General features: G+C 43.7%; 1 protein-coding gene and 1 long non-coding RNA gene across 4 annotated transcripts; one reads left to right on the top strand and one right to left on the bottom strand.

Moving 5' to 3' along the window:
* Positions 1-5,824: 5,824 nt before the first annotated feature.
* Positions 5,825-13,885, top strand: LOC117520915. Of its 2 annotated transcripts, none has more exons than XR_004563814.1 (3): positions 5,825-6,275; positions 12,996-13,223; positions 13,704-13,885. It is a non-coding gene; the product is annotated as an uncharacterized LOC117520915 (long non-coding RNA). The 2 variants fall into 2 exon arrangements; XR_004563813.1 differs by lacking the exon at positions 5,825-6,275 and adding an exon at positions 7,276-7,459.
* Positions 6,704-81,669, bottom strand: tgfbi (transforming growth factor, beta-induced). 2 transcript variants are annotated; one of them, XM_034182254.1, is made up of 17 exons: positions 81,505-81,669; positions 73,303-73,401; positions 45,555-45,619; positions 45,190-45,347; positions 43,335-43,499; positions 43,097-43,243; positions 42,846-42,987; positions 42,363-42,575; positions 42,010-42,147; positions 41,291-41,433; positions 36,103-36,239; positions 33,088-33,218; positions 16,179-16,303; positions 15,659-15,761; positions 15,520-15,587; positions 8,582-8,606; positions 6,704-7,336 (listed from the first exon to the last, which is right to left on the bottom strand). In XM_034182254.1, the coding sequence occupies exons 1-17, from the start codon at positions 81,618-81,620 to the stop codon at positions 7,275-7,277; spliced, it is 2,037 nt and encodes a 678-aa protein (XP_034038145.1). In that variant the 5' UTR covers positions 81,621-81,669; the 3' UTR covers positions 6,704-7,274. The 2 variants fall into 2 exon arrangements, with proteins under 2 accessions (XP_034038145.1, XP_034038146.1); XM_034182255.1 differs by having other exon boundaries at positions 6,704-7,333.
* Positions 81,670-106,958: the final 25,289 nt, after the last annotated feature.

Raw genomic sequence — 106,958 nt, 5'->3', positions numbered from 1 at the left:
GTGTGTATACAAAAGCACAGTTAAAGGATTAAAAAAAGTCTGGTTCTTCCCAGTGATGTTTGACCTGTTAAAACTTGTAAGATGTTCTGCTCTGATGCAATCTTTGTTTACTCTCAAAATTCTGTGCGACATCTAGTGGCAGGGGAATTACTGGTAGAAAATGTTAATTTGGAAACGAATGTTCCCGTTTCATCATAATGGTATAAAAACGGAAAACTTTTTTTGTTTTGTTTTTGAGCTCTCAGTCTGCCCGATGACAAATATCTGGATCTGGTTTACAATCTGGATCAGCTGCAGATTTAAAAAAAAAAACAAAAACTACTAAAGGCGTAAGCAGAATAAATGTTGCAGTAAGTCAAACATGAAGATATCATATCATGTCTATGCTTTTACCTGCTTGCAGGGTCATAACGTAATCACGGAGTTTAGTGCCTCAAACCCCTTTTTTTTAAATTATTATTCAAGATCCATAAAAACAATTATTGGATGAAAACGCCTGCAGCCGACACCGAGGGAGTAGCAAGATGGCTGCTGGTGGGTCAAACGAATCAGGTTTTCTGTAGATCGGTATTACAAACAGACGACTTTCACGAAATGTCTTAAGCTGTACGCGATCAAAGAGACGTAAGTTTAACGATTCCATCAACAGCTTTTATTTTATAGAAAAGTGCCGCACGAGAACGGGTGTGACTGCAGCGCCATCTGCTGGGTACTAGCACTACTGCAGTTTAACAGTTTATGTAAAATCAATATGAACACAGAAAGGTGAATCTATCAATGACAGATTGGTGACGCAATAAAGCATAAAGGCTTATTTCCGCTGTGGTCACGTGACAACATTGATCAGAGACGCTAGAATGTCATCAATGAATGTGAGCAGCAATAAATATATAATCAATTATATATATATATAGTTTATACTGGGATCCAAGTAGAAATTGAACAGAGAACAATAAGATCTTAACTGAAAACAAACAGCAGCTGACAGGAGATTTGGACGAGAAAACAATGAGCTCGTCTTTTGGACTAAAGATCACATTAAAACCAAATAAAAGTGTTGAGTTCCTCCTTCGCCCATAGCTGAGTGAATAAAAATGACTTTAAAACTCGCTTAATCGTCTGATAGTGTTCCGGGTCACAGCACCAGTACGTCCGAAGGGTTCTACAGGATCAGTGCTGAGAGACTGAGGCCCTGAGCAGCAATTTAGACAAAAGGAGGATGAGAGATAGTTCGGGCTGTACCGTGAGTAATATTATGCACCAAGTTAATTTTTAACTGTTTAACTCTGAGTCTTAGTCGGAGAACTTTGACCTGTTGGAACTCAGCGTCCCCTGCGTGGGTCCTGGGAGGGACACGGAGCGTATCAAACTGTTTTGTTCTCGAAGGTTTGCAGACGATTTTGAAACTTCCAAGGACCAAGAAGTTCAGGCGTAGTCACTGTGATTTCAATGCAGAAATCAGCTGGATGATGATCTGGCACGTTTTACCTTCCTGACGTCACCATGACACGGACAACCAACGGTCTCGAACCCAGAACCTTTCTCTAAAACAAGCGTACGAATTTAAAAATGTTTTACGCCTCCTGGACTAAGGTTTGAATTCTGCATTTTTGAATAAGATGCAGATTTTTTATTTTTTTTAACGATCATAGTTCTCAAACCGGTCCTCTACGTGTCCCACCTCCCCGCTGATGATGGAAAACATAACTGAAGTAGAACAATGTTTTTCTGAACTTTCTTCTTGTTAATGTGTTCAGTGACCAGCAGGTGGCGCAGCGGGCACCTTTCCCGCCGTACGTGTGCTTGTCTTTTGACCTTTTACCTCATTTTAACGTTTTCAGCAGCGGTTTGGTTACAAAAAGGTGAACATCCTTATTAAACACAACAAACGCAAATTTTGATTTTGTTCATGGGCCCTGCTTTAATACGTGGTAATGTGTTCAGGGTCCCTGCTATTACCTGGTATAAACCTTGTGATGTGTTCAGGGTTCTTGCTATGGTACCTGGTATGAACGTTGTGATGTGTTTAGGGTCCCTGCTATAGTACCTGGTATGAACGTGGTGATGTGTTTTGGGTCCCTGCTATAAACCTTGTGATGTGTTCAGGGTCCCTGCTATAGTACCTGGTATGAACGTCGTGATGTGCTCAGGGTCCCTGCTATAGTACCTGGTATGAACGTTGTGATGTGTTCATGGTCCAATTTTTTCAATTTATTTTTCATTTATATAGCGCCAAATCACAACAGAGTTGCCGCAAAGCGTTTCACACAGGTAAGGTCTAACCTTACCAACCCCCAGAGCAACAGTGGTAAGGAAAAACTCCCTTTGAGGAAGAAACCTCAAGCAGACCAGACTCAAAGGGTTGACCCTCTGCTTGGGCCATGCTACAAACATAAATTACAGAACAATTCACAGAACAACTGACGGACAAATATATAAGAAATGCTATTGGCGCACAGGACAGGGGGATCACCAACACGAATACAACTCCCATCTCTGGATGGAGCTGCACCTTAAACAGAGAGAAAAAAACAGAATCAGGCATCAGAAAGACAAAAAAAAATACTGTATAATTTGCCAGCATTAAACAACAAGAAAAACAGAGAAATACTAAGGTGATCGCCGGCCACTAGCCCTAAACTTCACTAAAAGACCCATAATTTAGGTAAAGTTGAAGCCATGGCCTGCTCCAATTACTAATAAATGAATTAAGAGTAAAAAGTGTAAAACAAAACTGTACCAGTATGCTAGCCATATGAAAGGGAAAATAAGTGCATCTTAAGTCTGGACTTGAAAATCTCCACAGAATCTGACTGTTTTATTAACGCAGGGAGATCATTCCACAGAACAGGGGCACGATAAGAGAAAGCTCTGTGACCCGCAGACTTCTTATTCACCTTAGGGACACAAAGTAGACCTGCACCCTGAGAACGTAAAGCCCGGGCCGGTAGGTAAGGTTTAATTAGGTCAGCTAGGTAGGGAGGTGCCAGTCTGTGAACAATTTTATAGGTTAGTAGCAGAACCTTAAAATCTGATCTCATTGGGACAGGAAGCCAGTGAAGGGATGCTAAAATGGGTGTAATGTGGTCGAACGTTCTGCTTCGTGTCAAAAGTCTGGCTCCCTGCTATAGTACCTGGTATGAACCTTGTGATGTGTTCAGGGTCCCTGCTATAGTACCTGGTATGAACCTTGTGATGTGTTCAGGGTCCCTGCTATAGTACCTGGTGTGAACCTTGTGATGTGTTCAGGGTCCCTGCTATAGTACCTGGTGTGAACCTTGTGATGTGTTCCGGTAAACTGCTATAGTACCTGGTATGAACCTTGTGATGTGTTCAGGGTCCCTGCTATAGTACCTGGTGTGAACCTTGTGATGTGTTCCGGTAAACTGCTATAGTACCTGGTATGAACCTTGTGATGTGTTCAGGGTCCCTGCTATAGTACCTGGTATGAACTTTGTGATGTGTTCAGGGTCCCTGCTATGGTACCTGGTATGAACGTCGTGATGTGTTCAGGGTCCCTGCTATAGTACCTGGTAATATCCTTGTGATGTGTTCAGGGTCCCTGCTATAGTACCTGGTATGAACGTCGTTATGTCTTCAGGGTCCCTGCTATAGTACCTGGTATACATGAGTCATGACCTGGAACCAAAGACATCCAGTCCTCACCTTGGGACACTGGTTAGAGTCCAAGTCTCAGGAAGCAGCAGGACCCTAACGACTTGGACTGCAGTTGGGGTTCAGGTGATGTCACATGTCTGTGCCAAGTGAGAAGCAGCAGGAACGTCTCTGAGAGCTGATCTCAGAACTTCCACCCACGGCTTCGTTAATGCTGTTTCCAGCCGTTTCTGTCTGATGTTGGAGTTTTATCACTGGAGGGTCATGAAGTCCAGACTGAAATATGTCCCTGCTACTCTGGCTGACCGGGGACGGTCTGGTGTGTGAATCCACAGAGACGAAGATGTCTCCATTACAAAAACTTAGACATGGAACACGAGGCGTTCAAGGGCTGACCTTTGACCTCACGTGCACTGAGCTGTTCACTGCTTTGTGAGGACGAACGTGATGAGACGCGTCCACACACCGAGGTCTTTTTTTGTTGTAGTTCTTTCTTACAGACTGCTAATGAACTTAGAGGCTACAAAAACATTTTTTTATTTTTGCACCTGAACACACCATATGCAGGACCAGCAAACTGAGCTGAAAACAAATTGATCAGATTTACAACTAAAACGTTTTTCTGAAGAGTTTCTTTGGTTTCTGCTGAATCCAGAAAAAATGTGAAATACGTGAAATAAAAAGTTTGACAAATGTGACATTAAAATCTTTAGGACTCACCTTAAAAAGAAACGGTAACATTCTTAAAAAAAAAAAAAAAAAAAAAAAGAATTCTACTTGTATATTTGGACACTTGCATTTTTTTTTTACAGCGTGTTTGAGATCAAATTAATTTTCAGACTGGCAGCTTTAATTTCGTCAAAGTTGAGTCAGTCATTAAAAAAAATGTAAAGACAGAATGATGACTGTGTGTCAAAGATGGAGATAAGTGAGGGAAGCCACCCCGAGGGAGTTTCCCAAAAGGTATTTGATTTAAATATATATTTATATCTAGGCCTGTGTTCTTCTGTGCTGTGACTGATCGTTTTGTGTTTCTCCTTCCTCTCATTCCACACAGTCGACTCCATTCGATCTGTCATGGGAGTCTTGGTGGGTTCCCTCACTTATTTCTTTCATGCAGACGCATCCAAATACGAGGTCTGTGAGAAAAGTATCGTACCTTTTTTATTTTTTTCAAAAACTATATGGATTTGATTCATATGTTTTTACGTCAGCCAAGCTTGAACCTTCGTGCGCATGCGTGAGTTTTTCCACGCCTGTCGGTTGCGTCATTCGCTTGTGAGCGCGCCTTATGGGAGGAGTGGTCCACCCCTCTCGTTGTTGTTTCATTGCGAGGAAATGGCGGAATGATTTGGGCTTTTTTTCCATCAGAATTTTTTCAGAAACTGTTAGAGACATGCAGCTGGAAACCATTCGAAAAATTTATCTGGCTTTCGGTGAAAATTTTACGGGCTTCACAGAGAATAAGGAGTGTTACTACAGCTTTAAGGACGCCCCACAATGGCGCACGGCGCGCCGCGCTCCGAGCCGCCATCGAGAGGCAGAAAACACCACATAATTTCTAAACGGATGGCTGTGTGGAGCCGGGACCGTCGTGAGAAATTTCTCTGGTTATCACAAGAGCTGGACATCAGCCATTTTCCGGCAGATTTCACTTTTAACAAGAGATTTTGTCATGGAAAGCCACGCGGAGGCTTTGCACATCAAGACCGATTCGCTGATCGAGCGAGACAAAGGAACACCTCCGTTTTGGAGTGTTAGAGGACAAGTTGGGACATGCCCAGCTCTCCACAATTTGTCTTATACTCACTGGGCTGGTAAGCATTGAAAGCCGAGATAGGCATGTCCCAACTTGTCCCCTGGCTCCACACAGCCATCCATTTAGAAATGATGTGGTGTTTTCTGCCTCTCGATGGCGGCTTGAAGCGTGGCGCGCTGTGCGCCATTGTGGGGTGTCCTTAAAGCTGTAGTAACACTCCTTATTCTCTGTGAAGCCCGTAAAATTTTCAACGAAAGCCAGATAAATTTTTTGAATGGTTTCCAGCTGCTTGTCTCTAACAGTTTCTGAAAAAATTCTGATGGAAAAAAAGCCCAAATCATTCCGCCATTTCCTCGCAATGAAACAACGACCAGAGGGGTGGAGCAGTGCTCACTCAAAGCCTGCCCACAGGTGAATGACGCAACCGACAGGTGTGGAAAAACTCACGCATGCGCACGAAGGTTCAAGCTTGGCTGACGTAAAAACATATGAATCAAATCCATATAGTTTTTGAAAAAAATAAAAAGGTACAATACTTTTCTCACAGACCTCGTACATATGGACTAAAAACTATAAGAAGACTAACATTACAAAAGTCAGTCTTTAGAGAATAAAGTCATTTTATCAGGAAAATATAAAAGAAATCAAACAAGTACAAGAAAAAAATTGTAGCATTTGGAGAAAAAACAGAAGCAGTTCTATAAAATCTAACTAACTCACTCAGACTTTTTATTAACCATTCAAACAAACTGAAGTTGGTTTTGTTAAAATAAAAAAGCATCTTCACAAAAAGTTTCTCAGCATCAAATCTAAATTTGCTAATGAACGTTTCTTCCAGCAGGCTGTGGATTACTACATTTCCCACAGTGCCCTTCATCCACGGGACAAGAAGAGCAAAAAAGTCAGTACAATTTTATTAAATATGTAAAACATGATTTTATGATTCATTTGGTCAAGTCAAACTGACATCCTGTTTCATGCCCCCAACAGGTCAAAGTGTGCATGGCCGGTAAAATACACCATGTCCCCTTAGAACAATTAAAATTAATGACGCTAACATGCTAATGTTAATATGTACCATTCCGTCATGCTAACAATTATGCTAGCATCCAAGGTAACCTGTTTGTATCTGTGCTAATATGCTAATGTTAGCAAGGCAAACTTTTGCACAAACAAGCTACAAACATGAGCTGTCCATCTTGGAAGCAAATCACAGGTGCAGATCTGATCACGTTAGCTGTACAAGCCGCTATGGTCAGATCCAGTTAGCATCCTGTAATGGTGAAACCAAAATGATATAGGCCTGTTATCGTGCTAATGTTTGTATGCCTAACAACATGCTGATATTTGTGTTGGCATGAGCTTTTTTTTTTTTTTTTTTTTTTTAGTAATTAACCCATTAACAATGTTAGCATTAAAATTAGCATGCTTTAAATGCTAGTGCTTAAACTGTCACAAGTATGTAAACATCTGTGGGATGCTAAACGTTTTAGTTCCAATGATTAGTACCTGTACAAAGACTAGCCACCAGTGCATCCATGCTAACACTCAAATACTATATGCTACCATGCTAATGCTGACATTGGCATGCTAGCATGCAATGCGTTATCTGTATTGTTTGTGGGCTGGCTTTATAGATGCCAGTACCACAGAGTGATACAGCCCAAAATCAGTACTGCAGTACTCCACAGCTAAAGTAAAGCTAGCATCACGAATAGCGTGCTGGCACGATTACATTTTAACATTAGCAGGTTAGCAATTTTCTAATGTTTTCGTGGTTTGAACCTGAAGTTGCGATCTTTGTCAGATGGGTTTTCCTCTGAGACTTTCTGGGGATGTGTTGTGTTGATCCTCAGAGGTTCTGCTGGGTTTGGACGGTGTGTTCGGCCCGTTCACCGTCTTACTGGCTGCGATTCATCGTCCTGCTCGAGTGACTCTTGATCACTTTCTGGAAAAGATCTTCTAACAGACACAAAGACGCTTCATCAGAAAAACAGCTAGAGCCAAAAAAAAAAAAAAAAAAAAAAAAGTCCAGGTCCGGTTCTGACCGGTTTCAAAAGGACGTCCAACTTTTCCAATATTCAGGTGAGAAACGTTTTAACGTCAGTGTTTTACGTTTTTTGTTGGTTTATCTTACATTATTGCATCAAACTGCAAAATATCAATAGAGGGTTTTCAATCATGTGACCGATTTGCTACAGGACAGGTGCCGTCTCCATTCTGGATTACAAGGAGGCTGGCGCGTGATAGAAAAATGGAGAGAATGTACGGTTATTACAATGCTTTAAATCCTCGAGATAAAGCTAATTATCGTGACAGATGTGTAGCACTTGGTTCAGTGGATCCGTATCTTATACCAGATAGTGAATTTAGTGTTGATGTAACGAACTGGCCGACAGTGTCACACTGCGATATTGTGAACTTGGAAGCTGCCGACCAGGTCAGCCTCGCCGGCCTCCTGCAGAGCATCACGGCGGAGCATCTGTATTGGAAGCGTTCTTGTGTTATTGTCAGCGGTATTTTTATGTATTCTTATATAATTTTATTGCAGAATAAAAGAAAATAAAATTCTGGTAGCAGTGGATTTCTGGTAGCGGCGGATCTCTCTCATTGCCACGGTGCCGTGAGGCTTCTTCACAGGCTTCTTCGACGTTGAAGCTTCTGCAATTGTTCGCCAAATGCACGTAGCGTGTCACAGCGGCCACTGCGTCGTAATCCAGAATGGCCGCGGGACACAAAATCACATGACCAATACGTTGCATGAAAACCCTCTATTGCAGTTAGGGGGAGGTGATGGTCTAGTGGTTAAACGTTTGTAATAATCCGTTTAATCCGTCATAATTTCTGAAGTTCACATTAAATCTCCCAAATTACACAATTTGGCAAATGGTAAATGCTTTTAAAGTGTTACTGATGTATTTCTTTTTCAACAGTATGGCTTTGGCTTATTTCAGTATTCATCCTACAGGTGGCGATACAGTTACAGTAAAGTTTTGACCTTGTGTTTTCTGATTGGCTCGTCTGGCGCTGGACTTAAACCCATGACCTTGGGTTAGAACGCTCTGATGAGGTGCCGGTATGTCTCCTGGAGTTAGTTTCTGAGCACCATATCCCTTGGCAACCATGACTCAACAACATGCCCCACCTTCACTAGCCACGCCCCAAAACCGCCATTGTTTCTGTTGCACAATCAAAGTGGAAACTCACCGTTTCTGATGCCTCTGGAGTTGAGCTGTGGGACAAGAGAACAGATCAGAACCTGATTTAAAACAAAAAATAAAACTAAAGAATTCTTTAAAAATCCAAGTTTTCAATAGAAACACTGATGTTCAGAAATAAAGATTTAATAAAAGTAGTTGGTCTAGTGGCTAAAGTGTTGGGCTTGAGTCCAGAAGATCATGGGTTCAAATCCCCACCTGACTGGAAAATCACTAAGGGCCCTTGGGCAAGGCCTTTAATCCCCTATTGCTCCCGGTGTGTAGTGAGCGCCTTGTATGGCAGCACCCTGACATCGGGGTGAATGTGAGGCATAATTGTAAAGCGCTTTGAGCTTCTGATTCAGATGGAAAAGCGCTATATAAATGCAGTCCATTTACCATTTTGCTCTGAACTGTGATTTTTAATGAACGTCTTAAATAAATGTGATTTTCTTTTCAGCACATCTTTAAATATAGTGTGTAGAAACCTGTGACTTACATGCAACCAACACACACTCACAGTTCAAAGAATCTATGACATATAAAGTGACATAGTACTTGCGATTCAAAGTCTGAAAACAAAGTTTTCAAAAACAAAAAAAATTATGAAAATAATATTTTGTAGTAATAATTTTATCCTTAACACATCTGGGAGAAATTGAATCATAGATGGTTGTTGTCTTCCAAAGAATGATGTGCTCAAAGTGTGAAATCAAAGTTCTCAAAATAGTTTCCCCCCAAAATCACTAATCCATGACCACCAGGTCATATCTGCTCTCATATCACATAACATACTTATTACCATGTATCAATTCCAAGGCTCTATCTGAGGCCAGATCAGAACTATAACCTGCCGCCTGGCCGCTCAGTCCCTGTTATAATAGATTTTAATAAAAAAAAAAAATTAAACATCAACAGAAGTTTGTTCCGTCTGCTCTCATCACAGGGCCAGAACTGAACAATATACTATCAGTAAATATGAAAACTGTATTCCATAAAATATTAAAGTTATAGCCAATGTCAAAGTTTTTTGTCAAAGAGCAGGTTTTTACACTATAAATATGCATGGGTATAGAATAATAACAATACATCATCATCCAGACAGACAAGATGGTGCTGCATGTGGACTCTACAGTGGATCAACTAAGTATTTGGAGAGGTCTGTCATTTTTATCGTAGGTTCACTTCAACTGCGAGAGACAAAAAAAAAAATCAGAAAATCACACTGTATGATTTTTGAATAATTCATTTGCATTTTATTGCATGAAATAAGTATTTGACCCAATAGAAAAACAGACCTTAATATTTGGTACAGAAACCTTTGTGTGTAGTTCCAGAGCTCAAACGTTTCCTGTAGTTCTTGACCAAGTTTACACACTGCAACAGGGATTTTGTCCACTCCATACAGATCTTCTGCAGATCTTTCAGGTTTGGAGTTTCAACTCCCTCCAAAGATTATCTATTGAGTTCAGGTCTGGAGACTGGCCAGGCCACTCCAGGACCTTGAAATGCTTCTTATGGAGCCCCTCACTGGCTGTGTGTTTGGGGTCATTGTCATGCTGAAGACCCAGTCATGACCCATCTTCAATGCTCTTACTGAGGGAAGGAGGTTGTTTGATACATGACCCCATCCATCCTCCCTTCAATACGGTGCAGTCATCCTGTCCCCTTTGCAGAAGAGCACCCCCAGAGTATGATGTTTCTACCCCCATGCTTCATGGTTGGGACGGTGTTCTTGGGGTTGTTCTCATCCTCCAAACATGGTGAGTGAAGTTGATACCAAAAAGCTCTATTTTGGTCTCATCTGACCACATGATCTTCTCCCATGCTTCTTCTGGATCATCCAGATGGTCACTGGTGAACTTCAAACGGGCCTGGACATGTGCTGGCTTGAGCAGGTGGACCTTGCTACCCTGCAGGATTTTAAACCATGACGGCGTCGTGTGTTACTAATGTAATCTTTGTGACTGTGGTCCCAGCTCTCTTCAGGTCAGTGACCAGGTCCTCCTTTGTAGTTCTGGACTTTTTCAGAATCATCTTGACCCCACAAGGTGAGATCTTACATGGAGCCCCAGACCGAGGAAGATTGACAGTCATCTTGTGTTTCTTCCATTTTCTAATAATTACACCGGCCAGTGCCGTCGTTCCACACACGTTAATCACGCACTGCATGTAGGGCACCATGGTGCCTGAGGGGGACCAAAAAAAAAAAAAAAAAATCAAGCTTGTGAAAAATCATCGTAATAGTAAAGTAACAAGAGGAGGAGGCCGCAGGCAGGAAGGAGGCTTCCACTGATCAAAAAGGCTGCACGTCTCGGCCCCACTCTAGGGACAAAAGGAGCCCCACACTCTTCTCCGAGCCTGGGAGAACCGCACGCACAGACTGATTGATTGATCATGCAGGTCATGATCCAGACTGTGCACCAGGATCATTGTTGCCACATGGGAATGTTTCCAGTTTTTTTAAAATAAGAAAACCACGCTGTTCTCGTCTTTAACATTTCAGGAGTGAAAGTATGACTTGGAAGATTAGTGAGGGTTTTTTTCCTGCTGTTTTTCATGTAAGAACTTGAATCTTCCAGATCCAGAGTGTATTTTTTTTTAAGCCACTGCATCACTTTAATAGTGTCTAGTAGTGTGACCCGGATCATTTTTGGAATCATGTTTTCTGGAATTAGGCTACAGAGAGCTGAATGATCCTTTGTTTACAGCCAGGGCTCTGAAACACTTGATGCTTTAAATTCCACATGCGATTAAATTCCCACGCATGCTCACTAATGTTAAATAAGCCTTAACATTGTGGGCCCAGGCCACCCCCTCAGTCACAACGCACATTGCTTCACTGTACAATCAAACTATAAAAATTATGGATGAAAAGCCAATTCGTTGCCACCACTGTATTATTCTTGAGAAGTATAGTCTGCTGAGCTTTGAAAGCTTTGGTAGTCTGTACTTCCTCAAACTGTTATTTAAATGTATTAATAATCAAACACCCGAGCCGCTCAGTTTATATTTTCTGAGACCAAACAGAAGAAGAGTCACCAGAGGTTCCATAAGCAAGAACTGTAAGATCCCACAGTGTAGAACTTCATCTGGTCAGTCTGCCTTTTCTTTTAAAAGCATAAATCTGTGGAACTCACTGCCGCAAAAGATCAAGAATATATCTTGTCACCAGTGTCGTACACTGGTCACCAGTGTTGTACCCATGTGTAAATAGCACTGTGAGTGAAAGAGTGAGTGAAGGAAGGACTGAAAGGAGTGAGTGTGTTAACATACAGAAATTCATTTTTTTATATTTTGTATATTATAGATGTGTGGTGGTTAGTGTGGAAATGCAAGAAAATTTTAGATGTGAGAAGGTGGACCAATGATTGAATGAAATTGTGAATGAGGTTGTTAATTATGCAATTTGTAGAATTATTAATTATGTAAATTGTAGAAAGGCCCAACCAGGGATAAGAGTTAAGAATTAGCTGCAGCTATAAAGTCTTTGTGCATCACATCAGTTGCAAACACTGCTTGCTCTATGTCTGACTGCACTGTCCCTGTCAAATCAACAAATACATGAAATGAAAACTGCTGTGTAATTGAACATTTTATTTCAAAATCACGATTTAGATCCTGCTAAATGTTTTAGTTCTGTACACCATGTTTAATGCTGCAGCTGCTGATTCTTTTCATTATTACTCTGTTTTTTTTTCAGAATTAATTTAGTGTGTAAAATGTCAAATATTTGTGAAAATTTACACTGACTTTATGATGTTTTGTCCATAAAATGGTCCAAAAATATAAAGAGAATAAATTGACAATGATCTAAATGGAAGAAAAGCACAAAATCCTGTGTTAAAAGCTGAAACATGAAAAACGTTTTAACACTTTTTTTTCTGAGACAAGTTTAATTAATTAACAACAGACTGTCATTATTAATTAAATTTTTAAAATAATGGTGGTGGTATTTATTTTAAATTTTATGTTTATTTCTTGTCATTTTGGTGCTATTGTTAAAAATGATTTATTTGGAGCTGTTTTCAAAACATTCATAAATTATTATTAAAATAATAACTCAATATTAATTTAATATTGAGTACTGAGATGTTATTTTGGAAATAAAGAGAACCACACTGACAAATTCTGAATTATTGTTCATTTCGGGGGGGGGCACCACCACCACAAAGCATTTGTGCTTAGAGCATCCAAATGGCTAGCACCAGCCCTGAAGGACAACAGTTGTCTTCTCACCAAGCTGCTTGCCTGTTGTCCTGTAGTCCATTCCAGCCTTGTGCAGGTCTACAGTTTTGTCCCTGGTGTCCTGAGACAGCTCTTTGTCCTTGGCCATGGTGGATAGGTTGGTGCCATGGGCTGCCTTGGCCCCCTGCCCCCTTTGTCTGTCCCCTTTGTGTGCTGATTGTCTGTTTTTCTTCCAGGTGGCGCGCAGCGGAGCCGAGGAGCATATTCTCACACCTGCGAGTCATCTGCCTTTGATAATGAGTGGTGTACTTAAACCCCGCCTGGGCCAGAATCTCATACCTGAATCATGCCAGAATCTGAGATCATCTTGAGACTAGATACCAGCCTGATACTATAACCTGCAGAGAGATTTCACAGAGACTTCCCCAACATGAATCCTGAGCTTCCTGCAGCTTCTCTTCAAGGTAACCTGGCCGCTCTATTTCCCGTAATAGAGTTCTCTGACTTTTGGTGTTTCGCCTTCCTGTGCTGGCTTCCACGCCGCAATGTACACGCATTCCTGTATGCTGCCACACCAATTTAAGAGCACTCAGCTGTGCTGCTGTTCCACTGCCGTCTGCCGCCAGAGCGCCTCTGCCTCCGTCAGCTAAGTTCCTGTTCATCTGCTTTCCTGAGATGTCGTTTTCATCAAGCTCCTGCCTGTGAACTTCTTCTGCTTATTCCTGAATTGTATTGAACTGAGTGCTGACCTAACAAGAACTTTCAAGTCATTCCTGAAGCTGAATTATGTCATGAACTACGTCATAGTCGCGCTGCTGCTTTATTGCATTACTGACATCTGAACATTCCTGAACTAAGCAACAGTGCTGAACTCACTATTTTCTGCTATTGAGCTTCCTGTGTTACGAGTCCATTCACTCACCCTTGTCTCCTCGTCTCCTCAGAACGTACTTCTGTCCTCAGCTCTGTCCCTGTCCTGGATTCCAACCAGTTCCTACTCCATGGACTCCAACCAGTTCCTACTCCACAAGCCTGGTTCCATTTGCACTGCAGCTCCCGGCTTCCACCGCCCGGAGCGGGCCCTGTCTTCACTCTCCAGGCTCCGTCATTCAGTTATTTACTTCTGCTGCACATTTATTGTAAATAAATCTCTTTTTGTTCATTCCTGTTCTCGTCATTGCTCCCAGCATTTGGGTCCATTGCCTGTTTGGTCCGGCTTGACCCAAACTCCTAACCATAACAGGTTGGAGTCTTTTATACAGGTAACGAGTTCAGACAGGTGCAATTAATACAGGTAAAGAGTGCAGAATAGGAGAGCTTCTTAAATAAACACTAACAGGTCTGTGAGAGACAGAATTCTTTCTGGTTGGTAGGTGATCAAATACTTATTTCATGCAATAAAATGCAAATTAATTATTTTAAAAAATCATACGAGGTCTGTCAATAAAGTATAGGTCCTTTTTATTTTTTTCAAAAACTATATGGATGTCATTCATATGTTTTTACGTCAGACATGCTTGAACCCTTGTGCGCATGCGTGAGTTTTTCCACGCCTGTCGGTGACGTCATCCGCCTGTGAGCACTCCTTGTGGGAGGAGTCGTCCAGCCCCTCGTCGGAATTCCTTTGTCTGAGAAGTTGCTGAGAGACTGGCGCTTTGTTTGATCAAAATTTTTTCTAAACCTGTGAGGCACATCAAAGTGAACACGGTTCGAAAAATTAAGATGGTTTTCAGTGAAAATGTTAACGGCTGATGAGAGATTTTGAGGTGATACTGTCGCTTTAAGGACTTCCCACACAGTGGGACGTCGCGCAGCACTCCCAGGCGCCGTCGTCAGCCTGTTTCAAGCTGAAAACTTCCACATTTCAGGCTCTATTGATCCAGGACGTCGTGAGAGAACAGAGAAGTTTCAGAAGAAGTCGGTTTCAGCATTTTATCCGGATATTCTGTTAAAGGATATTTTTTTAATGAAAGACGTGCGGACGGATTGCAGCGTCGGCTCGCAGCCGCCGCGACGCTCCGCCACAGGAAAAACACCTCTGTTGGAAGCCTTAAGGACAAGTTGGAACATGCCCAACTGTTAAACAATTTCTCAGATACTCACTCCACTGAAAGCCATCAAAAGCCGCCTGGATTTTACAAATGGTTATCAACACGGAGGTGTTTTTTCTGTGTCCCGACGCGCGGACCCGTCCGCACGTCTTTCATTAAAAAAAATCTCCTTTAACAGTGGAATATCCGGATAAAATGCTGAAACCGACTTCTTCTGAAACCGACTTTGGAAAAACTCACGCATGCGCACGAGGGTTCAAGCATGTCTGACGTAAAAACATGTGAATGTAATCCATATAGTTTTTGAAAGAAATAAAAAGGACCTATACTTTATTGACAGCCCTCGTACATGATTTTCTAAGTGTTTTTTAGATTCTGTCTCTCACAGTTGAAGTGTACTTAGAATACAAATTACAGACCTCTACCTTCTTTGTAGGTGGGAAAACTTGGAAAATCGACAGTGGATCAAATACTTATTTGCCTCACTGTATCTCCACACTTAGTAAAACTATAGTGTCTGAAAAAACTTTGACGTAGGGTCCACGCGCATAATGATGATGGCAGGTGGATCGTTCATTACACAGATTCGCACCATAGTGCACACAAGTCAAAAATAATCTGTAAACCGGATTAATGTTTCTGACATTTCCTAAAAAAAAAGCTGTCATGTGATTTTCTAATGTTTAGTCCAGCGTGTGTGTTTTCTCACCCTGGAAGCGGAAGCTGTCCTGAGCGGAACCGCAGGTCCGTCTCCTTGCTCTCGATCCACTTTAGGCGCTGAAAGAGAGAAAGCCCATCAGCAGGAGGACCTCCAGCTGAGCTGGTGACGGTGAGGTCATGTGACTCACGCAATGGCTTGATGATGGCTTTGATGGCATGCACCACGCCATTGGTGGCCATCAGATCCGCCTCTGTCACTGGCACCTTGTTGATGTACACGGTGTAGTTACGCTGCAACACAAACATACCTTAGCGCCAAACACAGACCTCCCAAAATAATCCAATGTTCCACATTTCACACTTTATCCTGATCAATAATCATGTCTAGACATTTAGACATGTTGAGTTGATACAAAAAAAGCTGTTGGTACAAAAAAAAAACCACAATATTGTTGAGATTTATCTAAAATAAGTGTGTGTGTGTGTGTGTGTGTGTGACTGTGAGAGAGAGAGAGAGAGACTGACTGTTAACGAGTTAATTGTGTTGAAAGGAAGAACAAATCACTTGATCTTTGAGAGTCCAGATACTGAAGTCCATGTGGTGAAGACTAAACTGCAGCTGCTTTTGAATAAACTTTGTCTTTTGTCTGGACGTCTGAAGTTTATTCGGACAGTTTCATGAGGAGGGGGCCGGACTAATGGACTCACCAGGCCCAGCTCCAGTTTGTCTCCCTGCAGAGGCTCGACTCTGGTGTGGGATCCAATTCCTCCACTGACCAACATTCCCTTCCCGAGGTGGTACTTCAGCACCGCGGAGAGCTCCTGATGGTTACCTGCAGACACACAGAGAGAAGTAATAAAGTTTTTGTTTGTTTTTCCTTCTTCTTCAGCTCACTTGATCCTTGATCTCAGTTTCTGATCAGAGTGAGATGGGTGATATTTTGGTGAGAGAGAATTTTTACTAGCAGGTGACACTGCTCCAATGACCTGATGGGCCGGGTTCTGAGGGATGAATTTGGCAGCTGTGGTGAAATTGTCCTTATGGTCCTCGACTTGGCAGAAAGTCTACCAGTTGCTGGATGCTGATTCCAGTGACCACCATGACTCCACTGGACATGGTACTCCAGTGGCGTGTATTATACTACAGGATGGTGACTATGAAGATGCTGGAGATTTTTGCAGAAGTGTGAAGTCCATAGAAGTCACCAGTTTACGAAGCTTGAAGTTGATGTAGCTTCTCCAAGGATTCAGTTAAAGTCCCCCAGATTGCTGTGTGCTTGGCATCCCAGACTTAAGCTGAGCAGATGTCACAATCTGACTTTCTCTGGAGTATGAAAGCAAGGCTGAGTGGAGGAATGTGGGAGCTCCTTCAGAACATAACCCTGACAGCTTTCAGGGACTAAACCAGTATCACCAAACTGCAAACATAGATAGAGCTCTATACAGGGAAGGTAACATTGGGACTTTACAGCAGGCCGCGGACCAGGTGATTAGAGAACCTGCAGGGCTTATAACGTGTGTGGAATCCATTACCACCGATGCAAGAGGCATGATGTCAATATTTGTGACAGCAACACCACATGTGAGAACTAAATCCAGGGTATTTCCACCAACGTGCATCGAATCCTCAATGCATTGCTGAAATCCTAATACAACAATAATTTCCATAAATGATTTGCAGAAGGGATCAGATGGCTTATTTATATGAATGCTGAAGTCACCAATAATCAGAATGTTATCTTCACTAGTTGACAAGTTAGAGATAAACTTGTCAAATTAATCTAAGAATTCAGAATATGGGCCAGGGGGCCTATATATAGTGACAAAGTAATACGCTGATTTTTATTCTTCTGACCTTGGCAATACATAGCATCGTGGGCAGAGCGGAGAATCAGATGTTCAAACAGACTATATTTGTGACCCCCAACAGCTAATAAACTAAACCCAGATTTATAAATTAGAGCAACACTCCCACCTTGCAGCGTATCATGAGCGACGTGACTAAATGTGTATGCCGGTGAGCAGGCCTCATTTAAGGGAAGGAAGCTGTAGGTTTAAGTCAGTGTGGCTTAGCTGATGAGTTATCTGAATCATGAGACAATTAGAAATCATGAAGAAACATGACAGGTTGGACTTCTGACACCACCCTGGGAATTCTCCAATTAGAATAACTCCAACTCAAGACACAGGTTCATTGTAAAGAGAGAGACAGAGTAGGTGGGTCCAAAATGCATAAGAGTTTATTAACATTAAAACCATTTAAAATAACAATTTATTAATCCTAATTTAAAAAAAGAAGAAAAAATTAATCCCCAGTGGACGACACAGATATCAGACATCAAAGGACCGCTCGATGTTGGATGAAATGTGCGACGTCAATGCGCGACAGGCACTGACAAAGCCTCTCAGCTGACGTCACAGCAAGTCAGCAGCGACTTCCTTCCACGTCTTGGGCTATTATCACCGCCACTCCACTGCAGTCCTTCAAACTGCACAAGTAAACATGAAGCTAAGCCACGCTGCTACATACTGATCTGTCAGCCCCAAACGACACAGCACCCAGCAAAAGGATCACCACTGCAACGGAGCGTCACACAGCCTACCGTAACACGGCACCAAACACACACAGCAGCATGCGACCAGTGACAACTCCCGCAAAGGTATCTGTCCAACAAAACCATTCATATGAGCACTCAACCGCATGCACATCAACAAGCCCATGGCTGTGGCCGGTGCCTACCTGTCCTCACAGGAACGCGTAAGTAAACACATCCAAACACCTGCAGTCGATCTCCAGTGAGTGAGAGAGAAATGAGTGCACTCCACCTTCTTTTAAACACTCTCCTGAACCGATTGGCTGAACTCAACCCACCAGCTGAAAATCATTAAGGTCATCCCTCTTGATACACCAGGTTTCACATCGCCCAACCATATTTAAATGGTGATCCATAATTAGATCGTTAATCAACAGTGATTTTGAGGACAGTGATCTTATGTTAATCTTAAGTTCTTGTGCGACACGGTGGCAACACTTATTCATGGACAACCACCTGTAAGTCACTCTCCTTTAACAGCACAAGATTTCCTGGATTACTTTGAGAAGAAAATAGAAGATATTAGGTTAAACATATCCCAGCATGCTTTAACCCAGCCACTACACCCTGCTATTGAGGTGGGCGCCATTACTGAGGTATTACCTAGATTTACAGAATTTGATAGTATCTCACTAGGCGTGCTGACGAAACTCGTAACGTCAACAAAAAGCACAACCCGTTTATTTGATCCTATGCCAACAAAACTATTTAAGGACCTGTGGCCCACTCTTGGGGCGACTGCTGGAAATTATTAATCTCTCATTAACTTCTGGATCTGTTCCTAAATGTTTCAAATCTGCAGTGATTAAAACATTACTTAAGAAACCTATTCTTGACCCTAGTGTATTGAAAAACTATAGGCCGATATCAAATCTAGCTACTCTAAAATTCTGGAAAAAGTGGTTTCACGGCAGCTCGTGGACTACCTTACTGAGAATAATCTCTGAGCCACTGCAGTCTGCTTTTAGAAAATATCATTCCACAGAGACGGCTCTCACTAAAGTGGTGAATGATCTTCTGCTTGCAATGGACTCGGACACCACTACAGTTTTGGGCACGTATCCACGAAGCAGCCCAAAGCTAAAAATAGCTCCGAATGACTTTATTCTAAGAATATTCGTAGAATTCCTTGAATTCTTAGACATTTCTTAGAATTTTCCCTTGGTAAGATGAAAATTGTCCGCAAAGCACCTTAAGCCTTAAGAGAGCTCCTAAGGTGCCAAACTGTTCTGTTCTGTGGAATGATCTCCCTGCATCAATAAAACAGATTCTGTAGAGACTTTCAAGTCTAAAATTAAGATGCACTTATTTTCCCTTTCGTATGGCTAGCATACTGGCATAGTATGTTACTATGCTTCCTACCCTTTTAAATTAATTTTATTAGTAAACACAGTGGGTCTCTGCCTCAACTTGATCTGAAGTCTGGGTCTCTTAGTGCAGCTTAGGGCTTGTGGGCAGCAATCACCTCAGTGTTTTCACTTCTTTCCTGTTGCTTCATGCTGATGAATTATACCGTAGTTTTTTCTGGCTGACTGTGGATGACATCACAAGGTTATGGGCTGGATTTGATGCTTGCATAGTTTCTTAAACGGACATGGAATGTTGAACCAACTCTGCCGCGGGAACAGGCCCACTAAATGGCATGATGGATGACCCCTGCCTGTGGTGAAAACACCTGCGTGGACTTCTCATCAATTAAGATGGTTTCTGGGGTTGTTATTGACAGTTAGGCTTCAGTTTTGAAATCAAAAACCATCTCAATGCAGGAGTCATAGTGACACCATCAGTGAGGTCTAGTGACCCCTATCCTTCTTCCACAGGAATCAAAGTGATGTGTTCCTCCAAACCTACATCCTGTGCTGTTGCAGTTTTGATGAGTGATGCCACAGTTCTGACAGATGACACTGCTGTGAGGTTCCAATGGCTGCTTACTGCTGTATCAGGGTAATTCTCCTGCTGGGATGTTGGACTTCTCTGGTCCCAGGGTTCTTGTGCCTGATCCACCAATCTACTATAAACTGTGGAATCTCAGTGACCTTTTAAAGGTGATGAAACCTCTGAAGGGGGGTAAGTCTACAGAAATCTGTGATCAGAACTGAAGTCCTTCAGATGGGTGAAGATGCTCTTCTCTCTGTGTTTCAAGGAAGCTTTACTTCCATTTAGTAACAAACCTGAAGAAATAACTTCCTGAGCAGCTCTGTGTTTGAGGTTCCCAGTCGGGGACGCGAGTCAGACGTGATTCTTTTAGTTTTGAAAACTGAAAACCATCATTGGGAACTCAATGAAGTTTTGACACAGTTCCAGAACCAGACTTCGGGGAACCGGAGACATGAACGAATGCAGTCAGCAGGCGTCAGGCAGACGCAGAGACAGCGACGATTAATTAAACCATGGCAATGTGTTACTTCAGCTGTGACAAAGGACCTCAATGACAATCCTGGTTTTGTTTGTGTCCCTCCGTCTGTCGGCCTGTTTTTCTGATCTGGGGCTGTGACGTCTGGACCGCCAGAGCAGCAGCAACAGTTCTTGTAAACAGTCGTCTGCAGAGTTCAGGGTTTGGACAAGAGGTTCTCGTGTAAACAAGGTGAGGTTCAGCCCAAACATGGATTTAAATCTAGAACTGGATCTGAGGGGGCGGGGACTAAAGGTCTTCATAACACAATATTCTACAGAGACTAATTTGGTCAGGATGCACCGCGGCATGTGATAAAGAGGACCGCCTTCACAATGGACCCAGAAACAGGGCATGCTGGGAAATGTATTTCAAATTACTACAGTTTCTGCAGATACTAAAGATACTGCAAATACTACAGACACTACAGATTCTAGAGATACTACAGAAACTACAGACACTACAAATACTACAGATACTACAGACTATACAGATATTACAAATACTACAGATACTATAAATACCACAGATATTACAGACCCTACAAATACTACAGATACTAAAGACTATACAGATATTACAAATACTACTATAAAGACCACAGATATTACAGAACCTACAAATACTACAGATACTACCATTTCTACAGATACTAAAGACACTGCAAATACTACAGATACTACAGACTATGCGGAGACTACAAATATTACAAATAATACAGATATTACAAACCCTACAAATAATACATATAATACAGTTTCTAGATATTAAAGATACTGCAAATACTACAGCTACTACATATACTACAGTTTCTACACATACTAAAGATGCTGCAAATACTACCGACACTACAAATACTACAGATACTACAGACTATACAAATACTACAGATATTACAAATACTATAGACCCTACAGATACTACAGATAGAAATGATACTGCAAATACTACATATACTACAGATACTACAAATACTGCAGATACTACACATACAACCCCAATTCCAATGAAGTTGGGACGTGGTGTGAAATGTAAATAAAAACATAATAACAAATATAATGATTTGCAAATTCTCTTCAACCTATATTCAATTGAACACACCACAAAGACAAGATATTTAATGTTCAAACTGATAAACCTTTTTGTTTTTGTGCAAATATTTGCTCATTTTGAAATGGATGCCTGCAATACGTTTCAAAAAAGCTGGGACAGTGGTATGTTTACCACTGTGTTACATCACCTTTCCTTCTAACAACACTCAATAAGCGTTTGGGAACTGAGGACACTAATTGTTGAAGCTTTGTAGGTCGAATTCTTTCCCATTCTTGTTTTATGTACGACTTCAGTTGTTTAACAGTCCGGGGTCTCCGTTGTCATATTTTGCGCTTCATAATGCGCCACACATTTTCAATGCACGACAGGTCTGGACTGCAGGCAGGCCAGTCTAGTACCTGCACTCTTTTACTATGAAGCCACGCTGTTGTAACACATACAGAATGTGGCTTGGCATTGTCTTGCTGAAATAAGCAGGAACGTCCTTGAAAAAGACGTTGCTTGGATGGCAGCATGTGTTGATCCAAAACCTGGATGTACCTTTCAGACACTACAGACACTACAGAGTCTACAGATACTAGAGACACTACAGATACTGCAGAGTCTACAGATACTACAGATTCAACAGACAGTACACAAACTACAGATACTACAGACACTACAGATACTACAGATGTTACAGATACTACAGATACTGCAGACACTACAGATATTATCGATACTATAGAGTATACAGACACTACAGACACTGCAGATACTACAGAGTCTACAGACTCTACAGATACTACCGAGTCTACAGATACGACAGACTCTACAGATACTACAGACACTAAAGATACTGCAGATACTACAGACACTACAGATACTACAGACTGTACAGATACTACAGACACTACAGACTCTACAGATACTACAGATAATACAGACACTACAGATACTACAAGCACTACAGATACTACAGCTATTACCGAGTCTACAGATACTACAGACACTTCAGATACTACAGAGACTACAGATGCTACAGATTCTACAGATACTACAGACACTTCAGATACTACAGAGACTACAGATGCTACAGATTCTACAGATACTACAGACACTACAGAGTCTACAGATACTACAGACACTACAGACACTACAGAGACTACAGACACTACCAAGTCTACAGATACTACAGACACTACAGATACTGCAGAGTCTACAGATACTACAGATTCAACAGACAGTACACAAACTACAGATACTACAGACACTACAGACTCTACAGATACTACAGATAATACAGACACTACAGATACTACAAGCACTACAGATACTACAGCTATTACCGAGTCTACAGATACTACAGACACTTCAGATACTACAGAGACTACAGATGCTACAGATTCTACAGATACTACAGACACTTCAGATACTACAGAGACTACAGATGCTTCAGATTCTACAGATACTACAGACACTACAGAGTCTACAGATACTACAGACACTACAGACACTACAGAGACTACAGACACTACCAAGTCTACAGATACTACAGACACTACAGATACTGCAGAGTCTACAGATACTACAGATTCAACAGACAGTACACAAACTACAGATACTACAGACACTACAGATACTATCGAGCCAACAGATACTACAGATACTGCAGACACTACAGATACTACCGAGTCTACAGATACGACAGACTCTACAGATACTACAGACACTACAGATACTACAGATTCTACAGATACTACAGACACTAAAGATACTGCAGATACTACAGACACTACAGATACTACAGACTGTACAGATACTACAGACACTACAGACTCTACAGATACTACAGATAATACAGACACTACAGATACTACAAGCACTACAGACACTACAGCTATTACCGAGTCTACAGATACTACAGACACTTCAGATACTACAGAGTCTACAGATACTACAGATACTACAGACACTACAGAGTCTACAGATACTACAGATACTACAGATTCTACAGACTCCACAGATACTGCAGACACTACAGATACTACAGACTCTACAGTAGGAATGGATATTGATAAGATTTTATCGATATCGATGCCATTATCGATTCTGCTTATCGATCCGATTCCTTATCAATTCCCTTATCGATACCTCTTGTGAATTTTCTGTGTACTAAAAGTAGGATTTACAGGTTTTCTATGTTAACAACATTTTAAATTAGTCACTGTATCCCTGACCTCTGGACATAAATAAAAAATAAATTAAATCTGTAGTTTTTGTCAAAAGTATTTCCTTTCAGACATTTTGGCATGAATGTCTCTCCATACCTCTGAGCTGAGCTCAGCTGGCTGCTACACGTCAGCGCAGGACATCTCGTTTTGGAAGGAAAAAAACCATTTTGATCAATTGTAGTTTGTATTACAATGTTTGGAAAGAGATGTCATTTGATTTAAACGGTATTTTGCTTTGAAGTTATTGAAGTTATTACTGGGCTCTATTGTTCTAACTTGACTCGGCAGAGATCCGCACAGCGTTTGGAGCTGTGTGAACAGAATGGAGCATGATTCTTGTTTCTTTCTCACAAGACATGAGTCCCAGTTAGTGACTTTAATCCTCAAAAAAGTGACTCACAATTGACATATTCAGGGATGAAAGTGGTGAAAAACAAAAAAAGCTGAAACCCAAAATTACCCCCAAACACCACCCGCACGAAAATGTTTGAATTCTAGAAGCTCTGAAATGCAATCTGGGGCTACTCCAGACAATAAACTGCACTGAGTGCAGCATCCATTTTGGTGAGAAACAACCCAACTTTCCTTATTCAAATTCAGTAGTATTCTACTCTTACTAGGATGCAGCAGTTTTCTAGCTTGGCAGATAGTTCTGGAGGAAATCACTGAAGAAATTAACAAACTGAAAATATGGTTTGACTGAAACAAATTGTCATTAAACTTAAATAAAATAGGGATGAAGTTGAGGTGTAAGAGTCACTTGGCGTTCACAGGAAACACTTATTTATTTCTATATTTATTTATGTTCATTGTTAGTTGGTTTTATATTTTCTGCTGTGTTTTCAATCAGGTTCTTTTTGTCTCTTTCTCTAAAATTGTATTGTAGCATTATTAGTTATTATTATTACTGTTGTTGCTTTAATTATTATTAATATATAAAAAAAATTTTTTTAAATATTACAATTTGTAATACATTTGACTCTTATGACAACAAACGCTGAGCCATTAATTATTATACATAAACCAAATGCACACAAACATGCTGAGATGCGAACAGCTTAATGCTAACTTTAACACTGAAAATGCTATAGACATGCTAACGCATTAGTATTGGTCCCGTTTTGAAGTTATAAAATACATCTATCAACTGTTTCAGAAGACCATAATAGGTCGGTTTAACATAAAAAGGTAGAAATTACTCACAGACATTTGCTTTTTGGGGTTTTAGCAGGGAAAAATTATGATAAAGCGAAATAAAACAAAGAACCAAAAAGCAGTGGGCTGGATCAATGCTTCATTGCTTCAAGCTTCAAAGAACAGCCACGCTACAGAAATGGTTGACTACAGACCCTGCAGGGGTCCTGTAATCAACATAGAGAAATGATCATTTTTCCGACAAACACCCCCAAAAACAACGGCCGCTCTGAAGGACCAATAAGGGAATTGTTAAGCAAAAAGGCAAAAAATTAGTCCAGTGCACTATGTAATTCCGTAGGATTTCCTTGCCAAAATTGATTTTTTTTTGTTTGTTTGTTTGTTTGTTTGTTTCAATGGCTTCATTTAGTTGCCAATAATTGAAAAATGTCGGGGTCCGAATTTTCCAGAGTTCCAGAATTTCGTGGATATTTCTGAACTATAAGCAAATCTTGGTAATTAAGAGGTGTATATGAGATCTTCAAATGTACTGTGAGATCAGACTACGAAGTTAAAAGAAATAAATATTGTAAATTTAAATGATTTTGTTCTATTATGGGCATTTTTGGATGAAATATTGGAAAAAAATGGAAAAAAAAAAAAAAAAGACACAATTTCTTAGGACCAGAGATTACTTTTAAATCTGAATGTGATTGAAGATAAAAATACTATAGAGAGATCAAAACAAATATATATCAAGAAAGCTAATATTTTATTTGTAGCAGAATGATCTTACATAACACCATACATTTACGCTTCATATTCATATATTAAATTTACAGTTACAAAGATAATGCATACAAAGGCATCTAAAACAAGAAATTATGTCCTAATCATCATCATCCTCCTGTTCATCATATGAAGCATTTACATAGAGGGGTGCATGGAATGTGTCTCCTATCTCTTTCAATCCCAATCATGTTTATATATATGCATATGTACTTACATATGTACGTACATATATACATGCATATGTATATGTGTATGTATATAGGTATGTGTGTATGCGTATATGTATGTATATGTGTGTGTGTGTGTGTGTATATATATATATATATATATATATATATACACTTTTGTGCACGTGCAAAAGTGTTCCAGTATCAGAGGACATTGTCATCCATTCATTGTTTCTGCAAATTGTTTCATTTAGTGTTTTAAACATTTTGAAAGAATATATTCACCCCGGAAGGAAGCGGAACGTGGACTTTGCTGACTTGGTCTTCGGAGTGAGATTGCATCAGAATTTTGGCTCTCTGTTGGGACTGTTTACACAGAGACTGCTACCTGCTGCTTTGGACTTGAACTAACAGTCTTTTTCAAGACTTTTTTACTTTTTTACCTTTTTACATTTTTTTTTACTTTTTTACTGTGCTCCAACGCCTAAGGAAGACCTCTAACGGTCAAAACATCGCGACGGAGCACTTTTATCAGCTAACTTTCATCAGCGTTGGCAAGCTAACTAGCTTGCTAACGCTTTCGTTTTTATTTATTTATTTATTTATTTTATTATTTTTTTTTTATTTTATTTTAGCACCGTTGTCGTGCGTTCGCTGTTGTCGTGCGTTGCCTGTGCTGCTTCATGGCCTGTTTGGTGCCTTGATTGGGGCACTCCTTCTGCTGAATCACCTCTGGATTATTTGCACATTATTCACTTTGTGTGTTTTTGGGAATCCGCTAGCTTAGCGCAGCTACTAGCTCTTAGTCGATTTAGCATGGCGGCTTCTCCTGTCTCTCCCGTACTTTTCTGCTCTGGGTGTGAAATGTTTAGTTATTCCTCGGCCTCCTTTAGCAGTAACGGTACTTGTAATAAGTGCAGCTTATTCGTAGCTTTGGAGGCCAGGCTGGGCGAATTGGAGGCTCGGCTCCGCACCGTGGAAAATTCTACAGCTAGCCAGGCCCCTGTAGTCGGTGCGGACCAAGGTAGCTTAGCCGCCGTTAGTTCCCCCCTGGCAGATCCCGTGCAGTCGGGAAAGCAGGCTGACTGGGTGACTGTGAGGAGGAAGCGTAGCCCTAAACAGAAGCCCCGTGTACACCGTCAACCCGTTCACATCTCTAACCGTTTTTCCCCACTCGACGATACACTCGCCGAGGATCAAACTCTGGTTATTGGCGACTCTGTTTTGAGAAATGTGAAGTTAGCGACACCAGCAACCATTGTCAATTGTCTTCCGGGGGCCAGAGCAGGCGACATCGAAGGACATTTGAAATTGCTGGCTAAGGCTAAGCGTAAATTTGGTAAGATTGTAATTCACGTCGGCAGTAATGACACTCGGTTACGCCAATCAGAGGTCACTAAAATTAACATTAAATCGGTGTGTAACTTTGCAAAAACAATGTCGGACTCTGTTGTTTTCTCTGGGCCCCTCCCCAATCAGACCGGGAGTGACATGTTTAGCCGCATGTTCTCCTTGAATTGCTGGCTGTCTGAGTGGTGTCCAAAAAATGAGGTGGGCTTCATTGATAATTGGCAAAGCTTCTGGGGAAAACCTGGTCTTGTTAGGAGAGACGGCATCCATCCCACTTTAGAGGGAGCAGCTCTCATTTCTAGAAATCTGGCCAATTTTCTTGGATCCTCCAAACTGTGACTGTCTAGTGTTGGGACCAGGAGGCAGAGCTGTGGTCTTATACACCTCTCTGCAGCTTCTCTCCCCCTGCCATCCCCTCATTACCCCATCCCCGTAGAGACGGTGCCTGCTCCCAGACCACCAATAACCAGCAAAAATCTATTTAAGCATAAAAATTCAAAAAGAAAAAATAATATAGCACCTTCAATTGCACCACAGACTAAAACAGTTAAATGTGGTCTATTAAACATTAGGTCTCTCTCTTCTAAGTCCCTGTTGGTAAATGATATAATAATTGATCAACGTATTGATTTATTCTGCCTAACAGAAACCTGGTTACAGCAGGATGAATATGTTAGTTTAAATGAGTCAACACCCCCGAGTCACACTAACTGTCAGAATGCTCGTAGCACGGGCCGGGGCGGAGGATTAGCAGCAATCTTCCATTCCAGCTTATTAATTAATCAAAAACCTAGACAGAGCTTTAATTCATTTGAAAGCTTGTCTCTTAGTCTTGTCCATCCAAATTGGAAGTCCCAAAAACCAGTTTTATTTATTATCTATCGTCCACCTGGTCGTTACTGTGAGTTTCTCTGTGAATTTTCAGACCTTTTGTCTGACTTAGTGCTTAGCTCAGATAAGATAATTATAGTGGGCGATTTTAACATCCACACAGATGCTGAGAATGACAGCCTCAACACTGCATTTAATCTATTATTAGACTCTATCGGCTTTGCTCAAAAAGTAAATGAGTCCACCCACCACTTTAATCATATTTTAGATCTTGTTCTGACTTATGGTATGGAAATAGAAGACTTAACAGTATTCCCTGAAAACTCCCTTCTGTCTGATCATTTTTTAATAACATTTACATTTACCCTGATGGACTACCCTGCAGTGGGGAATAAGTTTCATTACACTAGAAGTCTTTCAGAAAGCACTGTAACTAGGTTTAAGGATATGATTCCTTCTTTATGTTCTCTAATGTCATATACCAACATAGAGCAGAGTAGCTACCTAAACTCTGTAAGGGAGTTAGAGTATCTTGTCAATAGTTTTACATCCTCATTGAAGACAACTTTGGATGCTGTAGCTCCTCTGAAAAAGAGAGCTTTAAATCAGAAGTGTCTGACTCCGTGGTATAACTCACAAACTCGTAGCTTAAAGCAGATAACCCGTAAGTTGGAGAGGAAATGGCGTCTCACTAATTTAGAAGATCTTCACTTAGCCTGGAAAAAGAGTTTGTTGCTCTATAAAAAAGCCCTCCGTAAAGCTAGGACATCTTTCTACTCATCACTAATTGAAGAAAATAAGAACAACCCCAGGTTTCTTTTCAGCACTGTAGCCAGGCTGACAAAGAGTCAGAGCTCTATTGAGCTGAGTATTCCATTAACTTTAACTAGTAATGACTTCATGACTTTCTTTGCTAACAAAATTTTGACTATTAGAGAAAAAATTACTCATAACCATCCCAAAGATGTATCGTTATCTTTGGCTGCTTTCAGTGATGCCGGTATTTGGTTAGACTCTTTCTCTCCGATTGGTCTGTCTGAGTTATTTTCATTAGTTACTTCATCCAAACCATCAACATGTTTATTAGACCCCATTCCTGCCAGGCTGCTCAAGGAAGTCCTACCATTATTTAATGCTTCAATCTTAAATATGATCAATCTATCTTTGTTAGTTGGTTATGTACCACAGGCCTTTAAGGTGGCAGTAATTAAACCATTACTTAAAAAGCCATCACTTGACCCAGCTATCTTAGCTAATTATAGGCCAATCTCCAACCTTCCTTTTCTCTCAAAGATTCTTGAGAGGGTAGTTGTAAAACAGCTAACTGATCACCTGCAGAGGAATGGTCTATTTGAAGAGTTTCAGTCAGGTTTTAGAATTCATCATAGTACAGAAACAGCATTAGTGAAGGTTACAAATGATCTTCTTATGGCTTCAGACAGTGGACTTATCTCTGTGCTTGTTCTGTTGGACCTCAGTGCTGCTTTTGATACTGTTGACCATAAAATTTTATTACAGAGATTAGAGCATGCCATAGGTATTAAAGGCACTGCGCTGCGGTGGTTTGAATCATATTTGTCTAATAGATTACAGTTTGTTCATGTAAATGGGGAATCTTCTTCACAGACTAAAGTTAATTATGGAGTTCCACAAGGTTCTGTGCTAGGACCAATTTTATTCACTTTATACATGCTTCCCTTAGGCAGTATTATTAGACGGTATTGCTTAAATTTTCATTGTTACGCAGATGATACCCAGCTTTATCTATCCATGAAGCCAGAGGATACACACCAATTAGCTAAACTGCAGGATTGTCTTACAGACATAAAGACATGGATGACCTCTAATTTCCTGCTTTTAAACTCAGATAAAACTGAAGTTATTGTACTTGGCCCCACAAATCTTAGAAGCATGGTGTCTAACCAGATCGTTACTCTGGATGGCATTTCCCTGATCTCTAGTAATACTGTGAGAAAGCTTGGAGTCATTTTTGATCAGGATATGTCATTCAAAGCGCATATTAAACAAATATGTAGGACTGCCTTTTTGCATTTACGCAATATCTCTAAAATCAGAAAGGTCTTGTCTCAGAGTGATGCTGAAAAACTAATTCATGCATTTATTTCCTCTAGGCTGGACTATTGTAATTCATTATTATCAGGTTGTCCTAAAAGTTCCCTAAAAAGCCTTCAGTTGGTTCAGAATGCTGCAGCTAGAGTACTGACAGGGACTAGCAGGAGAGAGCATATCTCACCCGTGTTGGCCTCTCTTCATTGGCTTCCTGTTAATTCTAGAATAGAATTTAAAATTCTTCTTCTTACTTATAAGGTTTTGAATAATCAGGTCCCATCTTATCTTAGGGACCTCGTAGTACCATATTACCCCATTAGAGCGCTTCGCTCTCAGACTGCGGGCTTACTTGTAGTTCCTAGGGTTTGTAAGAGTAGAATGGGAGGCAGAGCCTTCAGCTTTCAGGCTCCTCTCCTGTGGAACCAGCTCCCAATTCAGATCAGGGAGACAGATACCCTCTCTACTTTTAAGATTAGGCTTAAAACTTTCCTTTTCGCTAAGGCTTATAGTTAGGGCTGGATCGGGTGACCCTGAACCATCCCTTGGTTATGCTGCTTTAGACGTAGACTGTGGGGGGGTTCCCATGATGCACTGTTTCTTTCTCTTTTTGCTCCGTATGCATCACTCTGCATTTAATCATTAGTGATCGATCTCTGCCCCCCTTCTCGGCATGTCTTTTTCCTGGTTCTTTCCCTCAGCCCCAACCAGTCTCAGCAGAAGACTGCCCCTCCCTGAGCCTGGTTCTGCTGGAGGTTTCTTCCTGTTAAAAGGGAGTTTTTCCTTCCCACTGTGGCCAAGTGCTTGCTCATAGGGGGTCGTTTTGACCGTTGGGGTTTTTCATAATTATTGTATGGCCTTGCCTTACAATATAAAGCGCCTTGGGGCAACTGTTTGTTGTGATTTGGCGCTATATAAGAAAAAAGTTGATTAATTGATTGATAGAATATGTATATATATATATATATATATATATATATATATTCTATCTCTATTTCTACCTCATTTTCTTATGTCTTGTACTGTTACAAGTATTATTATTATCCTTGCACACACTGTTTGATGAACATTTTCCTCTACTTGACCCATCTTGTGTGTTTTTTAAGAGCTGACGTAACATGTGAATTTCTCGTCTGTGAGATCAATAAAGTTTATCTTATCTTATCTTATGGTTCCTCAGACAAATGCACCATCTTATTTCCTTGCATCATGCTTACTCTTTCAACTACATCAGTCACTCTGTGTCTTGATCCCTTCCCAGTCAGAAACCACAGACTTGTTTTTGATGGGTCCAGATGATGGGAGGTTAGGTCCATTAAAATTGTGAGGACATCTGTGTCTGGGGACCAAACACACACTTTTTTGTGTGGATTTTCATTGACTGATGCTAAGACCTGGTGTGGCATCAGGGTGTCAGCCTCTTCGTGATTATGTCTCCTCCATGTGGATGGATTTAATTTTGTTGTCATACACAACAAAAAGCTTGAAACCTTGTCTACCTTCAAAGTGTCGAAGTAGGTGTTCTGCAAATATCTGAGTGAACCAGTGCTTTGTTTCACTGGCAGAAAGTAGATCCTCGAGGGACATGGTCAACTTGGTCAATGTACTGCAAATACTGTGTGTGTTGTGGCTCTCTTCTGGCATGTTTTATTCTTGAGAGATTGATCAATGTAGCGATCAAACACCACATGACCTCCATCATATCCATCCATCATTCTTTCTATTCCGGTGCTTCTTCTAGATCAGAAAGCTTCTTCATGCTGTGTGTCTTTTGCATCCCTGGCAGAACAGCCATTGCATCCACAACTAAAGCCTTAACTTGGTCTTCACCCATTTCAGGATGCACATTTCTTTCAGGAGACTGGAGAGACTTTGTGTCATCCATTGTATGAAGAAGTGTAGCCTTGTCCACTGGAATATACAGAGAGCCATCTACTGCACAGAGTGATCTTACTACGTACTACTGCTAGCTTTGGAACCAGTTCAGGTCTGCTTCTCTGTATAATCAAGAACCTGCCAAGCAATTCTCTCTCCTCTCTCAGTTTGATCACTTTGCCTCCCACTCGCAGCTTTGTTTTTTCCATCCAGTTTGAGAAGGTTTTCAGTTTCAATTTCTTCATGGGATCCCACATTGACACTGTAGACTCAAACACCAACCCCTCATGAACAAAGTCCTCAAATGCCTTTTGTCCTCTACCTGGGGGGGGGGGGGGGTGTCTAGGGGTCCAAAAATTCAGACCCCGATATTTTTCACTTTTTTACACCCAAAAGAAGCCTTTAGAACAACAACAAAAAAAAATCTATTTTGGCAAGCATATCCTACGGCAGGGGTGGGCATCGAGGGCCGAGACACTGCAGGTTTTCCATGTAACCAATCACCTCAGCAGGTGGGTTGCTGATGAACTTCTGCTCTGAACATAAACACCTGGTTGTCAATGAAATCACCTGCTGAGACACCTGATCATTAATGAAATCACCTGCTGAGGCGATTGGTTGCACGGAAAACCTGCAGTGTCTCGGCCCTTTATGGCACATGATTGCCCACCCCTGTCCTACGGGAACTGTTTTTCTGAGAAAGTGCACTGGACTATATTGATGTCAGTGGATTGAATAATGTCTTAACAATACCCAAAAAGAACCGGTTCTCGAGACCCAACCGTACTCTACAGACACTACAGACTCTACAGATACCAGAGACTCTACAGATACTACAGACACTACAGACTCTACAGATACCAGAGACTCTACAGATACTACAGACACTACAGACTCTACAGATACCAGAGACTCTACAGATACTACAGACTCTACAGATACCAGAGACTCTACAGATACTACAGACACTACAGATACTGAGAGTCGTGGTCACATGTTTGCATACAGTCACCGTTTGACGATAACGCATGTTGTATTTTCTGTAAATTCATCACTGAACACCAAATCATGGGGGCGTGGCCTCTGTACTTAATGTTTACTATCCGGATTAAATCTTGATGCAGTTTTTTTTTCTTGTTGTTTACTCACTCATTAGTCTGTTGAGTTCCGTCGGCGACATGCTGTTGAAGGCGTCGTTGGTAGGGGCGAAGAAGGTCAGTGCCCCCTGCTGGTTCAGAAGCTCGGTCATCCCAGTGGTCTGGATGGCTCCAACCAGAAGACTGAAACAGGAAGAGCGTATTGAATCAGCAGTGAGTCAGCATGTTTTAATTTACAGCTGGATACAACACAGAAGAAGAAGTAGGAGACATAGACATTATGACATCATGACAGTTTCACTGTTCTCTGTCTTTGTACTAGACTAGGCTAACAGTCTCTCTGTTCTCTATCTTTGTGCTGGGCTAGGCTAACAGTCTCACTGTTCTCTGCCTTTGTTCTAGGCTAGGCTAACAGTTTCGCTGTTCTCTATCTTTGTGCTAGACTAGGCTAACAGTTTTGCTGTTCTTTGTCTTTGTACTAGACTAGGCTAACAGTTTTGCTGTTCTCTGTCTTTGTGCTAGGCTAACAGTCTCGCTATTCTCTGTCTTTGCGCTAGGCTAGGCTAACAGTTTTGCTGTTCTCTGTCTTTGTACTAGACTAGGCTAACAGTTTCGCTGTTCTCTGTCTTTGTGCTAGGCTAACAGTTTCGCTGTTCTCTGTATTTGTACTAGGCTAGGCTAACAGTTTTGCTGTTCTCTGTATTTGTGTGAGTCTAGGGTAACAGTTTTGCTGTTCTCTGTATCTGTGCTAGGCAAGGCTAACAGTTTCGCTGTTCTCTGTCTTTGTGCTAGACTAGGCTAACAGTTTTGCTGTTCTTTGTCTTTGTACTAGACTAGGCTAACAGTTTTGCTGTTCTCTGTCTTTGTGCTAGGCTAACAGTCTCGCTATTCTCTGTCTTTGCGCTAGGCTAGGCTAGGCTAACAGTTTTGCTGTTCTCTGTCTTTGTACTAGACTAGGCTAACAGTTTCGCTGTTCTCTGTCTTTGTGCTAGGCTAACAGTTTCGCTGTTCTCTGTCTTTGTGCTAGACTAGGCTAACAGTTTTGCTGTTCTTTGTCTTTGTACTAGACTAGGCTAACAGTTTTGCTGTTCTCTGTCTTTGTGCTAGGCTAACAGTCTCGCTATTCTCTGTCTTTGCGCTAGGCTAGGCTAGGCTAACAGTTTTGCTGTTCTCTGTCTTTGTACTAGACTAGGCTAACAGTTTCGCTGTTCTCTGTCTTTGTGCTAGGCTAACAGTTTCGCTGTTCTCTGTATTTGTACTAGGCTAGGCTAACAGTTTTGCTGTTCTCTGTATTTGTGTGAGTCTAGGGTAACAGTTTTGCTGTCCTCTGTATCTGTGCTAAGTAAGGCTAACAGTTTCGCTGTTCTCTGTCTTTGTGTGAGTCTAGGGTAACAGTTTTGCTGTTCTCTGTATTTGTGTGAGTCTAGGGTAACAGTTTCGCTGTTCTCTGTATCTGTGCTAGGTAAGGCTAACAGTTTTGCTGTTCTCTGTATTTGTGTGAGTCTAGGGTAACAGTTTTGCTGTTCTCTGTATCTGTGCTAGGCAAGGCTAACAGTTTCGCTGTTCTCTGTCTTTGTGCTAGGCTTGGCTACTGTTTACTGTTTCTGAACATGGACCTTTATTCTTTCTGCTTCACAGGACAAAAGCTGCTGCAAACGTTTCTGTCATCTGGCAGCAATTTGAGTGTTTGTTGATGCATTCGTTTACTGTGGACTGTGAAGAAAACAAACATCCTGTTGTTTGTTCTACACTCAGTCTGCGTGAGACACAAACAGCGTCCAAAAACATCCCATCGTGTCCCTCAGAGTTCTGTGCACATGTTTTAGGCACCCAGATGCCCTAAAACCACTGTTATCAACAGGGAGTCAATACAAGCACACAGATACACACACAGACCCACAAACACAGACATATAGACACACACAGAGAAAGACACACAGACACCCACACAGACCCACACACAGACTCACATACAAAGACACACACAGCTCCACACACACATATAGACACACACAGAACCACACACACAGAGACACACAGACATAGAGACACAGACACACACACACAGATATACACACACATAGACACACAGACATACAGACACACACACAGAGACACACACAGACACAGAGACACACCGACATACAGACACACACACAGAGACACACACAGACACAGAGACACACCGACATACAGACACACACACACACATAGACACACACACACACAGAGACACACACACAGACCCACACAGACCCACACACAGACAGACATATAGACACACACAGAGACACCCACACACAGAGAGACACATACAGACACACACAGACTCACACACAGACATACAGACACAGATACCCACACAGACCCACACACACAGACCCACACACAGACATACAGACACACACACACACAGATACCCACACAGACCCCCACACACACAGAGACACACACAGACATAGAGACACAGACACACACAGAGATACAGACATACAAACACACAGACAGACATACAGACACAGAGACACACACACAGACACAGTGACACACAAATACACACACACAGACATACAGACACACAGACAGACATACAGACACACAGACACATACAGACACAGAGACACACACACAGACACAGTGACACACAAATACACACACACAGACATACAGACACACACAGACACAGAGACACACACAGACAGGTATGACCGTTGATTTGTGTTTGTGTCAGTGTGACTCGGGGAAACGTTAACTCAAGTTGTGGAATCGAGGACGGTGTGTTTGGCTCCAGAGACGCTTCAGGAAATCAGCTGAGCCATTACGCGGTGCCAAACTCAGCTACCAGGAAGCCAACGCATTTTTGGAACCCGCACAGAACTGACGGGCGTCTGGTACCGGTCGGGTCATGACGATGACACTGACAGAGGCTAATGCAGTGTTTGGGTTTGGAACACACTAACCATGAGAGGCATACAGGAATTTGAACCGTGTCCCTGAAGGTCTGGAGGACTAAACATTTCACATGAATGTGGTTTAATAAATGTTCCGTGGCGACATGCGGCCTCACCTGAACCTGTCCTCTGCCTTCAAGATGTCCATGATGGTTCCTGTTGGGGGCGTGACCACTTTGTCTACAGTGAACATGGACGCAAACCGTCCAGTTTTGTCATGAGCCGCGATGCAGGCGTTCTCAATGCAAAGATTCTGTAAAGACAGAAAAATAAAAGATTTAAAACATCAGAAAATTCCCATTTCCTCTGTCACCAAGGCCAGGCAGAACCACGCCCCCTCTACAATAATCAGTTAACATCATCAGTGAAGGTCAGTCATACTAATACAATAACATGGTTTTGGAGGGTGGTACGCATTTTCTGCGTCCCTCCGTTCACTGCCAGTCACCCAAAATGACCCGAGTTAGACGAGTAAAATAACTGTATGTAACAGAGATATAAATTGTGAAATGCTTGTGTAACTAGTGACTGTTATGACATACAAGGTCTGTCCATAAAGTATCGTACCTTTTTATTTTTTTTAAACTATATGGATTTGATTCATATGTTTTCACGTCAGACAAGCTTGAACCCTCGTGCGCATGCGTGAGTTTTTCCACGCCTGTCGGTGACGTCATTCGCCTGTGAGCACGCCTTGTGGAAGGAGTGGTCCCGCCCCGTCGTCGGATTTTCATTGTCTGGAAATGGCGGAATGATTTGGGGTTTTTTTCCATCAGAATTTTTTCAGAAACTGTTAGAGACTGGCAGCTGGAAACCATTCGAAAAATTTATCTGGCTTTCGGTGAAAATTTTACGGGCTTCACAGAGAATAAGGACTGTTACTACAGCTTTAAGGAGGGACCACAATGGTGTTCGGCACGCCGTGCTCCGAGCCGCGACGACAGGCATGAACCACCGTTTTATTTCTAAACGGATGGCTGTGTGGAGCTGGGACCATCGTGTGCACTTTCTCTGGTTATCACAAGAGCTGGACATCAACCATTTTCCGGCAGATTTCACTTTTAACAAGAGATTTTGCCGTGGAAAGCCGCGAGGAGGCTTTGTGCGTCACTACCGATTCGCTGTTCGAGCAAGACAAAGAACGCCTCCGTTTTGGCGTGTCGAACCAATTCCAGATTGCTGAAGGGGGGGCTGAAGGTTTTTAACCATGCTAATGCTCCCCAGAACTAAGGACCTAATTGACATGGTGAGATGGTGAGGAGCTTCACTCATTAATGTCAGTGATATAAACATATCATTTACTGTTGTTGTAAATTAATAAATCTATCACTCTCGAGAACACAGAAGTTTCTGTTCTTGATATTCTACTTAGCAATGATATTTTCATGAATACCTTTAATAAACCCACATGTATGTACCATTAAAGTCTACAACAGTTTATCATTTAAAAAAATGTGTCAGTCCATTTAAAGTACCTTCATCTCAAGCAGTTTTGAAATCTGGTGGTCCCGCCTTATTTTATAACTTTTTAACTTTATATTTATAAGATAAAAGCAAGAATCCAGGATTAGAATCCAGGACTGGATCTGGATCAGACTGAATCATGGCGACACTCCTCAGGTCAGCATCTGGAAAAATAGCTTTATTTCTCAGTTTGATTGGTGGAAACGTTTCGGACACGTATTGATGGAACTCCTCTCAGCACTCATAGTGGGCGGAGCTATATTTACATCATCAGACAAATGGTGTCTGGAACGATTTAGCAGCCGTGGGAACAAGGAAAGTTTCCTGCAGAGATGATTACAGAAAACTGCGAGTCATCCAGAAGACAGGAAACATGTGGAACCACTGCACGGGTCAGAACCTCAACCTGAGATCAGAGCCTCAGTCTGTGCATGGATCAGGACCTCGGCCTGAGATCACAACCGGAGTCTGTGCATGGATCAGACCTTATGGTATCTTGACACTTGCATGAATTTGATCTGCGCACTGGCACGTAATCTGCCGTCCCAGAGAGTAAACTTGTAAACTGTGCGTGGCTATGTGCAAGTGCACAAAGAAAATTTTGAAATGTTCAAAATCTCTGGCACACATTAATTTTGTGAACTTCATGTGAACATTGTGCAAATAATTAAAAACACTAAGTGTCACTGAGTCATTTTGTCAGCGCCGTTCATCTGAATGATTATGACGAGACATTAAATCTATAATAAACATAATTTTACAGATACTCATAAGAAGGAATGAAAATGTAACTGTTTTACCAAGACATTACAATATAAATATTACAACCCCCCAGAATGGAGTGAATTTAGGGCAAATGCGTTCTCCATGTCATGAAGAATGAGAACAGCTGCAGCTGTAGAAAATTCCTCTGTGATTCCAGGAGCGATTAGAGGTGGTTTCATCAGCCAAACTCTGAGAGCCAATGATTAATCCGCTACAAAATTAGCAGATTAATGGATTCATCCGCAGGTTAGGTGCATTAGAAACTTTAAATTCTCCAGGTCTCCCTTGCAAAAGAAATTTTGATCTTGATCATCCTTAAATAAAGGTTAAATTACATTAAAAAACAATTGTTTTATATAACGCAGCATCCAGTGGGACACAGCGGGGCGCATTGGCACAACAAAGTGCTCAGCAGTGCGGGGGTTAAATGCATCCAAGTGTCAAGATGCCTTTAGTCTGTGCATGGATCAGAACCAGAGTTGTACATATTCTGTGTGAAATTCCTGTGTTGTGTTGTCTGTTCTGCCAAAGTCCTGTCGTCAGCTGCAGCTATAAAACCAGCCCGTCTTCTTTACTATGCAAATTGATGCAAATGCAATGAAAGTGATGTGATACAGTCTGTGATGTAACTGTGATGCACAGAGCCCTCCCACACTGGAACCAGCTCGTCTGTTATTGACACACAAGCACACACGACAACGGCAGACACACACAAGGACGATGGACATGCACGAGAATGACGGACACACACGAGGACAGCAAACACACACAAGGATGACAGATACACACAAGAACGGCAAATACACGAGGATGACAGGCACACACGAGGACGGCAAACACACACGAGGACGGCAAATACAGGAGTACGATAGACACACACGAGGACGGCAAACACACAGGAGGATGGCAAACACACACGAGGATGGCACACACACACACACACACAAGGACTCCGGACACACATAAGGATGGCAGATACACACGAGAAGGACAGACACACACAAGTACAACAGATACACACGAGGGCGGCACACACACGCAAGGATGACAGACACATACGAGTACGACAGACACACACGAGGATGGCACACTAACACGAGGATGGCACACACACGCAAGGACTCCGGACACACATGAGGATGGCAGATACACACGAGAATGACAGACACACACAAGTACAACAGATACACACAAGGGCGTCAGACACACACAAGGACTCCGGACACATACGAGAATGACAGACACATACGAGTACGACAGATACACATGAGGATGGCAGACACACACGAGGATGACAGAAACGTATGAATATGACAGATACACATGAGGACGGCAGAAGAACATGAGGACGACAGACACACAAGGACTCCGGACACACGAGGATGGCAGATACACATGAGAACGACAGACATATACAAGAACAATGGACACACACGAGGATGGCAGATACACAAGAGAACGAGAGACACACACAAGTACCACAGACACACACAAGGATGGCACACACACACACACAAGGACTCTGGACACACATGAAGACAGCAGATACACACGAGAATGACAATCACATACGAGTACGACAGACACACACGAGGATGACAGACACACGAAGATGGCACACACACACGAGGATGAAGACTCACACGAGGATGGCACACACACACACAAGGACTCTGGATACACACAAGGATAACAGACACACACGAGTACTACGGACACACACGAGGACTGCAGACACACACGAAGATGGCACACACACGATGACGTCAGACACACACAAGAATGACAGACACACACACACACACGACAGATACACACGAGGACGACAGGTACACACAAGGATGACAGACACACACACACACACACAAGGACTCCGGACACACACGAGGACAACAGACACACACAAGTAAGACAGATACACACGAGGACAGCGGACACACACGAGGATGACAGACACACAAGGACGGCACACACACACAAGGACTTCGGACACATGAGGACGACAGACACACGAGGATGACCGACACAAACGAGGATGCACACACACACCCACACACACACACACACACACACACACACACACACACACACACACACACACACACACACACACACACACACACACACACACACAAGGACTCCAGACACACAAAAGGACAACAGACACACACAAGGATGACAGACACACGCGAGGATGGCAGATACACACAAGAGCGACAGATACACACAAGGGCGACAGACACACATGTGGATGACAGACTCGCAAAGGACGACAGATACACACGAGGACGGCAGACACACGAGGATGACAGACACACACGAGTCGATGGACACACATGAGGACTCCGGACACACACAAGGACAACAAACACACACGAGTATGACAGACACACACAAGGACGCCAGACACACACAAGGGCTTCAGACACACATGAGGATGGCAGATACACACAAGAACAACAGACACACACAAGTATGACAGATACACACGAGGGTGACTCACACGAGGACAGAACACACACACACACACACACAGACTCCAGACACACACGAGAATGACAGATACACACGAGAATGACAGACACACACAAGGACTCCGGACACACACGATGATGGCAGATACACATGAGAACGACAGACACACAGGAGAATGACAGACACACACAAGGACAACAAACACACACGAGTACGACAGACACACACACAAGGACAGCAGATACACACACGAGGATGGCAGACACACACGAGGATGACAGACACACACGAGGATGACATCCATATGCACTATGCATGTGGTGACATGACCAAAAGTGCTGCGACATCCATGTAGGACCAGAATCCAGACTACAAGGTCAGCGCGCTGCAGTGCACAAGATCAAGGAAACGAAAGCTAAACTTTCTGACATTTTTAAAAGCCACACATGTCCTTCCTGTCCTGACATCCACGTCACGCTCTCAGTTTCTTACTTACCGCACTGCTTAGCTGGGGACTCCCATTTATTTATTCATTTTTTTGCACCCCTCCTTCAGAATAAAAGCCTTCCTGACAGAGGACACGAGGGAATGTGTGCATACGTTTCTGTAGACGAAGACCCTGAGTTTGAGTCCTCCCAGCGTGTCCAGTTCCTGGCCGTGGTACAGAGACTTGGAGGACAGCTGCTCTTTCACGATGTGGTTCATCATTGTTTTCCTCATCTCAGACGTCATCATCTCACTTCCTGTTAAACAAAGAAAATAATCCTCAGGTCCAAATGTTAGAGACACTAAATCCATCCGTTTCCCTCCATCCATCCAAAGTCATCTTTGAGCTTTTGGCAGGACGAGTGTGAGCTGTGACACAGGAAACGCCCCCCTGGACTTCACCTTTCTGCTTTTTATCAAAGTCTTGAAAACTTTGTGACTCGAACATAAAGCTGTGACTTGGTTGTCTCTCTAATCACAGCTGCTGAAGCTTGTATCTCCTTCAGATGGTCATGGTGTCTTGGTGGCTTCCCTCATGAATCTCCTTTGTGCAGGCTGGCTCAATTTTTGTGGACAGATTTACAGCAGGGTGTCACATTCTTCACATTTCCTTATTAGTTTAATTAAGGATTACACACAAAATTAACTCCAAACACAACAGCGCCTTTAATCTGCTGTAATCCTTCAACAGGATGCAGCAAAAGTTTTGTCCATTTACTTTTGAACCTTTAGAAATAGGACCAAACACTGTCGGTTCTGGTTCCTGATCTGTTAGTTGTCATTAATGCTTAAAAAAATCAAAGTTCATATATCTGTGATGTGCGTTACGTTACCTTTAAAGGCGTCGTTCAGCGGCGCCAGCATCGTTAGTGCCTCAGAGCCCGTCAGGTGTGACGTGAGACCGGCTTCCACAAACATCTTGGTTGCCGTGGTAACAGAGGAAGCCTCAGCGAGTTCCAGGAGGGTTTTGGCTTAAGAGTCAGACACAGGGAAATAGATGTTTGTGTGATCTGATTGGATGGTTGTCAAGTAGGTGTGACTTAGTGGGAGGGTCTCTATCTAAAGGACCACAGTGATTGGTCACTGAATAAAACCATTTTTGTTCTGTATTATTGTTCCTGTCACCACGGCATGAAACCGTTATCCATTGATCTGGAATGATTTTCATTTATATCGGTAAGAGTACCCGAGTCCGGGATGAGCAGCTCGTTGATATAGTGGATGACACCGTTGGTTCCTAGCTGGTCCTTCTTAGTGACGATGGCGTTCCCATTCAGTGTCATCTGGTCTCCGTCACAGCCAACCTCCAGCACGGTGCCCTGGAGCGTCTCCATGGGCGCTCCCGACACGATGGACTCGGCACAGTGGATATTTTTCAGGATGTGGTAATTCAGCAGGTCTGAAAACAGACATGAGTTCAGGTCAGAGTGAAGTTAGGATCTAAATCAGGGATGGGCAACGAGGGCCGAGACACTGCAGGTTTTCCTTGCAACCAATCACCTCAGCAGGTGGGTTGATGATGAGCTTCTCCCCTGAACATAAACACCTGATCATTAATAAAATCACCTGCTGAGGTGATTGGTAGCAAGGAAAAGCTGCAGTGTCTTGGCCCTTCACGGCACATGATGGCCCACCCCTAATCTAAATCCTGTTCATCCATTCATGTCACCTTTCAGTGCAACAGGGTCTCCCAGGATTCGATTCAGCGTGTCCTGAGGAATCTTCTGAAAGGCCTCATTGGTAGGTGCAAAGATGGTGTACTGGCCGTCACTCTCCAACATCGTGGTTAGACCAGCGGCAGCGAAGGCCATCTGGAAAAAAAAAAACAGTTCATTCAAACGGACTTTTGTCATCGAGCTCTGAATGCAGCACGAAGATTTGTCAACAAGAGGTGATTGGTTGTCTGATCAGTGTTCTTACACGAAGGGTCTCCAGGTCATCTTCAACATCAATAAGGTCGTGGATGTTGTTGGAAATGGCAATGATGACGCGATCAACCATGTGCACGATACCGTTGGTGGCATGCTGGTCAGGTTTGATCAGACGGGCGCAGTTCACCGTAACAATCTGAAAAGATGAGGGAAAAAGTAATTTTGACTTGAAACCAAAGTAGGAGGGTTTTAATGTCCTGTGGAGGGTGCTGTGGTGAAGCACTGACTCCGTTGGAATAGTGGTGGATGTGCACGTGGAATCCTTGGTACATAGAGGCAAAGGACGACCCGTGCTTCAGATCCCCAGACGTCAGCCGGCGGTTCACCATGTGGTAATGAAGAGCATTCAGGAGCTCGATGTTGACGTTGCTCACCAAAGCGTCCAGGATCTCCTGCAGAATGACATTTGGACAATTGACAGACATATTATTCAACGTCATGACCGCTAGAAGGTGAACAGTGACGGCACCGCCCAACACTGCAGAGCCTAAATGGTTATCACATAGACATCAGCAGCTGGAATTACACCAGAATGGACATTTGGTTGTTGGGGAATGTTGTGCAAGGTGTTGCTAGGCGATCGATCGCCTGACAGCTTGTGAGGCATTCAAGGTTGTTTCTCTGAGTTATTGGACATCAGACTGCAGAGAAAATAACAAAAGGCAAAATGTTCTGACATTAATTACATATACGAGGTCTGTCCATAAAGTATCGTACCTTTTTATTTTTTTCAAAAACTATATGGATTTCATTCATATGTTTTTACGTCAGACATGCTTGAACCCTCGTGCGCATGCGTGAGTTTTTCCACGCCTGTCGGTGACGTCATTCGCCTGTGAGCACTCCTTGTGGAAGGAGTGGTCCCGCCCCCTCGTCGGATTTTCACTGTCTGAATGTCATGTCTATCTCGGCTTTCAGTGCTTACCAGTCGAGTGAGTATAAAAGAACTTGTGGAGAGCTGGACATGTCCCAACTTGTCCTCTAACACTCCGAAACAGAGGTGTTCCTTTGTCTCGCTTCATCAGCGAATCGGTCGTGACGCGCGAAGCCTCCGCGCGGCTTTCCATGACAAAATCTCTTGTTAAAAGTGAAATCTGCCGGAAAATGGCTGATGTCCAGGTCTTGTGATAACCAGAGAAAGAGCACACGACGGTCTCGTATCCACAGAGCCATCAGCTTAGAAATGATCCAGTGGTTTGTGCCGCATCGTCGCAGCTCGGAGCGCGGCGCACCGACCGTCCTTTAAAGGGGTCCTTAAACCTGTAGTTAAAGTCCTTATTCTCTGTGAAGCCCGTAAAATTTTCACTGAAAGCCAGATAAATTTTTCGAATGGTTTCCAGGTGCCAGTCTCTAACAGCTTCTGAAAAAATTCTGATGGAAAAAAGTCCTTTTCATTCCGCCATTTCCAGACAATGAAAATCCGACGAGGGGGCGGGACCACTCCTTCCACAAGGAGTGCTCACAGGCGAATGACGTCACCGACAGGCGTGGAAAAACTCACGCATGCGCACGAGGGTTCAAGCATGTCTGACGTAAAAACATATGAATGAAATCCATATAGTTTTTGAAAAAAATAAAAAGGTACGATACTTTATGGACAGACCTCGTACATACATAGTGACAAAGCAATGCTTGTTGCTTTGGTGACTGAGGTTGCTGCTATAGTGTTGATTGTAGTTTGCTTTTGGAAGGAGAGTCCTAGGATGTTGCGTGGCAGGTTGGGGTATTTGCTGCAATGTGCACATGAGGATGTTCAAGGGATTCTGGTTAATGGTGTACTGGGTTGTTGCGACATCATTGCTAAGTTCTTTGGAGCAGGCTGTTTGGGTGTTGATGGTTACTACTAGCTCTTAACTGTTTTCTTTAATGTTGAGATGTTTTGGGTTGAACATTACTTGTTGCTGGCATGTTTGAAATGGTTCTTGATGTAGCTGTGAGGCTCTGAAAGGTAGTTGATACAAAGTTTACTCAATGTCTGATAAGTTGTGAGGGGACAGTTGATTGCTCAGGTGATGCTCAGATCCATGAGGTGATTGCTGGAGTGTTTGTCTCAGGTGGTTGCCCATCCGTCTTTGTACTGACATGAGGTAGGGCGTCCCAGGCCTCATTGCTCGGAGCGAAGAATGTGAAGCTGCCTGGACCCTCGATCTCCTCCCTCAGTTTGGCTCGTTCTGAGAAGATTTGTGTGGTGGAAGCTCCGACCATGCCCAGAGTGTTGTAGATGTTGACCAGAGGCAGAGCTGAGTGGCACACAAAGACATTGTTATTTTACAGCCAATCAGCACCAGCAATGACAATAAATGTGCCGACGTGACAAAACCACAAATAATAATAATAAAAAACATAAATCACTGCATTCATGAACTTTAAAATTTAAACCAGTTTAAAGCACCGCTGAAGCCTGAGCTACAGGAGAGGTGGAAGTGCACTGGGGTCAGAGGTCGTACCGGCAGGACAGCCCTTCTCTCCAGGAATGCGCTCATACCCGGGGCAGCACTCGTAGGTGATGACCCTGCAACAGACAAACACGACACATCAGGACACTGTCCCGCTTCCTTCTCTTCCACACACAAACATCCCAAACACATCCTGATCTTCTTTCCCTTGTTTCCACAGAATCATTGTCTGGTTCTGCTCCAAGCGTGTTGGCACATGTCCATAAAATCATCTCAACTCTTCAAAGTTTGTGACCACACGTGACTTGTGACTCCACTTACAGTGCATAACCATGTGTGCCTCGTACCGCCTATATCTGTGTCCGCCTCAAACCGCCCATATCTGTGTCCGCCTCAAACCGCCCATATCTGTGCCCGCCTCAAACCGCCCATATCTGTGCCCGCCTCAAACCGCCCATATCTGTGCCCGCCTCAAACCGCCCATATCTGTGCCCGCCTCAAACCGCCCATATCTGTGTCCGCCTCAAACCGCCCATATCTGTGTCCACCTCAAACCGCCCATATCTGTGTCCGCCTCAAACCGCCCATATCTGTGCCCGCCTCAAACTGCCCATATCTGTGTCCGCCTCAAACCGCCCGTATCTGTGCCCACCTTGTACTGTCTGTCTGTTTCTGCCCCCTGTTTTCAGACACCAAGAACCTGAAGACATGGAGGAGGAACTCGCCTCCAGCCTCCTAAGGTCTGACTCATCTCCACCTCCTGGAGACAGACGTCACTCTGTCTTAATGGATGTTAGTTTGAATACTTGAAGCCTTGAGGGTTCAATTGCCGCTCTGCTTATTAACAACACATGTGTTCTGTGATGAATCAAGGATGTGGAGCAGAAGTCTGCTCAGAAGATAATTGCACAGTACAAATGTTCTCAGCACATTTAGTCTCATAAAAGCTCATTTCCTCAAAGAGAAGAGAAACCTGAATGGACTCCTGACCTCAGGGATTCAAACCCACCATGGATGGTCCTCTTAACGTCTACCAGGTCCCTAAAAACCCACGTGTGAGACTGAAGATGTTTCTGCATACAGAGTGCCCGACTGTGTCAAAGACTGAGTGCGCGACTGAGAGCCCTGAGAGCATTCTGTTGATGAAAATCAGCCAAACCAAGATCTGATCCCTGGTTTAATGACACTGTCCATGCCCTCAGGCAGCAGTGCCAACAAGCTGAAAGATGTTGGAAGAAGTACAAACTAAATGTATTTCGGGAATTACTGAGAGACTGTCTCGCTGACTTTCAACAGGCGATGAGAGGCGCAGAATGTGAGTATTTGTCTAATGTTATTTGGAGCAACAGTCATCAACCCAGAACTCTTTTTACCACTATTAACTTAGTTGTTAACTCGTGCATATGTGTTCTGGCTGATGCCTCAGTCAGTACTTGTGAGGACTTTCTTCATTTCTTTACTGAAAAAGTTGTCAAAGTAAGACAACTTGCCAGCAACAGTGTCAGTGCTGACCAGCTGTTGTTCCACATCCTCCTGCTGTGTTTGAGGGATTTGAACTTGTTTCTTTTTGTTCCCTCTCTAAAGTGGCAGCAACTGAAACCTACAAACTGCCCTTTTGATACTGTCCCAACTACAGTAAGTTCTTACTGGAGGTTTTTAATGTTCTGGGGCCCTTTTTAGTGCATTTTATAAATTCTTGTCTCACCACTGGATCTGTACCGGTTGCTTTTAAACAAGCTGTGGTTCATCCACTATTTAAAAAAACACAGCATGATCCCTCTATATTTTCACATTTTAGACCTGTTTCTCACTTTCTGTCCAAGGTTTTAGAAGAAGTTGTTTTTATACAGTTGCAGTTATACAGTTACAAGAGTTTTAGAAAATAATATTGTCTTTGAAAAATTTCTATCAGGCTTCAGAACTCGTCACAGCACTGAAATGGCTCTTTTAAAAGTGCACAGTGACGTTGCATTGTCAGTAGACGCTAAGTGCCCTATGGTTTTAGTGCTGCTGGACCTGACAGCTGCCTTTGATACAGTTGACCACTCAGTCCTCTTGTCCTGTCTCAAAGAACAGTTTGGACTTGATGGTACTGTTCTGAAGTGGTTCACATCATACCTTTCCAATCAGCATTTTTCTGTAATGATTGGTGATCTGTCCTCTTGAAGTGCTTCTCTTGTCTGTGGTGTTCCGCAAGGTTCAATCCAGTCCAGTCCTCTATGCTTTGCATTGGCTTCCAGTTTGGGCAAGAATTGATTTTAAAATTCTTATGTTTGTTTTTAAAGCTCTGAATGGTTTGGGCCCATCATATATAGCCGAGCTGCTGACACTTCAGGACCAAACCAAAGTTTTAAGATCCTTTAACCAGTGTGCACTAGAGGTTCCAAGGTCCAGATACTGCCACTGTGGAGACTGGGCTTTCTCTGTGGCCGCACCCAGACTGTGGAACAAGCTCCCCCCGAGATCTGCACCATCACTGACCTGGGTCTTCTTAAATCTAAATTAAAAACTTTCCTTTTCGAATAGCTTTTGCACAACCAGTAGTGCTCTGACATTTTATTTGGTTCATATCTGTAAATATTTTTGGACGTATATTTTTATTGACTTTTAAATTTGCTTAATGTCTTATGGTTTTAAGTTAACTGTGAAGCACTTTGGCCACTCTTTCAGCTGCGGAAAGGGCTACAGAAATGAACTTTGGTTGACTGATTGATTGATTGATTGACTGATTGAAAGACGTGGAAAAAAAAAGAAGTTCCTCTGGGATTTTCCAGATTGTCATCCAATTTTTGATTCATTTGCCTTCAAAAGTCAACTAACTGAACTTTGACATGATGGTAAAGACCCCGAACCTGCAGAGACCACTGAGGTTTACATCCCGATTAACAGTTTGATCCAGATCAGCTTTTTGGCTTAAAGTATGAAACACACTGAAGCCAAATGTGCAAAAATGACAAGAACTGTAATCATCTAAAATAAATAAAATAAAACAAAAAGACACTTTTAATGGAATTTTTGTTCAAAGGGTTTTACTGGAAACCTACTGAAACCAAATTTATGTAAAAATAAAAAAGTATCATGAGAATCCAGTTAAAAGGTAAACATCAAGTAATAAAATCTTTTGACCAGAATAAAATCATAATTATAAAAGAAAAATTGTTTTTTGACTAAATGTAGAAGATTTGAAGCTTGTTTTAAAATCTTTGATAAATTAGTTTGATTCTGAAAAACAAAAATCAAATCCACTGCAGTCAAAGTGTTTTTAGAACAACAAAAAAAAAGTTTCATGAATAAAACAGACTAAAAATACAGAGAAACATGAAACTGATGATGGAAACAGACGGAAACCGGACACTCGGACCCAAATGTTAAACCGACCAACTGCATTTATCCATCTGTATTTGTAACTTATTACCTCATAAAAACAAGGAATCCAAGACTTAAAGAAAGAGTAACAATCAAAAATAAATGTGAGTTTCTCAACAGAAACTACAAGATGCCTGGAAACAGACTTTTAAACTGCGACTGAGTCTACAGTTTTATTTTTGATCAGCGGATCATTTTCTGCCTCAGAATTTAACTGGACACATTGCAAATTAACGGAGACGCCACTCAGTGAGCGACAATAAATTTCAACTTTCTGAGACATCGTTTAACCGGCGTCCAAACTGTTGAAATATGTGAACGGATCCCGATGACAACCTCAATTCATCCGTATTCCGTTTTGATTTCTGTCTTGAAGGTTCCTCATTGTTTGCGTAGTTCCCGTACTGTCAGTGTTCTGTTTGATTGTCGTCGAACTTCATCCAACCTCCAGCCTATCTCTTTCTCTCTCTCCAGCCTCTCAATGTCTCTGGCTGCGACGTCTGTGCGCACACATTGTCAAGACAGCGCAGCTGCAGGTGGCTGTGGACAGCACAGACTCACTGCAGAAATGATCAAATGCTGCTGCTTCATTTTGATTTTGTTTTAAAGTGTCAAGGTCGCAGTTCGCTTCATTTTACTTTTGTTAGTTTCGGTTTTGTTTTTGTCTTTTATGTGCTCTGCACTCGCAGGCTTTTCAGTGATGGGAGAAGTCCAGGCTCATTCGTCCACTTTTTCTTGATGATTTGTGACTTTGTGACTTTTGTCCTTCGTTCAGCAAATGCCATGTGCCGTGTGACCGGGGTTTGTCTTCAGCTCACCACTATTTTGGTTTGTATGATATTTAAAGTTACTTGGTGAACTTGTTTCGTAACATACGTGGTGCTTTTGACAAGACAAAGCTGAAAATGGCTCATGTCACGTTGGTCACTGCCTCCGCTTTGGTTGGGTTTTTTTCTTTTTTAAACCATCTGCTTGCTCTTAGTTTGGCTGGTGATATAACATCAGTTGGAAAACTCGTACTGAACGCGGTGTTTTTGAGAAGAATGCAGTGCACAAGGCAGACAGACCACTTACACACATACACACATATAGCTGAACACACAAAGTAGCCTATATTAATATTTTTATTGTATATGGCTGCATGCAGTATCTGACACTTTCTCACTGCAGTTCACAAAAATTTCCAGTTAAGCCACGCCCAATTCCAGTTCACGCCCCGCACACTCCATGTACAGCTATGGATACAGATAATTTAGATGGTTGAAAAGATACAGACACAGATACAGATACAGGTAGTGGTGTACTCGCTCATCCCTACTGGGAACCATATTGTTTTCATTCTGTTTTTTATTATTTTTATTATTTTGCCCTCTCTGAATGCAATATTGCAGCCTAGACCATACAAGCTGGAGAGCACCTCATGCACGTGGTGGAGCAAAGGCTGTGATTCTCTGAACTTACTGGAAAAGTATTAACATCTCACTTAAAATTTATTCCTCTTGCCTGCAAAGTTGGCAGTACAGTGTCATTGCCTACGTGGCTCTGCGAGTCTGCGGGTCAGGCCCACATGGCTCTGTGGGTCAGGCCCACGTGGCTCTGTGGCTCAGGTCCACGTGGCTCTGTGGGCATGCAGGTCAGGCCCATGTGGCTCTGTGGGTCAGGCCCACGTGGCTCTGTGGCTCAGGTCCACGTGGCTCTGTGGGCATGCAGGTCAGGCCCACATAGCTCTGTGGGTCTTTGAGTCAGGCCAACGTGGCTCTGTGGGTCTGCGAGTCAGGCCCATGTGGCTCTGCAGGTCTGTGAGTCAGACCCATGTGGCTCTGCGTGTCAGGCCCATGTGGCTCTGCGTGTCAGGCCCACATGGCTCTGCGCATCAGGCACACATGGGTCTGCAGGTCACGCCCATGTGGCTCTGCACGTCAGGCCCACATGGGTCTGCGGGTCAGACCCATGTGGCTCTGCACGTCAGGCCCATGTCTCGCATGGGCTGATACGAGTCACATGCTCCTTGCGTGTGCTCGGGAGGCAGTGTGGACCCTGTGTACACTTGCTGGCAGGTCTAGTTATTATTATTGTTGTTGTTATTGCTGGTTCACTGATTTATTTGTTTGTACCTGCAGCTTCAGGATGATTTGTGTTGAAAAATCAGTTGAATTTTATCTTTAAAACATGTCCAACCACAAACATGAAGCAGATTTTTAAAAGTTACTTTTCCTACAGATACTTCTTGAACAAATCTTTCAGGTTTTATTTCACTGCAAAGCCGCAGTTCCTCTGATGGTTGTTTGTTTACGGGGAGAGGGGAACCGGGGTATAAGGGTTCTGTCTGCTGACCTCTGACCTTTTCTGAGCTGCACAGCACTCAAGGAAAATGGAAACAAAGACAGGATTGTTCAAAAGTCCCTCCTCCCAACAGCACTGGATGTCCCCACAGTCCCTGAACGCCTCCTGCAATGAGTCAGATTTTTGTGACATCACGTCCTGTAAACGATCAGTAATGGCAGCTCTCACTTCTGCATTTTCTTCCATTTTCATTTCAAAACTACACATATTGAAGAGCTGCTGACTGTTGCATTCTGGGACATGAGCTGAGCGTTTAGAATCGAGTGAGACTAACTCCCAGGCTGAGTGTGAGCGTGTTGGTACAAACCATTCGGAGGGTGGGGAGTGTCAGCCCTGGGGAGCGAGTGCGCTGTGGCCGAAGACGGCCGGAGTTTACCGAGCTGGGCCCAGAACTTGTATTTAAAACACAGTGATGCAACAATTCAAGAGGCAGATTTTTGTTCTAAGACAAGATTTTATTACATTCGTAAATTCTTGTAAAACTGTGGAAATTTTTGGTTTCCGTGTGCAATGACATAATTTTATGTTTGTCCCGAAAAAGCAGATAAAGAAGATGAGATAATTGTTGCGCTAAAAAGAAGAGGTTTCTATTAGTCAGTCCAGCCTCGGACCACACAGTCTAGTTTTGGGTGTATATACACCTGTTAGTGTGGGACTTATGTGCCTTTAGCTCGTAAACAAAACATAAAGTGTCCTCCCCTTTATTGGAAAGCAAACAAAATAATGTTTGTTAATTTCTGGATGGTTTTGATAACGACTGTATGAACAATCCGTATCCCGTGTCGCCAAACGGTCTGGCTCACTGAGTCTGACTCTCTGAGTCTGACTCACTACACCCAAAGCGATCAAAGGAAATAATGTGATTATTAACCATCAGATGACAAAGTAAAACCTCTTAAATCATTCTAAAGTCAGTTTGAAGCACAAACAAGGTGATAATCAGTGAGTGGCTGCTGACGCTTTGAAATGACGGAGGCGCTGCAGCTGGTGCTCTGGCGCTCTGATCGCTTCCTCCTTCTTTTATGATGAAATAATGCTGAATTTATGTGGAAATGATAGTTGTATAAAAGCTTCAAATATCTGTTGCTGACATAGAAGCAAAATGATGCAGCTGACAGCATACTCATACTCACACCTAGCAGACGTGCCGGATTAAGACGTGCTGGTTAAAAATGGTTTCTGCTGACACCCCCATTCCCCGAATGGTTTGTACCGACACGCTCACACTCAACCCAGGAGTTAATCTCACCCTTAACAATCATGAATGACAAACACACACACACACACACTTCCCCTGGTTACTTTCAGCAGGTCGGGATGGGCTGGTGCAGTGACCCGGTGGTTAGCGGTTCTGTAGAGCTGAAAGGATCAACTCCAAACATGAATGAAGTTCCGGAACTTAAGAACAAGTTCCGACACAGCAGCAGTGATGAGTGTGAGTTCACGTTACAAAAGCACAAGCTCTCAAAGAACCAGGACTGCCATCCTGTGGGAACTAAGAAGTGCTTCCTGTCCCGACATCTTCACTGTTTCATCCTGAGCAAGTTCTACTGCAGGAACTCCACAAATAACGTGGATCCAGAAGTACTTTTGGAGGTTTGTGGTTCTGAGCAGTTCTCCCTCCTGCAGATGGTTCAGATGTTTGACATTCTCACATGAAAACCTAAAGTTGCTTTTCTCTTCCAAGAAGAGAAGCAGAATAAAAAGCTGTGTTGAATCAAAAAGGTGGTGATCTGCTTCACCACAGCAACATGCACACACAATGGTGGACTCGTGCACACATACTGGTGGACTCGTGCAAAGTGGCTCTGAAACTGCTGCCAGGATCCTGATTAACAGTGTGTTGGTTTTCCTGCCCGCAGTCTGACTGGAGTCACTTTGCTTCCCATGGAACGCCTGAAGCTCCGGATCAGGGTCAAAGTCTGAGCACAGAAAGACTGCAGCCAAAAACTATGAGAGTCTGGAAACCAGAACCAGCAGTTTGGGTCTCAGATCCAGAACCAGCAGTCTGATTCCCAGAATGTCAAAATATGGAGGGACTTCAGTTTGTGGAGGGCTGCAGGTCCAATCAGCAACCAATCAATGGCAACAAACAACAGGAACAAAATACAGAATTTCAGGTTTGGTTTAGTAAACTGTTGATCTGCGGCCATTTCCTTCAGGTTTGGGTTACTAAACTGTTGATCTGCTGGAGTTTCCTTCAGGCTTGGGTTTGTAAACTGTTGATCTGCGGCCATTTCCTTCAGGTTTGGGTTACTAAACTGTTGATCTGCGGCCATTTCCTTCAGGTTTGGGTTACTAAACTGTTGATCTGCTGGAGTTTCCTTCAGGCTTGGGTTTGTAAACTGTTGATCTGTGGGCGTTTCCTCAAGGTTAGGGTTTGTAAACTGTTGATCTGCTGGAGTTTCCTTCAGGTTTGGGTTAGTAAACTGTTGATCTGCGGGCGTTTCCTTCAGGTTTGGATTACTAAACTGTTGATCTGTGGGCATTTCCTTGAGGTTAGGGTTAGTAAACTGTTGATCTGCTGTCATTTCCTTCAGGTTTGGGTTAGTAAACTGTTGATCTGCAGGCATTTCCTCGAGGTTAGGGTTTGTAAACTGTTGATCTGCTGGAGTTTCCTTCAGGTTTGGGCTAGTAAACTATTGATCTGCGGGCGTTTCCTTCAGGTTTGGGTTAGTAAAGTGTTGATTTGTGGGCATTTCCTTCAGATTTGGATTACTAAACTGTTGATCTGTGGGCGTTTCCTTGAGGTTAGGGTTTGTAAACTTGATCTGCTGGAGTTTCCTTCAGGTTTGGGCTAGTAAACTGTTGATCTGCGGGCGTTTCCTTCAGGTTTGGGTTAGTAAACTGTTGATCTGCGGGCGTTTCCTTCAGGTTTGGGTTAGTAAACTGTTGATCTGCTGGCATTTCCTTCAGGTTTGGGTTAGTAAACTGTTGATCTGCTGGTGATTCCTTGAGGTTAGTGTTAGTAAACTGTTGATCTGCTGTCATTTCCTTCAGGTTTGGGTTAGTAAACTGTTGATCTGCAGGCATTTCCTCGAGTTTAGGGTTTGTAAACTGTTGATCTGCTGGAGTTTCCTTCAGGTTTTTGCTAGTAAACTGTTGATCTGCGGGCGTTTCCTTCAGGGTTAAGTTAGTAAACTGTTGAATTGTGGGCATTTCCTTCAGATTTGGATTACTAAACTGTTGATCTGTGGGCGTTTCCTTGAGGATGGGTTAGTAAACTGTTGATCTGCTGGCATTTCCTTCAGGCTTGGGTTAGTAAACTGTTGATCTGCTGGTGATTCCTTGAGGTTTGGGTTAGTAAACTGTTGATCTGCAGGCATTTCCTCGAGGTTAGAGTTTGTAAACTGTTGATCTGCTGGAGTTTCCTTCAGGTTTGGGCTAGTAAACTGTTGATCTGCGGGCGTTTCCTTCAGGTTTGGGTTAATAAACTGTTGATCTGCAGGCATTTCCTTCAGGTTTGGGTTTGTAAACTGTTGATCTCCTGGCATTTCCTTCAGGTTTGGGTTTGTATACTGTTGATCTGCTAGCATTTCCTTCAGGTTTGGGTTAGTAAACTTGATCTCCTGGCATTTCCTTCAGGTTTTGGTTAGTAAACTGTTGATCTGCCGGCATTTCTTTCAGGTTTGGGTTAGTAAACTGTTGATCTGCGGGCATTTCCTTGATGTTAGGGTTTGTAAACTGTTGATCTGCTGGAGTTTCCTTCAGGTTTGGGCTAGTAAACTATTGATCTGCGGGCGTTTCCTTCAGGTTTGGGTTAGTAAAGTGTTGATTTGTGGGCATTTCCTTCAGATTTGGATTACTAAACTGTTGATCTGTGGGCGTTTCCTTGAGGTTAGGGTTTGTAAACTTGATCTGCTGGAGTTTCCTTCAGGTTTGGGCTAGTAAACTGTTGATCTGCGGGCGTTTCCTTCAGGTTTGGGTTAGTAAACTGTTGATCTGCGGGCGTTTCCTTCAGGTTTGGGTTAGTAAACTGTTGATCTGCTGGCATTTCCTTCAGGTTTGGGTTAGTAAACTGTTGATCTGCTGGTGATTCCTTGAGGTTAGTGTTAGTAAACTGTTGATCTGCTGTCATTTCCTTCAGGTTTGGGTTAGTAAACTGTTGATCTGCAGGCATTTCCTCGAGTTTAGGGTTTGTAAACTGTTGATCTGCTGGAGTTTCCTTCAGGTTTGGGCTAGTAAACTGTTGATCTGCGGGCGTTTCCTTCAGGGTTAAGTTAGTAAACTGTTGAATTGTGGGCATTTCCTTCAGATTTGGATTACTAAACTGTTGATCTGTGGGCGTTTCCTTGAGGATGGGTTAGTAAACTGTTGATCTGCTGGCATTTCCTTCAGGCTTGGGTTAGTAAACTGTTGATCTCCTGGCATTTCCTTCAGGTTTTGGTTAGTAAACTGTTGATCTGCCGGCATTTCTTTCAGGTTTGGGTTAGTAAACTGTTGATCTGCGGGCGTTTCCTTGATGTTAGGGTTAGTAAACTATTGATCTGCTGGTGTTTCCTTCAGGTTTGGGTTAGTAAACTATTAATCTGCGGGCATTTCCTTAAGGTTTGGGTTAGTAAACTACTGATCTGCTGGTGTTTCCTTCAGGTTTGGGTTAGTAAACTATTGATCTCCTGGCAATTTCCTTCAGGTTTTGGTTAGTAAACTGTTGATCTGCCTGCATTTCTTTCAGGTTTGGGTTAGTAAACTGTTGATCTGCAGGCATTTCCTTCAGGTTTGGGTTAGTAAACTGTCGATCTGCGGGCATTTCATTCAGGTGTGGGTTTGTAAACTGTTGATCTGCGGCGGTTCCTTCAAGTTTGGCTTAATAAACTGTTGATATGCGGCGGTTCCTTCAAGTTTTGATTAATGAACTGTTGATCTGACTTGGGAGGGGCGCTCCGATCGGCCCGACGCAGGCTACAGCGGCCAGCAGCCATCAGGCCCAGGCCCGACGCAGGCTACAGCAGCGAGCCAGCATCCACCAGGCCCGACGCAGGCTACAGCAGCGAGCCAGCATCCACCAGGCCCGACGCAGGCTACAGCGGCGAGCAGCTATCGCCAGGCCCGAAGCAAGCTACAGAGGCCAGCCAGCATCTACCAGGCTACAGCAGCGAGCCATCATCCACCAGGCCCAACGCAGGCTACAGAGGCGAGCCATCATCCACCAGGCCTGACGCAGGCTACAGCGGCGAGCAGCTACCGCCAGGCCCGAAGCAAGCTACAGAGGCGAGCCAGCATCCACCAGGCCCGACGCAGGCTACAGCAACGAGCCAGCATCCACCAGGCCTGACGCAGGCTACAGCAGCGAGCCAGCATCCACCAGATCCGACGCAGGTTACAGCGGCGAGGCAGAATTCATCAGGCCCGACGCAGGCGATAGCGGTTAGCCAGCTACTGAGTTAGCCGAGAAGTAGGTTAGCAAACAAACTATTTGTGTCCAAAGATGCCATCGAAGAGAAACCTTTCTTTGGAGGAGTGTGACGAAATCAGAAAGTCACTTGATACTTTAACGGAAGATGTTGCTTTAATCCATCAGGACCAAAAGAGAATCATTGCGCTTCTGGATGAAGTGAAGCAATTACGAGAAGAAAATAAGGAAAAGAACAGGAGGATCACAGAGCTTGAAAGGAAAGTTGATGAGTTGGAACAATATACAAGAATGAAAGATATTGTAATTACGGGGTTTAAGATCAAACCCAGGTCGTATGCGCATGCGGTGATTGCGAATAACAACCAGAATGAGCCCAGTGAGGAAGAGTCGAGCTCTACTGAGCAACAGGTAGCAGCCTTTCTCAATGTGCACGACATTTCACTGGATGTAAGTGATTTGGAAGCCTGTCACACATTACCAAGAAGAAGACGAGAGGATGTGCCAGCCCTGATATTACGTTTTGCAAATCTCAAGAAAAAGATTACCTTAATTAAACAAGGAAGAAAACTGAAAGGTACTAATGTCTATATGAACGATCACCTGACACGGAAAAATGCCGAAATTGCCAGAAAAGCCAGACACCTGAGGAAACTAAAAAAGATCCAAAGCACTTGGGTAAATAACTGTAAAGTTTTTATTAACCGGAGGAGGCTAAGGTGTTGGTGGTTAAGAACCTCAGTGACTTAAATATTTATGAGGGGACGCCTACTACTACTACTACTACTACTAGAGATTTAGTTACTGGTGAATTTTGAGCCTTTGATGAACACAAAGACAAAGATGGATCAAGAGACAGTAATTCTTGATCGATTATTACTAATACTATAGAATTCATTTTTATTTACAAAAAAAAAGATGAGTACAGATTCAGAATTATATCAAAGGACAATGCATTTGGAGCAACTGAATCTATTTTCATATACTGATTATAATTTTCAAGACTTAGAAAATGAACTAGACCCTGATAATACTTTTTACTCTACATTTAATGTTGATTCTAAATATTATACTGTTGATGATTTTCTACATGCTATGACAATGAAGGAAAAATTGTCAATTATCCACTTTAACTGTAGAAGTATGTATACTAATTTTAATGTTTTCAAAGAATATATACAGCAGTTTGCACATCCATTTAGTATAACTGCTTTGTCAGAAACTTGGTTTAATGAGGACAAAGGTATTGACTTTGAAATAGAAGAATATGAACTTAAGTATGTTAACAGGAAAAATAAAATAGGTGGAGGAGTGGCACTATATATTCATAATAGCATTAGGTTTAAATTAGTAGAGGATATGACTCTGGCTATAGATAATGTTTTAGAAGTTGTTACAATTGAAGTCCATAATGATACGGAGAGAAATGTAATTGTGAGTTGTTTGTATCGGTCTCCAGGAGCTGACGTAGAATTATTCATTGACTGTGTAGGAAAAATATATTCAAGGAAGGAAAATAAAACTATGTTTATATGTGGAGATTTTAATATAGATATACTAAATCACACAAAGCACAAATGGACTAATGATTTTCTTAATATGATGTTTGGCATGAGCCTTTATCCGACTATAACTAGACCTAGCAGGGTAACAGATCACAGTTCCACTTTAATTGATAACATCTTCACAAATAGCACTATGAATGACATTACAGGCGGCCTAATGGTCTGTGATATATCGGACCATCTACCAGTGTTTATTATATATAACAACAAAATTACAGATTGTAGAGGGAAAAAATACATCTATAAACGGGTTTGTTCGGAGGAAGCAATTAAATCCCTGAACAATGATTTAAATTCCCAGGATTGGAACTTAATTTATTGTGAGAAAGAGGTGGACAGGGCTTATAGTAAGTTTAGGGAGATATTTATGGAATTATATGACACACACTGTCCAATTAAGAAATATAGTTGTAAAAAAAGATTTGGGGAACGTTCTTGGATGACCAAAAGTCTACTGAATGCTTGTAGAATGAAAAATAGTCTTTACAAAATATTTATTAAATTGAAAACTAAGGAAGCTGAAAGAAAATATAAGCTATATAAGAATAAACTAACAGAGCTATCAAGAACTAGTAAAAAATTATATTATAGAAAACAACTGGAAAGGAATAAATGTGATACAAAAAAGTTTGGGGAATATTAAAAGATCTTATGCAGCATGGAAGGAGAAAAACAATATATCCAGATGATTTTATTGAGAAGGGTAAAGATAACTATGAGATGAGTGAAACTGTAAATCATTTTAATGATTTTTTTGTTAATATTGGCCCGGATTTGGCCAATAAAATTTCTGGTAAAGGTCCTGATGCTCCAATACTTATTAAGAGAAATAGAAATTCATTTTTTCTCTCTCCTGTAGATGAACTTGAAATTATTACTATTGTTAGAAAATTTAAAAGTAAATCTTCAACTGATTTTCAAGATATTAACATGATACTGGTTAAAAAAGTAATAGAAAGTATTGTCAAACCACTTGTTTATATTTGTAATTTATCTTTTATAATGGGAAAATTTCCAAGCAAAATAAAAATGGCTAAAGTTGTCCCTCTATTTAAAAGTGGAGATAAACACATTTTTACAAACTATAGACCAGTCTCTTTACTCCCACAATTCTCTAAAATTTTGGAAAAGCTATATGACAATAGATTAGAGTCATTTATTGGAAAGTATGAAATTCTTAATGAATGCCGATATGGTTTTAGGAGTAAGCGGTCCACTTCAATGGCAGTAATTGAAACCATAGAGGAGATAACCAATGCTATAGAGAGAAAGAAATATGCAGTTGGCATTTTTATAGACTTAAAGAAAGCTTTTGATACTCTTAATCATTCAATTTTGATTATAAAATTAGAAATGTATGGTGTTAGGGGAGTTGCACTGCAATGGATACAGAGTTACTTAACGGAGAGAAAGCAGTTTGTGAAAATGGGTGAGTTTACATCAAATAACTTGGAGATTTTATGTGGAGTACCCCAAGGTTCAATTTTGGGAGCAAAATTATTTAATTTATATATAAATGACATATTTAACATATCCAAAATGATGAGAATGATTTTATTTGCGGATGACACAAACATATTTTATGCAAAAGAAAATTATAGTGAACTTAACTGTATTATTAATGAGGAATTGAATAAACTAAAAAGTTGGATGGACACAAATAAATTATCTTTAAATCTAGATAAAACAAAAATAATGTTTTTTGGAAATTACAAAGTAAACTCTGAGATAAAGATATGTATAAATGGTGTTCAAATTGAAAGAGTATCAGAATGTAAATTTCTTGGTGTAATAATAGATGAAAAATAAGCTGGAAAAAGCACATTAGATATATACAGAGTAAAGTTTCCAAAAGTCTCGCAGTTATTAATAAAGTTAAATATTTGTTGGAGCATGATGCCCTTCGAGTGTTATATTGTACATTGATTTTGCCTTATTTAACTTACTGTATAGAAGTATGGGGTAACAACTATAAGAGTTCACTTCATCCCCTCGTTATATTACAAAAACGCGCAGTTAGAATTTTGCATAAAGTAGGATATCTAGACCACACAAATGAATTGTTTATCAGGTCAAAATTATTAAAAATGACTGATTTGGTAAAGTTTCATACTGCATTACTAATGTTTAAAGCCAATAAAAATGAACTGCCATGTAATATACAGAAACTGTTCTGTAAGAAAGAAGGACAGTATGGATTGAGGGGATGTGGTAACTTTATAGTAAATTATGTAAGAACTACTCTGAAAAGTTGGTGTGTGTCAGTATGTGGAGTTAAATTATGGAATCATTTGGACAACCACATTAAATTGTGTGGAAACATTTATAAGTTCAAAAATAAATATAAAGAAATTATGTTAGCACAGTACATAAATGAGTAAAAATGTTTATAGAGTTAGTAAGAAGTGTAGACTATTGTATAGACATTGAACAGTATTTGGTGTATGACATTATGCCAGTAATGATCAGAGTGCAAGACTATTTGTAACTGCTTAGAAGGTAAAAATGTGTTAAACTTTAAATGAATTGAAATAATGGAATGCCATTGATGCAATTGTTAATACCTAACTATATTCTAATGTAGATATAAAATGTAAATGTAAAATGTAAATATGAAATTGTTCTATTCTGTTTAGTTATGTTATTTTCTGATTTCTATCTTATTTGTGTGTATTTAACTGTGGATAGTAACGGGTGTACGGGGTGGGCGTTTATAAGCTTTTGCTTCAGCCCATGCCCATTCGGCCGCACCTAATTTGAGAAACTGAGTTATTGTTGTATTTTTCTTTTGTTTGCTTTTTTTAATTTATGTTAGTAAGAATTTATGTTGGTATTTTGTTTTGTTTTGTTAATGTGCGTGCTGAATAAACTCATTCATTCATTCATCTGCAGGCGTTGCCTTTGGGTCACTGAAATGGTCTACTACAAGCCAAACTGACTTTCATTCATTTATTTTCTCCACCCGCTTCTTCCAGTTACGGGTCATGGGGGAGGTGGAGCCTATCCCAGAGGTCAGTGAGTGGGGTTCACCCTGTATTGACTGCCAATCTGCTGCAGGGCCACAAACAGACAAAGACTTTCACACCTATGGTCAGTTTAGAGTCACCAGTTCATCTAACCCACATGTCTAACATCCTAATGATGTGCCAAGAGTTAAAGGGTCCATCAATGGCCAGACCCGTGTGTTGCCTAATGGTGGCAGCTGGCTGAATCACTGTGTCCTGTGTGTGTGCACGTATATCTGACTGTGCTTCAGTGTCAGAATCTCGTGGCTGCTGTCGTCCCTTAGTCTGGCTGTAGTGTCCTGAAAAATTATAGTACACCTTTGTTCCAAGTCCAGGTCCCAACTGCTTTTTGTCTGATCTTGCCTGTGTACGTTTGCAAACATCACACAACATCACATAATTCGAAGAAAAGGTTGTAGCACAAGGCACTCCTGAATCTTCAAAACACACTTTGGTACTTTGAATTGAAGCTTTGCACCCAAACTAAGATACAATACCTTGTTGTCAATTGCTAATGTTTAATTTTGCAGTAACGTTAGATAATCCAGCATGTTAGCAGACATCTGTGCTTCAAATGATGCCACTAACTGGACAGCAGCTGTTGATGTGGCTGGACAACTCAGTCAAACGGTAACTTTTAAAGCATTTGCATGGTTCAGCTACATCAGCTATCCCTCCAGAACTTTGTGATGTCAGGATTTGAACAATTGATTAAACAAATAATTAAATAATTCAAACTGTCTGTCTGTCTATCTATCTATCTATCTATCTATCTATCTATCTATCTATCTATCTATCTATCTATCTATCTATCTATCTATCTATCTATCTATCTATCTATCTATCTATCTATCTATCTATCTATCTATCTATCTATCTATCTATCTATCTATCTATCTATCTATCTATCTATCTATCTATCTATCTATCTATCTATCTATCTATCTATCTATCTGTCTGTCTGTCTGTCTGTCTGTCTGTCTGTCTGTCTGTCTGTCTGTCTGTCTGTCTGTGTGTGGTCCTCTACACCTCTCCGGGAACAATCACCTTATCGTGGTGGAGAGGCTTATGTGCAAAAATTGGTCTCAGGCAAGGGGCCAGAGTAAGGATGGTTCACAAAAGCCCATGACAGAACAAGGCAGAGGAAATGTGACCCAGCCCAGAGGAAGCCCGGGCCTCCTGTATGGAGCCAGGCCTGGATGGAGGGCCTGGGTGCAGGGCCCGTCAGCGAGCGCCTGGTGGCTGGCCTTGCCATGCAGCCCGGTCGGGCACAGCCCGAAAAGGCAATATGGACCTTAAATTTCCACCCTGTTAGCTCACCACCCACAGGGGGAACCACTGGTGTCGGGTGCGCTGTCCCTTGGGTGGCAGTGAAAGGCGAGGGCCTTGGCGGACCAGACCCAGGTGACAGGGGCTAGCTCTGGGGGTGTGGAACTTCACCTCGTTGTGGAGGAAGGAGTCAGAGCTTGTGCAGGAAGTGGAGTGATACCAGTTAGATCTGGTAGGCCTCACCTCCACACACAGCCTCTGCTCCAGAACCACTCTCCTTGACACAGGTTGGACCTTATTCTTCTCTTGAGTTGCCTAGGGTGTGAGGCACAGGCAGGTGTAGGGATACTCACTCTGGCTCAGTGCTGCTATGTTGGAGTTTACCCCGGTAGAAGAGAGGGTTGCCACCCTGCACTTTGGGTGACATGGGAAGAAAACTCTGACTGTTGTTTGTGCACATGCACCGAACAGCAGTTTGCAGCATTTGGCCAATGAGGCATGTGGAGTGATCATTGCCCGGTTGACATGCAAGTTGCTGCAGGACTGGTGCTGCGCTGACCAGGTTGTGAACATGGCATTTGACACCACTGTGTCAAACACCTGCCATCTCACAGCAGCCTGCATTGCCATACAGCTCTCACTGGGCCGACCACTGCTTTGGTCTGGGTGCCAGCACCACATTGGTAAGGTCCTCCTGAACTAGGTTTTCACAGACTGAAGGTGGAGTCATCACGCTCACCAGAGGTTACCTTGTTCACATGTCTGAGAGAGAAATGGAACCTGTTACCACAAGAATCCTGTAGCCAATGGCCCCGCTACATTCCTGGCAACACTGAGCAACCTCTCCTGGGCAAGTTATTTGCTGAACTTGTCAGGTGCGCAAAAGAAGTGACTGACCACAAGTGAGGTGACTACCGTGAGTTTGTGCAGCTGTGTCTTGTGTTTCTGGATGCAGATGGTGAAGAGCAGACTGCAGTGACCTTCCAACGACTGGGAGTGCTCCACAAGGCCCGATGGATGGCCAAGCTGCTCTATACTCTCAAGCTGGCTTTGAGGTAGCTGCACATCATGTTGCTTCCCCAGGGCACAATCACCACATGACAGCAGGTACCGAAGATTTGGGCATTTGCCATTTTCATTACACACATCTATGCAAAGTGGTGGTTGACCTGCAAGAAAGCTGTAGATGTTGCCTGGAATGACCTGACACTCTACCACCACCTGCAGTCATACAAGGCTGTAGATGAGGGCATTACAGCATCAGCGATCAAGGCACTGGAGAGGCATCGCTGGTACCTGACAGGTGAGATGCTACTTCTGGCTCTCTTCAGCAGCAAGGTGCCCTAGGATGACAAGCGTGCACTTGCCACTGTGATCTTGGAGCACATGAACACTGATCTCCCCATGCACATCCCTGAGCAGCGTTTTGGCACTGGCTTTGGCAAGCCAAAGTTGTCCACCCTGTTGCCAACCACCTGCTTGCACCACGGCGATATTTGAGCATATATGGGGTGTACGCCAAAACGGCTGTGCTACTTGGCATTAATCAATGTGGTCGTTGGCGTACGCTGCGCTGAAAATATACACCAGGTCGAGAGGTGGCGTAAATTATACACCAAAATGAACCAGCGCTGGAATCCACATAAAAATTAAGATGATCAACATGATAAACAGTGCCATTATACAAATCAATGCATATGTTACATAAATAACACTTTCCTGATTATACTACATAATAATCAATACAAATCCCGCCTTTGTGGGATTGTTATGGAGCACGATCCATGGCCACAGCGCTGACTGCAAAGAAAGCGCTGCTCGACTTTTTCTCCAGACTTCGAGCCTGGAGCCAGAGCAGCGCTGAGCTTAACTTCATGTGGTGTGATCGTTTTAGACCAGGGGTGGGCAACGAGGGCCGAGACACTGCAGGTTTTCCTTGCAACCAATCACCTCAGCAGGTGGGTTGCTGATGAGCCTCTCCCTTGAACATAAACACCTGGTTATCAATGAAATCACCTGCTGAGACACCTGAACATTAATGAAATCACTTGCTGAGGTGATTGGTAGCAAGGAAAACCTGCAGTGCTTCGGCCCTTCTTGCCCACCCCTGTTTTAGACTATGAAATTGATAATAACAACTGTAGTTTCGTCATTCCCTTAATTCGCCCGTGCTGCAACCAGGTTTTGTCGTCTCCATTCGGTTGTCACAATAAAATAAATACAGAAATACATTTAAAAAATAAAGAAATTTGACAGATTAGGCGTGTCTTATTAATTGAGCGAGCAAATATCCATGTCAAGAATTATTGAAATGTGTAAAGAGAATACAGTGGTCCCTCGCTATAACGCCGTTCACCTGTCGTGGCCTTGGAGTCTCGCGGAGTATTTAGTCCAATTTTGCATGCCTTTTTTTTTTTACAGTGTTCTGTGTTCTGCGTATCTGTTTATAAGAATCTTGTTGCCCAGAAGAGAAAAGAGCGCCAACAACTACTCATAACTGTGTTTGTCACACGGAAACAAACACCTGCTGCAGCGAGATGTGAGTGGAAAAGGCGCAGCGCCAGGATGCAGAGGCCCGATCTGTGAAATACTGGTGAGTCACTATTAATAATTTCTTATGTGTCCGACCTCGTTCGTTGATCGTTAAAATTAATTCGTTAGTTCTAAATGCCATCATAATTATTTATAGGAAAACGTTCTATTTTTATTTCTCAAACAAATGTTTGGGCCTGAAAACAGTTTGGTATTATTTTCCTACTAAGGTTTGAACTTTGAGAGTGTTTACACACGAGAGAAAAGTGAGAAAATGTTCATGCCTGATTGAGAAAGTGTATAAACTGTGTAGTGAGGGTTTTTACAGCTTTGAAACGTCTATAATAATTGTAAAAAATAACGCTGACTACGTCGTGGTTTCGCGTATTACGGGCTATTTTTTAGAACGTAACTCCAGCGATTAATGAGGGACCACTGTAACACTTTATTGATTATATACTACAAAACAATTGATACGACGGCCGCTTTCGACGCTCTATTGGCACGCGTCGTGATTGGTGGAGTTCTTTTTCATTGCCGTCTTCCCGCCTTCCATGTCATAAAATGAGGGTGTGTCTGAAGCGGAGTCTGAATATTACGATCATTTCCACCCGCCGCATTTATCAAGATCACGTCAGGCATACACCAGAAATGGACAGGTGCGCACTGCTTGATACATGTCACGGCGGCTTTGGTGTATTTCAAGTTTACGCCGTAAATTTACGCCACAAGTGCGCAACATTGATATATGAGGCCCATTGTGAAGGAATGGGCGACCAATGCTGCATTCAAAAAAAGTGAGGTTAATGTATATGCAATGAACGTGGTCAATGACTGTGCCGAGCATGGCGTCAAGCTCACGTCCGACTTTGTTGCACTAGCCAGGAAGGAGCAGCACCTGCAGAATGTGCTGCAGGCAGTTGAACATGACCGCAGCCAACAGCCAAACCTTCGTTGCTGCCAACGCAAGCTAATCCCTGAATAGGATGGTTACTTTTGTGTGGCGGGTGGGGTGATATATCTTGGGGACATGCACTGGCTAGGTTCAGAGTTCAGGTTCCATTTCTTCTTTCTTTCTCCCTGGTGATGTTGCTTAGTGGAGCAGACTCTGGCCATTCAATTAAGTTTGAAGTTTAGTTAGTGTCAGCTCTTACCATTAGGCCCTGTCAGGTTTTGGATCCGTTTAGGTGGTGTTCTGTTTTACTGTCTTGTTTGTTTTGCCTTTGTGATCTGTCTTTCTGCTTGGGTTTTCTCTGTCCTACTCTTTCTTATCTCTCTCTTGGCACTTGTTGGTGGGCGTTTCTCTCTGTCTGGCCACACCGTGGTTCTGGGAGCTTCTCCACACACCTGTTCTTGATTTGCAGTTAATCACCTGGGTGCTTTATAAACCTCACAGTTTGCCTTTGTCCCTCGCCACATCGCTGTGCCTTGTGCCTCTTTCCAGCTGAGTTCCTTGTATTATTTATTTATTTTTTTTTGCCTTGCCTTGCCTTGATTGCTTCATTGTGTTTTTTTGATTACCTGCCTGTGTACCTCGACCACACCTAAGCCTGATGATTTTGTTACTGTTGCTTCTTTTGGACTGCCTGTCTGTGTACCGACCCCAGCTAACGAACCAAGTAAACGCTTTAACTCCACTGAGCTGTGTACCTGCATCCTGCATTTGTGTCCAGTCTGCTTTACCAGCCAAACCTGATAGATCGATCTGGCCAGCGGATGCAGACGTTTTCCAGCGGGCGGTACGCCACCACAGTCAGTAGCTAGCTCAACAGGAGAACCAGCTTGTCGCCCTGCACTCTGGTATTAGCACACTAGCTAAGCGGCAAGACACCTTCACGACTCCGTGAGCTCTCAGATGGAGCAACTACTGTCTACCATGAAGTGTCAGGCCACGACCAACACGGTCCTCGCCACCTCACCACTTCCGGGACTGTCAGCAGCCCCGCCGGCTTCGGTACCCATCTCTGACGTCTGTAATCAACTCTCCCAGTCTGAGCAATTTTCCGGAGAGTCAGGGGACGTAAAGCCATTTATCACAGTGTGAGTTACACTTGGAGTTAATGTCACCAATGTTTCCGTCTGAAAGGGCGAAGATAGCATTCGTGATCATTCACCTGACCAGCGTGGGCCATGGCTGAGTGGAGCCGCAATTCGCCATCTTGCTCCTCCCTTGCAGCCTTCACCAACTCTCTGCAGCAGGTATTCCAACACATGTCTCCTGCGTGCGAGGCAGCACACTCGCTGATGAAGCTAAAGCAAGGCAATCCCGGATGGCTGACTACACCATAGACTTTCGTATTTTGGCCGCGAAGAGTGAATGGAATCCTGCGGCGCTCCAGGATGTGTTTTCCCAGGGCCTGAATGACAGCATCCAGAGTCAGCTCATCGCGGTGGACCTGCCCAAAAATCTTGATGACCTCATCGCACTGGCGATCCGAACCGATCATCGCTTAGTCAACCGTCCTCACCGGGGACAGCCATCATCCTACTCCAAGGGTCACCTCCATGCCCAACCAGCCTTCTACCCCCAGTCACACGGGGGTCCACGCCTCTTCCGGTGCTACCAAAGAGCCCATGCAAGTGGGAAGGGCACGTCTCTCCAACAAAGAATGAGAGTGACGCCGCATGGAATTACTGTGGACGATCAGGTCATGTTCTCACACACTGTCCTGTTAGGGGTGCTCCAGTGCGGCTGAGATCAGTAGTGTGGGTAAGTCAGAGCTCAGTTGTTCCTTCTTCACAAGATGTGCTTATTGCTGAACTTAAGTCTGATCATGCTACCTTGTCCATCCCTGTGTTTACTGACTCAGGAGCCGATCTAATCTTCTAATCTAATCTTCTAATCTCATGTGGTCCTCTCTCGCCAGGTCCCTCCACCTTAAAATGCACTGCCTTTCACGCCCTCTGGTGGTTCATGCCATGGATGTCCGCGCGTTGGGCCAAATTGAGTTTTGCACACAATCCGTTCATATGACCATCCCTTAAAATCATACTGAAAAAATTATTTTTCACATTTTTGATCAAATGACTCACTCAGTTATACTGGGGCATCCCTGGCTTCAGTGGTGGGCACATTTCCGATAATCCGATAACCAATAATTATCGAAGATAATGTTTTCATTATCGGATTATCTTTTCAGATAACTTTGAAAACCATTATCAGACTAATTATCTTCCGATAAATTTTTGTCCGATAATTTTTAGACCGTTAATGTGGTAAACAAAGCTGAACCGCTACAAACATTTTTAAAATTTAAAAGATAATTTTTAGACCGTTAATGTGGTAAACAAAGCTGAACCGCTACAAACATTTTTAAAATTTAAAATCAGTTGAACACCTATCTGTTAAATGTTTCATAGCAGATGTGTAGTTCTACAATCTGCAAACAGAAGAGAGCTGTTTCTAGATAAAACCGCTCTATCCTCTGCAGTCAAAGGAAAACTGGTCACCAAAAAAAAAAAATGTATTCTTTTAATCCCATACATATACGCGAGCAATATCACCCAAGTCATCCAGAGGCATACATTTTTAACTTATGGTTCAAATTTTAACCAAAGTAATTTCTGACAAGTTATTTAAAATTACCGTCACGTCTGAAGTTTTATAAAGTGAAAATATCAGATGTATGTTTTAGTTTTAAAGTAATGCGCTAATTTTAAGGTTTTAGCGTGGACATGCTGTGCCAAGTGCATTATGGGCAGGATAGGGTAATCTCAGTACGTTCATGACATGAGAAATGCATTTCAGACACTCTGATCAGGCTCCATGGACAACAGCATTAAACTCTAGTGCCTAAAACTCTCGTGAATATATTCTCTGGGTTTATAGATGTTGTTATTGTGTTTGCGTTTATTAAATTCCACGCATCTTAAATGTAGCAGACATAGATTATCTGGAATTTTGTTTTGGCAAGTTTTCACAGTCTCTACTGCCGTCTACTGGCCAGCAGTGTTCATGGCAGTATTCAAACTGAAGCTGGACTGATATTTTCAATCACTGTACTTGGTTCCAGCTCAAACTGTACCACAGAACCGCACGGTGTAAAAGTTCAGAGCGCCCGATTTATGTTCTCACACACATTGTATGTTCAAAAACCACACATCGGACTCGTGTTTCCAGAAACAAAACGTAAACAGAAGCTTTTTTTTCAAATTTAATTTACATTTCTTATTTTTTACAAAAACTCTCGAGACATCAAAGTTAAAAAAAACATTACAAGACAGGTCTGCGGTGTTTGCACAGGCACAGTGCGAGAGGTTGGATGCTTGTAGCGCTTCAGCAGCAGGATACCCTCACAATGCCCAACCAGAATATCAAACAGGTTTGATTTTCATCTGACCATACAATCGCCGATCAGGAGGAGGTTGTGAGATGTTAAACGCAGCTTGTTACTCCATGTATACTAAACGATGCAGGATGCGTGATTAACCTGAAACTTGGTGCGATCCAAAAAATTCTTACACAAATGAAAAATCAGCTGAAAAAGGGCCAAAACTCGCACAGTGTAAACCCAGCTTAAATACTGAACGTCTGGGACCAGTAGATCATGGCAGTGTTCTATTATTTATTTTTGACACTGGTTATATCAGACGGTTATCTAATTATAACTTGTTTTGTTTTTTTTTGAAAATGCCTTTTTTTACAAATAAAAAATGGAATATTTTACAAAAGCACATTTATCTGTAAATACCAACGCACGACACACCTCACATTAACGTGTTGGTTTACAACCAGTCAGTGTTAGCGAAGGCACAATTTACCCAGAATCCTTTGCGATCTATCTGTGTTTGTTACATAACTTCAGAATTAGTGCATTATTCAACATTAAAAGATATATGTTATATTTTAACTTTGTACAAATGACAGAACTGACATTAATGGAATTATTCTGTCATTATTCATTTTATTTATACACCAAACCATAACTCAGCATTGCTTTATTTTCCAAGACCTCCGCCTGACGGCAGCATTGTGATTGAGTAGAGAGTTGAGCTTCGTGGCTTCTCTCAGCTTGCTTCTGTGCTGGAAGCCATGTAGTAAACAGGAGCTTCCAGCAGGGGGCAGGATGCTCAAAGACAGAAGTGCTGACTTATTGTTTGGGTCTGTCATCCCTTTTGATGCTTCCAGAAGCGATTGTAGTGTTAAAACTCAAAATCAGCTTGTTCGTAGTTGCAAGTGTACCGGAGACAATACTGGAATTTATCAGTTATCTGTATCTGTAATCTGTTATCAAAGTTCATTTTTTGGTTATCTGTGCCCACCACTGCCTGGCTTCAATGCCACAAACCATGGCTTGATTGGTCTCGGGGTAAAACTGAGTCATGGGACCTGCATGTAATGATTCCTGTCTGACCAAGTCTGTTGTACCATCTAGTGTAATTAAGTCAGATCTAGAGAGGGTCCCATCCTGCTACCATGATCTCGTTGAAGTCTATAGCAAGGCTAAGGCTAAGTCACGACTGCGCTATTGACCTTCTCCCGGAGCGTGCGCCCCCCCAGGGCAAGCTGTTCTCTCTTTCTGCACTAGAACGTCTAGCTATGAACACCTATATTCAGGGGGTCACTCGCGGCTCGTTTGATTCATCCTTCATCCTCGCCTGCAAGGGTGGGGTTTTTCTTTGTACAGAAAAAAGATAAGACCCTCCACCCTTGCATTGATTATCGAGGACTTAATGACATCAAGGTCAAAAATCGGTACCCTTTACCACTTATTTCCTCTGCGTTTGAAGTGCTAGAAGGAGCCAAGATTTTTCCGAAGCTAGATTTACAGAACACGTATCACCTGCTTCGCATACACCCAGGGGCGAATGGAAGACCGCCTTTAATACACCCACAGGCCACTACGAATATCTTGTAATGCCATTTGGTCTTACTAATTGCTCCTGCTGCGTTCCAAAATCTTGTTAATGATGTACTGCACGAGTACCTTAACAAATATGTCTTTGCTTATCTCAATGACATTCTCATTTACTCACCCGATTTGGAAACTCACACACAGCAAGTCCGGACCATTCTCCAAACTCTGCTGCAAAACGGCCTTTATGTCAAAGCCGAAAAATGTGAGTTCCACCGTTCCACAGTGTCGTTCTTGGGGTTTGTAATTTCTGAGGGGGAGATCCAGATGGACCCTGCTAAGGTTGCAGCAGTTCGTGATTGGGTGGTTCCAAGTAGTCGTACGGATGTTCAGAGGTTCCTTGGTTTCGCCAATTTCTATCATAAGTTTATCTGTAACTTTAGTACCATTGCAGCTCCTCTGCATAATACTACCTCCTTGCAGTGGTCTTTTGTGTGGACCCCAGATGGCGAGGAGGTGTTCCAGAACCTAAAGCGTCATTTTACAAAAGCCCCCGTGCTGCTCCTTCCTGACCCCGCCCGGCAATTCGTGGTCAAAGTCGATGCGTCTGACGTTGGTATTGGGCCATTCTCTCTCATTACATCCTGTGCATTTTTGTCCAAGAAAAGTCCTGCTGCTGAACGAAATTACAGCATTGGTCAAAGTGGCCTTGGAGGAGCAGCACCATTGGTTGAAGGGGGCACAGCTGCCTTTCTTAGTTTGGATCATCCATAACAACCTAGCCTATCTCCGCACAGTGAAACGGCTTAGCGCTTGACAGGTCAGGTGGGCCATATTTTTCAGCAGATTTAATCTGGTGTTATCTTATCATCCGGGGTCTAAGAATGGGAAGCCAGACGCTCTCTCCCACTTCAGAGACTCTTCTGATTCCGCGCCTAGTCCTGAAACTATTCTTCCCGAAACCTGTTTCGTGTCTACACTTACCTGGGATATTGAAGCTAATGTAAGGTCTATGTAAGGTAATACTCCAGTTCCCTCAGACTGTTCCACTGGCAAATTATTCGTTCCGACTCCTCTTAGGAGTGAGGTAATCCGCTGGGGACACGGTAGTCATTTCTCATGTCATCCAGGTATCCAGAGAACCATGTTTGTGTTAAAGCAGAGATTTTGGTGGCCGCAAATGTTATCTGATGTCAAAGAGTATGTTAATGCCTGTTCTGTTTGTGCTATGCATAAATCCTCCACTCGCCCTCCTGCGGGCGCTGTGTTACCTCTGCCTGTTCCTGTCCAACCATGGACACATATCTTGGTTGACTTTGTGACTGGGTTGCCGGGTTCTAAAGGCAACTCGGTACTTATGACTGTTGTGGATCGTCTGTCCAAGATGGTTCATTTTGTACCTTTGCCTAGGCTCCCCTCAGCCAGGGAAATGGCCGAGGCTCTTTTAACTCATGTCTGTAGGCTTCATGGGTTACCGCAGGATATTGTCTCTGATCGGGGTCCTCAGTTTGTTTCACAATTTTGGAGGGAATTCTACGTCTTCTCGGGGTCACATCCAGCCTTACGTCCGGTTATCATCCCAAAGCTAATGGTCAAACAGAACATCTCAACCAAGAAGTTGAAAAGGGTCCTCAGATCCTGGCCTCTCAATATCCTGCCTCTTGGTCCTCTCAGTTACCATGGATTGAACTAGCCCACAACAGTCTTCCTACATCTGCTTCTGCTTTTTCGCCGTTTCATGTGGTTTTTGGTCATCAACCATCCTTGTTTACTCATTACAGAACTTGTGTACTCGTTCACCGATACGTTCAGCTCTGGGACTCATCTTGCGCTGCCGATGGACGAACCTGAGAGCGGGCCCGGAAAGCCCTGTTGCGGACTTCACAGGCTTACGAGACAGCGACGGATTGCAAACAGTAGATAACGCCCTCCTACACCCTGGGACAACAGGTTTGGCTTTCCATGCATTACCTGCCACTGCAAGGAGTGCCTCGGAAAATGGCTCCCAGGCTTGTTTGCCCGTTCCCGATATCCAAGATCATTAACCCTGTCACTGTCCGTCTCCGCCTTCCGAGGTCCATCAGAGTTCACCCAACATTCCATGTCAGCCACCTGACGCCTATATGGTCCAACAAGTCCAAACATGGGTTTGGACTTGTTGATGAGTCCATGGAGCCCAGAGGGTTAAAGGGAACTGGAGAGCTCAAATATCAATGTACAGTCACTGGCATAATATGTTAAACAATATAATATTATTAACATGCTAAATGCTAGTATGTTACTATGCTGATGTTTCCGTGTAAAATTTTTAGCATTTAACATCATCACTTAGTATTCTAAAATTACTGTGATAGAAATTCATGTAAACTTAAGAACTAAATGACAGCTGCAGTACTATTACCAGCATTGACGCTAGCATGCTATGCTAACGTTTCACAAATGTATCAGTATACTTTTGTTTGTGTGTGTTGTCGTCACAGTTATTTCGGAACAAAGCTCACATGCAAATTGCAACCCTTCTAATTATGACCTTGATGGTCTGTGTGCATGGGGTGGGTTTGTCGGACTCACGCGGGTTTTCCGCAAATCTTGCGGTGGTACCACTGCTTACAATTGGTGAAGTATTTCTTCTCGGTGCCTTTGACCTGCTGCATTGCACAAACATTTGGCCTGAAAGACAAAAAAAGAAAAAAAGAGATACAGAGTTCCTGAAAACATTTTCACAGGATGTGTTAAATGATCAGCACAAAAAATATACTTATTTAACTCTAAAATGTGACATTCGGGTCTGTTTTATTTTGGGGCTAAATGCCCCTAGGGGGCACTGTCCTCCATCAATGTTACACCATCAACGTATTATTATTATTATTATTATTATTATCATTATTATTATTATTATTATTAGCAGGATTGATCAGAAATCTTGAGTCAGTTTGGGGGCGGAGTCAGAAAACATGAAACTTCTTTGGCGGTTCAGTCATTAAAACAATGTCAGCTCTGGCTAAAGTGGGCGGAGCCAGGACACAACTCCATCCGGTGCGCGTCATCTGGAATTGCTCTTTTCTGTTCATTCTTCTTTCTTCTTTTCTCTCTTTTTTAAAAGCCTTTTTCTGGGTGATATTTTTGTATCCGTGATGGTGTCTGTCCTTGTTTTCATCATCGTCTGAAGAATCACAGCATCAGGTGGCGTCATGTGACGAGGAAACGTTTTATTATTAAAACTTTAAACTGAATCTGAATCTGAATCTGAAACTGAAAGGGAACATTTCTAAACTGTTGGGATAAATGTTAGAGCATTTCAGTAAAAGTTTAACAAATGTTTGAAGCCTGTGGAGGTGCTGACACGCAGGTTTATCGACTGTTACAGAGACGAGCTTGTGACCAGAAGGTCACAGATTCAATTCCGTGATCAAACTGGAAAATCACTAAGGTGCCTTTGAGCAAAGTCGTTATACCCCGTCACACCAGAGGCTGAATGCCATCTGAATGAATGTTCGGCCCACCTTCCAGAATTGTCGAGGTGCATTTGAGAACATCGGACAGCATTCTGGGAGCAGTCGAAATAGTCAAGCAGATTCCTGTGACCGCCCAGAAAAATATGGTGGAAAAATATTGAATGGCGGTCGCAGTGCAGTCTGAGCGCAATCTGACTGCAATCTAAATATTTGTACGGCATGAAAACGGCAATCAAAGCATTCTGGTGGTGTTCGAGGGGCCGTTCAAAATGATCCGCTATTTTGGATCCTGGCCGAATGTCCCAACTGTGCCTGAACACACCACGAGGGCACCTCAAGTGCTGCTGGATTATATTTCTTCAACCTGCAATCAGATCTCACTCATACGGCAAAGTAAGTGCATTTGTCATATTCTGACAGCTGTCTGTGTGTTCCACATACATTTGTACCGCATTCGGAGGCTTAATGTGTATGGTGTACACAGGAATCAGTGGGGGTGGGTCGGACCACAGTCTGGGTGTTTGGACGGCTGTCTTCCGCAATCCTTATTGTCTCCCACATGTGGCATGAATTGTGTGTTGTTGTTTTTTTGACATTCCGCCTGATTCGGATCAGCTCGTGCTCATTCGTGTTGAGTGTGACGGGGCCTTATACCAAGCAAGTGAAGCGAGGATGACGACAGACGAGCGCGAGTGTGTTCTTATATCCCATCCAGCTCAGTTTGCATGACTACAAAACAGAAAACTGAAACAAGAAGTACACAGGAAGCAATATGGCTGACCGAGGGGCATGATGGGAGAACTTTTTCCTGGAAACGCATAGAAACGGCATTACCTTGTTAGCGCTTGCGCTGCTTTGGTTTTGTGATCATCATGCCGGACACCAGCGAAAGGCTGGCGTAGAAATACACTGAGCGAGACGCATTACCGCCATAACTGTATAGCTTCCATCATCAAAGTAGTTTGGAAAAATTAATAAGCCAGTTTTGAGTTTCTCAGTGTACGCCGAGCTAGCTAACACTTCCGGTTCACAGGTCAATGCATAGAAACTCGCTGCCGAGGCCGTTCATGCTGGTAAGAAGACAGTGTTTCTGAAGCAACATAACAGCTTAAAGAGCCAAAAGAAGTTACAGTGTGGACAGAAAACGGGATGAAAACATTTCTACCACGTAGGTCCCGTTCTATGACAAGCCACTTCCAGTGTTCGGAAACAAAGTAGCAAAAATTATGAGGCTATTAATTAGCTGTTCACGTACTGATTAAAAGACAAAGGAATAATAATGAATCTAGCGTCTGGACTTGGACGACTGACTACCTGTTCTCACCCGATCGAGGGGGCATGAAAAGGACTGGCAAAGAATTCTGCTAGTTTTTCTCCAAGGATTGATACATTTCATCTAGTCACTGTCACTACAGAGAACAACCTTCATTCAGGTTAGTAATATTTTTATCTGAAAGTCAAATATAAAGTCCTGTTAGTAATCTATTCATCCGTCACATACGTCTTCCCAGTGTTGAAATATCCCAGGAATCCACCTGAAATCTGACTATCTAATGATCAGCTTCTTAAAAAGTGCTCAGTGATAATTAGTTATTTATCATCAAATTTGTGAATTAGACATAAAAAATATATTGTTGTGACACTGACTACAGATCTTGAAGAAAGAATCAAATTTCTATTTTATATATATATACACACACACACATAGAAATAGTATGAACTCTTACTAATCTGTTGCATATTTATACATATTTATATTTATACGTAATTAGAGGTCCTCAAATGAATATTTCTACATTGTATATAGCATAAGTATGTTGTTTTATGATATTGTCATTAAATATCTCTGAGTATATTTATGTATAATTCTAATTTAATACGTTATGCATGTTGTCAGTGTCACATAAGTCAGGAGAATAAATATCTTTTGTTGTGTAAACGTCACTTTTTTAATGAAATCATCAACCCCTGAAGATAATTATTAAAATAATATTGCCCAATTGAATCTTCAATTTTCAACAACTTCAACGTTAACAACTTCAATATTTTTCGATAGAGAAAAACTCTGCTCGGTCAAAGGCTCTGCCTTCATTATATTATCCCTGTGTGTGTGTGTGTGTGTGTGTGTGTGTGTGTGTGTGTGTGTGTGTGTGTGTGTGTGTGTGTGTGTGTGTGTGTGTGTGTGTGTGTGTGTGTGTGTGTGTGTGTGTGTGTGTGTGTGTGTGTGTGTGTATTTGAATGTGAGGCATCACTGTGAAGAACTTTGAGCGCCTGGATCAGATTTTGACTTCCTCTGAGTAAAAGCCGCTCTGTGTTCTTGTTTCCTGTCAGACGTATACGTTGAGGTAATTTTCAGCCATTTCTGGGATTCAAATAATATAATGTTATCTTTGCTTAAGATATATGAAATAGAGATTCAGGGTTTTTTTCCTTAATAATTACATACTTATCTTGTTTTTATTAAGATTGTCTAAAGTATGAGTCCTGAAATAAACACTTTTATCCCCAGCATGGAGGGGGAGGTGATGGTCTCGTGGTTAAACGTTGGGTTTGAGACCAGAGGATCCTCGGTTCAAATCCCAGCCTGACCGGAAAATCACTAAGGGCCCTTGGGCAAGGTCCTTAATCCCCTATTTACTCCCAGTGTGTAGTGAGTACCTTGTACGGCAGCACCCTCACATTGGGGTGAATGTGAGGCATTACTGTAAAGCGCTTTGAGCATCTGATGCAGATGGAAAAGTTTTAATTTAATTTAATTTAATTTAATTTAATTAGCTTAGAATGCGCCAAATCACAGCAAAAGCCATCTCAAGGCGCCTTACATAAAACAAGTCAACATAAAATTGAATAAATAATTAAAAATGAATTAAAAAAAAATCAAATACATAAATAAAAACAGAAGTAAAAGAATAAAACAAATAAAAATAAAAACTATCCATAAGAAAGAGAATAAAAATAGGTTTTGAGCCTTGACCTAAAAATGTCCACAGACTAAGACTGCCTCACGGTCGCAGGAAGACTGTTCCACAGGGTGGGCGCACGAAACGAAATGGCTCTTTGACCTGCTGACTTCTTCTTCACCCTGGGAACACAGAGAAGTCCCACATCCTGCGACCGCAAAGCCCGGGCCGGCACGTAGAGTTCCACCAGATCAGCCACATAAGATGGCGCCAGTTCATGAACAACCTTATAAGTCAATAGCAAAACCTTAACATCTGCTCTCACAGAGACAGGGAGCCAGTGCAAAGATGCCAAAATGGGTGTGATATGTTCAGACCTTCTGCTACGTGTCAGACGTCTGGTGGCAGCGTTCTGAACCAGCTGAAGACCCCTAATGCTGGACTGTGGTAACCCTGAAAATAGAACATTACAATAATCTAGTCTAGAAGAAACAAAAGGATGAATCAGGGTCTCAGCATTAGCCATGGACAGGATGGGGCGGATCCTCGCTATACTTCTCAGATGGAAAAAAGCAGTCCCAGTAACATCCCTGATGTGGAGGTCAAAAGACAACGTGGGATCAAAAATTACCCCAAGGTTCCTCATTTTGTCCTTATGATGTATGACACAGGAACCCAGGCTGAGTGCCAGCTGGTCAAACTGATGCCGATGTCTCGCTGGACCAAGAACCATCATTTCAGTCTTATCAAAGTTCAAAAGTAGGAAGTTACTAGACATCCAACTTCTCACTGATAGAAGACAGTTCTCCAGGGATTTTATGGGAGTGAGATTTCCCGCAGTTATCGGCATGTACAACTGAATATCATCAGCATAACAATGAAAGGCAATCCCAAAACTCCGCAGTATACGCCCAAGGGGTGCCACATACAAGGAGAAAAGCAAGGGGCCTAAAACAGATCCCTGTGGAACCCCAAATCTCATGTCAGCAAGGTCAGAGGTAGTGCCATTATACAAGACACATTGAGAACGAACAGATATGATGTCAACCAGGCAAGGGCACTTCCAGTAATCCCAAAAAACTCTCCAACCTATTGAGCAAAATCTGATGATCCACGGTATCAAACGCAGCACTGAGATCTAACAACACCAAAACCATAGTGGTGTCTAAGTCCATTGCTCGCAGAAGATCATTCACTACTTTAGTGAGCGCTGTCTCTGTGGAGTGATATTTCCTAAAAGCAGACTGCAGCGGCTCAGAAAGATCATTCTCAGTAAGGTGGTCTACAAGATGCTGTGAAACCACCTTTTCTAAAATTTTGGAACAGAATGATAGATTTGATATCGGCCTGTAATTTTTCAATACACTAGGGTCAAGATTAGATTTCTTAAGTAATGGTTTAATCGCTGCAGATTTAAAATATTTCGGAACAGATCCAGAGGTTAATGACAGATTAATAATTTCCAACACAGTCGGCCCAAGAGTGGGCCACAGGTCCTTAAACAATTTTGTTGGTACGGGATCAAATAAACAGGTTGTGCTTTTTGTAGACGCCACAAGTTTCGTCAGCACACCTAATGAAATACTATTAAATTCTGTCAATGTAGGTAACACCTCAATGGTAGCGCCCACCTCCATAGCAGGTTTTAATGGCTGGGCCGAAGCGTACTGAGATATGCTCAGCCTAATATCTTCTATTTTCTTCTCAAAATAATCCAAGAAATCCTGTGCTGAAAAGGGAGAACGACTAACAGGTGGCTGCCCGTGAATAAGAAATGCGACCGTGTCAAACAAAGACTTTGAGTTCTGTTTATTTTTACTGATCAAATCCGAGTAATAGGTCCGCTTCGTGGCCTGCATGCTTATAATCTAAAACTACCATCCCGCCACACAAGGCGAAGCACCTCTAATTTGGAACAACGCCATTTCCGTTCCAAACCTCTAACCTTCTGCCTGAGGTCACGCAAATAATCATTGAACCAAGGTGACTGTGCCTTAGGAGGGTGTGACCTTAAAAGAGGCACAATCTTATCAAGTCTAGTTTTAAGCGTTAAATTTAGACTATCCGTGAGGCTGTCCACTGATTTAGCATTCTCCAGATTCAAAGCTAAAATATCAGGTAGTCTGGCCTCAAGTTCAGTCATAGTTGAGGGTTTAATACGATGCCGCAGTCGTAGACAAGGTTGTTGTTCCACTAAACGCGGCAGCGTAAATGTAAACCTGATAAGTGAATGGTCAGAGGCTATAGATGCGAGAGGCAAAATGTCAATATTTGTGACAGCAAACCCACGTGCAAGAACCAGATCCAGGGTATTTCCACTAATGTGTGTTGGGTCCTGAATGCATTGCTGGAATCCTAAAGCATCCACAATTTGCATAAATGAAAAAATGAAATGAAATGTGAAATGAAAAGTGCTATATAAATGCAGTCCATTTACCATTTATCCTCTTTTGGAAAAAGAAGCCTACCATATTAAGTTCATTTAATCATCCATGAACAAAAAAACCTTTGTAAGAAGCGTGTAATGCTTGAATAAAGTCATTTGTTTAATAAAGTATCAATTGATAAATTGAAATTAGACTAGATATTAACAGTATTCTAAAAGTTAATATTTTATCAATGTCTTTCTAAATATGTTGACTTTGATGGGCTCTTTTACGTTAAAGGTGTTGGGAAAGTGTAGTGACACGGACCCACAACAGGGGGCGCAAATGAACGGTCAATAGATGAGCCAAAAAGTAACAATTTAATGTTGTGAATGTGCACAACGAACATACAGACAATCACAGAATATCATTACAGTCAATACACAAAGGTGACGTGTGGGCAGGCTCGAGGATAGAAGACGTCTGTCCTAAGAAGAGCCGGAACCACACGATTTCCGCCGCCCCAGAACCTGGTGAATACTGGAGCCGCCAAGTCCCGAATTCCCAGGTGATCACCGTCCCCGACTGTCGGATCTGGTACTGCTGGCGAAGAACAAAGACAGTCAAGTGTGGGTGTGTGTACACCCAGTAACAACAACGGTGGGAATGCCACCTCCACCTCTCATTCAATATGTTGCAGTGGTCCCAGCTGAAAAGGAGCGCCGTCTTGCACAGCCTCCTTACAAACGACCGGTTCTCCTGCAAATTCTCACAATAACAGAGTTACAAATCTCACAAAAAGGCTGAGAGTATTACCTCCAATGAAGTATGATATCTCGGCAACGAGGTGGAGATGACGTCTGGTCTTTATGGAGTGAGATGATGTTGAGTAGATGGGTGACAGCTGTCAAGAGGTAATGAGCGACAGCTGTCACCCCCGGCTGTGTCCATGGCGGCAGCGCCCTCTCGTGCCTGAAGCCCGTACTTCAGGCAGGGCGCCCTCTGGTGGTGGGCCAGCAGTACCTCCTCTTCTGGCGGCCCACACAACAAAAGGGTGCACAAATTATAAAAGGCAGGACAATTTTTTATGTTACAAAACCCTTCTTCCATTTCTACCAATACTATCTCGTCCAGTTATTTAATGGCGATATTCCTGAAAACTTGGAAATTTTGTTTAAAAAATGTCCCCTCCAATACAAGGCTCCAAAAAAACATTAAAAAAAATTTGATAAAATCACAGCAACTTTACTCCTTTTTACAGTTACCTCAAACAATGCCTGGCCTATATTTGAAATGGTTAAAATTAGATCCAATGTTGTGAAATATAACTTATTTTTGTTATAAAGTTTGTACTCTCCAACACAACAGAGTGGGGACAGATTCAGATGGATTTTTGGAGACATGCACGCATTAGAGTCCAACGGCAAAGATACATTTCTGCTTTTGTTGAGGGTTTGTTTCTACTTTATTTGGGTCCTTTTGGACCTGGAAGCACCTGAAGGCAGCACTCAGGGAACACAGCAGGTCTCCAGCTTTAATGACAAGAATCGAATTTATTGTGTAAAACAAGTTAAAATGTGAAGAAAACAGTTTTTTTTTTTTAACTCTTCAGTAAACCGAGCTAATATTTTTAAAACGGCATCACAGAACTTTCTGATAAAGTTCCATCTAAAAGAACCTCGTAACATGCCTAAAACTTTTGCACAGCATTGCAACGAGCACGACGCTCATTTTCCACGTGATTCCCCAAAAAGAAAAGTTTTTGGTTTTTTTCTTTTTAAGTTATTTGACTAAACGCGGCGTAATTTAAATCAATCGTTTCGTAGTTTTGACGTTTTTCAGATTTCTGGTTGTTGCACCAGTTTTCCGAAAAATCAGCGCAGTGTGACGTCACTGGAATAGTTTACTAAAATAATAAGCAGCAGTGTTATTAGTTGTTATTAGTTATTGGAACTCCATTTGACGTTTACTGCACGTCATAAAGCAGCTATGACGCTCCTATTACAATGTGAGACAAAGTTCTGGGAGCTCGGCTCGGTTCGGATGACTCACCCGTGCTGCCTGCCTCTGACCCGGCTGTGCTGCAGGACCGCCTGGTACGGAGACCGAACCGCAGACCCGCTCAGAGCCGCCAACAGAACCAGAACCAGAAGCCGGAGCGCGAGCATGTTCACGTTCCGAAAGACTGCAAAAGACGAATAAAATGTCCTCTTGTTCCCCCCCCCGACATAGGAGGAGCAATGGAGTCCTCAGGAAAGGAGAGAAGGAGACAAGGAGAGAAGACCGAGGAGAGACAAAAACCAACAAAATAAAAATAACTCATACTGAGTCATCAGTCTCTGTCTCTGTGTGTCTGTGTGTCCTACACTCCTGTGATGGCTCTGTGTCCTACACTCCTGTGATCTCTCTGTCTCTGTGTGTCCTACACTCCTGTGATGGCTCTGTCTCTGTGTGTCCTACGCTCCTGTGATGGCTCTGTGTGTCCTACACTCCTGTGATCTCTCTGTCTCTGTGTGTCCTACACTCCTGTGATGGCTCTGTCTCTGTGTGTCCTACGCTCCTGTGATGGCTCTGTGTGTCCTACACTCCTGTGATCTCTCTGTCTCTGTGTGTCCTACACTCCTGTGATGGCTCTGTGTGTCCTACACTCCTGTGATCTCTCTGTCTCTGTGTGTCCTATACTCCTGTGATGGCTCTGTCTCTGTGTGTCCTACGCTCCTGTGATGTCTCTGTGTGTCCTACGCTCCTGTGATCTCTCTGTCTCTGTGTGTCCGACACTCCTGTGATGTCTCTGTCTGTCCTTCGCTCCTGTGATGTCTCTGTGTGTCCTACGCTCCTGTGATCTCTCTGTCTCTGTGTGTCCGACACTCCTGTGATGTCTCTGTCTCTGTGTGTCCTAAGCTCCTGTGATCGCTCTGTCTGTGTGTGTCCTACGCTCCTGTGATGTCTCTGTCTCTGTCTGTCCTTCGCTCTTGTGATGTCTCTGTCTCTGTGTGTCCACGCTCCTGTGATGTCTCTGTCTCTGTGTGTCTACGCTCCTGTGATGTCTCTGTTTCTGTGTGTCCTACCCTCCTGTGATGTCTCTGTCTCTGTGTGTCCTAAGCTCCTGTGATGTTTCTGTGTGTTCTACACTCCTGTGATCGATCTGTCTGTGTGTGTCCTACACTCCTATGATGTATCTGTCTCTGTGTGTCCTTCGCTCCTGTGATGTCTCTGTCTCTGTGTCCTACACTCCTGTGATCACTCTGTCTGTGTGTGTGTCCTATGCTCCTGTGATGTCTCTGTGTGTCCTGTGCTCCTGTGATGTCTCTGTCTCTGTGTGTCCTATGCTCCTGTGATGTCTCTGTCTGTGTGTGTCCTACGCTCCTGTGATGTCTCTGTGTGTCCTGTGCTCCTGTGATGTCTCTGTGTCCAGCGCTCCTGTGATGTCTCTGGCTCTGTGTGTCCTACGCTCCTGTTATGTCTCTGTCTCTGTGTGTCCTGCGCTCCTGTGATGTCTCTGTCTCTGTGTGTCCTGCGCTCCTGTGATGTCTCTGTCTCTGTGTGTCCTACACTCCTGTGATCACTCTGTCTTTGTGTGTCCTACACTCATGTGATGGCTCTGTCTCTGTGTTTCCTACGCTCCTGTGATGTCTCTGTGTGTCCTCTGCTCCTGTGATGTCTCTGTCTCTGTGTGTCCTCTGCTCCTGTGATGTCTCTGTGTCCTGTGCTCCTGTGATCACTCTGACTCTGTGTGTCCTACACTCCTGTGATGTCTCTGTCTCTGTGTGTCCTGTGCTCCTGTGATGTCTCTGTGTCCTGCGCTCCTGTGATCGCTCTGTCTCTGTGTGTCCTACGCTCCTGTGATGTCTCTGTCTCTGTGTGTCCTACACTCCTGTGATGTCTCGGTCCTTGTGTGTCCTACGCTCCTGTGATGTCTCGGTCCTTGTGTGTCCTACACTCCTCTGATGTCTCTGTCTCTGTGTGTCTTGTGCTCCTGTGATGTCTTGGTCCTTGTGTGTCCTACACTCCTCTGATGTCTCTATCTCTGTGTGTCCTGCGCTCTTGTGATGTCTCTGTCTCTGTGTGTCCTATGCTCCTGTGATGTCTCAGTTCCTGTGTGTCCTACACTCCTCTGATGTGTCTGTCTCTGTGTGTCCTGTGCTCCTGTGATGTCTCTGTCTCTGTGTGTCCTACGTTCCTGTGATGTCTCTGTCTCTGTGTGTCCTACGCTCCTGTGATGTCTCTGTGTCTGTGTGTCCTATGCTCCTGTGATGTTTCTGTGTGTTCTACACTCCTGTGATCGATCTGTCTGTGTGTGTCCTACACTCCTGTGATGTCTCTATCTCTGTGTGTCCTACGCTCCTGTGATGTCTCTGTGTGTCCTGTGCTCCTGTGATCTCTCTGTCTCTGTGTGTTCTACGCTCCTGTGATCTGTCTGTCTCTGTGTCCTACACTCCTGTGATGTCTCTATCTCTGTGTGTCCTACACTCCTGTGATGTCTCTGTCTCTGTGTGTCCTATGCTCCTGTGATGTCTCTGTGTGTCCTACACTCCTGTGATGTCTCTATGTCTGTGTATCCTACGCTCCTGTGATGTCTCTGTGTGTCCTACACTCCTGTGATGTCTCTGTCTCTGTGTGTCCTATGCTCCTGTGATGTCTCTGTCTGTGTGTGTCCTACGCTCCTGTGATGTCTCTGTGTGTCCTGTGCTCCTGTGATGTCTCTGTGTCCAGCGCTCCTGTGATGTCTCTGGCTCTGTGTGTCCTACGCTCCTGTTATGTCTCTGTCTCTGTGTGTCCTGCGCTCCTGTGATGTCTCTGGCTCTGTGTGTCCTACGTTCCTGTGATCGCCCTGTCTGTGTGTGTCCTACACTCCTGTGATGTGTCTGTCTCTGTGTGTCCTACGCTCCTGTGATCTCTCTGTCTCTGTGTGTCCTACACTCCTGTGATCGCTCTGTCTCTGTGTGTCCTACACTCCTGTTATCGCTCTGTCTCTGTGTGTCCTATGCTCCTGTGATGTCTCTGTCTCTGTGTGTCTTGCGCTCCTGTGATGTCTCTGGCTCTGTGTGTCCTACGCTCCTTTGATAGCTCTGTCTGTGTGTGTCCTGCGCTCCGGTGATCTCTCTGTCTCTGTGTGTCCTGCGCTCCTGTGATCGCTCTGTCTCTGTGTGTCCTACGCTCCTGTGATCGCTCTGTCTGTGTGTGTCCTACGCTCCTGTGATCTCTCTGTCTCTGTGTGTCCTACACTCCTGTGATCGCTCTGTCTCTGTGTGTCCTACGCTCCTGTGATGTCTCTGTGTTTCCTACGCTCCTGTGATGTCTCTGTCTCTGTGTGTCCTGCGCTCCTGTGATGTCTCTGGCTCTGTGTGTCCTACGCTCCTTTGATCGCTCTGTCTGTGTGTGTCCTACACTCCTGTGATCTCTCTGTCTCTGTGTGTCCGACACTCCTGTGATGTCTCTGTCTGTCCTTCGCTCCTGTGATGTCTCTGTGTGTCCTACGCTCCTGTGATCTCTCTGTCTCTGTGTGTCCGACACTCCTGTGATGTCTCTGTCTCTGTGTGTCCTAAGCTCCTGTGATCGCTCTGTCTGTGTGTGTCCTACGCTCCTGTGATGTCTCTGTCTCTGTCTGTCCTTCGCTCTTGTGATGTCTCTGTCTCTGTGTGTCCACGCTCCTGTGATGTCTCTGTCTCTGTGTGTCTACGCTCCTGTGATGTCTCTGTTTCTGTGTGTCCTACCCTCCTGTGATGTCTCTGTCTCTGTGTGTCCTAAGCTCCTGTGATGTTTCTGTGTGTTCTACACTCCTGTGATCGATCTGTCTGTGTGTGTCCTACACTCCTATGATGTATCTGTCTCTGTGTGTCCTTCGCTCCTGTGATGTCTCTGTCTCTGTGTCCTACACTCCTGTGATCACTCTGTCTGTGTGTGTGTCCTATGCTCCTGTGATGTCTCTGTGTGTCCTGTGCTCCTGTGATGTCTCTGTCTCTGTGTGTCCTACGCTCCTGTGATCGCTCTGTCTGTGTGTGTCCTACGCTCCTGTAATGTCTCTGTGTGTCCTGTGCTCCTGTGATGTCTCTGTGTCCAGCGCTCCTGTGATGTCTCTGGCTCTGTGTGTCCTACGCTCCTGTTATGTCTCTGTCTCTGTGTGTCCTGCGCTCCTGTGATGTCTCTGGCTCTGTGTGTCCTACGTTCCTGTGATCGCCCTGTCTGTGTGTGTCCTACACTCCTGTGATGTCTCTGTGTGTCCTACGCTCCTGTGATCGCTCTGACTCTGTGTGTCCTGCGCTCCTGTGATGTCTCTGTCTCTGTGTGTCCTACGCTCCTGTTATGTCTCTGTCTCTGTGTGTCCTGCGCTCCTGTGATGTCTCTGGCTCTGTGTGTCCTACGTTCCTGTGATCGCCCTGTCTGTGTGTGTCCTACACTCCTGTGATGTGTCTGTCTCTGTGTGTCCTACGCTCCTGTGATCTCTCTGTCTCTGTGTGTCCTACACTCCTGTGATCGCTCTGTCTCTGTGTGTCCTACACTCCTGTTATCGCTCTGTCTCTGTGTGTCCTATGCTCCTGTGATGTCTCTGTCTCTGTGTGTCTTGCGCTCCTGTGATGTCTCTGGCTCTGTGTGTCCTACGCTCCTTTGATAGCTCTGTCTGTGTGTGTCCTGCGCTCCGGTGATCTCTCTGTCTCTGTGTGTCCTACACTCCTGTGATCGCTCTGTCTCTGTGTGTCCTACGCTCCTGTGATCGCTCTGTCTGTGTGTGTCCTACGCTCCTGTGATCTCTCTGTCTCTGTGTGTCCTACACTCCTGTGATCGCTCTGTCTCTGTGTGTCCTACGCTCCTGTGATGTCTCTGTGTTTCCTACGCTCCTGTGATGTCTCTGTCTCTGTGTGTCCTGCGCTCCTGTGATGTCTCTGGCTCTGTGTGTCCTACGCTCCTTTGATCGCTCTGTCTGTGTGTGTCCTGCGCTCCTGTGATCTCTCTGGCTCTGTGTGTCCTACACTCCTGTGATCACTCTGTCTCTGTGTGTCCTACACTCATGTGATGGCTCTGTCTCTGTGTTTCCTACGCTCCTGTGATGTCTCTGTGTGTCCTCTGCTCCTGTGATGTCTCTGTCTCTGTGTGTCCTCTGCTCCTGTGATGTCTCTGTGTCCTGTGCTCCTGTGATCACTCTGACTCTGTGTGTCCTACACTCCTGTGATGTCTCTGTCTCTGTGTGTCCTGTGCTCCTGTGATGTCTCTGTGTCCTGCGCTCCTGTGATCGCTCTGTCTCTGTGTGTCCTGCGCTCCTGTGATCGCTCTGTCTCTGTGTGTCCTACGCTCCTGTGATGTCTCTGTCTCTGTGTGTCCTACACTCCTGTGATGTCTCGGTCCTTGTGTGTCCTACGCTCCTGTGATGTCTCGGTCCTTGTGTGTCCTACACTCCTCTGATGTCTCTGTCTCTGTGTGTATTGTGCTCCTGTGATGTCTCGGTCCTTGTGTGTCCTACACTCCTCTGATGTCTCTATCTCTGTGTGTCCTGCGCTCTTGTGATGTCTCTGTCTCTGTGTGTCCTATGCTCCTGTGATGTCTCAGTTCCTGTGTGTCCTACACTCCTCTGATGTGTCTGTCTCTGTGTGTCCTGTGCTCCTGTGATGTCTCTGTCTCTGTGTGTCCTACGTTCCTGTGATGTCTCTGTCTCTGTGTGTCCTACGCTCCTGTGATGTCTCTGTGTCTGTGTGTCCTATGCTCCTGTGATGTTTCTGTGTGTTCTACACTCCTGTGATCGATCTGTCTGTGTGTGTCCTACACTCCTGTGATGTCTCTATCTCTGTGTGTCCTACGCTCCTGTGATGTCTCTGTGTGTCCTGTGCTCCTGTGATCTCTCTGTCTCTGTGTGTTCTACGCTCCTGTGATCTGTCTGTCTCTGTGTCCTACACTCCTGTGATGTCTCTATCTCTGTGTGTCCTACGCTCCTGTGATGTCTCTGTGTGTCCTACACTCCTGTGATGTCTCTGTCTCTGTGTGTCCTATGCTCCTGTGATGTCTCTGTGTGTCCTACACTCCTGTGATGTCTCTATGTCTGTGTATCCTACGCTCCTGTGATGTCTCTGTGTGTCCTACACTCCTGTGATGTCTCTGTCTCTGTGTGTCCTATGCTCCTGTGATGTCTCTGTCTCTGTGTGTCCTGCACCCTGTGATGTCTCTGTGTGTCCTGCGCTCCTGTGATGTCTCTGTCGCTGTGTGTCCTGTGCTCCTGTGATCACTCTGTCTGTGTTTGTCTACACTCCTGTGATGTCTCTGTCTCTGTGTGTCCTGTGCTCCTATGATCACTCTGTCTCTGTTTGTCTACACTCCTGTGATGTCTCTGTCTCTGTGTGTCCTACGCTCCTGTGATGTCTCTGTCTCTGTGTGTCCTATGCTCCTGTGATGTCTCGGTCCTTGTGTGTCCTACACTCCTCTGATGTCTCTGTCTGAACATGAGAAAGAGAGATTTGTTTGTGGTTTGGATCAATTTTGTATCACGGGTCAGATCCAGGACAGATGAATTTGTGTTTAGGGTCCTGTCACACCTTAATGATTTAGCCTGCATATGCTGACAGCGCGGTTCTGGTCGGTACTGTCAAGTTTGGCTTAGTTTGTGTTTCCGCCACTGGCAGAACCCTTTTTTGGCAGGCGGAACGTGTAAATATTGACAAGCCCATCATAGAGCGGGTGTACGCTGTTGCATTCCCCCCCCCCCCCCCCCCCGCTACACACAGAGGCCAAACAGAGTCATTTAATATGCTTTTAGTACGTGCAGAATGCTGAAGAGTCAAAGGGTGTCTGTGATAAACGCTGATGTGAATGAATGAGGCGCTGTGATTATTTCAACTTTTAAATTCAGTTAATATCCGTGTTGTGGCACAAAGAGCCTGTGTTCTCTGGATCAGGCAGAGAAACGCACAAAAGGGACTTCTTTACAAACGCTATGTTTCTTCAGCCATGACAAGGAATAAAGTATTTTCAGATGTTGTTTTCCAAAATCAGGAGGCAGGAAATCAGGAAGTTTTCATCAGGCTGTGATGATGAATCAGACTGAAACAAGACTTAAGACGCACTTATTTTCCCTTTCGTATGGCTAGCATACTTGCATAGTATGTTTCTATGCTTTTTACCCTTTATATATTAATTTCATTAGGAAACGGAGTGTGTCGCAGCCTCAACTTTATCTAAATTCTGGGTCTTTTAGTGAAGCTTAGGGCTACTGGCCGGGGATCACCTTAATATGAAATAGAAATTTGTTTTTTTTTTCCTTAATAATTACATACTTATCTTGTTTTGTATTGCTTAATGCTGACAAATTATACTGTATTTGCTGTCTTTCTGATGCCTGATTCTGTTTTTTCTCTCTGTTTGAGGTGTGGCTCCATCCAGAGATGGGTATGGTGTCTGTTTCTGAAACCCTTCCATCCTGTGCAACAGCAACATTTCCTGTATATTCGTTTTGTAAATTGTTTTGTAATTTGTGTCTGTAGCACGGCCCAAGCAGAGGGTCACCCCTTTGAGTCTGGTATGCTTGAGGTTTCTTCCTCAGAGCGAGTTTTTTTCTTACCACTGTTACCTGTGTTCTTGCTCTGGGGGTTGGTAAGGTTAGACTTTACTTGTGTAAAGCGCCTTGAGGCAACTTTGTTGTGATTTGCCGCTATATAAATGAAAAAAATTTGAAATTGAATTGAACCACGAGGACTGCAGTTTTCAGCCAATCAATGGATGTATTTCAACTTCTGAGTAAATTACAAGAAACGTGAGTCAACAATCGCATGAATTACCAACAACTTATGTCCCACATATGTGGGTCGTATCAGTCATACGCTGGCATACGTTTAAAATATTGTGCTTGTCCAAATTTTTCAATGAACTTGGCATATTACGATGTATATCAGTGTGCTTCAACATGCTCTTAACCTATACAAAACTCACTCACTCATCTTCAACCGCTTATCTGGGATCGGGTCGCGGGGGGCAACAGCTTTATCAGGGGACCCCAGACTTCCCTTTCCTGGGCCACATTTACCACCTCTGACTAGGGGATCCCGAGGTGTTCCCAGGCCAGTGTGGAGATACATTCTCTCCACCTAGTCCAATGTGAAGGAGCAGCGGTATCTACTCTGAGCTCCCCACGGATGACCGAGCTTCTCACCTTATCTCTAAGAGGAACACCAGCCACCCTCCTAAGTAAGCCATTTCAGCCACTTGTACCTGCGATCTAGTTCTTTTGGTCATGACCCAACCCTCATGACCATAGGTGAGAGTAGGAACGAAGATTGACCCGTAGATGGCGGGCTTTGCTTTTTGGCTCAGCTCCCTTTTTGTCACAACGGTACGATAGAGCAAATGCAACACCGCCCCTGCTGCACTGATTTTCTGGCCAATCTCACACTCCATTGTTCCCTCACTTGTGAGCAAGACCCCGAGATACTTGAACTCCTTCACTTGGGGCAAGACCTCATTCTCTACCTGGAGTAGGCAATCCATTGGTTTCCTGCTGAGAACCATGGTCTCAGATTTAGAGGTGCTGATCCTCATCCCAGCTGCTTCACACTCGGCTGTGAACCAATCCAGTGAGTGTTGAAGGTCACAGGCTGATGAAGCCAACAGGACCACATCATCTGCAAAAAGCAGTGTTTAAAAAGTCTAGTTTGGTGGGTTCAGGGTCTTTTCCAGGGTCTTCTCCCACCAAACTAGAAACCCTCCTCCCTCCGACTACGCCTCGATATTCTGTCCATGAATATCACAAACAGGACTGGTGACAAGCTGCAGCCCTGGTGGAGGTCAACCCCCACCGGAAAAAAGTCCGACTTACTGTAGAGCACCCAAACACAATTCAGTTGTATTCAATTCGAATGATTCATTTTATATAGCACTAACTCACAACAGTGTCGCCTCGAGGCACTTCACACAAAACAATAAAAAAAAACAGGATAAAATGAACCAAAAGATTTAAAAGCACAATTAAATTATTAAAAAGGCACAATAAAAAGGAAAAAATAATAATAAAAAAATAAAAAATAAAAAGCATAGTAACACAATACACTAGCCATAGGAAATGGAAAAAAGTGCGTCTTAAGTCTGGACTTGAAAGTCTCTACAGAATCTGTTTTATTGATGCAGGGAGATCATTCCACAGAACAGGGGCATGATAAGAGAAAGCTCTGTGACCCGCAGACTTTTTATTCACCCGAGGGACACTAAGTTGTTCTGCACCCTGAGAACGCAAAGCCCACGCCGGTACGTAGGGTTTAATTGGGTCAGCTATGTAGGGAGGTGCCAGTCCGTGAACAGTTTTATAGGATAGTAGCAGAACCTTGAAATCTGATCTCACAGGGACACGAAGCCAGTGAAGAGATGCCAAAATGGGTGTAATGTGTCAAACTTTCTGCTTTGTGTTAAAAGTCTGGCTGCAGCATTTTGAACCAACTGGAGACCCCTAATGCTATACTGCAGTAAACAGAAAATAGAACATTGCAGTAGTCCAATCTAAATGTTGTGTGGGCCGCTGAAGAGGAGGTACTGCTGGCCCACCACCACCAGATGGCGCCCTGCTTGGAGTGCGGGCTTCAAGCATGAGAGGGCGCCGGAGCCACTGGGAGTGACAGCTGTCACTCATCATCAGCACCAGCTGTCACTCATTTAACTCATCACCATCACCATAAAGGCCGGACTGCAACTCCACCTCCTCACCGAGAAATCAGCTACCTTGGAGGTAATTTCTCTGCTACACTTAACGCTGACTAATAGTCTGAACCTCTTTGCAGCCGTTTTCCTGTGGTGTTGCCTTATCTGTGGGATTGGCATTTGGTGTGATCAGCGACGGCTTCGCTTCACACCCCAACCAGATAAGTGGTTAGACAGGAGCTGCACGAGTGTGTGACTGGAGGTGGAGGTGCTCCCTCCCAAAAGAACACAGACTGTGGGATTACTGAGTGTGCGTACTCACACTCACCTGTACTGTTTCTGTTCTCTGCCAGCAGTGCCAGGTCTGACAGCTGGAGACGGTGACCACCTGGGGACCCAGGACTTGGCGGCTCCGGTGTTCTTCAGATCCGTTGGCGGTGAGGGCCGTGTGGGATCCGGCTCGGTTCTGGACAGGCGTCTCCTATCCTCAAGCCTGCCCACACGTCACCCAACGTAATTGACTGTAGTTCCAAACTGGTTGTTGTCTGTATTCCGCTGTGCACAATTTACAACATTAAATTGTTACTGTTTGGCTTATTCATTGCCCGTTCTTTTACGCCCCCTGTTGTGGGTCCGTGTTCCTACACTTTCACAGCACTAGAAGAGATAAACACATGAATCAGGGTCTCAGCATCAGCCATAGACAGGATGGGATGAATCTTCGCTATATTTTGCAGGTGGAAGACTCGTAATATCTCTAATGTGGAAGTCAAAGGACAACATAGGAACAAAAATTATCCCAAGGTTCCTCACTTTGTCAGTATGACACACGAGCCTAGGCTAAGCATTAGCTGGTCAAATTGATGCTGATGTCTCGCTGGACAACAACCATCATTTCAGTCTTATCAGAGTTTAAAAGTAGGAAGTTGCTAGACAGCCAGCTTTTCACTGATGTAAGGCAATCTTCTAAGGATTTTATGTGGATGAGATTACCAGCAGTTATCGGCATGTATAACTGAGTATCATCAGCATAGCAATGAAAGGTAATCCCAAAACGCTGCATTATGTACCCAGGGGGTACTATATAAATAAAATGAGAAAAGCAGGGGGCCTAAGACGGACCCCTGTGGAACCCCAAATTTCATGTCGCTAAGGTTAGAGGTAGTGTTATTGTACAAAATACAGTGATAACGACTGGTCAGGTATGACGTCAACCATGCAAGGGCACTCCCAGCAATCCTAAAATGATTCTCCAGCCTATTGAGTAGAATATGATGATCCACGGTATCAAACACAGCACTGAGATCCAACAGGACCAGAACTGTAGTGGTGTCTGAATCCATTACAAGCAGAAGATCATTCACCACTTTAGTGAGATTGAGTGAGAGTGAGACTGAGTGAGATTATTCTCATTAAGATAGTCCACGAGCTGCAGTGAAACCACTTTTTCCAGAATTTTAGAGGAAATTATAAATTTGATATTGGCTGATAATCACTGCAGATTTGAAACATTTAGGAACAGATCCAGAAGTTAATGAGAAATTAATAATTTCCAGCACAGTCAGCTCAAGAGTGGGCCACAGGTCCTTAAACAGTTTTGCTGGACACAGCTCTCGCTTTGCGAGTACAGAGATGGGATTGCCCTGAGAAGGGACCCCCCTCACTCCATACTCCCACAGCACTTCCCACAGTATCTCCCGGGGTACCTGTCACGCACCTTCTCCAAGTCCACAAAACACATGTAGACTGGGTGGGCATACACCCAGGCACCCTCCAGGATCCTTGTGACAGTAAAGAGCTTGTCGGTTGTTGTTTACCACTCCTTAGGCACTGTCCCAGACCTCAACGCAATGATGAAGAGACTCATCCAAGACAGTCCCTCCACACCCAGAGCCTTCAGCATTTCTGAACAGATCTCATCAACCCCCGGGGCCTTGCCACTGCGGACATGTTTGATTACCTCAGTGACTTTCACCAGGGATATTCTTCGCCGTATTGCGCTCTGGGGTGGCGGCAGTTCTGTGCACAACTCCAGTAACACCGGCCTTGATAGTCGAAATCAGTTATACAAAACTTACATAACTTATTAGACGTACTCCAGGGAATACCAGCGTTTTTAATACGCTAGACATACACTGGCTAAATTATAAAGGTGTGACAGCATGTCAGGTGTCTAGTGCAGCAGGTAAGAGAAGCAATACTGCAAATGGTGACAGAAGCACCAAATTCAGCACAAATGCTCCTTAGACATGGAGTCTGTTGAAAAAAAATGATTGGGCGCTTGAATTTTCAATAGGTGGCCAGGTCATGGTCAATAGTTTGCACCATTTGGTATGTTTAGTTATCATGTTACAGGGTAACATATGTCACATGAATCCACTCGATGTCGACCTTGTTTGACCTTTACTTTGGAGACCAAACATTCAGCACTGTCAAAATTATTCCATTTATTAATCCTTTTAGTTCAACCAATAATCTGCATCACTTTTTACCAAAACTGGAGGAACTTTAACTTCTGACCCCTGGACAAACTGAAATTCACCTTTGTCACAATTTTTGCTGTTTTTACCCCATAACTCCAGAACATTCAGTCACAGATTGTCCAAACTACACCTTTCTGGAATCTTTATGTTGAGACCAATAATGTGGTGGAGTTTTCAATATGAATGGAGCATCTTTTAATTTTGACCCCTGTGTAATTCTACAGTGACCTTTACCTGCAGCTCAGTGAGATTATATGAAACTAACTCGTGACATGTTCTTTACATTCCCCACATTTTTGGATTCAAACTAACAACACCTGAAACCTATTTCATGTTGTTTGTTTTTGAGTTGTCTGTTTTATTGTTTACAGTCGTTGTGTCTACAATAATCAGCGCTCAGCAGAGATTTCATTGTCTGAGTTTGAAATGGGAGAGTTGATACGTGAAGAGTTTCCCAGCTGCTCCAAACGTCACGCTGTGTGTGTATGAAAACACGGCACATCCAAGCAGGAAACTCGCCTGATCCGGATCAGCTCGGGTTCCTCAGACTCTCATTGGACTGTTTCTGTAAGTCATCAGAATCAGCAGATTCATTCACGGATGTGAGGATTCAGTCCAACGACTCCAGAAACCATCATCTGAGGTTACGCACACCATCATCTTTAAAAAGGTCACATAGTTTGGAATCATCTCACGGACTAGAATGGAAAGTACAAACACAGTCACTGCCAGGTCAGGACAGTGAAAGATCCATCAGCAGGGAGCAGTTACCTTCAAAAAGGATTCAATTTAATTACCAAATAAACTGAGGACTGGATGTCTCTGGTCCCAGGTCTCTGTGGAGGATCTTTGGGTCCTGCTGGAATGACTTTGTCTCCAATGAACGGTTACTTAGTGAGACTCAGATGAGGAGGATCACTGACACTGTGAGGGAACATTAGACACCACGTGTACAACTGTAGTTGTAGCAGTTTATTCTTAAATCTATGTTTATGCAAACATGACTTCAATCTCAAATTAGAAAAAGCTAATGGCTAACGATCTAGGCTAGCTAAGTGAGGATCTGTATTTGCTTAACCCTCTGGGGTCCGAGGGCATTTTTTGGACAGTTCACCCACCTGGCATAAATGTTTTATTATTGCTGTTAACAGCTCTCCCTGCATCCCACAATCAAGTGTTATGTCTCTTTTTTTCAGGACAACCTGTGCTTTCAGAATGTTTTTGTTGTGTTTTATAAGTGTAATAAAGGTTTACAATCAAAAATAGGCAAGGAAAAAATAAAGCGAAAAATAATTTTCCACACACATTTATTCAAAACACACAGCAAACTATAATAAACAACTGTTTTGGCACTTTATAAAGGTAATTTGAGGTCTTGTGCGAAAGACTGTACAACAAAAAGGTTCAAACAATAAACACAAATGCACATTTTGAACAATATATACAAAATGGTCTATGCATTTTGTTGTCCATTGATATGGTAAACAGTGCTTTATGCAGAGAAAGCAACAGAGTTATCCAGTAACATTCACATGCAAACTAGTGGAGCAATCCTGATAGTTACACACTCTTTGTTTGAGCACGTGAGATTGTCATCAGAGGCTTTCCATCTGCTCCTGCTTTCACTGATCACTGTGCGTAATGGCGCAGGGCGCACTGAGTATGTACTAATAGTATGTACTCATTGGAGCACCCAGGGGGCTATTCAAACAGGCCAACTAGTAACATATCACTCCTGAAAACGATCTTTGGCTTTTCACCTGAGGTAAATCTGCCCTACGTTTGGATTTTGGAAAACCATGTGACAGTGAACCAATTCAGATTGGACATTCACATTGCGCACGTCATCACACAGCTTCTATGAGGAGTACAAAGATGGCCAATGGCTGGCTCGAAAGTCCGCGGAGTTAACTTTTCAGCGAAAAAGTATCTTTCTATCTCATATCATTAAAAAGTTATTTATAATTTAGTAACGCTTGGTCTTAGCCATCGTATATGGTGGTGTCGGCCCCAGAGGGTTAATATTCATATTACTGGATAAAAAAATGAAAATCTTCTTGGGGCCTCATGTGCAAAGACTTGTGTGGATTTTCTACTGAAACATGGTGTATGGTAAAACCCAGAAACTGGTGTAAGCACAAGAATATCCAGATGTATCAAAGTGTGCATACACATGGATCTAGTGTGGATATTTGGATCAGTTTGTACATCCCACTGAACAAGGAATTGAGTGCACATGCAGACGTACTGAACTCCTACTTTTCCACTCTTTAAATATGCAAATCTATGTAAATAGGCCCTGGGAGCTGGGAATCCACACGCCGTCAGATCAGACAACAAGAACACATAAAAGAAATTATACCAAGTGTCAGCTACAGATGACATGGAGACACGCAGGGATAGTTTATTTGGTACCCTGTCAAACGGGATAAACATGAAAGGCAAAGAAAGTTAGTGTGTGTGTGTGTGTGTGTGTGTGTGTGTGTGTGTGTGTGTGTGTGTGTGTGTGTGTGTGTGTGTGTGTGTGTGTGTGTGTGTGTGTGTGTGTGTGTGTGAAGGTGTAAACGCTGTGGGCTTACAGCAGTGCACACACACTGAAGTAAAAAAAAAAGGTGAGCCACAGCTGACAGTGTGTGACACCACAATTTTACACATGCATTAATGACAAATACTGAACATAGGGAGACAATTGGGGGCCCGTTAAGAATCTGCAGCTCCAGTTTCACATCAAGAAAAAAACAGGATGCCAGGATGCCCAGAGTGGTCAGCACCTGTGGGGGCACAGACAACGTCCCCCCGCGCGCGCACACTAACGTGGCCACCACCTCCGCCCCACCACTCATGAAAACACTAACTTCATCCAGAACACCCACAATCCCACAAATTAACTCACAACAGCTATTTTCAAGAACAAATTTCCGGTTTTAATGACTACTGTAATAACAAACACAAAGAAATTGGCACAGTCTAATGTGTCATCATCCATGGACTTATCTGCAATGATCATCTCAAAAGTTTGCAGGAGGCATCATAATTGTTTGCCACAGTGCTCACTATCCGTGATGTGAAATTCCATCGAGTAGGAGCATTTCTGGGCAACCTTGAGCAGCCTGCAGACTCAAGAAAAGACATCCTCTTTGTGGATTTTGAGAAAAATGTGACAAACCCAGAGAGTGATGCAAAAAATATTCTGCACTCAGATAAGCATTTAGCCCCCTGAGACAGAACCAGATTCAGTCTGTGTGCATAGCAATGCACAAACATTGCACTGGGGGCTATTGCTTTAACTTTGGCCTGCAAACCATTGAGAGCTGAAGCCATGACAGCAGCCACGGCTTCTTCATAAGGAAGACTATCAAATAGCTTCGCCAAAATCCGGTCCACAACATTCAAACTGCCTGCCATTATGTGCAGCTTGCTACCTAGCTAGCTCGCTAGCTGGGCCTGGTGCGAGGCTAGTGTGAAGTTTGTCCGCCTGTGAGTGCTTTGTGACGGTGGAGGAGCTCAGCAGCACCCGCTGCTCGGTAGGGACAGAAACTGCGATAGAAGTCAGAAAGAGTGATAGAAGTCAGTCTCCAAACACAAGCAGCTACAAAAAAACCCACCAGAAATAGAAGCTCGATTTGTCGCTAGTCGTTTTTAATAAAGAAAATGCCGCTAAGAGGATTAGGAAAGTCTCTGGTTCAACTCAGAACAGAATGAAAATTAAAAAATGCTCCCACGGATGTTTACGCCAAAAGATCGCTGATTCGCTCATTTCGCTGTCAATCAAAAAGGGATTCAGCCTCAGACAGATCATCCAATTATCATGCAGAAGCTGAGCGTCCGGGCCAGCCGAGGCCAGCCCACTGCCCCATAGACCCCCAGAGACGCTGAGCGTCCAATGGGCGGGACAAAGCCCAGCATTTATCCAATGACTCGTCTCGTTTTGCTGCACTCTTTGCTTCGCTATTGAACTCTGTGGACGCTCAGCGTCCACACTGTTTAAAGCACTGTGAAGCTGCAGGAATGAGTGAGAGAGGAAAGTCACCATGGGACGGGGGGGGGGGGGGGAGGTGGGGGCGCCGCTCTGGCATAACGTAACCACGAACACCCCTGTCAGGACAACTCCACCCCCCCCACCCCGTTTTTTTTTTTTTTTTTCCGCACGGTCATGCCGCCCCCCCCCCGATGCCGCCCCGGGCAGCTGCCCGGTCGGCCCGCCTCCAGGACCGCCCCTGCGCCACGTTTTTGTGCGTATGCAGACTTTGTACTCGTACATGAGGCCCCTGGTGGTTTTGCAAAGTTCAATTCTTGAACCTTTTCTAATTCCACATAAAACACTGTGTGGTTTTACTGCTATGCCAACGATACGCTGTTTTACATCTCTGACCTCTCAGGCCTTGACTGAGCCTGGACAACTGTAGTGATCAAACTCATCACGTCAGCAAACCTTTGACAGCTGATCAAAAAAAACTCAGATGTTTTCATTGGCGTTAAAATCCAGAAACAAAAACCTTCAGAAAGTCTTTGACGTCAGGAGATAAAAGCAGGAAGTCCTTCTGTATTCTGGTGGTAACTTTAGAGTCATGCGAGCACCTTAACAGGAAGCTTAAAGAAGGTTTTCCATTTGGAGAATTTAGATTCTTTGCCGGTTGGATTATTGGAGCTGTTCTGTAGCTGGAAAGAATTCCGTCTCCGTGTTTGTCGTCAGCTCTGGATTGTATTTTCCAGATGTCAGACATTTGTTTCTTTTTGACATTAAAGCAAAAGGAAACATAAATGTTATTTCATCTTCTGTGAGGAATCAGAGTTTCTCACGAGGCCACAGAGGAAGAATCTGGAAAAGTCATCAGGACCAAATGGGTTAGAACTGATGACATAAGCAGGAGCTTGATTTAAAAAAATCAATCAATCAATCAATCAATCAATCAATCAATCAGTAAATCAATCTCTGTGTGTTACTGATTCAAATGATAAAAAATATCCTGTGAAAAGAAACCATGTTACTGCTGAAAACCTGGACTGTGTTGTGATGTGTTTTGGAGCGGGGCTAGCTTTATGAACGCCTCCCCTACTGGTTAACCAACATCACTCAAAATGTTTTTCCTGTGAGTCTGTACCAGGATAGACCTGGACCCTGAGCCTAGAATTTGCCAAGTAGTTCTTTACATTTGAGAAATTAAGCAAAAAATAAAAAACTAATTGAACACATGAACATTTCCATCAGTCCTTCACAAATGCAATGTTGTACTGTACAGTAAATCAGTCTGGAGGGAGATGTTCTCAAAAACTGAGTGACTGTGCAAGAAGTGGACAAGTGAGGGAAGCCAACAAGACAGCCATTCCCGAAGAAGTTATAGGCTTCTGTGGCTGTGCCTGGAGAAACTGTGCATCACTGGTTATACAGCTTTACAGTGGAGGGCAGCAGAGAAGGATTTTCATACAATAAAACAGATCAAATCTAGGCTTGCATCTCCCATGTGTCTTCTGGCAAAATAGAGCTGAACTTTCACATATTCTTTTTAAGAAAGTCCTCCCCTGCTCCACAAATTCTCCAGTCACAGTCACAGCAGCCTTTAACTCCCACAGGGTGTCTTGGTGGCTTCCCTCACCAGTCTCCTGCATGCACAGGAGAACCTTTGGCTCCAGATTTACTGTACAGACACAATGTTTGTATTTCTGAATGATTGATGGAAATGTTCATGTGTTCATCCCGTGACTTGTCTCAAAAAAAAAAAAAAAAAGCAGACTGTAAAAGTGTTTTTTTGTGAGTGCACTTATGCATACCATTGTTTTGGCTTTTATATTTTATTCATTTTCACTGTGAGTTTAAAGGGCATCTTTTCAGGAATTTTAATGTAAAGAAGGCTCATTTTTTTATTTGATGTTGCGATAAACTATAGACAAGTATGTCCTCAAAGGTTCATAGTGGGGTGGTTTAGGACTTAGTCATTTCAAATTTGTGTTAAAGTTTGGTTTTCACTTTTAAGTTGATGTTAAGGGTCTATAGAACAATTTTGGTCCGAGTGTCAAACACACATATAAAAATGGCCTCTAGGGGGCGCAACAAAATATTAAAACTGCTATAACTGTTGTGAAAGTGTAGGAACACGGACCCACAACAGGGGGCGCAAATGAACGGACAATGGAGGAGTCAAATAACACTGTTTTTACTGTTGTGAAACAGGCACAACAAATACAACCGATTACAATATTGAGACTGAGTTCAATTATAACGGTGTCGTGTGGGCAGGCTCGACGATAGGAGACGTCTGTCCAAGTCGAACCGGAACCAACCCGATTTCCTCTGCCACCGAACCCCGGGAATACTGGAGCCGCCAAGTCCCGAATTCCCAGGTGGCCACTGCCTCCGCTCGTCGGATCCGGTACTGCTGGCAAGAAACAGAAACAGTCAGGTGTGGGTGCGGCTGCACCCAGCAACACGGAGGGTGGAGAGTCCACCTCCACCTCTCGTCAACAACAATCAAGAAGTGTAGGAAGGTGAGTACTTATCCAAATGATGTCCGGTAGTCAGCTGTCCTACAAATAATCAACAAGAATACAATTATAGTCACACGTATGTGTAGGCGGAGATTGTTACCTCTTTGGTAAGGCGATATCTCGGCAAATGAGGTGGAGATGCCGTCCTGCTGATATACCTCCTTGTTGATTGGGATCAGCTGTCTCCAGTGATGGGTGACAGCTGTCATCCTGGCTGCTCCTGTAAGGCGGCAGCGCCCTCCGGTGCCTGGAGCCCGCACTCCAGGCAGGGCGCCCTCTAGTGGTGGTGGGCCAGCAGTACCTCCTCTTCAGCGGCCCACACAACAGGACCCCCCCCTCAACGGGCGCCTCCTGGCGCACGACCGGGTTTGTCAGGGTGGCGACGGTAGAAGTCGGCCAGGAGGGCCGGGTCCAGGATGAAGCCCTTCTTCACCCAGGAGCGTTCTTCGGGGCCGTACCCCTCCCAGTCCACCAGATACTGAAAACCCCGGCCCATCCGTCGGACGTCGAGGAGCCGGCGCACGGTCCAAGCCGGCTCTCCGTCGATGATCCGGGCAGGAGGTGGCGCCGGACCCAGAGTGCAGAGGGGTGAGGTGTGATGAGGTTTAATCCTAGAGACGTGGAATACTGGATGAATCCGCAGTGAGGCCGGAAGCTGGAGCCTCACTGCGGCGGGATTGATGACCTTGAGTATCTTGTACGGACCGATGTATCGTTCTTGCAGTTTTGGGGAGTCCACTTGTAGGGGAATGTCCTTGGTGGACAACCACACTTCCTGCCCAGGACGATACGTGGGAGCCGGGGCCCGCCGCCGGTCTGCATGGTTCTTCGCCCTCGTCCGGGCCCTTAACAAAGCAGAACGGGCGGCACGCCACACCCGACGGCATTTCCTTAGGTGGGCCTGGACCGAGGGCACACCGACCTCTCCCTCAACCACCGGAAACAACGGGGGTTGATACCCCAAGCACACCTCGAAAGGGGAGAGGCCGGTGGCTGATGACACTTGACTGTTGTGGGCGTACTCGATCCAGGCCAGGTGGGTACTCCAGGCCGTCGGGTGCGCAGCTGTCACACAGCGTAGGGTCTGCTCCATCTCCTGGTTGGCCCGTTCTGCTTGTCCGTTGGTCTGGGGGTGATACCCGGACGAGAGACTGACCGTGGCCCCCAGTTCCCGGCAAAAGCTCCTCCAAACATGCGAGGAGAACTGGGGACCGCGATCGGAGACGATGTCTGATGGTATTCCATGCAGACGGATGACGTGGTGGACTAGGAGGTCCGCTGTCTCCTGGGCCGTTGGTAGCTTCGGGAGGGCCACGAAGTGGGCCGCCTTGGAGAATCGGTCCACTATCGTGAGGATGACGGTGTTTCCCTGGGACGGCGGGAGACCCGTGACAAAATCCAGGCCGATGTGGGACCAGGGGCGATGAGGAACGGGCAGCGTAGCAAACCCGAGGTTTTGCGGTGATCGGTCTTGCCCCTGGCACAGGTGGTACAGGCCTGGATGTAACCCCGGACGTCGGCCTCTAAGGACGCCCACCAGAAGCGCTGCCGGATGACTGTCACGGTCCTACGCACCCCAGGATGGCAGGAGAGCTTAGAACCGTGACAGAAGTCCAGGACTGCAGCCCTAGCCTCTGGTGGGACGTAGAGTTTGTTCTTCGGTCCGGTTCCGGGGTCCGGGTCTCGTGTCAGGGCCTCCCGCACGGTCTTCTCCACGTCCCAGGTGAGGGCGGCCACGATAGCAGACTCCGGGATGATGGGATCCGGGGGATCCGACGACTCCGTTTTGACCTCATCTTCGTGTACCCGGGACAAAGCATCCGATCTCTGATTTTTGGTCCCGGGACGGTAGGTGATCCGGAAGTCAAAACGGCCGAAGAACAGTGACCAGCGGGCTTGCCTGGGATTCAGCCGCTTGGCGGTCCTGATATACTCCAGGTTCCGGTGGTCAGTGAAAACCGTGAATGGCACGGACGTTCCCTCCAACAGATGTCTCCACTCCTCAAGAGCCTCTTTCACCGCAAGGAGCTCTCGATTGCCGACGTCATAGTTCCATTCGGCTGGGGTCAACCTGCGGGAAAAATAGGCACACGGGTGAAGGACCTTATCGGTCTTCCCGCTCTGGGACAGCACGGCTCCTATCCCTGAGTCCGAGGCGTCCACTTCAACCACTAACTGGCGACTAGGATCGGGCTGCACCAAAACAGGTGCAGACGAGAAGCGCCGTTTCAACTCCTTGAACGCGGCTTCGCAACGACCCGACCAGGTGAAGGGGACTTTTGGTGAGGTCAGGGCTGTCAGGGGGCTAACTACCTGACTATAGCCCTTAATGAACCTCCTGTAGAAATTAGCAAAGCCTAGGAACTGTTGCAACTTCCTACGGCTTGTGGGTTGGGGCCAGTCTCTCACCGCCGTAACCTTGGCCGGATCAGGAGCGACGGAGTTGGAGGAGATAATGAACCCCAAGAAGGACAAAGACGTGCGGTGGAACTCACACTTCTCGCCATTCACAAACAGCCGGTTCTCCAACAACCGCTGCAGGACCTGACGTACATGCTGGACATGGGTCTCAGGGTCCGGAGAAAAGATGAGTATATCGTCTAGATATACGAAGACGAACCGGTGCAGGAAATCCCGCAAGACATCATTAACCAACGCTTGGAATGTTGCGGGAGCGTTTGTAAGACCGAACGGCATGACCAGGTACTCAAAGTGACCTAAGGGGGTGTTAAATGCCGTCTTCCACTCGTCTCCCTTCCGGATCCGAACCAGGTGATACGCATTTCTAAGATCAAGCTTGGTGAAAATTTGGGCTCCATGCAGGGGTGTGAACACTGAATCCAACAGGGGCGCAGTGCTATTCCAGCCGGACCTCGCAGCCGCGATGCGGAAGTCGACTGCATAGGCAGCTGCGCTCCGACGCCCCTGTCTCATTGACAGTAGCACGGTTGAAGCGGTTTCGCCTCTATTAGGGTGATCGAACACGGTTCTGAGCTCCCTTACAAACCCATCATATGTCAGAAGGAGCCATGAATTCTGCTCCCAGAGCGCTGTAGCCCAAGCACGTGCCTCACCGCGAAGCAGGTTTATTACATAAGCTACCTTGCTAGCATCGGTCGCGTACATGACTGGACGCTGTGCGAAGAGGAGCGAGCACTGCATAAGAAAATGTGCGCACGTCTCCACACAGCCTCCGTACGGCTCTGGGGGGCTTATGTAAGCTTCAGGGGAAGGTGGGGGGGGGTCGTTGGACGACCAGTGGAACATCGCTGTTACGCACAGGGTCGACGGGAGGGAGAGCCGCAGCGGCGCCCGGGGGGCGCGCTTCCACTTGTGCGGCGAGAGCCTCCACGGTTCAGGAGGACGTTCTGCTCGGTCATTAAATCCATCCGAGTCGTGAAAGCGGCGAGGATCCGCTGCAACTCACCTATCACCCCTCCCGAGGACGCCTGCGCGTCCTGGTCTTCCATTGGCCGTTCAACAGCCGGTTGACGCCCCTCGGGATCCATGATGTTGGCCGAGATATCCTGTTGTGAAAGTGTAGGAACACGGACCCACAACAGGGGGCGCAAATGAACGGACAATGGAGGAGTCAAATAACACTGTTTTTACTGTTGTGAAACAGGCACAACAAATACAACCGATTACAATATTGAGACTGAGTTCAATTATAACGGTGTCGTGTGGGCAGGCTTGACGATAGGAGACGTCTGTCCAAGTCGAACCAGAACCAACCCGATTTCCTCTGCCACCGAACCCCGGGAATACTGGAGCCGCCAAGTCCCGAATTCCCAGGTGGCCACTGCCTCCGCTCGTCGGATCCGGTACTGCTGGCAAGAAACAGAAACAGTCAGGTGTGGGTGCGGCTGCACCCAGCAACACGGAGGGTGGAGAGTCCACCTCCACCTCTCGTCAACAACAATCAAGAAGTGTAGGAAGGTGAGTACTTATCCAAATGATGTCCGGTAGTCAGCTGTCCTACAAATAATCAACAAGAATACAATTATAGTCACACGTATGTGTAGGCGGAGATTGTTACCTCTTTGGTAAGGCGATATCTCGGCAAATGAGGTGGAGATGCCGTCCTGCTGATATACCTCCTTGTTGATTGGGATCAGCTGTCTCCAGTGATGGGTGACAGCTGTCATCCTGGCTGCTCCTGTAAGGCGGCAGCGCCCTCCGGTGCCTGGAGCCCGCACTCCAGGCAGGGCGCCCTCTAGTGGTGGTGGGCCAGCAGTACCTCCTCTTCAGCGGCCCACACAACAATAACGTTTGATTGGTTTATCCTATTTTAACATATGAGGTATGTATGGATTCAGAATTAAAAGAAGAAACTGGTATGTCAAGTATTTAGTGACCAGATTAAAAATTAATACACTTTTAGCCCAATATATTAAATGGATACAAGCATAATAGTGCTTTTTTTTTAAGAATAAAGAATAAATTCTGAAAATGTTCTCACAGTTGCTATGAAACATTCTTTATAGAGTTATTGTAAATAAAGGCTGTGTAATGAATCAACTGTATTTGAGATTGGTGTTCAGAATTTCTGAAAATGAGGAGGTAGTTGCACCTGATCTTTATGACTTCATTGTTATTGATGCTGGAGCACTGATATTCACTGCCTGGCACAAGTGTCCAAGGGAAGACCTTTGATTCTTACTTTGACAAGGTCTTCTGCCCAAGAGTTGAACATGACTTGAAAAGACATCATGTGGGACCAGTATCGTGCATTGACGATCAAAGGACGAACCAGAGAAAAACGAGGCACAAGTACCTGACAATGCATCTCTGGCACTGCCAAAGACCCAAGAGATTGGCAGGCATTTCTAACAAATAAGGATAACAAGACAGAACTGTTTTAATTCCTGTCAGCTGCGATGGCAACAAATAGACAGTTCCCAGATGACAAAGATGTCTACATAACAGCAGATGATTGCGTCCACCATGTTAGAAATAATTCTGCAATGGATCAATGGAACCATGAGGAAGCTGACACTCGTGTCCTGGTGCACATTCTCCATGCCCTCCAAACAGCATCTGTTGGAATGGTCTATACTGGAGACACAGATGTTATCGTAATCCTACTGAGTAATTTCCATCATATCAAGGCTTTAAATGCGACTGCAGAAATCTGGGTCTGCTTCAAAACTGGAAAGACATCAAGAATGATTTCCTTGAATACTCTCACCACAAAACTGGGCACAGAAATATGCAAAGCCATGGCTCTCTTCCACGCATTCTCTGGATCAGAAAGCACATCTTCTTTCAAGTTCAAGGGTAAGTGATCCAGCTGCAAGTTGGTGCACAAAGTCTCATACCTGACAGAGGAATTTGCAGCTATCACTGAGACTCCATTCCAAACCTCTCCAAGGCTGAAAGAAGTTGCCATAAACTTTGTCTGTGGGCTTTATTCCAGTGACTCAAATGAGGAAAATGATGTTGATCTTCTTCGAATAAGGCTATCCACACAGAAGACGGGGGATGTTGAAAGAATACCCCCAACAATGGATGCTTTGGATCAACATCTCAAAAGGAGTGTCTTCCAAGTAAGCATCTAGACGACAGCCCACATGTATGGATTTGAGTATTGCATTATACTATCACAAACAAAATCATGCATTGATTTATTCATGACTTAATTCATTAATCCATTCGTTCATTCAGGTCAATGATGCCTGTCAACAACCCCACTGACCATGGGTGGAAAGAAGAGGACGGCAAATATCTTCCCATTTGGACTATGCTACCACTTGCCAAGGACGTATTCCAACTAGATGTGAAGTGCCCTTGTACACGTCAACCTGCAAGTTCTTGTTGCAAGTGCATGAAGACAAAGTTAAAGTGCACACGCAAGTGCACATGTTAGAAATAGCTAGACCAAAGCAATTTCTAAGACTGACATGGAGTAAACCAAGGAAGTAAGCCATAGTAGTAATATTTATTGTAGTAAATCAGTGAAGTTCTCAAAATAAATGTTAGCTCTTTGGTCCTATGTTTGTTATTTTGAATGCTGGACAAACTATTGTTTTTCTTGTTATCATTATTGATTTACTTTCTTCCTGATATAAAGTTTTTTTGAAAATTTATTGTGCATGAAATGTTTGGTGGATGGATTGATTGATTTATTGGCTTGAAATAGTTTAGTATTTCTGATCCTAAATCCACACGTACAAACATTATGGCTGTTACCACATTTTGCGGCACCCCCTAGGGCATAGAGGCCATTTTTAATCTGAGTGACAAGCATTTCAATTTCAGCTTATTCATTACACAGTCCTGACTGAATAAAATAGCAGTAAAAAGTAACATTTCATAGCAACTGTGAGGACGTTTTCAGACTTTATCTTTAAAACACATACCCATTTAATATACTGGGCCTAACGTTTATTTATTTTTAATCTGGTCAGCAAATACTTGACATACCAGTTCCTCCTTTTAATTCTGAATCCATACATACCTATGTTAAAATAGGATAATCCAATCAAAAAATATAGCAGTTTTCATATTTTGTGGCGCCCCTAGAGGCCATTTTTATATGTGTGTTTGACACTCGGACCAAAATTGTTCTATAGACCCTTAACATCAACTTTAAAGTAAAAACCCAACTTTAACACCAGTTTGAAATGACTGAGACAAATAACCCATGCACAAAACCCCACTATCACAAGCTCTCGAGCATCACTGTAGGTTCAACCACACATGCTCCTAATTACCTGCTTGAAATGATGATTCCCTGCAACAATCCTAGAGATGGCCAGCAGGTTGTAGACAGGTGTATCATATATTACATCAGCAAAATAAAGTTGCTTTTTAAAATGATGTCTCACATCAAAGTTCAGTGGATGTTGATCAGTTTGTCCTCTTTATTTACCTTTTTTTAGGAGACATAGAAGAGGAGCTATTTTTAATTAGGAGACATGTGCTCTGTGTAAG

The sequence above is a fragment of the Thalassophryne amazonica genome, chromosome 11 (assembly GCF_902500255.1).
Source record: "Thalassophryne amazonica chromosome 11, fThaAma1.1, whole genome shotgun sequence".
Classification (NCBI taxonomy): Eukaryota; Metazoa; Chordata; class Actinopteri; order Batrachoidiformes; family Batrachoididae; genus Thalassophryne; species Thalassophryne amazonica.
The sequence above is the reverse complement of the archived record's forward strand: the minus strand, read 5'-3'. Positions and strand labels throughout refer to the sequence as shown.

Excerpts from the sequence above, each read along its gene's own strand:
- tgfbi (XM_034182254.1), bottom strand. The coding sequence starts at position 81,620 with ATGCTCGCGCTCCGGCTTCTGGTTCTGGTTCTGTTGGCGGCTCTGAGC. Across the intron at positions 45,620-73,302 it reads AAGATTTGCGGAAAACCCGC|GGTCATCACCTACGAGTGCT; the intron begins GTGAGTCCGACA and ends TGTCTGTTGCAG. Across the intron at positions 42,988-43,096 it reads ATGACCTGGAGACCCTTCGT|ATGGCCTTCGCTGCCGCTGG; the intron begins GTAAGAACACTG and ends TTTTTTTTCCAG.